This window comes from Oncorhynchus gorbuscha, linkage group LG03, assembly GCF_021184085.1.
Source record: "Oncorhynchus gorbuscha isolate QuinsamMale2020 ecotype Even-year linkage group LG03, OgorEven_v1.0, whole genome shotgun sequence".
In the NCBI taxonomy this organism is placed as follows: domain Eukaryota; kingdom Metazoa; phylum Chordata; class Actinopteri; order Salmoniformes; family Salmonidae; genus Oncorhynchus; species Oncorhynchus gorbuscha.
The window spans coordinates 31791714-31935892 of NC_060175.1; the positions used below are offsets into that span (position 1 = coordinate 31791714).

General features: G+C 42.7%; 4 protein-coding genes and 1 pseudogene across 9 annotated transcripts in view; 2 read left to right on the forward strand and 3 right to left on the reverse strand.

Annotated features, from left to right (window-relative positions):
* LOC124031223 (E3 ubiquitin-protein ligase DTX3L-like) overlaps nt 1-2763 on the reverse strand; it is a 9982-nt gene extending 7219 nt beyond the window's left edge. Inside the window, exons 1-2 of one of the 2 annotated variants that reach the window (XM_046342247.1) lie at nt 2576-2763; nt 2075-2158 (exon numbers count right to left, since the gene is read on the reverse strand). In XM_046342247.1, coding sequence (XP_046198203.1) covers nt 2075-2113 — 39 coding nt within the window. In that variant the 5' untranslated portion in view covers nt 2114-2158; nt 2576-2763. The remainder of the gene's footprint in view (nt 1-2074; nt 2159-2575) is intronic. The other variant, XM_046342246.1, reaches the window with a different exon arrangement.
* A 10150-nt stretch (nt 2764-12913) lies between these two features.
* LOC124031224 (extended synaptotagmin-1-like) lies at nt 12914-64384 on the reverse strand. Of its 3 annotated transcripts, none has more exons than XM_046342249.1 (52): nt 63919-64382; nt 62583-62624; nt 58648-58782; nt 58341-58414; nt 56110-56182; nt 55726-55815; nt 55447-55502; nt 55071-55191; nt 49539-49715; nt 49132-49214; nt 48785-48833; nt 48543-48632; nt 48240-48341; nt 40602-40673; nt 40356-40442; nt 40026-40175; nt 39448-39567; nt 39192-39368; nt 38745-38830; nt 38479-38527; nt 38225-38314; nt 36731-36826; nt 36475-36546; nt 35774-35860; nt 35532-35678; nt 35279-35388; nt 35002-35191; nt 33678-33854; nt 30419-30501; nt 30166-30214; nt 29936-30025; nt 29613-29708; nt 29340-29411; nt 29170-29256; nt 28849-28995; nt 27029-27198; nt 26768-26897; nt 25337-25428; nt 25071-25212; nt 24725-24901; nt 24340-24422; nt 23785-23833; nt 23546-23635; nt 23157-23252; nt 22529-22600; nt 22349-22435; nt 18354-18500; nt 18147-18283; nt 17754-17885; nt 14564-14666; nt 14258-14307; nt 12914-13934 (listed from the first exon to the last, which is right to left on the reverse strand). In XM_046342249.1, exons 1-52 carry the CDS (start codon nt 64267-64269, stop codon nt 13907-13909), a joined length of 5562 nt encoding a protein of 1853 aa, XP_046198205.1. In that variant the 5' UTR covers nt 64270-64382; the 3' UTR covers nt 12914-13906. The 3 variants fall into 3 exon arrangements, 2 of the variants coding, with proteins under 2 accessions (XP_046198205.1, XP_046198204.1); XM_046342248.1 differs by having other exon boundaries at nt 25337-25431; XR_006838094.1 differs by lacking the exons at nt 12914-13934; nt 14258-14307; nt 14564-14666 and having other exon boundaries at nt 18147-18225; nt 25337-25431; nt 63919-64384.
* Nucleotides 64385-66009: 1625 nt separating this feature from the next.
* Nucleotides 66010-77484, reverse strand: LOC124031225 (annotated as a pseudogene).
* On the forward strand, nt 69708-71402 carry LOC124031228 (chaperone protein DnaJ-like). Of its 3 annotated transcripts, none has more exons than XM_046342252.1 (3): nt 69708-69853; nt 70289-70537; nt 70906-71402. In XM_046342252.1, exons 2-3 carry the CDS (start codon nt 70306-70308, stop codon nt 71322-71324), a joined length of 651 nt encoding a protein of 216 aa, XP_046198208.1. In that variant the 5' UTR covers nt 69708-69853; nt 70289-70305; the 3' UTR covers nt 71325-71402. The 3 variants fall into 3 exon arrangements, with proteins under 3 accessions (XP_046198208.1, XP_046198207.1, XP_046198209.1); XM_046342251.1 differs by having other exon boundaries at nt 69710-69849; XM_046342253.1 differs by having other exon boundaries at nt 69728-69832.
* On the forward strand, nt 71720-92870 carry si:dkey-28n18.9 (sorting nexin-6). The gene is made up of 14 exons (XM_046342250.1): nt 71720-71893; nt 72254-72358; nt 72861-72968; nt 73411-73471; nt 73793-73920; nt 87043-87126; nt 87341-87415; nt 87499-87529; nt 87664-87751; nt 89329-89368; nt 89509-89595; nt 90143-90232; nt 90544-90609; nt 90789-92870. The coding sequence occupies exons 1-14, from the start codon at nt 71888-71890 to the stop codon at nt 90927-90929; spliced, it is 1110 nt and encodes a 369-aa protein (XP_046198206.1). The 5' UTR covers nt 71720-71887; the 3' UTR covers nt 90930-92870.
* The last annotated feature ends 51309 nt before the right edge of the window (nt 92871-144179 follow it).

The window sequence follows — 144179 nt, forward strand, 5'->3', positions numbered from 1 at the left end:
CATGCTAGGTAAAGCTCCTCCTTATCTCAGTTCACTGGTCACGATGGCAACACCCATCCGTAGCACGCGCTCCAGCAGGTGTATCTCACTGATCATCCCTAAAGCCAACACCTCATTTGGCCGCCTTTTGTTCCAGTACTCTGCTGCCTGTGACTGGAACGAACTGCAAAAATCGCTGAATTTGGAGACTTATCTCCCTCACCAACTTCAAACATCCGCTATCCGAGCAGCTAACCGATCGCTGCAGCTGTACATAGTCTATTGGTAAATAGCCCACCCATTTTCACCTACCTCATTCCCATACTGTTTTTTTATTTATTTACTTTTCTGCTCTTTTGCACACATTGTATATAGACTGCCCATTTTTTTCTACTGTGTTATTGACTTGTTAATTGTTTACTCTATGTGTAACTCTGTTGTCTGTTCACACTGCTATGCTTTATTTTGGCCAGGTCGCAGTTGCAAATGAGAACTTGTTCTCAACTAGCCTACCTGGTTAAATAAAGGTGAAATATATATATATTTTTTTTTAAATGTGAAATCCATAGATTAGGGCCTAATTCATTTCAATTGACTGATTTCCTTATATGAACTGCAACTCAGTAAAATTGTTGAAATTGTTGCATGCTGTGTTTTATATTTTTGTTCAGTATATAATGGCAATACACCCACACCCCCTCGGGCCTTATTGCTTAAGTATATCCCTGGCTATCCCAGCTGCATCGTTTGATACGGTACTTAAACTATAAACCTGCCCTTGGGAATTGTCATGTGTCCATTGCTGTGATTGGTGCTCTCATGCAGATTCACTGCTACCAGTATCAGGAGAATTTACTGTCTCGAATGTTGCAAGTGCACAATTATCTGTGAAGAAAGTAAGAGGTCGTTAGTTCCCTTTGTCCTTTAAGATTAAAAGGTGGAAGGTAGCCTAGTGGTTGAGAGCATTGTGACAGTAACAGATGGCTTGAATCCCTGAGCCGACTAGACGTCAAATCTGTCAATGTGCTTTTGAGCAAGGCACTTCATCCTAAATCGCTCTGGATAAGAATGTCTACTAAGATGATACGTTTAATTAAAAACTGTTAGAAATGGAGAACTTATGTCAAACAACTTATCTATTACTGCTGTTCAATATCCAAAATAATATACCCATTATATCAAACAAGCTGCTGTTTGGCTAAAAATATGTTAATGTATAAATATTGTAGCAAATTCATATTCCAGGAACCCGGGTCCAGTGACCGTCAACCCAACGCAGTTACTCTCCAAGAGATCCAACCCTCTTGACCAGGTTGCTAGGTGTTTTTCATTACTAAGTCCCTCCCGCGCCGCGCCATCCCACTTCTGACACCAATGTAATGAATTTGGAAGTAGCCCCGACCGGGACCCTAACCCAACACCTTACATACTGACCACACTGCACTCGTTGCAAAATAAATGTACAGATACATGTTATTCAATCATTGCACCCACACTGCTCGTGTGAGTCAATGAGCATCAGTGTAGCCAGGCGCTACAATAGAACTTGGTTTTACTTGTGAAGCTTGACATGCTGCAAGTCCCACCTCTCCCATCAGTTTTTAGGAGCATATACCTACGTGGGTGATTGATAGGTGAACTGAGGTCCACAGTCCAGTTGGTGGTGGTAATGCACCTTACCGCCATATAAAGTTCAAAGAAGAAGCCTGAAGTAAGAGTTATTACTATAAACTAACTGTTACCATTTTATCTGTGGATTAATTGGAGTAGAGGACCTTGTGCATTTCAGGTAAAATAACAACCCAATGTTTATATCCCAGGAAAAATTTGCAAGCTAGCTAGCATAAATGTTTAATGCTTTTCGACCTGTCCCCAAATGAATATAGTTGGTTCAGAGTTTGTTTTCATATGTCAACCTGCATGTCCTGGTCACGTCTAGTAGGCGGACAAAATCAACATGGAGGAGAGATGCGGCCAGCATGTTATCAGTTACGCCATGAGATCTGAACCTCTTAACGAGTTTCGCTGGGTGTTGTTTTCGGTCGCTGCAATATTAAAGGTACTCGTGTATTTGTCCTCAAACCAGCCTACTCACCTCACACACTTCCATCATGTCAACGTCATTTTCTGCCATGTTGATTTAAGTCTTCTTGCGTCACCCGGTCAAACTCAGTGTGTCCTACACAGCAGAAAATAGGCCTTTGTTGGATGAATATCATCAATGCCTTTGTGCCAACTCGCGACGCCACAGAAAATAGTATCACTTTCGTTTTACAAGTTGCAACACGGCCCAAGGTTGACGATAGCTTATCTCGATTGAGTAGCCTAAAAAACTCGAGGCTACTAAATCCGAATGAATAAACCTAGTTAGAATATAACGCGTGTAGTTTTAGATTAAAACAAATGCACATCGAGAATAATACATTGTTCAATTGATTTAATTCACCGATTATTCAATTGATTAAAAAAATAAAACATTATGAACTTGTAATTGTCTATGCGTATTTTAACATTACGGCTATGCTATAGTTTATTAAATTGTTTTCGGTGCCAGGTGGGCCCGAAGTTTTGCTAAAATATTGTCTAGGTTACATACCAGGCGTGTACAACTGTCTCAGTTTTTAATGTCATCTCATTTGTAGACGTGGAAGCGAAAACGAAAGTAACGATGATTCAAGAATGCAACACTATAGCTGGCTAGACGCACTTTCCGTCAAAAGAGGGGTAGTAATCACAGCTATTGTAGCCTATGGCCCATTGTAGGGTTTAATTTGCAAAAAGTATTACTCACTGTACTGTATCCGGGGATCCAGTATGAATATCATTCGATAATTATTGAGGCATTTAATCAAACAGCCACAGTCTGAAAATCGCGTCATAAACTAGGATCTACACATGACCCATGGAGAGCAGTTTTTAGTTTTGCCTATTTCAGAATCTGGACGTTTCTGATGAGCCTATAAACTACATCAATAATTATGTATGACATAAAAACCGAGCTCTGTCCGCAGACCAATGAGCATATTGAAACGCTGGTTTTATTCCCAGTGCTGAGCTAGTAGTGTAACTGACATGTAACGTTAGTTAATGTTTCATCCCACTCGACTGATGTGAATGAATTAGCTGGAGAGCAGTTTCTAGTTTTGCCTATTTCAGAATCTGGAGCTGTTCAATCCTAAACTTACTGTGGGCTAAGTTAGGATATTATACTGAATTGAATCAAACAGACTCGGGGGTAAAATTCAACATGTTTCCACTCCATCACTGTCAATGTAAAAAGCCACACATTCCTTTTACTGACGTGGTGACGTCATATATCAGTACATTACATCAATACACGACATCCCCCTTTACTTGGATTTGAACTTCAATGTAATAATAATATATGCCATTTAGCAGACGCTTTTATCCAAAGCGACTTACAGTCATGTGTGCATACATTCTACGTATGGGTGGTCCCGGGGATCGAACCCAATGTCAACCTGACATTCACAACCACACTCATTCTTTACCTGTATAGCAACCTTTGTTGCCGAAATCTGAAATCTGTTTTATGTTGTTATTTCTGTTCTCCTAATTTTAGTTTTTTTTATGCAACCTTTATAATAATTAGCCAAGTCCGTTAAGAACACATTCTTATTTACAATGACGGCCTACCCTGGCAAAACCCTAACCTGGACAACGCTGGGCCAATTGTGCGCCGCCCTATGGGATCTACAAACTACAAATACTTGGTATCTGGTTAGACTGTAAACTCTCCTTCCAGACTCACATTAAACATCTCCAATCCAAAATGACTTACTTCATTTGCAGACTGTATATAGATTTGTCTATTGTGTTATTGACTGTACCTTTGTTTATCCCATGTTTAACTCTGTGTTGTTGCCGCACTGCTTTGCTTTATCTTGGCCAGGTTGCAGTTGTAAATGAGAATTATTCTCAACTGGCCTACCTGGTTAAATAAAGGTGAAATAGAATAAAAAATCTAAACCAGAGTCTGTAGTGACGCCTCAATCACTGTGATGCAGTGTCTTAGACCACTGTGCTACTCAGGGGCCAAATAGACTTTCCTTTTAAGCTTACTTCTAAGCAAAACAAAACATAATTGTTTTTTTTTCTTACTGTAGCAAAACATTCTGCACAAGATAATTCAAACATTGAGTCTTTGCATTTGTCCTCCTTTTTCAGTTTATACTTGTTTTCTTTACCCCTTGCAGTGTTATGCAGTGTTAACTTCTGTGGCAGTTGAATTTATCTGTGAAGCCTGACTGGCTTGGGAATCTGTGGTCTTCGTGGTGATCCATAACAGATAGTCTCTGGTTTGGATTCAATGTAATATCTCAGAGTAGGACTCTGTTCCACATTCTCTTTCAGTTGTGAGGTGTACTTTATTTGTGGATCTGGTTCCTCAATTGTATACCTCTTCCCAAATGCTTTATTCCTTGAATACCTGGCTCGGGTTGGAGATTGAACAACCACATTGTTTCCCTCTTTATTGATCACAGTGTGTGATGTCTTGTAGAAGGTTGTTGTGAACTTGTCTGTTTTGTGCTGTTTTAGGAGAACCTAATCTCCAATGTCCACGTCAGAGTGTTTGGCTCTGCAAAGGTTGTCTGCATAGATCTTGGCTTTACCTTTCTGCTCAGCATCATAGTCCCGTGTCTCCAGGTCACTCTGGGGTGTAGCTATATCTGGAAGCTTCCCCCTAATTTTCCTTTTGATAAGGAGTTCAGCTGGGCTCTTGCTCGTGGTAGAGTGATCAATGGACCTATAGACTGTCACGTAATTGCCTACCTCCCGCTTCCAGTCCAGCCCCTCAGCTAGTGCAATGCGAATCCGTTTCATGAGGGAGACATTTTGCCGCTTCACCATTTGCCTATGCCCATTGTGGCATAATTTTCCCATGCTGAATCCCATTTTCCTGGCAGAAGTTCTGGAACTGGGATAACATGTACAGTGGGCCACAATCCAATCAGATTATTAATGGTAGACCATGACGACTGAAAATAGTCTCCAGACTATCAATGACCTTTTCTGCGGTAATAGATTGCATGAGATCATATTCCTATTATCTGCTGTAATAGTCTACAACAACTAATATTGAGTGTCCAGTTGGTAGTGGAAACAATAGGTCAGTGGCGACGTCCTGCCACGGCCCATCAGGTAGCACTGTGGGTCTCCGCGGTTCTGGCACATCTGGTCGTACTACAGTCTGACAACCACGTGTCTCTCTGCAGCCTTGTCCATGCCCAGCCACCATACTTTACTCCTGAGATGTTGTTTTGTGCCTACAATGCCCAAATGTCCCTCGTGAGCTAAGGATAGAGACCTGACATAAAGTGCATGTGGCAAAACAATGGGTGTTCCTCTTAGGACTAATTGTCCAATTACACACATTTAATTTGCAATCGGTGCATATGCCTGGCATGTCTCCTAACACCCACTCTGAATAGCATTTCTCATTTCTTAGCTCTTCATCTGTAGCTGATGCTTTCTCCACTTCCCTTGTGGTCATTGCATTTGGAGTTGCGTTCACAGCCACAAATCTCACATGCTCCATGTGTGACTTTCACTGTAGTCTTTCCAATTAGACGAGACAGAGGATCAGCAATGTTGTTTTTCCCTGGTATGTGGACAGCACGAAAGTCATACGGTTGTAGTCTCTGCACCCACTGTTCGATGCGAACTCATGGCTTTGAGCGAGGACTGTAAATAGCCTCCAACGCCTTATGATCAGTCACTAGATCAAATTCCCTGCCATATACATACGGGTGAAGCATGTCACAAGCCCAAACCAATGCAAGGGCCTCACGCTCAGTTTGTGAATATCTGCGTTCACACTCTGACAGACTTGTTACCTGTATTAATAGCACCTGTTTGAACTTGTTATCAGTATAAAAGACACCTGTCCACAACCTCAGTCACACTCCAAACTCCACTATGGCCTAGACCAAAGAGCTGTCAAAGGACACCAGAAACAAAATTGTAGACCTGCACCAGGCTGGGAAGACTGAATCTGCAATAGGTAAGCAGCTTGGTTTGAATAAATCAACTGTGGGAGCAATTATTAGGAAATGGAAGACGTACAAGACCACTGATAATCTCCCTCGATCTGGGGCTCCACACAAGATCTCACCCCGTGGGGTCAAAATGATCACAAGAATGGTGAGCAAAAGTCCCAGAACCACACGGGGGGACCTAGTGAATGACCTGCAGAAAGCTGGGACCAAAGTAACAAAGCCTACCATCAGTAACACACTACACCGCCAGGGACTCAAATCCTGCAGTGCCAGACGTGTCCCCCTGCTTAAGCCAGTACATGTCCAGGCTAGTCTGAAGTTTGCTAGAGAGCATTTGGATGATCCAGAAGAAGATTGGGAGAATGTGATATGGTCAGATGAAACCAAAATATAACTTTTGGTTAAAACTCAACTCGTTGTGTTTGGAGGACAAAGAATGCTGAGTTGCATCCAAAGAACACCATACCTACTGTGAAGCAAGGGGTTGAAAAAATCATGCTTTGGGGCTGTTTTTCTGCAAAGGGACCAGGACGACTGATCCTTGTTAACTAAATCTTTACTCTTTAACTTATTTAGGCTTGCCATAACAAAGGGGTTGAATACTTGTTGACTGAAGACATTTCAGCTTTTAATTTTAAATTACATTTACATTTAAGTTAATTTGTAAACATTTCTAAAAACATAATTCCATATTGACATAAGGTGTAGGCCAGTGACACAATTTTTACATTCAGGCTGTAACACAACAAAATGTGGACAATGTCAAGATGTGTGTGAATACTTCCTGATGGTACTGTGACAATAATGCCCTTATTTGCTGTATACTCTGTAAGTAGGCCTATTGGAATTAGGTTAAGGCAGATTCTATAGTAAAAAACAATGGCAAACTTGATATAAAGTACTTGGAGGTGTTGGCAGAATGTTGAAAACTTTTTCAGTTTATGTGCTGTATTTGACATTTACTGAAAAAAAATGTTGCAAAATGTTGTGGACCTGTAAACAGATTCAATAATATTTTGTTTACTTTTTCCCTAAACTAAACATGCGGCACTGCATGCGGATTCTGAAACATTGTCTTGTATGTCTACTCCAAAAATGAAAAAAGATCAGTAGGCATAGGTAGCCTAAACACTTCAAAGCAAAAGATTGTCTGTTCATCTGTTAAATTCTACTGTATAGAGCAGGGGTGTCAAACTCATTTCGCATCGTGGGCCACATACGGCCTAGGGAGATGTCAAGTGGGCCGGACCATTAAAATTATACCATACTCTGCTATAAATAACCAAAATAACATGTCTTTCCTTTGTTTTGGTGTAAAGAAGCACAAGAACATTAGGAAAATATTGAAATTTAATGAACTATCCTTTTACAAAACATTTCATGAAACACCTCATATTTCCTTAGACAAATGTGCAATTTACTTTTATCATTCACAAATATGCATTGCAACTGATCCCACTGATTGTACAAAGGCACAAAACTTTAATTGGTACTGAAAAATATAGTAATGCACTTTAAGATTAAATGAGACTTTTAAAGAAAGGAATTTTTAAACCACTTACACATACGCATATAAAATCTAAATGTAATCCCTGCGTACACCTTACAAACTAAGGAGAGTGATTTTAAATGTGTAATGAAGAAAGTGTTCGCCTGTCCTGTAAATCTGTAAACTTCATACATGAAACATACATACACATACAATACATACTGAAAATTTATGGAGTTGTATGAACAGTAGAATTCCATCACACAACTTTTGTTTTGAAGCTGCTGACTAACATTAAAGTGCACATTTTTTAAATCACCACAGTAAGGATTCATCTTCACAGAGCTGTATTCTTTCAATGCAAACAGTATCTAAGGCAGCATTTTAAAGGTGTTAGTCTAGTCTGGACTTGTATTTGTACCTGAAACTTGGCATCTTTTGGCCTGTACAAGTGCATCAACACCAGGTGTCATGTCCTGACTAGCTGTCACTTTCAGAATGTCATTTAAGTGCTTGTTTGTGAGCCTTGAACGCATTTTTGTTTTATTGATATTCATCACTGAGAAAATTTGTTCACAAAGGTAGGTTGTCCCAAACATGCACAAAATTTTAGCAGCCAGGGCTGTTAATTTGGAGTAACCTGGTAGTAGATACTGATAAAATCTGTCCAGACCTACAGAGGCAAATTTGCCCTTCAAATCTGCATCACACTGCAAATCAATTATCTCTAGCTGAATTTCGACCGGCAGATCAGAAGCTTTAACTGTGAAAGGTGAGCGAAAAACTGAAAATTCTGTCTCAAGTTCACCAAATACCTGAAAACGTTTCTCAAACTCCCGCAGTAGTCCTGCAATTTTGTCTTTGTACCGTTTCATGTCCGCATCAGGTCTGGTCACACACACATCTCTCAGACAGGGGAAATGAGCAGGGTTGCCATTTGCCAGTTGCATCTCCCACAAAGTCCGCTTCAACTTAAATGCATGTATGTTGTCAGAAAACTGTGTGACAACTTTTTGCGGCCTTGCAACATTTTGTTCAGATTGTTCAAGTGTTCAGTAATATCAACCAAGAATGCAAGGTCCGTAGCCATTCCTGAGATTGTAATTCCAACACCGGTTTTCCTTTTTCTCCATAAACTGTCCGATTTCCTCTCGTAGATCAAAGAAATGCCTCAGCACAGCGCCTCGGCTTAACCATCTCACTTCAGTGTGGTATGGCAGGCTGTGGGTAATGTTGCTGTCGCTGAGAAGTTTATCAAACTGACGATGGTTCAGACCTCTGGACCGGATGAAATTTACAGTGCGAACAACCACCTCCATGACGTGGTCCATTTTCAGCGACTTGCAACACAATGCCTCCTGGTGCAAAATACAGTGAAATGTCCAGAAACGATCTCCTCCATTAAGGGCTTGTACTTTGTCTTTGAACTTTGTCGCGGCACCTGCTTTCTTTCCGACCATGGATGGCGCGCCGTCTGTAGCCAGGCTGACAGCGCGGGACCAGTCCACTCCAACTCTGTCCAATGCAGCAACGACAGAGCCGAAAATGTCCTCGGCTGTTGTGGTGTCCATCATTGGCACCAACTCAAGAAACTCTTCAGTAACAGTCAATGTCTCATCAACTCCTCGAATAAATATGGCCAGTTGGGCCACGTCTGTGATGTCAGTGCTCTCGTCAATTGCCACGGAATATGCAATAAATGACTTGACTCTCTGTTTCAATTGACTGTCTAAATCTGCCGATAGTTCGAAATCCTCTCTGCTATAGTATTCCTCGTCAGGCTAATATTGGCAAAAGCTTGTCGCTTCTCGGGACATACAAGTTCAGCCGCCTTCATCATGCATCGTTTAACAAAGTCACCGTCGGAATACGGCTTCGATGCTAATGCTATTTCGCTAGCAATTAGGTAGCTGGCTTTTACCGCTGCTTCACTGACTTCTCGGCTCTGGATGAAAGTTGACTGCTGTTTCCTCAGACCCGCCAGCAATTCGTTAATCTTATCTCTTCTCAGTTGTCCTTGCAAGCCGTCATATTTTTCGCTGTGATGAGTCTCGTAGTGGCGTCGAATATTATATTCCTTCAATACCAAAACTTGTTGCAAACACACCAAGCACAAAGGTTTTCCGTGCATCTCTGTAAATAAATAGGACGTGGTCCATTTTTCTTTGAAAATTCTACACTCCTTATCTACTTTTCTCCGTTTGGATAACGACATTTTGGCTAATGATGGTGTAGCGGAGAGGTAGAGACCAAGGTATTAACAACGTCGTAACAAGCAGCAGATGGCGCATTGATACCGTCTGCTGTTTTCAGTCTGTCTCAGTGATGCGGCTTGTCTTCTACTCTGATGGAAAGAGTGCGCCCCTTAGCGGATAATCCATGAATTGCAGCGAATTAAAAATATTAATTCCATGTCTTTTATGCATTTTTTCCACTTTCAAATTATCCTGCGGGCCTGATCGAACCTCCTTGGGGGCCGGTTCCGGCCCGCGGGCCGTATGTTTGACACCCCTGGTATAGAGCATCTGAAAGGGAGCGACGTTTAGAAGGTGTGCGCATCGCATGGTCTAAAGTGTGCAGGAAGCTAAGCACATTCTAAAGTCAAGCAATTTAAATTTAAAAAATGCCAACGTTTGCATGAATACTGGCACTCACACATTTTGGGGTATGTTTTGTACTGACACACGGTTTATAAATTAGGCCCCTGAACAAGTCATCACACTGGAGTTATCATTTATGGTTCTAGCTCAGGGGTGTCAAAAAAATGTTTTCCCCCCGGGTCCACATTTAGTCTGCAACGAGGTCTAGAGGACCATAATGTGTTATTTCGTTTCCTTACAAATTTGCAAAGAATTGTCCACTAATTTCTGATGCTCCCTGACTGTCTAGCTTTCATTTTGTGGATTATTAGCGAGCTGGACACAGGCAAACTCTATGAATGTAGGTCTATTATCATTTCTATCTCTCTCTGAATGACCTTCTTGATCCAAATCAGTCAGGTTTCACGACTAGTCATTCAACTGAGACTGCTCTCCTCTGTATCACGGAGGCGCTCCGCACTGCTAAAGCTAACTCTCTCTCCTCTGCTCTCATCCTTCTAGATCTATCGGCTGCCTTCGATACTGTGAACCATCAGATCCTCCTCTCCACCCTCTCCGAGTTGGGCATCTCCGGCGCAGCCCACGCTTGGATTGCGTCCTACCTGACAGGTCGCTCCTACCAGGTGGCGTGGCGAGAATCTGTCTCCTCACCACGCGCTCTCACCACTGGTGTCCCCCAGGGCTCTGTTCTAGGCCCTCTCCTATTCTCGCTATACACCAAGTCACTTGGCTCTGTCATAACCTCACATGGTCTCTCCTATCATTGCTATGCAGACGACACACAATCTTCTCCTTTCCCCCTTCTGATGACCAGGTGGCGAATCGCATCTCTGCATGTCTGGCAGACATATCAGTGTGGATGACGGATCACCACCTCAAGCTGAACCTCGGCAAGACGGAGCTGCTCTTCCTCCCGGGGAAGGACTGCCCGTTCCATGATCTCGCCATCACGGTTGACAACTCCATTGTGTCCTCCTCCCAGAGCGCTAAGAACCTTGGCGTGATCCTGGACAACACCCTGTCGTTCTCAACCAACATCAAGGCGGTGGCCCGTTCCTGTAGGTTCATGCTCTACAACATCCGCAGAGTACGACCCTGCCTCACACAGGAAGCGGCGCAGGTCCTAATCCAGGCACTTGTCATCTCCCGTCTGGATTACTGCAACTCGCTGTTGGCTGGGTTCCCTGCCTGTGCCATTAAACCCCTTCAACTCATCCAGAACGCCGCAGCCCGTCTGGTGTTCAACCTTCCCAAGTTCTCTCACGTCACCCCGCTCCTCCGTTCTCTCCACTGGCTTCCAGTTGAAGCTCGCATCCGCTACAAGACCATGGTGCTTGCCTACGGAGCTGTGAGGGGAACGGCACCTCAGTACCTCCAGGCTCTGATCAGGCACTACACCCAAACAAGGGCACTGCGTTCATCCACCTCTGGCCTGCTCGCCTCCCTACCACTGAGGAAGTACAGCTCCCGCTCAGCCCAGTCAAAACTGTTCGCTGCTCTGGCCCCCCAATGGTGGAACAAACTCCCTCACGACGCCAGGACAGCGGAGTCAATCACCACCTTCCGGAGACACCTGAAAACCCACCTCTTTAAGGAATACCTAGGATAGGATAAGTAATCCCTCTCACCCCCCCCCTTTAAGATTTAGATGCACTATTGTAAAGTGACTGTTCCACTGGATGTCATAAGGTGAATGCACCAATTTGTAAGTCGCTCTGGATAAGAGCGTCTACTAAATGACTTAATTGTAAATGTAAAATGTAATTTCAAAGTATATTGAGTTTGTTCCCCCCCAAAAAATAAAGTATTGTGCTGTTGAACATACGGGGGCCGCATGTTTGACATAGCTAGTTAGGGGGGTGGCTTATTCACTGCTATGCTAGCTAGCTAGCTAGTTTATATTTTAGTTAGCTAGGTTCCCACGCTTGCCATGCCAGGTGTGCCTAACTGTGGCATGCCTTTTTTTTGTTGCCTAGTGCCTAGTGACATGTGACTAACCCTGCATTTCCAGCAAGCTACTAGGTCAGAGAGGAGGGGGACACCTTGACAAAGGCAATTTTACAGAAAAGGTATTTGTGATGCTGCAAGTTGACATCAGGTTGTTGCCGTCCAGGTTTTCACTTCTCAGGGCTACAGATTGGTTCTGTAGTTACCGCTGATCGTTATCATGTAAGTAAGACTGCAACAGTTATAAAAGACTCATGTATGATCGATAAGACCACAAATCATTTTTGGGGTGCAAAAACTTTATTTCACTGCCATGATGCACACTGATTTTAGGATCATCTTTTTAAGATTTGAATTGAATTCAGTGCAATTGAAATACATTCTATTCAGTCATAAAACATACGTTGAAATCGAATTGAATCTGAAAGTCACACTTCAGGATACCAAAGAATATATCCCATTTACTACTTCAATTAAAATTCCCAAATTTGATTGGAATTTGAGGCATTCCTTTCATTCTGAATTGAGCACAACCCTGCTAGAAAGGATGAATATATGCACAATTGTGTATCTTTGTTTTTTTAACACATTACATCAAAACAAATGTAAAACACAAAGCAGCATAGCAACACAAGGGCAAGTAAAAATATATGATGTAGCAGAATGGAATGGAATGCATGTATGACAATGAATTAGTAAAATACAAATGGCAACAGAAATACTTTTTTTGTATTAGTTAGAAATTAATAACTGTAATATCAGAGTGCCTTGATAATTGGCTGAATTTCACAAGGATGGCAGTACTGTTTACACATATATATATATATACATATTCTTATTTTAAATGACGGCCTAGGAACAGTGGGTTAACTGCCTGTTCAGGGGCAGAATGACAGATTTGTACCTAGTCAGCTCGGGAATTTGAACTTGCAGCCTTTCGGATACTAGTCCAACGCTCTAACCACTAGGCTACCCTGCCGCCCCATTGGTACAGTATATACTATATAAGTCTCTGTGATAACATAAGGCAAAGTAAAATCAATGCTCTTTTAATAAGGGAGGTTCCTGACTAGACACTGAGTAAAATATTTGGGTTAAAGTGTACTGTTCACCGGACCTTGTCCCGGACCTGATTTTTCTCTCTCAATCCGCAAGGACTCATACTATACTTAACATTTTACTTCCTCATTATCCTTCTATTAGTATTAACATGCTTAACCATTTTCCACAGCAAACATCATTCCATAATATAATGGAATTTGCTGATATCTTTCAAATGTATTGTTACTTTGCTTACAAGTTATTTGATAATACCAATCTGATACCGTATACTGACAACGCATGCTGGTCCCTATTCACTTCCTGGATCAGGCAAGAGTCTCTTTACCTTGATAATATTAACTCCTTCCTTACTGATATTACTTTAGCAAGATAAATGCATGTAGCTATCGTTCATTAGTACATTAACCTTTAACGTACATAACCTTCATATGATCTTCAAATATCCCTAACAAGTTATTAATGTAGACTTCAAAAGTAACCTTAATAAACGGATATAACCCTCATCAGTTCTTAAAGTATGCAGGTATAACCTTCAACCTTTTCAGAAGTATGTACACATTTTGACCTTAACTATTAATACTAGGTATAAATTTCAGATGAAACTATATAATACAGAATTTCTCCTGGTTCAATCCAGGTTCTGACCTATTGAGCCCTGTCTTTAGTGATAATATTGATATGTGGATATTTAGAGATCGACATTAACAGGTGATAGGACAGGGAAGGCTGCAGCAGTGGTAGGTGGGGGAAGGCATCGGCGTGAGTTAGGCTGTACAGGTGAACTTTAACCCTGTGGTATGACAGATCCACTATTCAGCTTCATGTTTCAAGTCAAACCTGGGGGAGGGGAGGAGGATTAAATAGTTGATCTCCAATGAGAAGATGCAAACATAATAACAGTACAAATGTACACATTTCGGCCAACCGACCTTTACACTCACAATCAATAAGGGCTAAATTCAATCCGGAGCGCGGAAGATCTGCGTAATAGCGTGATTGAGATTTAAAGGTATTTTCTGATTGAGCCGACATATGCAGTGTTTACCGTGACTGCAGTCTCCACAAACGTGGGAACATTGCCTTTCAATTTCAGATCTTCCCCATTCCGGATTGAATCTAGGCACTAGTCGCCCACTTTCTGTTTTATGGCTACTACTCACCATTCTGTAACCCCTGAGGCCAGGTCAATCTGAGCCAGCTCTATCTGCACCTGAAAAAGACAGTTTGGAGTTAATATATATTAGTATACACCATTCTAAACAAGTGGTATTTACATAATACTGTTATGATTTTGCTTGAGTAGAACAGAAGCATGAATCATCATCTGCACCAGGTGAGAAAGGTGCGCATTGCTTGTAAAAAGTAAAGACTCCCATGTTCACTCCGAAGTTACCCAGCTGATAGTACAGTATGATGAGTACAGTATAGCCATAATAGCAGAAGCAGTAATCCAAATCCTGGCTGACCTGTCCAATGAGATCGCTGCTCCTGAAGGAGGCTTTGCTGTTCTTCACTGACACACTCAGATGCCTGCGCCTGGCCTCCTCCACAGACAGCTCAAACTCAAACCTACACAGAGAGACAGGAGGAAAATACTGTTACATTCTGCTGCCACAGGTTCAAATGACTCTGTTGACTGGTGCACACACAATCATTGTGGGGACCTAAAATTGATTTGCATTCAAAATCCTGTTTTCCCTAAACATGACCCCTAATCTTAAAATAGCCTTTGTCCTCATGGGGACCTAAGAAATGTCCCCACGAGAGAGAATCTTCCTTGGTTAATATCCTTGTGGGGACTTCCAGTACACACGAGGATCATAACTAACACACACACACACACACACACACACACCAGGGTTTCCGTTAACTGGTAATTGACAGCTTTTGGCAGATAAAATAAAAAAACGTTATTTAACCAGGTAGGCAAGTTGAGAACAAGTTCTCATTTACAATTGCGACCTGGCCAAGATAAAGCAAAGCAGTTCGAGACACAGAGTTATGCTTTGCACATTATTATTTTAAAAATTCTTCAAGCTCTGTCAAGTTGGTTATTGATCATTGCTAGACAGCCATTTTCAAGTCTTGCCATAGAATTTCAAGAAGACTTAAGTCAAAACTGTAACTAGACCCATCAGGAACATTCAATGTCATCTTGGTAAGCAACTCCAGGGTATATTTGGCCTTGTTTTAGCTTATTGTCCTGCTGAAAGGTGAATTTGTCTCCCAGTGTCTGTTGGAAAGCAGAGTGAACCAGGTTTTCCTCTAGGATTTTGCCTGTGTTTATCTCTATTCCATTTTGTTTTATCATTAAAAAAATCCCTAGTCCTTGCCAATGGCAAGCGGGGTGGCAGGGTAGCCTAGTGGTTAAATCCCCGAGCTGACAAGGTACAAATCTGTCGTTCTGCACCTGACCAGGCAGTTAACCCACTGTTCCTTCATTGAAAATAATAATTTGTTCTTAACTGACTTTCATAGTTAAATTAAAAAATAAACACCCATAACATGATCCAGCCATGCTTGAAAATATGAAAAGTGGTACTCAGTGATGTGTTGTGTTTGCCCCAAACATACCACTTTTTATTCAGGACATAAACTTAATTACTTTGCAGGTTACTTTAGTATCTTATTGCAAACAGGATGCATGTTTTTGAATATTTGTATTCTGTACAGGCTTCCTTCTTTTCACGGTCAATTAGGTTAGTATTGTGGAGTAACTACAATGTTTATCCAGTCTCAGTTTTTTTCCAATCACAGCCATTAACTATTTTAAAGTCACCATTGACCTTATTGTAAAATCCCTGAGTGGTTTCCATCCTCTCCAGCAACTGAGTTAGAAAGGATGCAGGTATCCTTGTAGTGACTGAGTGTATTGATACACCATCCAAAGTGTTATCAATAACTTCACAATGCTCAAAGGGATATTCAATGTTTTTTTTATAATCTACCAATAGGTGCCCTTCTTTGCGAGGCATTTGGAAAACCTCCCTTGACTTTGTGGTTGAATCTGTGTTTGAAAATAACTGCTCAACAGAGGGACCTTACAGATAATTATATGTGTGGAGTACAGAGATGAGGTAGTCATTCAACAATCATTTTAAACACTTATTACACAGAGTGAGTCCACGCAATTTATTATATGACTTGTTAAGCACATTTTTACTCCTGAACTTATTTAGGCTTGGCATAACAAAGGGGTTGAGTACTTATGGACTCAAGACATTTCAGCTTTTAATTTTCAATTATTTCAAAAATTTCATATCTCAATTGGATAAATTTTAAACTCAGGCTGTAACACTATACTTTCTGAAGTCACTGTTCTCAGCACTGTTCTCAGCACTGTTCTCTCACTCCTTGCATGTTGCCTTACATACGCGCTGCTGATGAGACAGTGAGAGAGAAGCCTTGGGTTACTGTTGATTGCGAAGATGGAGGCCTTTTTCATTGAAATAAAACAAAAGTTAGAGAGTATGCCTATAGTGAAAAGCCTACAAGGGGAAAGTCCTCCGAATGGACAAGCTTTCATGTTGTAGTGGATAAAAATGAGAAGAACGTTGGTGTGTCCAAATGCAGGCTACTGTGCAATTCACTATGCAGGTAGGATGCCATTTTTTAAAACTTTTAATTACATTTTTATTATTGTAGGCCTATTTACTATCTAAACCAGTTCTTTAAATATACAAAACATGTTTTGTTTCATTCTGTTGAGACATTTTCATTGGCTAAATTAAGTTTGATCTGTCTTTTTAATTGTGTGCTCTATATTTAGTTTAAGACGGTTATTAATAGGCCTGTTGTAAAATAGATATCATTAGGCACTAGCCTTTCTTGGTAATTGCTGCAATATAAACGGTTCAACATTTTTTAGAAGGTTTAAACCAGTTCGCAAGTGTTTTGCTTCATTCTGTTGAGCCATTTTCTTTGACCAAATCAAGTTCCAACTGTAATGTTTGCCGCAATATAATATCCTGCTCGTATTTTCCCTGTAAACAATTGCTTGACTTACTATTTATTTTACCCTAATAAAGTTTAGAAACTTTTGTTAAGGTTTGGAGTGGCTATTAGCCTGTTGATATAAAGGCAGTGTGTACTGGTGCTCCAACTGACTTCCACAGTTGATCTTGAGGTGAGGAATGTTTTAGGTCTACCAGTGTTACTCCTATGATCTAACAACATAATGTTTATCTTTATAGAAAATGTACGAATTAGCGTCTTTCTGTACACCTATATCTGTATAGCAGAAGCCTATCTGACAAGGATAAAGAAAAGCATGTCGGTGTCGTAGCATGCCCCCGGCATATTTATCTCTATATCGTACAGCTGAACTGTGAGGTGGACAATTATTGTTTTAGGAAAGTAAAAACGAATAAGGCAATATAGATTGTATATGCTACACATCGAAACACAAGGAATTGTATTTTGGCAATTTGTTATAGGCTGTTTTTAAGGACATGTAAATGTGGCTCGCTTGGCCCTTGTTTATTGACGGTGCTGGCTGAGAGAGTGGACGCCCTGGGATATGCACCCAATGCATATCGATGACCGGTCAATTTCTCAAAAGTCCAATAAATGAAAATCTTCCGTCGCTTGTCGTGCGCCGCATTTTCCTAACGGAAACCCTGACACACACACGCCAATGCTGATAACATTACACACCTTTCGTTATATTCTGGGTTGAGGTCTCTCTTCTTGATGCTTGTCTTCCTCTTGGTGGCCTTGTTTTTGTCGGGCAGCAGCATGAGGGAGACGTAGGTGTCTAGACCTTCTTTACTGGGCGACTCCAGATCCCTATACACAAACACATAACATGTGATCCATGGCCTTAAAAAGTCTTGTCAATTGGTAAGGTAAGAGAAAGAGGTAGAGTATGAGGATTTTTTTTTTGAAAATGTATGATCGGGATATCATTACAGGAAGGGACCCCTTCTTTAGTAATGAGTTTAAAGCTATGCTATATGTAAGGGGCAGTAGTTTTTGCTGACCATCATATCGCCTAACAAACTCTGGGCTCTTGCTATATGACATGGTAGAGGTATGAATGATGCAAACCTGCAGGCGTGGACTGTGATGGTCAGTTTCTTCTTCTTTGAGGCATAGGAGAGAGACAGCTTCACCTGCCCACAGTTCCCTGCAGCACACGGAAGAATTCCATGACCTATCAGGTCCACCATTTTAGATTCCAGAATCTGTTGAGAGATACATTCCGTAAGTAGTCATTTCAACAAAAACAATTGAGGATATAGAAGTGTGTGTAACCTTGAGTTCAGCCCTCAGTAGAATCTGACTGTCAGGTGAGGCTCCATCCAGATTCAGCCACTGATCCAGGACCAGATCTGGTTGTGACAGCAGCTCTCTGACTGGTACCACCAGAGAACCCATCGCCTGATCCCAAGCACTGGAGAGCTGCATGTAGAGAGATGGGTCATTGACAATAGACATACTTTAGTTTCTCAATCTGTAATGTGCTGCAGTGTTCATTTTGGCAGATATTATATGCTCACATTGTAGTCATTTCATCCTTTGTTAGTTTCAGTTATCAGTCAACTAAAACTGGAAAATGTTTGTCTCGTTTTAGACACAGCTATTTTAGTCACAGAATAGTCCGTGCATTTTTTTCCTATTACATAATGAATATTTAGCCTACCACTAACTTCCATCATGTACACATTCATATATCAAATCAAATCAAATCAAATTTATTTATATAGCCCTTCGTACATCAGCTGATATCTCAAAGTGCTGTACAGAAACCCAGCCTAAAACCCCAAACAGCAAACAATGCAGGTGTAAAAGCACGGTGGCTAGGAAAAACTCCCTAGAAAGGCCAAAACCTAGGAAGAAACCTAGAGAGGAACCGGGCTATGTGGGGTGGCCAGTCCTCTTCTGGCTGTGCCGGGTAGAGATTATAACAGAACATGACCAAGATGTTCAAATGTTCATAAATGACCAGCATGGTCAAATAATAATAAGGCAGAACAGTTGAAACTGGAGCAGCAGCACAGTCAGATGGACTGGGGACAGCAAGGAGCCATCATGTCAGGTAGTCCTGGGGCACGGTCCTAGGGCTCAGGTCCTCCGAGAGAGAAAGAAAGAGAGAATTAGAGAGAGCATATGTGGGGTGGCCAGTCCTCTTCTGGCTGTGCCAGGTGGAGATTATAACAGAACGTGGCCAAGATGTTCAAATGTTCATAAATGACCAGCATGGTTGAATAATAGTAAGGCAGAACAGTTGAAACTGGAGCAGGAGCATGGCCAGGTGGACTGGGGACAGCAAGGAGTCATCATGTCAGGTAGTCCTGGGGCATGGTTCTAGGGCTCAGGTCCTCCGAGAGAGAGAAAGAAAGAGAGAAGGAGAGAATTAGAGAACGCACACTTAGATTTACACAGGACACCGAATAGGACAGGAGAAGTACTCCAGATAAACAAACTGACCCTAGCCCCCCGACACATAAACTACTGCAGCATAAATACTGGAGGCTGAGACAGGAGGGGTCAGGAGACACTGTGGCCCCAATGACTACTTACGGAATATAGCCTTGTACAACTAGGCCTACTATCCCCATGTTTTAAGAAAGGTTAGCAAATTTATTGAAAATGAAATACATAAGTATTCCATACGTAGAATGTATGCACACATGACTGTAAGTCGCTTTGGATAAAAGCTTCTGCTAAATGGCATATATTATTATTATTATTATATTATTCACACGCCTTTGCAATGACACTCCAAATTGAGCTCAGTTGCATCCATCATTGGGTAATGGAAAAAATATGGAAGTACCCAGACTCTGCCTATGCCTAGAGCTGGCCGTCCGACCAAACTGAGCAACTGGGCAAGGGAGGTGACCAAGAACCTAATAACCACTCTGAAACTACAGAATTCCATGGCTGAGATGGGAGAACCTGCCAGAAGGACAAGTCTCAACAGCATTTTACCAATCTGAGCTTTATGGGTGTGTGGCCAGAAGGAAACCACTCCTGAGAAAAAGGCACATGACAGACTCTGAGCTATGGCAAAATACTATGTGGTCGAATGGGACACAAATCTGACTCCTAATATTATTTTTCCCATAGGACCGCGCAACTCAAAGATGTCAATTCTGCCAATGAAAGGAAAATTGACTTGTAACTAACCAACTATACGGAATAAAAATACAAACGCAACATGGAAAGTGTTGGTCCTATATTTCATGAGCTGAAATAAAAGATCCCAACAGTTTTCCATATACACAAAAACCTTATTTCTCTCAAATGTGTGTACATCCCTGTTAGTGAGCATTTCTCCTTTGCCAAGATAATCCATCCCACCAGACAGATGTGGCATATCAAGAAGCTGATTCAACAGCACGGTCATTACACAGGTGCACCTTGTGCTGGGGACAATAAAAGGTCACTCTAAAATGTGCAGTTTTGTCACACAACACAATGCCACAGATCTCAAGTTTTGAGGGAGCATGCAATTGTCATGCTGACAGCAGGATTGTCCACCTGAGCTGTTGCCAGAGAATGTAATGTTTACTCTCTCTCTTGTTGCGGTCCGAATGTCATGTCAAATAAAATGTCAGTCTCACGTGTAATTTTGATCGTCAACAAAAATTAAGAGTAATTTGTAATAGTTTTCCAGGGCATCTCGGCTTGTTATCGTCAAACAGATCTTCATTGTAAAGGGTTTAAACACTGTTTCCCATGCTTGTTCAATGAACCATAAACAATTAATGAGCATGCACCTGTGGAACGGTCGTTAAGACACTAACAGCTTACAGACGGTAGGCAATTAAGGTCACAGTTATGAAAACCTAGAACACTAAAGAGGCCTTTCTACTGACTCTGAAAAACACAAAAAGAAATATGCCCGGGGTCCCTGCTCATCTGTGTGAACGTGCCTTAGGCATGCTGCAAGGACGCATGAGGACTGCAGATGTGGCCAGGGCAATGAATTGCAATGTATGTACTGTGAGACGCCTAAGACAGCGCTACAGGGAGACAGGACGGACAGCTGATCGTCCTCGCAGTGGCAGACCACGTGTAACAACACCTGTACAGGATCGGTACATTCGAACATCACACCTGCGGGACAGGTACAGGATGGCAACAACTGCCCGAGTTACACCAGCAACGCACAATCCCTCCATCAGTCCTCACTCACACTGTCCACTATAGGCTGAGAGAGGCTGGACTGAAGGCTTGTAGGCCTGTTGTAAGGCAGCTCCTCACCAGACATCAACGGCAACAACGTCGCCTATGGGCACAAACCCACCGTCGCTAGACTAGACAGGACTGGCAAAAAGTGCTCTTCACTGACAAGTCACGGTTTTGTCTCACCAGGGGTGATGGTCGAATTTGCGTTTATCATCGAAGGAATGAGGGTTACACCGAGGCCTGTACTCTGGAGCGGGATCGATTTGGAGGTGGAGGGTCCGTCATGGTCTGGGGCAGTGTGTCACAGCATCATCGGACTGAGCTTGTTGTCATTGCAGGCAATCTCAATGCTGTGCGTTACAGAGAAGACATCCTCCTCCCTCATGTGGTACTCTTCCTGCAGGCTCATCCTGACATGACCCTCCATCATGACAAGCCACCAGCCATACTGCTCGTTCTGTGAGTGAGTTCCTGCAAGACAGGAATGTCAGTGTTCTGCCATGGCCAGCGAAGAGCCCGGATCTCAATCCCATTCAGCACGTCTGGGACCTGTTGGATCGAAGGGTGAGGGCTAGGGCCATTCCCCCCCCCAAAATGTCCAGAAACTTACAGGTGCCTTGGTGGAAGAGTGGGGTAACATCTCACAGAAAGAACTGGCAAATCTGGTGCAGTCCATGAGGAGGAGATGCACTACAGTACTTAATGCAGCTGGTGGCCACACCAGATACTAACTGTTACTTTTTCTTTTGACCCCCCCCCCCCCACCCACCCCACCCCATTCCATTTCTGTTAGTCACATGTCTGTGGAACTTGTTCAGTTTGTCTCAGTTGTTGAATCTTGTTATGTTCATACAAATATTTACACGTTACATTTCCTGAAAATAAACACAGTTGACAGTGAGAGGACGTTTCTTTTTTTGCTGAGTTTAGTTTTAGTCAGGAAAAATAGTTTGTTTTTTCGTCATAGTTATTGTTGACAAAATGAACACTGATGTGCTGACTTGAACAACACTTCCACACATGGGTGGACAATAAAGGAATCGTATTGTGTGTTAAATCAGTAATAAAACAGGAGGCAAAGTGCTTGCAATCACAAATAAACAACCTCTCACCTTCACTATGAGCATCTCTTCTTTGGGATCACGAACCAGAAAGTAGAAAGCCTCATCCCACTGGGGGGAGTTGGTGCGATCACACACCTTCAGAGAGATCGAGGAGATAGGGAAAAAGAGATGTTATTTGGTCAATCTAAGACAAATTACTAGCATGATCTTCTAAGATGAGAACCTCACCTTTGTTCTATATGTTGTCTCTCCCAGAACAAGCTCAGCTCCAGCCTTTGGCTCCTTCCCACTCTTCTTCATCTACAAACACATGTCACTATGGGTAACTCAGTGACATAATATGATACCATCAAATCTTGATCATAAGACAATTAAAGCTGCAATATGTAACTTTTTAGAGATGTGAGTTATATGGTTGTCATTCTCATTGAAAGCAAGTCTTAGAAGCAGTAGATCTGTTCTATGCACTATTTCTATACTTCCCGATCATAAGTTTCAGTCACCAGATTCAGACAACTGAAAATATATTTCACAGCAGTTTAGATGGTTCAATGATTCTCTACACATTGCTTGTTTAGTCAAACTGAAATTAGTCTAATTCTTTGAATTTTAGCAACCAGGATTTGCCAGAGCGATTTCTGCATATTGCATCTATAACACTGAGGTCATATCTCACCAATGAAATAAACTACACAACACAAGAGAACAAGTGTGCACAGACTTACAATTACCAAAGGAAACAGCAAGGCGAATCATCGCAGTTTATCACAAACATCAGACAACAGTCGGCTATAAAGATCATGACAACAGTCGGCTATAAAGATCATGACAACATCAGAGGTGAAAGGTGACTCACAGGCAGTGAGTGGGCTCTGTCCATGTAGACGAAGAGCAGAGCAGCAGAGGGAACAGCCTTGTTCTGGTAGGACTGGAGAGACTGTAGCTGCAGCACCTGGAGCATGGGGAGCCAGGAGTTAAAATGACACATCTTTTAACCTAATGCTGTGCTATTTAATTGTTAAGTGGGGTGGGGGTCCCTAATAAATACAAAAGCCTCATATGAGTTATGTAATTTGAGTCAACTGCATTCTGGATGCAGGAAGATTTCCTTATGTAAACAGTATGAATATGTCATAGGATGATTGTATGAGGCAAGAGAGGGTTAAATCAAACTCAGTGAAAGAAAAGATAACAGGGAAAGCGAGAGACGGGGAGACAGAAGAAACTGAAACAGGAAGAACTGACCTGATCCAGTCTGTCTGGTTGTGATACTGTTGGTACCCACTCCAGTACCAGGTGAAGACGACCTGACTTCACATCATTCAGAGTGTACCACTGGAACACAGAAATATACCCATAGGCTGTTAACAAGTGAGGCACAATAAAATAAAGATGGAAAATAAAGCAAAGCTGTGACAACAGTAATGACCTCACATGGAAGTCAGGCTAGAAAGAGAAGTACATATCTCAATACACTGACTCACCTGGTCTGTGTACTGGGAGCTGATGACATCACTCAGCCTCATCATAAACCTGCACACACACACACACACACACACACACACACACACACACACACACACACACACACACACACACACACACACACACACACACACACACACACACACACACACACACACACACACACACACACACACACACACACACACACACACACACACACACACACACACACACAAAGCAGATGCTTTGGCAACTCTCCAAAAAGGTATTGTATTCTTTTGACCATTTATATATTTGATATGTGAAAGTAGAAAAGTAGAACGATGTCCTACATTTCAACCATTTCATCCACCATGAGACCAAAGTGCATGAAACTGTAACTCTTATCTTGTGTGCATTCCAAATAGCACCCTATACCATATTTAGTGCACCAATTTTGACTAGGGACCATAGGATTCTGGTCAAACGTTGTGCGCTATATAGGGAATAAGGTGCCCTTGGGGACATAGTCCTAAACTATCAATAGCAGGTTACTGATTAAATGGTGTATAGTTGGGCCAGTTACAACACACCTTCCCAGGAAGTCATCTGCATCCATGTCTTTATCATACAGCTCTACCTGGACCTCCTGACCAGCCTGGGGGTTCAGCACCGTCTGAGGAAACACACATATGTCAGGGAAGATCAATAACAACAAAACTACATATAAATAATACTATTACATGTCAAGGCAAAAAAGATAGCAAAGGCACACACTTCTAGATGTCTCAGATATATTCTTACATGAGAGAAGCCCTCCAAATACAGTAATTGTAAAAAAGATCAAAAGTCTGTCCTAACACGCATTGCTTTTACTTTCTTCAGTTCAGCACAATCCCTTTTACCGCTCATCTAAATGGACACACAGTTCCAACAGCCGACAGAGATTAATTGAATAAACTACAAGTCCCTCCATACCTCAAACATCTCGTTCCAGGTGGGGTTAAGGTTCTCCTTGATCACATGACTCTTAAACTTGACCACTCCGATGTTGATCTTGACATAGGGGTCACTCTTGCCCTTCTTCAGGCCCCCCATCAGCTTATCCATGGCAACCAGTTCCTGGGCCTCCAGTACATGGATTCTCAGCACCCCCTACAAGACAAACAACAGAACTGCAGTGACACACTATAACCTTTTTGAAGGCATCCTAGCAATCTCAAAATACAAACAATATAAGGTCTTGAGATATTTTTTATTCAATTTGAACTTTTGTTCTTGGTAGTATAAATCATTTTTATAGTCCCTTCAGTAAAGCACCCACCTCAGTGCCAAAACTTGGGTGAGGGGTAGTGTGAGGAGGGCGTGTTTCAGGGATGACATCAGGCATGACCTCAGCTTCCTCAGGTACAGACACAGAAGGAAGGCTAGACACTGTAGCTCTGGCAATGTCCTCTGTAACAGATCTGAATATTCATAAAGGAACACACACACACAGCATGTTGATAGCTGCTTCCCACACTGAAGATTATCAATGCAAAGTCAGTGTACATGCAAAGCTCTGTGGATCTGTTGTTGAATGGAGCTCACCCTGCCGTTGGTCCCTGCCAGGGTTGGAGCTCCTCAGTGTCTGCTGTGACTGACAGTTGGGTGACGGTGATAGGTTCTTCTGGCTCCTCTTTCTGCTGGTCAAAAACACGTCAATGCTTTCACCTGCAGCTACAAAGTTGTAGAACCATTTCTTGTTCCGTTATACTGTTCCGACCGGCAAAATAAACTTCCGAACCGGTTCGAACCCCAAAAAAGTAACGCTTTATATTGTTTCTTTCTGTTCCTTTTAAAACCTCTGAAACCATATATATATACTTTTACATTTAGCGCAACATTCGATTAGTTCACCAATCATTCAGCTTACTATGGAGAGGGCAAGCTATAGCTCAGTGAGTTGTTTGCATGCGTGATGGAAGTGAAAAGTGTCGGGTGCGAGATCCAACTGAAATTTTGTGGGTAGGGAGAGAGTGAGAGAGGGTGGAGGATGGGGCTTGTCTTGGAGTGCTGGGCATTTTGTGGGTAGGGAGAGAGTGAGAGAGGGTGGAGGATGGGGCTTGTCTTGGAGTGCTGGGCATTTTGTGGGTAGGCAGAGAGTGAGAGAGGGTGGAGGCTGGGGCTTGTCTTGGAGTGCTGGGCATTTTGTGGGTAGAGAGAGAGTGAGAGAGGATGGAGGATGGGGCTTGTCTTGGAGTGCTGGGCATTTTGTGGGTAGGCAGAGAGTGAGAGAGGGTGGAGGATGGGGCTTGTCTTGGAGTGCTGGGCATTTTGGGATGGCATGCATTATCTGAATTAGGCCTACAGAACTATACCTACGGAGGAGCGGCTTCTATGGAGGAACTTTGACTGTCTTTGAACTTCAGAGATGCTTTAACGTTGGACCAGACCTAGCTAGCTAGCTAACAAGCTTGTGTGTGCGGAGCGTCACCAGAATAAAAAACAAGTCTTACCTTTTGGTAATTAATAAATCCACTGTGAATAACGATAGAATCCCTAACTAGCATTGAAAAAGTACATCCATTATTCTGTAATTAAAAATCTCCCTCCCTATCTTCTGAATTACGCTTGTAACATCAGTAGGCTACAGTAGACTATGCTTCAGAGTGGGAGGGGCAGGTAGCCTACACACACACAAACACACTGGCAAAGATTTTCAGCTGACAGGCAGACACTGGAATAAGTTTCTGAGTGACAGAGGGAGGGCTTTGCATAGACGCTTTGTTGTGGTTTTTGTGGGACTGGAAAAAAATGCCCTGAACGTAAAATAACGTTATTAACCATTTCCCATGCTTTTAATGACTTTGGTTCCCGGTTCTGATCCTGTTTCTTGAAAAATGTCTCTATTTTCCAGTTTTCAGTTCGGTTCCCTGAACCAGTTCTAACCACTGATTGTGACAGGAAAAAATATTGACTCTGAATACAATTCAGACAGAATGATATGCATACAGAGGCATCCACCTACTGATTACCTACCTCAGTTTCAAAGCTGGGGTCAGGGGTGTGGACTGTCTCAGGAGGGCTGGGGTCTTCTTTAGGGACCTCAAAGACAACCTCTGCTTCCTTAGGTTCAGAGATAGAGGGTTGGCTAGAGACTGCAACAGATCTGAAAACACACAAAGAGACATATTCCAAAATGTTTTATAATTGACAATACACTGCATACATTTGCATATAAATTGCAATCAACTTATAAAAACTATTTGAATATTGGGAGGGGCCGAGACAAAAACTCACTCCTCAGAGGGCACCTCACTGTCTTGGTCCTCCTCAATGGTCGCAGTAACTGGCTGCTCAATAGTGATTGGTTCTTCCTCCTCACTGTAACTCCAACTAGTAATAGTTTCTGGACCTGAGACAGAGCCTTGTGGTACCCGAACACCCTCAGTCATCTTCGAGTTCAGGATCTTTGATTGAAAACATGCCACTAATAATTTACCAATATTTTTGTTGACAATGTTAGACTGCCAGGTGCAGGGAAAGTACATAATGTGGCGCTTTGTGTACTCTATGGCACACTCAAAAATGTTGATTGATAGTATACAGTACCTATAGAAAGACTACACCCCTTTTACATTTGTTCACATTTTGTATCTTAACAAAGTGGGATTCTATTTCTTTTGTCATTGATCTACATAAAATACTCCATAATGTTAAAGTGGAAAGAAAATTCACCCTCTTTGTTTAAGCAAGCCTTAATAAGTTCAGAAGTAAAATATGGCTTAACAAATCACATAAGTTATATGGACTCACTCTGTGTGAAATAATAGGGGTTGACATGATTTTTTAATGACTACCCCTTCCTGTCTTCCACATACATACAACATCTGGTCCCTCAGTCAAGTATTGCATTTCAAGCACAGATTCAACTACAAAGACCAGGGAGCTTTTTGAAAGCCTCATAAAGAAGGACAGTGATTGGTAGATAGCTAACAATAACAAATCAGACATTGACTATAACTTTAAGCATGGTCAATTGAATCATTATTGTGTGGATGATTTATTAAACCATTATTAAACCATCCAGACACATTTTTAAAATTTTTAATTTTACCTTTATTTTACTAGGCAAGTCAGTTAAGAACAAATTCTTATTTTCAATGACGGCCTAGGAACAGTGGGTTAACTGCCTGTTCAGGGGCAGAACGACAGGTTTGTACCTTGTCAGCTCAGGGATTTGAACTCGCAACCTTCCGGTTACTAGTCCAACGCTCTAACCACTAGGCTACCCTGCCGCCCCTGCTTTGAGCTGCAGACAGGAAGGAAACTGCTTAGGGATGTCACCATGGTGATTGGTGATTTTAAAACAGCAGAAATCAATGGCGGTGATGGGAGTAGAACATTGTATTGACTCCACAATAATGACCTAAATGACAGAGTGAAAAGAAGAATACAAATATAAAGAATACAAATATTCCAAAACATTCAAGGCGGCATGAAAGTAAACCTGCGGGAAAAAATGAGAACTGCCTCCTTATTTGCAAGCAAGGGTATGCTTGACATGGGCAACGACTGGGGAGTTTTTCAGGATGAAAAGAAACGGGATGGTGCTAAGCATAGACCAAATACTAGAGGAAAATCTGCTTCAGTCTGCTTTACACCAGACACGAGAAGAAGAATTCACATTTTAGCAGGACACTATTTATTTACTGTACCTTTATTTAACCGGGCAAGTCAGTTAAGAACAAATTCTTATTTTCAATGATGGCCTAGGAACAGTGGGTTAACTGCCTGTCTTAGGTGTGCAAAGCTCTTATGAGATTTACCCAAGAAGACTCACAGCTGTCATCGCTGCCAAAAGGTATTTCTAACATGTATTGATTGGCTCAGGGGGGTGAATACTTATCTAATCAAGGTATATTAGGGTTTTATTTAGTACTCATATATATTTTTTTAAATCAAATCAAGTATTCTGTGTAGATTGTTGACAAAAAATGACAATTCAATAAATTTGTATCTCACTTTGTAACACAATAAAATGTGAAGAAATCAACGTGGGGTGTAGACATTCTCTAGGCACTGTAGAGGACCATAGAGGATATAGAAGTGTGTCTCACCTTCAGTTCAGCCCTCAGTAGAATCTGACTGTCAGGTGAGGCTCCATCCAGACTCAGCCACTGATCCAGGACCAGATCTGGTTCTGACAGCAGCTCTCTGACTGGTACCACCAGAGAACCCATCGCCTGATCCCAAGCACTGGAGAGCTAGAGAAAGATAAATAAAGAGTGATTAGAAAGGAAAAGATAAAAGGGTAGATTTGTGTGGATGAATTGCATTTAACAGAGACTGTGCAAGATGTTTACAGTGAGTGACATTATGTTTTAATTAAACATTATCCATGTTTAGTGACTCCATCCTGAAGCAGACTGAACTCTCACTTTCACTATGAGAATCTCCTCTCTGGGGTCGCGAACCAGGAAGTAGAAAGCCTCTTCCCATTGGGGGGAATTGGTATGATCACACACCTTCAGAGAGACAGAGAAATTGACTTTCACGGCAGATCCTGTTACGAGTCATGCATTTGAGATCTACATGTGCGGTTTCACACCTTGGTTCTGTAGGTTGTCTCTCCCAGAACAAGCTCAGCTCCAGCATTTGGCTCCTTCCCACTTTTCTTCAACTACAAACACACAGGGATCACACAATACAACAGTCAAAATCAAACACTGACTGAGCAATTCAAAAAGATCGAACATATAAACATTTATGCATAACACATATAACAGCTGTCGAAATTAGACATCAACCTGAAGCCAAAGTTCAAAAGTTCAAAATAGCTCAGTGACAGAGGTGAAGTGGTGAAAGGTGAGAGGTGACTCACAGGCAGTGAGTGGGCTCTGTCCATGTAGACGAAGAGCAGAGCAGCAGAGGGAACAGCCTTGTTCTGGTAGGACTGGAGAGACTGCAGCTGCAACACCTGGAGCATGGGGAGAAAAGAGTTCAATCACTTTGAAATAACATCAAAACAGGTGGTTAAAAGGTAAAAAACGAGTAATAGAATGAGAGAGAGATGGGGAGAAGGGGTACTGAGATAGGGAGAGGTGAGGACAGGGCAAACGTAACACTGGAAAACTACAGAGAGGGAGGCTGAGGTGTGAAAAATATATAAATTGACGAGACAGAACGGAGGGAAGTAGAACTGACCTGATCCAGTCTGTCTGGTTGTGATACTGTTGGTACCCACTCCAGTACCAGGTGAAGACGACCTGACTTCACATCATTCAGAGTGTACCACTGGAAAAGAGACAAGAAACCACACATCAGACGGTGTACTAAAACTAAAACACACATTATACAGATGAGTGTACCGACCACCGATGGAAGCGAGTACAGACATCATTTAGTACACGAGCAGAGAGAGATGTAAGCATTACCTGGTCTGTATACTGGGAGTGTATGATGTCTCTCATACTGATGTTACACCTGTACACAGGAGGGAAAAATACAGTCAGAAATCAAACAACACTTTGACAGGGAACAACATGGCTAACAAAAAGTACAGGACCCAACCTGGATGTATACCAAATGGAATCCTATTCTCTACATAGTGCACTAATTAGTGTCAAAAGCAGTGCACTTTATATACGGCATAGGGTTCCATTTGGAACGCAGAGCAGCTCCTCTCACCTGCCCAGGAAGTCATCCTTGTCCATGTCTTTATCATACAGCTCTACCTGGACCTCCTGATCTGACTGTGGGGTCATCACCGTCTGGGGAAACACATCATATTGACGGTAACACTTAGAGAGGAAACTATAAGTAAACCCATAGAGCAGGAGTCATGACAGTTGTTGACAGACAACATGTCATAAATACTTCATATGAATATTCTTAAGTGTAGAAAGTTCACATTTCTACTCCTATTCATCAGAAAGCAATAGATTGCATGAAACATAATTCCACAAAGAACAGTTTCCAGACTTTCCACAGACAAAGCCCACAGTTAGAAAAAAGAGAGACTACAGCGGATGCAGAGAGCTAACGTTGAATCAGGTGAGAAATGGCAGACATAACAAGGTTGACTCACGTCAGAATACAATGTTGGGTAGACTTATGGCCAGAGCTGGGGTCAATTCTAAAGTTGGTATATTAGGTTACTTAGGAGTTACCTGAAAAAAATGTCTGTTTTGTTTAGAGAAGTAAAACAAATATATTCAGAGAAGTTTAAAACTTGTTAGGGCCTTTTTTTCCAGAATTTCTGCCTGACTGATGTGCCCAAAGTAAACTGCCTGTTACTCAGGCCCAAAAGCCAGGATATGCATATAATTGGTAGCATTGGATAATGCATAAGACTATAAAATAACGCATAAGACTATAACACAATTGCTATGGTAGGAGAAAATACAAATATATATATATTTTTTAGATCCCAGGCTCTTATAATGGAAAGCTATGGGTCCTATGCAATTCCAGCTCCCAGATTGCAATTTATATGGCTTCCACTAGATGTCAACAGTCTTTGTTCAAGGTTTCAGGCTTGATTTCTTCCCAAACGAGGAAGAATTTGGAGTTTTGGCACTGGGAGTCACAATTGGAAATCAGTCTGTGCGTGCGTGACGAAGAGGACGTGCACTTGCTAATTTGACTTTTCTATTGAACATACTTCTTTCCGTATGAAATATTATAGTTTCTTTACATTTTAGGGTACCTGAGGATTAGATAGACTTGGTTTAACAAAGTTTAGTGGTAGCTTTTTGGATGAATTTGTCTGCAGGTAGAACGAGTGGATTACCAAAATCGAAGACACCAACTAAACTGACTTTTTGGAGGACCGGCTGAGGAGGACCGGCTGAGAAAGCTGGATGCAGTCACAAACTAATAATAGGCAGATGTGGTCTAAACTATTAGAGTTTTAGCAACCAGGAAATGGCAGAGAGATTTCTGCATAGTGCAACTTTAAGGAGAAAAACAGAAGAAAATGTTACACATCTACTACAATAGGTACACAAAGGAGACAAGGAGGTCTACAGCTGGTGTTTGGGAAACTACATTGGTGAGACCCGCGCAGAGAAGGAAGAAAAGAAGAGGACCAAGCTCCTGAAGACTGAAGCAAATCAACAGAAGGTCGAAGGGCAATGGCTCGAGTGGGAGAAATCCAAAGCCAAAAAGAAACAGATAAAGAAAATGCAGGAGGGGATCAAATACAATTGACTATGGAAAAATATCAAGGTAAATGTTAAAGCTGCATTATGGAACTTCTTGGGCGACTCAACCAAAATCACATAGAAATGTGTGTCACTATTTCTATGCTTCCTGTTCTTAAATTTTGTTTTTGCGTCTTTTACTTTCGCTTTTGTACACCAGCTTCAAAGACCTAAAACAAGGAAGTCATATTGAGCCTTAACTCTCTTCTACAAATGAGCCCTGCACGATACAAAAACAAGCACATATAACAGGCAAGTATCGAAAAAAAAATATTGATAATGTACATTAAGATACAAAACACAGTCAATTAAAACCAACACATTCTTCATTGTAAAAATCCTCTGTCAGCTGTCTGAATTGACCTAGGGCCTTCCAAGTATCCAATCCAAATGTCTTTTGGCGATTATTCCAAACAGGGTGCAAGGCAATTAGAGGCAGATTTACCTAACTTTGTAGACACCAAATGACTATCCAAACTTAACCAACTCTGTGAAGGAGTTTGGTAACTTGTCATTTGAAATCTTAACAGTAATGTTAGGTAAGTCTGAAGCTTATGGAGCAGGGCTTTGTAAACAAAAAGAGCGTAATGATGTGATCTATGTGACTTTAAAGAGGTCCAGCCAACCTTTTGGTAAAGAATGCAGTGATGAGAAATAAAACAGTCTCCTGTGATAAAAGGAAGAGTGCTATGACAAACTGCATCCAGGGGTTTAAGAGTAGTGGCAGCAGCACATTGATAAATAGTATCACCATAATCAAGAACAGATAGAAAGAATGACAGCACAATCTGCTTCCTGCTGACGTGAGAGAGGCAAGATCTGTTTCTATAAAATAAAATAAAAACACTTTAAATGTTAGATCTTAACAAGCTCAAAATACAATATTTTTGGTTACGTGAAATATATTTCACAGCGGTTTAGATGGTACAGTGATTCTTTACACTATACTTGCTTGTTTTGTCACAAACTGAATTTAGACAAACTGCTAGAATTTTTGCACGCAGGAAATGGCAGAGCGACTTCTGCATAGTGCATATTTGAATTTAAGATTGGGTTTTGTGTCAACAGTCACTTGTGGACTCTACTAATGAGTTAAGTGAATGTATCAACTGTGATCAGGCTAGTTGTTGTACCTCAGCTATGCGTAAATACACTGTATTCATACTAATTTATCCTTAACACTTCTCCCCTTTCGTTGTTCTATTTCTCAGCTCTGGTGTGTTAGAAGACTGATATCTTCTTCTTACTCTTCATCGTATTCTTTATCTTTTGCTATTCAGGACTATAAGGCATTATTAATAACAAATAAATTGCAATATTGTCACTTTGGCTTTGTTCCATATTCTGTTAGACAGGATGGATGGTTCACTTAATGACATGCCAAATATTGCTACTTTTTTGTTTTATTTTTATTTCACCTTTATTTAACCAGGTAGGCTAGTTGAGAACAAGTTCTCATTTACAACTGCGACCTGGCCAAGATAAAGCATAGCAGTGTGAACAGACAGCAACACAGAGTTACACATGGAGTAAACAATAAACAAGTCAATAAGACAGTACAAAAAAAGAAAAAAGAAAAAAAAGAGTCTATATACATTGTGTGCAAAAGGCATGAGGAGGTAGGCGAATAATTACAATTTAGCAGATTAACACTGGAGTGATAAATGATCAGATGGTCATGTGCAGGTAGAGATACTGGTGTGCAAAAGAGCAGAAAAGTAAAGTACTGAATACCTCCATACCTCATACATCTCGTTCCAGGTGGGGTTGAGGTTCTCCTTGATCACATGACTCTTAAACTTGACCCCTCCGATGTTGATCTTGACGTACGGGTCACTCTTGCCCTTCTTCAGGCCCCCCATCAGATTGTCCTTGGCGATTAGATTCTGGGCCTCCAGTAGGTGGATTCTCAGCACCCCCTAAAAACAAACACTAGTAACAAGACTGTACAAAAAACAGCAGTGTAGCATGAAATACCTGATTCACACAGCACTGTACATAGTATTAAATAACTTATTCACACAGTAAATGGTACTGCTCGGCTATGAAAAGCCAACTGACATTTACTCCTGAGGTACTGACCTGTAGCACCCTCTACAACCACTGTGATTATTATTTGAAACTGCTGGTCATCTATGAACATCTTGAAGAACAATCTGGCCCTGACGGCCATGTACTCTTAGAATTTCCACCCGGCACAGCCAGAAAAGGACTGGCCAACCAAAGCATCCTTCACTCATGCTGCCAAACATACCCTTGTAAAACTGACTATCCTACCGATCCTTGACTTCAGCGATGTCATTTACAAAATAGCCATCCATTTTGTCACCAAAGCCCCATATACTAACCACCACTGCGAACTGAATGCTCTCGTTGGCTGGCCCTCCTTTCATATTCGTCGCCAAACCCACTGGCTCAAGGTCATCTATAAGTCTTAGCTAGGTAAAGTCCTGCCTTATCACAGCTCACTGGTCACCATAGCAGCACCACCCATAGCACGCGCTCCAGCAGGTATATTTCACTGGCCGCCTTTCCTTCCAGTTCTCTGCTGCCAATGACTGGAACGAATTGCAAAAATCACTGAAGCTGGAGACTCATATCTTCCTCACTAACTCGAAGCATCAGCTGACAGAGCAGCTTACAGTTCATTGCACCTGTACATAGCCCATCTGTAAATAGCCCACCCAACTACCTCATCCCCATGTTATATTTTTTGTTGTTGTTCCTTTGCACCCCAGTATCTCTACCTGCACATTCACCTTCTGCACATCTATCACTCCAGTGTTTAATTGCTAAATCGTAAATTATTTCGCCACTATGGCCAATTTATTGCTTTACCTCCCTAATCTTAGTTCATTTGCACACACTGTATGTAGACTTTTCTATTGTTATTGACTGTATGTTTGTTTATTCCATGTGTAACTCTGTGTTGTTTGTGCCGCACTGCTTTGCTTTATCTTGGCCAGGTCGCAGTTGTAAATGAGAACTTGTTCTTAACTGGCCTACCTGGTTAAATAAAGGTGAAATAAATTAAATTAAATAAAACACTGGCACACTGCTTCTTACCTCAGAGCCAAAGCTGGGCTCAGGGTTGGTGTGTGTTGGGAGTGTTCCAGGAAGACAGGGTTCCTCAGTGACCTCCTCAGGTACCATCTCAGTAACTGTTACCCTCTTAGACTCCTCTGGCTCTGGTACAGGTGCTGGGATAGAGGAAGGGCTGGGGGATGGAGCACTGGGAGTGTCCACTGAAATACACCTGAACAGACATGGTGGAAGAACAGAGAAATTGGTCAATCTTGTGTGTGTGTGTGTGTGTGTATTAGTACACCCTCATTTGTTCTACCTCTGCTGCACTGTGTCTCTCTCCAGTATCTGTTCAGCAGTAGATGCGGCTCGAGCTCTGGGTTGATCTGCCCTCTCCACATCAATCTCACACTTCTTGGGACACAGCACCTGTAGAAGAACAACACATTCAATACCTCCACCATACAACCTTATTACAAAACATAATGTATTGAATCAATACACGTCTATAGTGCCTCCTACTGGTTAAGATAGTGTTTCTAAAGTACTGTAAGTGCAAGAGTGTGTCTCACCTTCAGTTCAGCCCTCAGTAGAATCTGACTATCAGGGGAGGCTCCATCCAGATTCAGCCACTGATCCAGGACCAGATCTGGTTCTGACAGCAGCTTTCTGACTGGTACCACCAGAGAACCAATAGGCAAGGTCCAACTGTGAGACAACTAGTATAAGAGAAAATGGAAGAAGGATAGATGACACCCTTTTATAAAAGCACACATCTTTAAGCTCTTATCTAAAAAGTAACATACACACTCACCTTCACTATGAGGATCTCCTCTCTAGGGTCATGAACCAGGAAGTAAAAAGCCTCGTCCCACTGGGGTGAGATGGTGCGATCACACACCTTAAAAGACATAGAAAGGAGGCATGAGCTGTAATTCACTGACAGAGATATTTACTGGAAAGGGGCAGGATTATTAGTCTTATTTTGGAGACATAATCATTGATGCTTGGCTGCCTTTTGACAAATTCAAATAATCTAATCATGTAGACTAGCCTACCCGCACTGTATCTGCAAGCTGTTGGCTACAGCACACTTGCCAAAACCAGAGTGGGTACACTATCTATATATAATGGCAAAAAATTGGGTGAGAAAACCATCAGTAGAGTTGAAAATGCGATGGAAACTCATTTAACCTTTTTTGGTACATGGGATTTTAACTGCAAAAGGTATTTTGTGTAATTGATGATTACTTGGGTGCTGCCAGCTGTGGGCATGTGGGCAGGATTAAAATAAATAATCCCAACCCAATGAAAACTGTCACGGTATCCTTAATTCCGTGACATACCATTTTTCCCCTATCATCTCACAAATCTCTTTTTTGGACGAGACTGACTTTATGAACAAAACGTTTTTATTTATACTTTGTAGTCAAACAAATTACTTGCTTATTAGGGGTTTTACAGTGTCATATGTCAATTTTAAACGGGACATATTGCATGAGTTCTCTATCTCACCGTCGTTTTATGGGAGGTCCCCCCCACAACAAGTTCAGCTCCCACTTTTGGCTCCTTCCCACTTTTCTTCAGCTAGAAACACACCACAATAAACAAACACACACACACACGAGATGTGCACAAAAATAAACACCGTATTCATATGCAAAATAGAATGAGTCTTCTAAACATAACAAACATAACATCATTATCATAAGCTCTGCACACAAAGTCATGAGATCCCTTCCAAACTGAGAAAGAGGTAGATTAGACGCACAGGTAGGCCGTCAGCCCTCTCCACAAACACAAACAGTAGAGCCATGGATGGAAAGGCTTTGTTGTGGTAAGACTGCCTGGACTGAAACTGGAACACCTGAGGGAAATGTAAACAGGTCAGTGGGACTGTATGGCACTGTGTTTCAGGTTGCATTACTCTACTGTTTTCTACTGCCTATTATACTGAACAAAAACACAACATGCAACAATTTCAAAAATTGTGCTGAGTTACAGTTCATTTAAGGAAATCATTCAATTGAAATAAATTCATTAGGCCCTAATCTATCGATTGCACGTGACTTGGCAGGGGTGCAATGATGGGAGGGCATGGGAAGGATGGATTATCTTGACAAAGGAGAAATGCTCACTAACAGGGATGTAAACAAATTTGTACACACAATTTGAGAGAAATAAGCTGGAACATGTCTGGGATCTTTTATTTCAGCTCATGAAACATGAGACCAATACTTTACGTGTTGCGTTCATATTTTTGTTCAGTGTATATTGTTATGTTTTGTACTCAGGTATCATTTGCACAACAGATTCTATGATCTCAACATGATGTCCTTAATAACTCCTAAATTACAGTGCATTTGGAAAGTATTCAGACCCCTTGACTTTTTCCACATTTTGTTACGTTACAACCTTATTCTAAAATTGATTCAATTGTTTTTTTTCTCCCCTCATCAATCTACACACATTATTTAGTAGAAATGTTTTTAATGCACTGTATGTGTATAAGGATATATTACTAAAAACCTGTTTTGCACTGTATGTGTATAAGGCTGTTTTGTCATTATAAGGGGGTATGTGTATGTGTGAATGCACTGATTGTATAAGGATTTACTCTAAAAAATCTATTTTACAAAAAGGCTGTAACGAAAATGTGTATAAAAAAACTGTTTAAAAAACTGTATGGAAAGGGTTTAATACGAATGCACTGTATGTGTATGATATATTACTCTACTGTTTAATACGAATGCACTGTATGTGTATAAGGATATATTACTCTACTGTTTAATACGAATGCACTGTATGTGTATAAGGATATATTACTCTACTGTTTAATACGAATGCACTGTATGTGTATAAGGATATATTACTCTACTGTTTAATACGAATGCACTGTATGTGTATAAGGATATATTACTCTACTGTTTAATACGAATGCACTGTATGTGTATAAGGATATATTACTCTACTGTTTAATACGAATGCACTGTATGTGTATAAGGATATATTACTCTACTGTTTAATACGAATGCACTGTATGTGTATAAGGATATATTACTCTACTGTTTAGTACTGAATGCACTGTATGTGTATAAGGATATATTACTCTACTGTTTAATACGAATGCACTGAATGTGTATAAGGATATATTACTCTACTGTTTAATACGAATGCACTGTATGTGTATAAGGATATATTACTCTACTGTTTAGTACTGCAAATATCTGGGGGATGAATTTAAAACTGGAAGAATAGGACTGACCTGATCCAGTCTGTCTAGTTGTGATACTGTTGGTACCCACTCCAGTACCAGGTGAAGGCGACCTGACTTCACATCATTCAGAGTGTACCACTGGATAAGAGAGACAACAACTCACAGTGTAGCCTACCATTGAAACAGGGTAACTAAAAAGCTTTCACATAGGATGGTAAAGTTCAACATTCAGTGCAGTGACTGGTTTGTTTAAATTAGAGTATGTAGCCATGTCAACTCCCATGCAGGCAGGTAGATCTCACCTGGTCCATGTATTGAGAGGTGATGATATCCTTCAGACTGATCTTCAACCTGTACCAGTACATCACTATCAGAGAACAAACTACTTAGAGAGCCAGCTACTGTACAAATACATGTCATATGGAGCAAAAATAAATCTATGGGAGTAGTTACATGTCCCTGCCATAGAAATCTATCTAATTCCCAGAGACTGTTTGCATCCCAAATGGCACCCTAAAGTAGTGCACTATATATAGACTAGGATGTCATTGGGTCACAGCCTGCATACCTTCCCATGAAGTCATCCTTCATGTCCATGTCCTTATCAAACAGCTCTACATGCAGCTCCTGGCCAGGCAGTGTGGTCAGAACCACCTGGGAGACAACACAACAACAGCTTCAGTAAGGGCAGTATTCTACATACTAACACTGGAAACATACAGGGAAACACTGACATTTTTAGGTCACCTAATATTTTCCTCAAAATAAGAGACAAGTTCTCAGTTTAAGCCTGCTGTCCTGGTTGTTGAGCAGTCGTTCTATGGTTCTACTGTTTACTGAAGTGCAGAGACCTCCTTGGACTCATTATTACCCTACAGTGGCATGAGTGTCCGTTTGGAACAATGGCTTTATTTGTTTTGTTAAAAATATCTGATTTGAAATTAAGATTTGATTTCACAAGATTTGATTTATTGGCTCGACCAAATAAAATCATGGCCACTATGTAATATCCTACCTCATACATCTCGTTCCAGGTGGGGTTGAGGTTCCTATTGATGACTCGGCTTTCAAAGGTCTCACCCCCAATGTTGATCTTGACATAGGGGTCACTCTTGCCCTTCACCATGCCCCCCATCATGTTGTCCTTGGGGACCAGATTTTGGCCCTCCAGAAGGTGGATTCTCAGCACCCCCTAAAACAACAAAACACTTTAGTTCATCACAGACTCACATTCTTCAACATTGCTATCTCATAAACATGGCATTATTTACCTCTGTGGCAAAGCTGGGGTCTGGGGAGGTCTGTTGGGGGCGTATCTTTGAGAGACCTGCTGCTAGTTTGGCTGCTTCTGTAGAGCAAGTGGGGATGTTTTCCTCATCTAACCATAACACCTGAAAAGAAAGAAAGAAAGAGAGAAAGAAAGAAAGAAAGAAAGAAAGAAAGAAAGAAAGAAAGAGAGAGAGAGAGAGAAAAAGGAAAGAAAGAAAGAAAGAAAGAAAGAAAGAGAGAGAGAGAGAGAGAGAGAGAGAGAGAGAGAAAAAGGAAAGAAAGAAAAAGAGAGAGAGAGAGAGAGAGAAAAAGGAAAGAAAGAAAGAAAGAAAGAAAGAAAGAAAGAGAGAGAGAGAGAGAGAGAGAGAAAAAGGAAAGAAAGAAAGAAAGAAAGAGAGAGAGAGAGAGAGAGAGAGAGAGAGAAAAAGGGAAAGTAAGAAAGAAAGAAAGAAAAAAAAGAAAGAAAGAAAGAAAAAGAATGAGATAGATAGAATAATACAATACACAGGCCAAACTGAGCAATTTGTTTTTAGATGTGCATCAACCTGTAGGTTGGGATTGAGGAGGTACCAGTCCTTACCCTGAGTACAGTGTTGATGTAGATGCGGCTGGCAGGGCCAGATTTGTCTAGCTGGAACCACTGGTCCAGAGACAGGTTGGGGCCCGACAGCAGGCGGGACAGAGGGATGGACAGACTACCTAGAGTCTGTATCCGGTCATTGTCCTTCACCTGAGACAAACATGGGAGGATAGTAAGAATGTTGAGTGAAGAATACACACAGAGAAAAGAGACTGCGGTCATTGAACAGAATGCTATGTGGAAGAAAGACAAATGCAGCATTCATTAAATGAACATGATGACAAATGGGTGCAGAACATGTTATCCAATGGAGTTAGAATGTCAAGATACCTGAATGTCTATTGACTGCTTGTGTGGATCTGGGATAAAGAAGGTGAAGGCATCCTCCCATTTTGGGTTGATGGTCGTCCAACAGGTCTGAAAGCAGCGTGAAGGAACATTTAGAGTGTGAAATAGGAGGGAGTTTGACTTCAAAGCAAAGATAGTCTACTACTGTGGTAGCACTGTTTGGTCATTTTCTCCACTATAGGAGCTGAATGGAATAAGTCAAGTAAGTCTCTGCTCTGGTAGTCTTACCCTGCTCTCTCGAGTGGTGTCCTGTACAGACAACTGGACCATGGGACTAGGTTCTTTATTGCCCTTCTTCATCTAAAACACAAACATAGAAACACACGTTGAAATATAATGCAAACACAAACAACCAACATTAACAACACTACGAGGGGTTTGTTCCGGCCCAGCGCTAACACAACCAATTAGTGTGGCGCGATTAACCAACATTTAAAAAATCCAGTTATTAAAAAAATTACTTGACTGACGTTGGTTCAATTACTTGAATTCCCTTATATAAACACAGCGTTTTATTTGATTTTTTATTTAACCTTTATTTAACCGGGTAAGCTAGTTGAACAAGTTCTCATTTACAACTGCGACCTGGCCAAGATAAAGCAAAGTAGTGCGACAGAAACAACAACACAGAGTTACACATGGAATAAACAAGCGTACAGTCAATAACACAATAGGAAAAAAAAGTCTACATACAGTGTGTGCAAATGGCATGAGGAGGTATGGCAATAAATAGGCTATAGTAGCAAAGTAATTACAATTTAGCAGATAACACTGGAGTGATAGATGAGCAGATGATGATGAGCAGATGATGGTGTGTAAGTAGTGATACTGGTGTGCAAAAGAGCAGCAAAGTAAATAAAAACAATATGGGGATGAGGTAGGTAGATTGGGTGGGCTATTTACAGATGGACTATGTACAGCTGCAGCGATTGGTTAGCTGCTCAGATAGCTGATGTTTAAAGTTAGTGAGGGAAATGTAAGTCTCTAGCTTCAGAAATTTTTGCAGTTCGTTCCAGTCACTGGCAGCAGAGAACTGGAAGGAAAGGCGGCCAAAGGCGGTGTTGGCTTTGGGATGACCAGTGAGATATACCTGCTGGAGCGTGTGCTACGGGTGAGTGTGGTGACCAGTGAGCTGAGATAAGGAGGAGCTTTACCTAGCAAAGACTTATAGATGACCTGGAGCCAGTGGGTCTGGTGAAGAATATGTAGCGAGGGCCAGCCGACTAGAGCATACATGTCGCAGTGGTGGGTGGTATAAGGCACTTTGGTAACAAGACTGATGGCACTGTGATTGACTACATCCAATTTGCTGAGTAGAGTATTGGAAGCTATTTTGTAGATGACATCGTCGAAGTCGAGGATCGGTAGGATAGTCAGTTTTACTAGGGTAAGTTTGGCAGCGTGAGTGAAGGAGGCTTTGTTGTGAAATAGAAAGCCGATTCTAGATTTGATTTTGGATTCGGGATGTTTGATATGAGACTGGAAGGAGAGTTTACCGTCTAGCCAGACACCTAGGTATTTATAGTTGTCCACGTATTCTAGGTCAGAACCGTCCAGAGTAGTGATGCTAGTATATTTGGTAATATACACAACTGAAATATTGTGTTATTTCATAGTAAAGACCCTTTTTCTATTGATGTCAACCCAATGTAGACCTGACACAGACAATGGAATATGTTCTGTGTTTTGGCATTTAATTTTTACTATCTTTAAGCCTTGAAATGTGCATTAAAAAAATCTCTAAAATCATTGCTATTCCATTATTTAATAATACTGTGGTTATCTTTTCATAATCAAACCGAAATCGAACTGACCTCAAAAAGTACTAATTGCTCAGCACTACTATTGATGATTAGAATTGATTAGTTAAGACAGTAAAGATGGGGCCGAAGAACATGGCTCAGAACAGTCACTGCGGACTGGAAGAAACTTTTTCCTTTAATGAGTCAGACGAGAAGGATACCCTGCTTTCACTGGAACAGGCCCAGATCCACACCTTTTGCGTGAAGAAAAGACGCTGGAAAAAGGGGATGCAGATTGGGGATCCTTCTGAGTACCCGGAGGCAAGAAAGTAAACTCCCAATGCCTTCCATTTGCCTTGCTAACGTGCAATCGTTAGATTTAAAAAAAAAAAGATAATCCTACCAATGGGACATTAAAAACTGTAACATCTTATGTTTCACCGAGACGTGGCTGAACGAAGAAACGGACAATATAGAGCTGGCGGAATTTTCCATGCACCAGCAGAACAGAGGCGCTGCCTCTGTTAAGACGAGGGATAGGGGTGTGTGTCTTTTTGTCAATAACAGCTGGTGCGCGATGTCTAATATTAAAGAAGTCTTGAGGTATCGCTCGCCAGAGGTTGAGTACCTTATGATAAGCTGTCAACCACACTATCTACCGAGAGAGTTTCTCATCTGCATTATTTGTAGCTGTCTATTTACCACCACAAAGCGAAGCTGGCACTAAGACCGCTCTCAACCAACTCTATAAGGCCATAAGCGAAGAAGAAAATGCTCACCCAGAAGCGGCACTCCAAGTGGCCGGGAACTTTAATGCAGGCAACAAAAAAAATACCAGCATGTCACATGTGCAACCAGAAAAAAAAATCCTAGACCACCTTTACTCCACACACAGCTCTCCCCCGCCCTCCATTTGGCAAATCTGACCACAATTCTATCCTCCTGATTCCAGCTTACAAGCAAAAACTAAAGCCGGAAGTAACAGTGACTCGCTCAATAGAGAAGTGGTCAGATGAGGCGGATGCTACATTACAGTACTGTTTTGCAAGCACAGACTAGAATATGTTCTGGGATTCATCCAATGGCATTGGGGAGTATACCACCTCAGTCATCGGCTTCATCAATAAGTGCATCGATGACGTCATCCCCATAGTGACTGTACGTAGACAACCCAACCAGAAGCCATGGATTACAGGCAACATCAGCTTCGAGCTAAAGGCTAGAGCTGCCGCTTTCAAGGAGCGGGAGACTAATCCAGACGCTTATAAGAAATCCTGCTATGCCCTCAGACGAACCATCAAACAAGCAAAGCGTCAATACAGGATTAAGATTGTAACATACTACACCGGCACTGACGCTCGTCGGATGTGGCAGGGCTTGAAAACTATTACGGACTATAAAGGGAAACCCAGACGCGAGTTGCTCAGTGACGCGAGCCCACAAGACGAGCTAAATGCCTTTTATGCTCGCTTCGAGGCAAATAACACTGAAGCATGCACAATAGCAACGGCTGTTCTGGATAACTGTGTGATAACGCTCTCGGTAGCCGATGTGAACAAAACCTTTAAACAGGTCAACATTCACAAAGCCGCTGGGCCAGATGGATTACCAGGACGTGTATTCAAAGCATGCACGGACCAACTGTCAAGTGTCTTCACTGACATTTTCAACCTCTCCCTGACCGTGTCTTTTTTTTAAATGTATTACAAAAACACAGGGAAGGTGTAACAGAATTAGAACATGAAGGACAAACAATACTGCATCAAGACACTATCATACATGTATCAGTCTTTTCGCAACAGAGCCATCCTTATGTGTGCGTGTGCGTGTGCGTGTGCATGATAGTGATATAAAATATATGTCATAGTTTCCTTATCACAATTTTGTGAATCCCGAACCCTCCAAGATCCCCCCAATAGCTGTCCCTCAACCATTCGAGACCCCTCCCATAGTTCCCTCCCAGAATGATTAAAAAAAAAAAAATATAATAATTCCATTCCCCAACCCCAATAACCCCCCAATGCACCAACAACCAAGAGAATGAACTAAAGATTTAAAAAAGGAAAAGACAGAAGAACAAACAACAATGCAAAAGAATATAACATTTTTAAAAACAAAGGACATCAAGAACAACTGAAATCATAACAGCAATGCCTACTTTATATATTTGTGTGCATGTCTGGCACTACTACATGTATGTGTGTGTTCTTGTATGTGTTTACTTGAATGAGAGTGTGTGTATATGCATGTGTACAAACACCTGCACGGCATCAGCCTCAGGCAAACCGGCATTAGTTGTAAAAACACCATGACTTCGTGTCATTCAAATGTACTTCCATCATGTTTTATTTGGACTTTTTTCCCCTTTATCATTTGACCATCATTCTCTCTCACACACAGCAACTCCACTCCCACTTGTCTCCAATCCCACATCCCAACCCTCAGCTTCCCTCAGCCCAACCCATCTATCTCTGCTGGCCACCCACTTTGTGTTTCTACGCAACACATATCTTTCAACTATGCTATGATGTTTAATGTACAATTTCAATCTATCTAATCAAATCTACAGATTGCGTGTTGAAGTTAAATACTTTTACTTAAAGTATTAGTATATTAGTAATTGACTGACCCGGTCTCTCCAGATCTCCTAACAGTACTATTTCTAGGGTCAATTTTAGATCAATATGCATTTTCAGCCATTCCTGAATCTGAGACCAGAAACAGGCTACCTGAGGGCAATACCAAAATAAATGGTCTATTGATTCTGTATCCTCACATCAAAATCTGCAGAGCTTCGATGATTTTATGCCCCAAATATTCAAAATTTTGTTGGTGGCAAGAATTCGATATAATAATTTTAGCTGAAAAGCATGAAGTCTTGAATCTTGCGTTGTTTTATACAGTGGGGCAAAAAGTATTTAGTCAGCCACCAATTGTGCAAGTTCTCCAACTTAAAAAGATGAAAGAGGCCTGTAATTTTCATCATAGGTACACTTCAACTAAGACAGACAAAATGAGGGGAAAAAATCCAGAAAATCACATTGTAGGATTTTTTATGAATTTATTTGCAAATTATGGTGGAAAATAAGTATTTGGTCACCTACAAACAAGCAAGATTTCTGGCTCTCACAGACCTGTAACTTCTTCTTTAAGAGGCTCCTCTGTCCTCCACTCGTTTGTTTTTAAGCCTTGGATTTCTAATCCTCTAATGTTGTTATTGGATCAGATTTTAATAGCATTTCGATGTCCATAACGAATAGATATGGTGACAGCGGACACCCTCGTTTAACTCCTCTTGACAATTCAAAACTCTCTGAGAAGTAGCCGTGATTTACTATTTTACACCTGGGGTTGCTATACATTATTTTTACCCATTTTATAAGAGAATTACCAAAATAGAAAATATCCAGGCATTTTTCTTTTTAAAATCCAGTCTTACTTTATCAAATGCCTTTTCAAAATCCGCTATAAATACCATTCCTGGATTCTTAGATGTTTCATGATGTTCTATTATTTCTAATAGTTGTCGTATATTATCTCCAATGTATCGTCCATGTAAAAAACCTGTCTGATCAGGATGAACAATACCTGTTAAAACCCTTTTAATTCTGAGTGCTACACATTTCGCTAGTATTTTTGCATCACAACATTGAAGTGTAAGGGGCCTCCAGTTTCTTTAGATAGACTGGGTCTTTATATTTGCCATCTGGGTCTTGTTTTAATAATAGAGAAATCAGACCTTCCTGCTGAGTACCTGACAGACTCCCATTTCTATAGGAGATGTTAGAACAATCTAACAATGGAGCTTTTATTATATATAAAAAAACTACCAGTATGCCATCAAGCTCTGGGTTTTTTTCAGACTGAACAGATTTAATAGCCTCAAAGTTCTTCCTCTGTAATTTGGCCTTCGCACTGATCTTTCTGTACATTTGTTAATTTTCCTTTTTTTTTATTATTTGGAAAGAATTCCTTGCCTGATATAATTAGCTTCCGCTTTTAAAATATCATTCGGAGAATCATAGATGACTCCGTCTTCAGTAACGAGTTTCTGAACGAGTCTGTAATACCTACATGTTTCAAGCAGACCACCATAGTCCCTGTGCCCAAGGAAGTGAAGGTAACCTGCCTAAATGACTATGTGGCACTCACGTCGGTAGCCATGAAGTGCTATGAAAGGCTGGTCATGGTTCACATCAACAGCATCCTCCCGGACACCCTAGACCCACTCCAATTCGCATACCGCCCCAACAGATCCACAGATGACGCAATCTCAATCGCACTCCACACCGCTATTTCTCACCTGGACAAAAGGAACACCTATGTGAGAATGCTGTTCATTGACTACAGCTCAGCGTTCAACACCATAGTGCCCACAAAGCTCATCACTAAGCTAAGGACTCTGGGACTAAACACCTCCCTCTGCAACTGGATCCTGGACTTCGTGACGGGCCGACCCCAGGTGGTAAGAGTAGGTAACAACATGTCTGCCATGCTGATCATTAACACTGGGGCCCCTCAGGGGAGTGTACTTAGTCCCCTCCTGTATTCCCTGTTCACCCACGACTGCGTGGCCAAACACGACTCCAACACCATCATTAAGTTTGCTGACGACACAACAGTAGTAGGGCTGATCACTGACAAAAATTAGAAGGCCTATAGGGAGGAGGTCAGAGAACTGGCAGTGTGGTGCCAGGACAACAACCTCTCTCTCCCTCAATGTGAGCAAGACAAAGGAGCTGATCATGGACTACAGGGAAAGGCGGGCCGAACATGCCCCCATTAACATCGACGGGGCTGAAGTGGAGCGGTCGAGTTTCAAGTTCCTTGGTGTCCACATCACCAACAAACTATCATGGTCCAAACATACTAAGACAGTCGTGAAGAGGGCACGACAAAACCTTTTCCCCCTCAGGAGACTGAAAAGATTTGGCATGGCTCCCCCAGATCCTCAAAAGCTTCTACAGCTGCACCATCGAGAACATACTGACCAGATGCATCACCACCTGGTATGGCAACTGCTCGGAATCTGACCATAAGGCGCTACAGAGGGTAGTGCGAACGGCCCAGTACCTCACTGGGGCCAAGCTTCCTGCCATCCAGGACCTATATAATAGGCGGTGTCAGAGGAAAGCCCATAAAATTGTCAGAGACTCCAGTCACCCAAGTTAGATTGTTTTCACTGCTACTGCACAGCAAGCTGTACCGGATGGCCAAGTCTAGGACCAAAAGGCTCCTCAACAGCTTCCACCCACAAGCCATAAGACTGCTGAACAATTTATAAAATCGCCACCGGAATATTTACATTGACCCCCCTCCCTTTTGTACACTGCTGCTACTCGCTGTTTGTTTGTTTCCTATGCATAGTTACTTCGCCCCCACCTACATGTACAGATTACCTCAACTAGCCTGTACCCCTGCACACTGACTCGGTACCGGTGCCCCCTGTATATAGCCTCGTTATTGTTATTCTTATTGTGTTACTTTTTATTATTACTTTTAATTTAAGCCTACTTTCATCTTCTTGAAATGCACTGTTGGTTAAGGGCTTGTAAGTTAGCATTTCACGGTAAAGCCTGCACTTGTTGTATTCGGCACATATGGCAAATAAAGTTTGATATGATTTAATTTGGTTTGTAACAAAAGCCTGCACACTCTGTAGTGCTATAGAGCTAGGACTGGTAACCAATGTCATAGATGTTGCATGGCAACCACCGAAAAACAGTATAGAAATCAAAGCCGTCCTGACGCACAGAGGAAACAACAGAGCTGTGTGCAAACAGTTTCAGGAAGTCTAAAGCTGAACACACCACCACTATGGCTGTTGTTCTCGCTCCTCACCTGCCATTCACTCCCCTTAACAGATCAAATAGGACTGGGTACGTGAAAGCAACATGGCAGAAACTCCACCTAGCCTACCTGAAAGCTAGGTGGAGATATTCCTTACACCTATCAAATGATCTCAGCTCAGTGATGGGAAGTGAAAAAGGGCAGATGGCAGGGAACAACTCTGTAACAAGAACCCTAACGACAGTTTCAGCTGTACCCTAGCAAAGCCACAGACAGGAAGTAGCTTTGGGCTGAGAGAGGAGGGGGGAGAGGTTGATGAGGTGTGGTGACTCACAGGAAGGGCTTCAGCCTTGTCCAGATACACTGCCAAGATAGCTGCCGAGGGGGGGTCAGAGGTCTTACTGGACACCGTCATGCTCTCGTTCCTCTGAAGAACCTGGGGGAGGAGTGGAGAGGGGAGAAGGGAAGAGGCACTCAGCTCTAAGCAATGTTCAATCTGCACATTCCTTCACTACGGGCTCACTGCCAGTGTACATAGTCACCACAAAGTTTAACCATACAAGACAGCCTGAGCATCATATTCCTTTCACATTGACTGCGGGAGGAATATTACGATAGGGAGGATATGGATGCAGACCTGTTCCAGTCGCTCCGTATTGGGCAACAAGACCAACCACTCCAGTCTGAAATGGACACGTCCTGACTTGGTTTCTTTCAGAGTGAACCACTGAGAAACAAACATAAATATACAGATTGTGATGATAATGTAATGGGGAAAGCATAGACATTACTTCTAAATGGGTTGTGAGTCATCTTGTTAAATTGTTATCTTGTTAAATGTCTAACTTTATCAGACATTCAATAATACAAATAACTCACTTCATCAACAATTTTGGACTTCTTCACGATACCCAAATCTATCTTGGTTCTGGAGGAAAATGGAAAGAGGGAGAGAGACAAATAGAGAAATAAACAAAAACAGAGAGAAATCAAGACGATGGAGGAAAAAAAAGGAAAGGAGAACCAGTAGTATTTAAGGACAAGAGGATAACACTACATTTAAAACACTAGGAGACTTTATATCCTTCTCCTTTTGACTCAGTGGTAGGATTATGAGAGGTGAAAGGTCATGGGAGTCAGTAAAAAAGTGGCAGTGCGGCACACAGAAACCCATGGGCAGGCAGGCAGGCAGGCAGGCAGGCAGGCAGGCAGAGAGATGTAGCTACCTCCCCAGAAAGTCATCATTGTCTGGGTCTTTGTCATAAACCTCCACCTCCAGCTCCTGACCTGGTACTTCATGGACTATGACCTGACACACACACACATGGACATACACAACACCATGAGGACCAAACACAGGACATGAATGAGGAGACAATGTGGCTGTGTACTGTATATAATTACTCAGTTGGCAGTGGATTTCCCTTAATAGACACACACATATAGGGGAATCCCAACTCCATTACCGGACCAATGCATTCTCTACCAAGTAATGCATTATCTTCCTAAATAAAGGTATGGAAATCAAGACATGCTATTTTCCAACAGTAAATGCAACACTAATATGTGGCAGTGACATTCAATGAAAGAGGAATGAGTGATTTTACAATCCTCCGGCTCCTGGCCCCCTCACCTCATACATCTCTCCCCACTTGGGACAGACAGTGTTGTCCACAACGTGGGAGGTGAAAGTCTGAGTTCCCACCCTACACAGAGCATACGGGTCAGACAACCCCGCTATCACTCCCTTCATGTAGTTGTCCTTAGCTGGCAGGTCATCAGCCTCCAAGAGGTGGATACGTACCACACCCTAAGAGAGAGAGAGAGAGAGAGAGAGAGAGAGAGAGGGGATTCAGAGAGAGAGGGTGCAATGGAGTATTTCAGGAGGGAGGGAGGGACAGTGAGAGGATTGATACTGGTATAAGCTCTATTATGTGTAATGTCTGAATAACTATGGGTCAGAGGTTGACAGCACGCTCAGATAAGATTCATAGAGTCTGTGGTCTGAGTAAATGTGTGTGTTTAAGGAGTGTTTGAGAGTTTTTGTGGAGAGTTTAAAAAATATGTAGATATATTTCTAGGGGTTAGATCAGCTTTAATATTGCAGATACTGTAGATTGTGGGTTCTATCAAAGTAATTGTTTGCATCATTGCACCAGATGTCGGGCATACAACGATACCTTGGTCTTTAAGCCTGGGATTTCTAGCCCCTTGATATTATCGTTGGACCTGATTTTAATAGCTAACATTTCGATAGCCACAATAAATAAAAATAAAATCAAATTTATTTGTCACATACACATGGTTAGCAGATATTAATGCGAGTGTGGGGAAATGCTTGTGCTTCTAGTTCCGACCATGCAGTAATATCTAACAAGTAATATAACCGAACAATTCCACAACAACGACCTTATACACACAAGTGTAAAGGAATGAATATGAATATGTACATAAAAATATATGAATGAGTGATATATGAATGAGTGATGCCCGAACGGCATAGGCAAGATGCAGTAGATGGTATAGAGTACAGTATATACATGAGATGAGTAATGTAGGGTATGAAAACATTATATAAAGTGGCATTGTTTAAAGTGGCTAGTGATAAATTGATTACATCAATTTTTCCATTATTAAAGTGGCTAGAGTTGAGTCAGTATGTTGGCAGCAGCCACTCAATGTTGGTGATGGCTGTTTAGCATTCTGATGGCCTTGAGAAAGAAGCTGTTTTTCAGTCTCTCGGTCCCTGCTTTGATGCACCTGTACTGACCTCGCCTTCTGGATGATAGCGGGGTGAAGATGCAGTGGTTGTTGTCCTTGATGATCTTTTTAGCCTTCCTGTGACATCGGGTGGTGTAGGTGTCCTGGAGGGCAGGTAGTTTGCACTCGGTGATGCGTTGTGCAGACCTCACTACCCTCTGAAGAGCCTTACGGTTGTGGGCGGAGCAGTTGCCGTACCAGGCAGTGATACAGCCCGACAAGATGCTCTCGATTGTGCATCTGTAAAAGTTTGTGAGTGTTTTTGGTGACAAGCCAAATTTCTTCAGCCTCCTGAGGTTAAGAGGCGCTGCTGCGCCTTCTTCACCATGCTCTCTGTGTGGGTGGACCATTTCAGTTTGTCCGTGATGTGTACACCGAGGAACTTAAAACTTTCCACCCTCTCCACTACTGTCCCGTCAATGTAGATGTGGGGCTGCTCCCTCTGCTGTTTCCTGAAGTCCACGATCATCTCCTTTGTTTTGTTGACATTGAGTGTGAGGTTATTTTCCTGACACAACACTCCGAGGGCCCTCACCTCCTCCCTGTAGGCCATCTCGGCGTTGTTGGTAATCGAGCCTACCACTGTAGCGTCGTCTGCAAACTTGATGATTGAGTTGGAGGCGTGCATGGCCACGCAGTCGTGGTTGAACAGTGAGTACAGGAGAGGGCTGAGAACGCACCCTTGTGGGGACCCAGTGTTGAGGATCAGTGGGGTGGAAATGTTGTTTACCTACCCTCACCACCTGGGAGCTGCCCGTCAGGTAGTCCAGGACCCAGTTGCACAGGGTGGGGTCGAGACCTAGGGTCTCGAGCTTGATGACGAGTTTGCAGGGTACTATGGTGTTAAATGCTGAGCTGTAATCGATGAATAGCATTCTTACATAGGTATTCCTCTTGTCCAGATGGGTTAGGGCAGTGTGCATTGTGATGGCAATTGCGTCGTCTGTGAACCTATTGGGGCGGTAAGCAAATTGGAGTGGGTCTAGGGTTTCAGGTAGGGTGGAGGTGATATGGTCCTTGACTAGTCTCTCAAAGCACTTCATGATGACGGAAGTGAGTGCTACAGGGCGGTAATCATTTAGCTAAGTTACCTTAGCTTTCTTGGGAACAGGAACAATGGTGGCCCTCTTGAAGCATCTGGGAACAGCAGACTGCGATTGAATATGTCCGTAAACACACCAGCCAGCTGGTCTGCGCATGCTCTGAGAACGCAGCCGGGGATGCCGTCTAGGCCTGCAGCCTTGCGAGGGTTAACACGTTTAAATGTTTTACTCACGTTGGCTACAGTGAAGGAGAGCCTGCAGGTTTTGGTAGCGGGCTGTGTCAGTGGCACTGTATTGTCCTCAAAGCAAGCAAAAGATTTGTTAAGTCTGTCTGGGGGCAAGGCATCGTGGTCCACGACGGGGCTGTTTTTTCTTTTGTAGTCCGTGATTGATTGTAGACCCTGCCACATCTCACGTGTCTGAGCCATTGAATTGCGACTCCACTTTGTCTCTATACTGACGCTTAGCTTGTTTGATTGCCTTGCGGAGGGAATAGCTACACTGTTTGTATTCGGTCAAGTTTCCTGTCACCTTGCCCTGATTAAAAGCAGTGTTTCGCACTTTCAGTTTTGCGCGAATGCTGCCATCAATCCATGGTTTCTGGTTGGGGAATGTTTTAATAGACGCTGTGAGTACAACATCACCGATGCACTTGCTAATAAACTCGCTCGCCGCAATGCGGAACATATCCCAGTCCACGTGATCGAAGCAATCTTGAAGCGTGGAATCCGATTGGTCGGACCAGCGTTGAACAGACCAGAGTGCGGGTGCTTCCTGTTTTAGTTTCTGTCTATAGGCTGGGAGCAACAAAATGGAGTCGTGGTCAGCTTTTCTGAAGGGAGGGCGGGGGAGAGCCTTATATGTGTCGAGGAATTAGAATAACAGTGATCAAGGGTTTTGCCAGCTCTGGTAGCACAATCGCTATGCTGATAGAATTTGGGGAGCCTTGTTTTCAGAATAGCCTTGTTAAAATCCCCAGCTACAATAAATTCAGCTTCAGGATATGTGGTTTCCAGTTTACAAAGAGTCGAATGAAGTTCTTTCAGGGCCGCCGATGTGTCTGGTTGGGGGGAATATACACGACTGTGATTATGATCGTAGAGAATTCTCTTTGTAGATAATGCGGTCGGCATTTGATTGTGAGGAATTCTAAGTCAGGTGAACAAAAGGACTTGACTTCCTGTATGTTGCTATGATCACACCACATCTCATTAATCATAAGGCATACACCCCCGCCCTTCTTCTTACCAGAGAGATGCTTGTTTCTGTCGGCGCGATGCGTGAAGAAACCAGATGGCTGTACTGACTCTGATAGCGTGTCTCAAGTGAGCCATGTTTCGTTGAAAGAAAGAACGTTACAGTCTATGATGTCTCTCTGGAATGCTATCCTTGCTCGGATTTCGTCTACCTTGTTGTCAAGAGACTGGACATTGGAGAGTAGTATGCTCGGGAACGGTGTGCCATGCGCCTGTCTACGGAGCCTGACCAGAAGACCGCTCCGTCTGCCCCTTCTACGTCGCCGTTGTCTTGGGTCGCTGGCTGGGATCCAATCCATTATCCTGGGTTGTGGACCAAACAGAGGATCCGCATCGGGAAAGTCGTATTCCTGGTCGTAATGATGGTGAGTTGACGTTGCTCTTATATCCAATAGTTCCTCCCGACAGTATGTAATAAAACCTACGATTACCTGGGGTACCATTGTAAGAAATAACACGTAAAAAAAAAAAAAAATACTGCATAGTTTCCTAGGAACGCGAAGCGAGGCGGCCTTCTCTGTCAGCGTCGGAAGTGGGAGGATATACCGATAGTGAACAACCTTGCTTTAATTCTCTTGACAATTTAATACTTTCTGAGTAGCCATTATTTACTATTTTACACCTGGGTTTACTATACCACTGTATAAGTGAGACATTTATAATTACATTGTATTCGTACTTTATTAAAAGCTTTTTAAAAATCAGCTATGAATAACCAGGCCCGGTTTCCTCGATTTTTCATAGTGTTCTATTGTTTCCAGTACTTGTCTTACATTATCTCCAATGTATCGTCCAAGTAAAAAAAACTGTCTGATTAGGATGAATAATATCTGAAAAATACTTTTATTCAATGCGCTTTGCATTTTGCTAGAATGTTTTCAGCACAACACTGAAGTGTAAGGGGACTCCAGTTTCTTAGGTGGACTGGATCTTTATATTTATGTTTCAATAATAGTGAAATCAGACCTTCTTGCTGAGCATCTGATGATCAAACATTTTTATAAGAGTGTTTAAAACACGCTAATAACGGACCTCTGAGTATATCCAGCCCTGATGTTTAAGGCATTAATTGCATCAAAACGTTCCTCTGTAATTTGGCATTCACATTATGTCACACCCTGATGTGTTTCACCTGTCCTTGTGCTCGTCGCCACCCCCTGCAGGTGTCACACATCTTCTCCATTATCCCCTGGGTATTTATACCTGAGTTTTCTGTCTGTCTGTTGCGGTTCGTCTTGTTTTGTCAAGTCAACCAGCGTGTTACTCCGTGCGCCTGCTTTGTCCTTTTCTCTGTTTTTTGCTAGTCCTCCCAGTTTTGACCCAAGCCTGCCTTGACTTTGAACCTGCCTGCCTGACCTCGAGGCTGCCTGCCACTCTGTACCTCCTGGACTCTGACCTTGTTATGATCTTTTGCCTGTCCACAACCATTCTCTTGCCTGCCCCATGGATACTAATAAATATCAGGGACTCGAACCATCTGCTTCCCGTGTCTGCATCTGGGTCTTGCCCTGTGCCCTTATACATTAGTCTTTCTGTAAAACTGTTAATTTTACACTATTAAATAAAAAAAGAACGTAAAATTAACTTCAATTAGTGGAAATGGAGGACACTGAAATTAAAACATATGCTTAAAGTATTTTTCTTCCTTTTTGAAAATATAGTTTGGTGAATCATGGATGACTCCGTCATTCGTAACAAGTTTCTGGAGAGTGTTTGTGGAGTGTGTGGTCTCACCCTGGGCAGAGGAGAGCATAGCTGGGCAACGTGCAGGTCTACTACCAGGGGAACAGTCAGGCTGGAGAGTGTTTGTGGAGTGTGTGGTCTCACCCTGGGCAGAGGAGAGTGTAGCTGGGCAACGTGCAGGTCTGCTACCAGGGGGACAGTCAGGCTGGAGAGTGTTTGTGGAGTGTGTGGTCTCACCCTGGGCAGAGGAGAGTGTAGCTGGGCAACGTGCAGGTCTGCTACCAGGGGAACAGTCAGGCTGGAGAGTGTTTGTGGAGTGTGTGGTCTCACCCTGGGCAGAGGAGAGCGTAGCTGGGCAACGTGCAGGTCTGCTACCAGGGGAACAGTCAGGCTGGAGAGTGTTTGTGGAGTGTGTGGTCTCACCCTGGGCAGAGGAGAGCGTAGCTGGGCAACGTGCAGGTCTGCTACCAGGGGAACAGTCAGACGGTTGGGCAGAACCAGGAAGGAGGCGATGGCGTCCATTATCATAGTGTCAGACATGATGCTGAGAAACACAGTGAGGGAGCACACGACTTCATATATACAGTAGATACGGAAGTACACATACAATAAATACAGTAGTACAGCATTATACAGCCTGGTCAGGTGGCATATCACATCATATAACAGTGTTGATGGTATCATGTGATGTAGTGAAGTATAGTTTTGTGTTATGTGTTATATGAAGTGAATTATCATCACATTATATAGTGACTCCAATTACAGAACACTAACAACAGACAGAGTCAACCTCACTCACTTCAGGCCAGGGATGTCCAGTAAGTTGGTCAATCCAGTCCAGTTGATGTCCAGTTTCTGCAGGACAGGGGTGAAGGGATGAGGGAAAAACAGAGGAGCAAATGTTGGGGTTCAGGACTTTCAATACAAAGAGAAAGGGAAGTACGTAAACAAATGGAGGCATGGACAAGTAGCCGGGAGTGGACGATAGTGGTGTTGGGGGGGAAGGGGACAGGAAGGGAGAGATGGACAGACTTATGGTAGGTGTGGAGGAAAGAGAGGGACAGTCCCAGGTACCCACCGGCCTGCGGATGAAGAACATGGTGACCGCGCCCACGATGGGGACATCTCCAATCAGAGGCTCTAGAATCACCCTCATCATCCCGTGCAGCTGAAAGAGGCAGGAATATGGATACATTAATATAAAATGAATGGCAACAATAAAAGGTTTATAATGGGTTTATATGTACTTTATAGACTGAATTATTTGTTTATATATAAAAAAAAGATGGCATTTGTAAATGACTAAAACCCTGTTAATTATAGTCTTACGGGTACCTTACTGTGGGAACGAGATCCCTTCATGCCTCTCCCTTTCTTATTTTCTTTGTCAATTCATTCTTTCTCTCCCTATTTTCGATAATCTCCCACAGCCATATCATAGACTAGAGAAGATAAAACATACCTGTATTCCCTTGACTCCTGCTTTGCAGAAATACCTCTTCACCTCCACATTAATCTCAACGTTTCCAACATAGCTGCATGGTAAAAGAGAAGGATACTGTAACACATTGCAATCAATAATGGGTCCTTGTATAACGGATATGATCTTCAATACCCAGTAGATCTCATTTTGAAGAGAGAGTGAATGGTGCTTTTGAGGCCTGGTGTCACGCCCTGACCTTAGTTATCATTTTTTTCTTTATTATTTTGTTTAGGTAAGGGTGTGATGAGGGTGGTATGTGTGTTTTCGCTTGTCTAGGGTTTTTGTATATCTATGGGGTTTTGGTATGTCTAGGTAAATGTAGGTCTATGGTGGCCTGAATTGGTTCCCAATCAGAGGCAGCTGTTTATCGTTGTCTCTGATTGGGGATCCTATTTAGGTTGCCATTTCCATTTTGGTTTTGTGGGTTATTGTCTATGTGTAGTTGCCTATCAGCACTCGGTTTATATAGCGGCATGTTCATATTGTTTGTTTAGTGTTATTTCTTTATTAATAGAAGTTTGTATTCATATCACGCTGCGCCTTGGTCTCATCAATACGACGAACGTGACAGAATAACCCACCAAACCAGGACCAAGCAGCGTGAAAGGCAGGAACAGCGCTTTGTGGAAAAATGGACCTGGGACGAAATGCTGGACGGTAAAGGATCCTGGACGTGGCAGGAGTGGCTCGCCTACCATGGAGGCAGGTGGAAACTGTGCAGGAGGAACGGCGAAGTAAGAGAGGACAGCAACGACGTCGGGAAGGTAGGCCACAGAAACCCCAATAAAACATTTTAGGGGGGAGGCACATGGAGCAGTCTGCGAAGTTGAGGGGTGAGTCAGATTGTCGAGGAGTTATTGGACAGATCGTAGGAGAGTGAACGGAGGGGAGATTGAGACATTCGAGGAGTTGTTGATGAAATTGGAGGAGAGTGAAGAGAGAGAGCTGTTGGTTTGGCGTAGTATGCACGGCATTCGCCCTGACGAGCGTGTTAGCTGTCCGATGCCATCTGTGTCAGTTCCTCATACTCATCCTGAAACATGTGTTAAAGTTCCAGAACAATTGATGCCGGCTATACACACTAGGTCTCCAGTGTACCTTCACAACCCGGTGTGTCCTGTTCCTACTCCTCGCACTCTTCCTCCAGTGCGCCTCCAGGGTCCAGTACGCCCTGTTTCTCCTCCCCGCACTCGCCCTGAGGTGCGTGTCACCAGCCTGGTCCCACCAGTGCCGGCACCACGCACCAGGCCTACAGTGCGCCTCGGCAGTCCAGTACGCCCTGTTCCTGCTCCTCGCACTGGGGTGCGTGTCCCCAGCCCGGTACCACCAGTGCCGGCACCAGGCCTACAGTGCACCTCGGCAGTCCAGAGCGTCCGGCGACGGTCCCCAGTCCGGAGTCTCTGGCGATGATCCATGCAGCGAGGGTCCCCAGCCCGGGGCCTACGGCGAGGATCTGCAGTCCAGAGCCTCTGACGATTATGGTCCTTCTGTAGCTCAGTTGGTAGAGCATGGCGCTTGTAACGCCAGGGTAGTGGGTTCGATCCCCGGGACCACCCATACGTAGAATGTATGCACACATGACTGTAAGTCGCTTTGGATAAAAGCGTCTGCTAAATGGCATATATATATATGATCCACGGGTCACAAGAGCAGACTCAGTGTAAAGAAGGGGGGGCGGCGTCCAGAACCAGAGCCGCCACGAAGGTTAGACGCCCACCCAGACTCTCCCATATAGGTTTAGGTTTGCTGGCGGGAGTCCGCACCTTGGGGGGAAGGGGGTTACTGTCACGCCCTGACCTTAGTTATCTTTGTGTTCTTAATTTTGTTTAGGTCAGGGTGTGATGAGGGTGGTATGTGTGTTTTTGTCTTGTCTAGGGTTTTTGTATATCTATGGGGTTTTGGTATGTCTAGGTAAATGTAGGTCTATAGTGACCTGAATTGGTTCCCAATCAGAGGCAGCTGTTTATTGTTGTCTCTGATTGGGGATCCCATTTAGGTTGTCATTTTCCATTTTGGTTTTGTGGGTTATTGTCTGTGTGGTTGTCTGTCAGCACTCGGTTTATATAGCGTCACGTTCATTTTGTTAGTTTGTTTAGTGTTCTTTCTTTATTAAAAGAAGTATGTATTCATATCACGCTGCGCCCTGGTCTCATCAATATGACGAACGTGACACCTGGAGGAAAGTCAAACATGGAAGGGTTGAAGGTCACCTGATGTACACGTCCAGCAGAACTTGTCCCCTCTCATTCTCTGTGTGTGCTTTCACACCCACAACCTTCATGGCCTACAACATACACACAGCATAGTTACATACAGAACATAATATACACTAAATATAACAGTCGTTGTCAAATTATAATTTTAAAATTATAAAAGGTCATTGACCAATATGTCTGAAGTTCACTTCAGTGAGAGTGAAATAAAATCTTGTGCTGTGTTTAAACAGTGTCACAGTGTATCCGTATGATGAGACCTGTAAGCAGTGTGTTTAATGGTGAAATTTATCTTAGAAGTTACCTTGTCCCCAAAGTCCACCTTGGTGAAGGTGAGGGTCTGGAGGTGAGTGCTGGAGGAACGGATGGAGGGAGCGATGGTCTCCACCAGCAACTTTTCCAGATACTGACCCACAAACGGCCACACCTGCTGCAGAATCTGAGGTGGGGGACAGGGAGAGGAGCAGGGATGATGGTCATAGTTTGTGTAATGCACACCAAGCAATTGCTTTTCAGCAATCCTAAATCAGGTTATTACAACATTCTGAGGGAAACACAGATAGACTTGTAAAATAGTTCTACGTCTTGAGACATTTTATGTTAGAATATTGAACCTTTCAAACTCATTTCAAAATGTTGAACAAACTTCAGTGCGTTGAAGACAACTGGTAACTCTGAAAAAAACGAGATTCGGCTGGGAAAGATAGTTTAACAGTTATCCAACTCTGAATTCCAAATCAGAAACTCTGGCATCTTTCTAGAGATCCTACTTTGACACTGATGTCATGGATTGACCCCCCCCCCCTCCCCTATTTCCCAGTTGTCTTGAAAGTACCATGACCAGCATATGTAGGTACCATCAATCCAGTCAAATAAAAAAGCAAACTATTTGTAAATTATTTGAATTTATCCCCAACTGTGCCTCGCAAATGCTACACCAACTGATCTATTTCATTACTGAAGCTTGAGTTTTGCAATATATACTTGCACAAAAATATAAACTCAACGTTTAATGTGTTGGTCCCATGTTTCATGAGCTAAAATAAAAGATACCAGCAATTTTCCGTGTGCACAAAAAGCTTTTTTCTCTCAAATGTTGTGCACAAATTTGTTTACAATCCTGTTAGTAAGCATTTCTCCTTTGCCAAGATAATCCACCCACTTGACAGCTGTGGCATATCAAGAAGCTAATTAAACAGCATGGTCATTACACAGGTGCACCTTGTGCTGGGGACAATGAAAGGCCACTCTAAAATGTGAAGTTTCATCACACAACACAATACCACAGATGTTTCAAGTTTTGAGGGAGTGTGCAATTGGCATGCTGACTGCAGGAATGTCCACCACAGCTGTTGCCAGATAATTCAAAGTTCATTTCTCCACCATAAGCCTTCCCCAACGTCGCTTTAGAATATTTGGCAGTACATTCAACTAGCCTCATACCTTTGGCAGCGATTACAGCCTTGAGTCTTCTTGGGTATGACGCTACAAACTTGGCACACCTGTATTTGGGGAGTTTCTCTCAAGCTCTGTCAGGTTAGATGGGGAGTGTCACTGCACAGCTATTTTCAAGGCTCTCCAGAGATGTTAGATTGGGTTCAAGTGCGGGCTCTGGCTGGGCAACTCAAGGACATTCAGAGACTTGTCCCGAAGACACTCCTGTGTTGTCTTGGCTGTGTGCTTAGGGACATTGACCAGATGGAAGGTGAACCTTCGCCCCAGTCTGAGGTCCTGAGCGCTATGGAGCAGGTTTTCATCTATGATCTCTCTGTACTTTGCTCTGTTCATCTTTCCCTCGATCCTGACTAGTCTCCCAGTCCTTTCCGCTGAAAAACATCCCCACAGCATAATACTGCCAACACCATGCTTCACCTTAGGGATGGTGCCAGGTTTCCTCCAGACGTGACGATTGGCATTCAGGCCAAAGAGTTCAATCTTGGTTACTTCAGACCAGATAAACTTGATTCTCATGGTCTGAGAGTCCTTTATGTGCCTTTCGGCAAACTCCAAGCAGGCTGTCATGTGCCTTTTACTGAAGAGTGGCTTTCGTCTGGCCACTCTACCATAAAGGCCAGATTGATGGAGTGTTGCAGAGATGGTTGTCCTTCTGGAAGGTTTTCCCATCTCCACAGAGGAACTCTGGAGCTCTGTCAGAGTGACCATCGGGTTCTTCGTGACCAAGGCCCTTCTCCCCCGATTGCTTAGTTTGGCCGGGTGGTCAGCTCTAGGAAGAGTCTTGGTGGTTCCAAACTTCTTCCATTTAAGAATGATGGAGGCCACTATGTTCTTGGGGATCTTCAATGCTGCAGAATTTTGTAAATAAGGTATTTCTGTTATTTCTAAAAACCTGTTTTCGCCATTCATTATGTGGTATTGGGCGAAGATTGATGAGGATTTTTCAATTTTAGAATAAGGCTGTAAGGTCACAAAATGTGGAAAAAGTCAAGGGGTCTGAATTCTTTCCAAATGCACTGTACATTACATATTAAAATGATTTGCTTGCTTTCCTCAGGTTGAAAAAACAGTTTGTAAATCCTCCACGCTTGACAGACTGTAGTTTTTGAGTCTTACATCAACCGTCAGTTGAGGGAAGAATGTTCCATGAGTTTGAAATGTTCAACATTCCAAAATAAAATCTCAAGACATATAACTATTTTACTATTTTATTTTTTTCCAACTGGACAACGACACTAAGCACACAGCCAAGACAACACAGGAGTGTCTTCGGGACAAGTCTCTGAATGTCCTCGAGTTGCCCAGCCAGAGCCCGCACTTGAACCCGATCTAACATCTCTGGAGAGAGCTGAAAATAGCTGTGCAGCGACGCTCCCCATCCAACCTGACGGAGCTTGTGAGAAACTCCCCAAATACAGGTGTGCCAAGTTTGTAGAGTCACACTCAAGAGGACTCAAGGCTGTAATCGTTGCCAAAGGTATTAGGCTAGTTGAATGTACTGCCAAATTCTCTAAAGCGACGTTGGGGAAGGCTTGTGTTGTGGTATTGTGTTGTGTGACAAAACTTCACATTTTAGAGTGGCCTTTTAATGTCCCCAGCACAAGGTGCACCTGTGTAATGATCATGCTGTTTAATCAGCTTCTTGATATGCCACAGCTGTCAAATAGTTACAAATAGTTTGCTTTTCTATTTGACTGGATTGATGGTACCTGCATATGCTGGTCATGGTGCTTTCAAGACAACTGGGAAATAGGGGAGGGGGTCAAACCATGACTTCAGCGTCAAAGTCAGATCTCGAGAATGATGCCAGAGTTTCTGACTTGGAATTCCGAGTTGGATAACTGTTAAACAATTTTTCCCAGCCATAAAATGTCTCAAGACATAATTCAGTGTCTTGATTGACAGGCTGTCTCAAAACGTCTTCAAAATGTGTCTTAAGGCATGTCTTGAGAACAAAAGTGTCTTGAGACGTCTCAATTGGTTCAGAGGGGTTGGGTTAAATGCGGAAGACCCATTTCAGTTGAAGGCATTCAGTTATACAACTGACTAGGTATCCCCCTTTCCCTTTCCAATTGCATGTCACAAGACATCTCAACACAAAGGTGATGGCTGCATATGTAAATCTAAAGAATGAGTCATCAACAACACTAACAGCAAGGGTTTCTGGTGTCTAGAGGCCAGTAGAGTCTGCTGATGTCCCTGTAGCAAACCCGACTCAAATCTCTGCTTTGTCCAAAAGATAGCGGTGCTCGGACCTCGTGTTCCCAATGTAGCGAACACAATCATTTCAGTCTTGGCTGAGGAGGTCTATTTTTAGCAACACAGCCTGGTTTTTCAGGGCTGGAAGAGAGGACAAATATTGCCATATGATTGGATTTTAGGGGTTTGGCTGCCCCCCCCCCCCTTCCTGTGAGTCAACCTGCACTAATGTGGAAAGGTTGACAGAGTAGCCTGGCTCTGGGCCTGCTGCCTGCTCTCTGCTGCAGGAGAGGATAGATTGCTGCCGCTGCCTAGACACAGTGGCGAGGCTACTGGAGTGGGTGTCCATGTTGTAACATGGTAGTGTAACAGCAGCAGCGCTAGTCTCTCAGACAGCTACCATGCCCCACCAACCATCTATCAACACAGCACCTGGCTCACAGAGACAGAGATAGGCATGTGTGTTTACTGTGTGTTTAATGGGAGAAGTATGCATAGGGTTTCTCTTTATCCTCTCTAAAGTGCAGCCATCTGTGAGCAGAGGGAGCCAGACGGAAAGTACAGTAGGGGGTGATATAGTAGTACCTTATTGAGCCACTCCACCTTCTCCACATCTGGGAAGTTGACCTGTAAGGAATTAGAATATAAATCATTCACATATAGAACAGATTTAGGAATTCAGCAGTTGTCTAGTCATATGCATATGCACTATAAAGTGTAATCTGATCTGACTAGCTTTTCCCAGTGTGTTTGTCTGATGTTGTGTGTTGTAAATTGTGCTACAGCGAAAAATGAACTGTCAACATCCAAAGGGCAGGAAGTGGGGGTGAGAAAGAAGTACACCACCATCTCAATGGCTTATTTTGTCACTAAACAAAACTATCTTATAGTGTAAATCATTCAAACACCATTCTTCACCCATAGCAGACTAGACTCTCTGCCAAAGGTTATGTTGTGACCAGTAGTTGGGATATCTTGTTTCTTCCCCTTATCTGTTATTTGGAAATAGAGGCATTCTCTCTGACTCACTCGCTCCTTAGTCCCAAGAGAAGATATATCGAGAATGGCCTAATATAGAAGCAGCTGAGGAAGCGGTGGAATTATACATAGTGAGAGAGAGAAAAGAGAGAGTGCATCAAAAGACCACACCTCAATCAATGCATCTCAAATGGCCTTTCTAATCTATACCTCGGCATCAATATGGTCTGCAAGCGTCAGAGCATTACTTTACTGGGTCCTTTTGGGAAGAAAGATCAATTATCCACTCAGCTCAGCTGCATGGGGGATGATGGCCTAGGCTACTGTAGCTTGGATACAGTATACCAGCCACACAAATATTAATTGCAGTTTGAGCCAGAGATTTTGTCATGTACATGTAGTAACTGTATAATAATATTGTTCTACCCATGTTTCAAATTATTTTATATCCTATTAGCGCAGTTATCATTTATATATTTTATATAATTTACATCCGTTTTAGGGATGGCACGTTACCAAACTGTCCCTCATACCATCACGGTCCCCTAATCCTCCCCAGTTTACAATTGGCTCATTCATCCCCCTCCTCTCCCCTGTAACTATTCCCCAGGTTGTTGCTGTAAATGAGAATGTGTTCTCAGTCAATTTACCTGGTAAAATAACGGTAAAATAAATATCAAACTATGGTTTAGGATACATTTTACAGGATCTCTTTGGTCCAGCGATAGGCTAGTTTCTGTAACCATGCATGTGCATAGCCTATTGTGGCATTGTGTGTGAAGATTTTGGAAGACTGGCTGGTTAGGACCATACTAGCCTAATCGGATAGAATCGAGGACGTCGTGTTGTGGCATCTGATAGGGGGCTTTAAATCCAGAAACACTTGGTGAACCAAGTAAACTTTTTGAAGTGAGTGACAGACCGTTATCACACATTGTCTTACCCAAGCAGGGAGATCCTTTTTACTTCTGAAATGTTTCATGGATGTATATTGTTTCTCGTTGTCATAGTGGTGAATGGCGGACCGCAGACGAGCTTCTTTTGCCTCGCGCGAGTGCCTCCATCCCGTGTAGACCATAAGCCCGAAAACCAAAAAACTGGCGCTAACCCGGTAGTATCCTGCAAGGTACACGGGCAGCAAGGCACCTAGGCACTTGCCAAATGTCCAAAGAACCGATACAGCGTCAAAACCCGGTGGCTTAATTTCTCCGCTATTCGGTGCATTATTATCGGAATGGACCGACCCAGATGCATTCTTGGTGGATTCTCCCTGTCCCGAGTCCGGATTTTGCATCGTGATTTTTTTAATATCAAGATTCTCACAGAAAAAGTAGTCTAGCTAGTGCAAGTTCTTCATTACTTCCTTTCCAACAGAGACTATCTATTGTACAACTGTTCTAGAATCTAGCCAATACCGTTAGCAGAACCGAAACACGCCCAGTCCATGAAGAGAAATGCCGCAGTCGAAATATGTGTACTCATTCGTGAATGCGCGTCTGCCTGCCTTCTTTGCAACCTGGTCTCAAAGCGTATCGTATTATTCTGTACGCAAATGAGTCACACTCCATTTACAATGCTAAATTTCATTTCGTATGGTATGTATTAATGTGTGGATGTCTATCAATCATTTTGAATGATATGTTATGAATTTAATTCGTATGATATGTTACAAATTGCTTAACAATTTGTGCAATATGTTATGAATTCACAAACTATGTTGTTGAAAACGTTAGCTAGGTGGCTAGTGCTAATGTTAGCTAGGCTAAGGGTTAGGGTAAGGTTAGGAGTTAAAGGGTTTAGGTTTAGGGCAGGGGTGTCAAACTGCTGTTTTTTGGTTTCTGCTTTCAATAAATACCTACGTGTGGGGAGTTCTTTACTAATTAGTGACTTTAATTCCGCAATCAAGTACAAAAGAAAAAACCCACAGACACTCAGCCCTCCGTGGAATGAGTTTGACAAGTGGGTCAATGTGGAGATAGTAGTTGGCAAACAATTAATTCTGTGTTCTTGGGGACATTCAAAGTTTTGGTACTTTCTTCCGATTTACATCTTGACACAATCTTGTCTCGGCGCTCCATGTACAATTCCTTCAACCTCATGGCTTGGTTTTTGCTCTGACATGCACTGTCAACTGTGGGACCTTATATAGACAGGTATGTGCCTTTCCAAATCATGTCCAATCAATAGAATCTACCACAGGTTGTAAAACATCTCAAGGATGGTCAATGGAAACAGGATGCACCGGAGCTCAATTTCAAGTCTCATAGCAAAAGGTCAGAATACTTATGTTCAGTGGGGCAAACAAGTATTTAGTCAGCCACCAATTGTGCAAGTTCTCCCACTTAAAAAGATGAGAGGCCTGTAATTTTCATCATAGGTACACTTCAACTATGACAGACAAAATGAAAAAAAAAAAAAATCAGGGATTTTGCTGTGTGTAGGCCTTTGGGAGTTCCAAAAACATGTTTGCCGTCTATGCTACCTACCTCCAAACCTGATACCACATACAGTGGGGCAAAAAAGTATTTAGTCAGCCACCAATTGTGCAAGTTTTCCCACTTAAAAAGATGAGGCCAGTAATTTTCATCATAGGTACACTTCATCTATGACAGACAATGAGGGGGGGAAAAGATTGAGGATTTTTAATGAATTTATTTGCAAATTATGGTGGAAAATCTGGGCAGTTATTGATGTCACTTATTAAATCAGTGTAGATTAAGGGGAGGAGACAGGATTTTTAATCCAGGTGCCATTCAGAGGGTGAATGGGAAAGAACATTTGTGTCAAGAACTGCAACACTGCTGAGGTTTTTCACTCAACAGAAACCCATGTGTATCAAGAATGGTCTACCACCCAAAGCCAACTTGACACAACTGTATTTTCAACATGGGCCAACATCCCTGTGGAATGCTTGCCAATGTAGTTCACACAATGAGGCTGTTCTGAGGGCTGCATATATTTTATTTTACAGTATGTTAGTATTTTAAGTATCGACCCGAGGCCATCGGTTCACACAATCATCTGACTGCATAAAAATGATCCATAACATGTTTATTAAAGGTGTTTCTTTTCCAAGCTTACCTATTCCCTTCATGATTTACTTGCATTTGTTTGTAGGCTCTCAGCTGAGTTTAAGCTTGAGCATTAAATCTAGGGTAAAGATACCAATGCATCAAGCACTGAAAAATGTATCTGATGGTGTGTCAGTCAATAACCATATCCTCACACAATAACATTACTCTGGATAACTTAATTAATTAGCAATAAAACAACAGGAGATGCATTTTATTGTGGTTGTTATTCCATCAAATGTGTGCAATGTAAAATTTCAACATTACACATTAAAAATCCACAAACAAATAACAGAAGCTAATGGAAATGTCACAATCCCCTGGTAATCAAGACATCAGTCAAATGTGTGAAAACTGAATATCGCCATGACTGACATATCTTCAGTTTGTCGTTATTTTTGCTGCCTGTGTTTGAAGAAGGCCGTTTGGCACACCAACCTTTAACAAGGTCGGAGGTCACCTCAGAGGACCACCTGACTTTAACGCTGCCACAGAGCAGGGTGTGTGTGGCAGAGTCATCCTATCAAAGTTAGCATTTTCTTTGACTATGGCGTGTGGGTATTAGGGTTCCCCCACAACTTTGCCCCTCGAGTCAGTCAGTTGCTGTGGGTCAATTGAAACTTGAAAGATGCATTCTGCATACCATCCCCATCTCTAGTTCCATGGGAGAGTTCGACAGAGTTTGCCAGAGAGTGCATCAGTGAGGTATGGTGGTGATCCTCATGCTCTGGCTGGCAATAGGGTAGGACACCATTGGGGTGGTGGCGTGACTTATAGTGATGCAAGGTAGAGGCTGTGCCATGGATACAGCCACCGGTGCCACAGAAACAGTCACAGGTGCCATGGAAACAGGAGGCACCATGCCCTGGACGATGGTCTGAGCCAGGGCGGCCGAGAGCGGGGTGATCTCTGGGTTGAGGTGGGGCAGGGGAGCACTGGGTGGGGCGGTGTTGGATGGGGGTACTGTAGGGGCACCAGTGGGGGCCACTAGGTCCTGTTGGGTGAGGGTGACGGTACGAGGCTGCAGCCCGGCGCTGCTCAGGGTGGTATGGGTCTGGGCGATGCTGTGGTTGTAGGAGCTGACCGCACCCACAGGGGGAGCTAAGGTCTGCTCAGAGGGGGCTGGGGTGGAGGACAGGGTCATCACCGACACCTTAGTCTGGCTCCGGAACTGGGCATTCTGTTCCAGCAGCACCTCGTTAGTGGCCATGAGGTTAGACACCTGAAGAAGAGATTAAGGTGTTTGAGGAGTGATCTTAAAAAGGTTAATAGAATCATTGTATTATGTGTGGTTGTTGATTTATGTGTGGAGGGTTGTTGATCATCTCCTGTCTCCTACACTGACCTGTTTCTTCAATTCCTCCACTCTCCTCCTCAGCAGGGCGTTCTCCTCCTCCAGAAATCTGTACTCCAGGGGCCGAGGCGGGAGGGCCGCCTGCATCCCCAGCTCATAGTGCCCCCCCTCCGTTCCCGTCCAGCCGGAGCCCCTCCAGCCTGCGTCTCTTCAGCTGCAGCATTGTGTGGTCCAAAGGGGACTCCAGGGGCCCTGTCTCATACAGACCACTCTCAAACAGGGAGTCGTACACCGAGCAAGGTCCCCTGTCAAAACGACGCTGTCCTGAGGCCATGGAGAGGCAACCCCCCATCCCACCTACCCCTACTCCCCCCACCCCTGATATACCTGGATCTCTGCAGCCTCCCAGGCTGGGACAGCCCATCCCCATCATGTTACCCCCACCCCCAACCAGTCCGGCCATGCCCCCACAAGCACCCACCCCAACACCTCCTACCCCCCCGCCTGTGTTCACCATCCCACTGGATCCCGGGCCCATCACGACCCCGGCACCCACCCTGGCTTGCTCATACTCATAGTCCTTCTTGACGTGGCGGAACTTGCACTTGTTGCCCCGCTGGCATTCTCCCTTTAGGAAGTCCCTGCAGATGGGGACCTCCCCTCGGCTGTGTGGGAGGTCCATCGGGGACAGGCCCAGTCCTGCCGCCACTTTCCCCCTCAGCCTGAGGGGCAACTCCCCTGACTTCTTATAGTAGTCCTCATCCTCCTTGGAGCCGTGGACGAAGCGGCAGTTGGAGCGGACGCACTCCTTGTTCTGGTAGTCGTGGCAGAATACAAACTCATTCTTCTGCACCCCGAGGTCTGGCACCTCATTGAAGTCTGGGTGTTTGAAGCGGCAGCGTTTGCCCCTCTTACACACGTTCCTCAGAAAGTCCCTGCAGACCCCATCCGGGGCCGGTCCCGACCCCGGGCCCCCTGCTCCACCTCCCCCACAGTTGTTCCCATTTCCCAGGGCCCCTACTCCACCCATGCCCCCAGAACCAGAGCCACTGCCTCCACCTCCCACTGATCCCCCTCGGCCCTCTCCTGTGCCCCCTCCTAAACCAGACCCTGGCACGCCTTCCTCGCCCACACTAGTACCCAACACACCGCTGCTGCAACCGCCTGAGAGGTAGGCGCTGTCCCGGTCAGGCATGGCGCTCAGCCCAGCGCAAGGGGAACACAGCACTCATGTGTGTGGGCAAGTGACTTATTCCAACAGCCTTTTCTGTTCCCTGATAATGAGTGTAAGTCCAACGCTCTTCGGACCAATGCAATCCTCTACCGAGGCGTCTGAAATATACATGTCAAATTGGTTGTGTTATCAAGTTAAATACACTCTTACTGACAGTTATCAAGCTAGTTAGCTAAATCAATGTATACATAGGCAATGACATCAGCCAGAACAAATGCTTGTTCTGAAATCATTGATTGGACAAATACAGAAGTGAATAGAACGTTTAATTATACAGACCAAAGACCGGGACAGGACCATTAAACATGTCTTGTCTGTAGCTAGCTGTTTCTGGCTGTTTGGGAGGTAGTAGCCTAGCTAGCCGCTACAGCCGAGCTAGTTAGCTGGTTAGCTAAACAACATGTTAGCTATTTAGCGACTTAACGTTAGCAAGCCGAATGAGAGCTAGTTATGGCTAGATAGCCACAATATTATAACACCCGACGTGGTTATCTAGTTACAAGCTGCAAAGTCACAGCATGGTACAATTGTGCAAGCAAACTACAGGGATTCCACTAGTATGTTGAAGGTGTCTGATTATAGAGCTAGCTATCGTTAGTTTGCTAACAAGCTAGCTAGCTAACGTTACCTATGATTAGCCATCAGGAACTTACCAAAATGCTGCCTCGAGGAGAAGTATTTTACGCAGAAGAAACGATGTATTATCTACTTTCCATGTCAGCTGGTGGGATTTCTGTTACGAATGTGAGACGGCTAACGTATCATTTGAGACTTAATTCCTCTGGCTTTTCTCAACACATTCTCTTTGCTGACTATTGTCCCTGCTATGTTGTTGAACACTCCGGGTCGGTCCTCCAAAGACTCAAAGCACAACCCCCAGAGAAGGGGGGTCAGAACCATTTCTACCTCTATTGATCCAACATGTTCTCACAAACCGTCTGGCAGATTTTTGTGCCATTTACTGGATGTATTGGAGGACAACAAATAGAACAATGAGATTATGGTTGTAAAAAAATGTTTGTCAAAACCAACACTAGAGATACAGCGTCTGCGCTGATGATGACAACAGAGTGCCCTCTGGTGGGGGATTCAGACACGACGGGGTTTGCAGGATGACAGGACAGGTGACCCTGTACCTGCCTGGATAAATTGTGGGCGGGGATATTTACAGTGCAGCTGTAAAACATGAACAAGATGCTGGCGGTGGTTCTTTATAGCCTATAATGCCTAATTGATAGCTGCACTAATCTTTTAGGAGGTACCAGCTGAACTTTGGTGTGTATGTAGTTTGTCAAAAATAATCTTCTAAATATTCCGAGGAGGGACACGAATTTGAACACGACCGTGGCTGCTGCTTATTTACTAGACCTGGCATGCTATTAGCTTACTAGCTACTAATGCAAGCATTAGCAAGCCATGTAACTAGTGCAAGCAGAGAATCCACATTTTGATGAATAGCCTAGTTTGATACCAACATTTGTGTGTATACAATTTATACCCCAATACAGCGTTATGCAAATGGGTGTGTGTTGCTTGAAGACATCATATGCCTATGTACACTGTTGGTATGCTGACATGAAGCTTGTACGTTTAACTTTGCTTTTGTGTGGTTACGAGCGGGACACCACTCCTACTAGAGTTACAGTGAAGAATAACTAACTGTGTGTGTTACATTGAAAAACAGTTTTTCTTAGACTTCATGTCTTCACTGCAGCAGGTACAGTATATGCAATGCAACATCTTTCCTCTGGGATGCTGCTACTGGGCTCGTTGTGGTGTGTTGTGTTCCTATGGCCCTGTGACTCTGAGGCTACTACTAGAGACTACTATGAGGTGCTGGGTGTTCCACAGTCTGCCACTGACTGGCAGGTCAAGAAGACCTTCCATACACTGGCCATGACATACCACCCAGACAGGAACAAAAGTCCCAATGCAGAGAAGATTTTCAGGGAGATCGCTGAAGGTAAGGTCCTAGGCTCACAACTTTATTTTTCTCTCTTTGATCAGTAAGAGCTGAATATATATAGTACTGTATGTAATAAAATATGTCTTTGTATGTGCTAATATATCTTGATAATTTTAAGATAAAGCTGACATTCTTTGCAAAGAGTGTGTCTGGAGGTATTGGTTGCAACAGAGGCAGATTGTTTTGTCTCATACTGCACTGCACTCAGACCACTAAAACACCACATTAAACTTTCAGAATAGGCTACCTGTTTTAAGCTCAGGTAATGTAGCAATGTGTTCTGGGTAATTGTGTGAGTGAATGGACTGAAAGACTTCAGAGCTGCCAGTGCTATGGTAACAGAGTGCTCCTCTCTCCACTTCAAGCATACGAGGTGCTCTCAAACGAGGAGAAACGGATGCGGTATGACCAGATGGGTCATGAGGCTTTCCAGACTGAGGGGGAGGATGGGGGTAAAGAGGACTGGGCCGGGGATGGAGGGGGCCAAGGCTCCTTCTACTTTAACCTGGAGGAGCTGTTCCAGGGCCTGACTATGGATGAGGACCCCTTTCTGGAGGATGTGGGGGACTCCTGGAGCTTCCAGTTGGGGGGAGAGGATGAGGATGACCTCCATGAGTATCAGGCCTTCCTGGGTAGCAGCTTCTTTGACCTCTCGGGGGATCCCTCTAGCCAGATGGGGCTGTGGGACCATGCGGAGGGGTTTGGGGAGCAAGAGGGACAGCAGTTCTGCTGGAAGAAAACACATACAGACAGCAGTGTTGAGGAAGTGTGTGAGGGGGCATGATCTATTTTCATGGGCTCATATAATGTTTTCAGTCAGATGGGTTGAATGTGCAATAAAGTCACAGTGCCCTTACATTGATTATGTCTGGTGTTGATTCTGTCACATAACAGCACATACCACCTGTGTTCCATAGTATAAACTGGACATTAGAAACGTTATATACTATTGAATGAGCTGTGCTACTTTTATGGTCCAAAATAAGTTCCAGTAGTTTACCAGTCTGTAGTGTTGACTGAGGGGAACTCTATGGTCAGTTCTCCTATCTTTCCTGTACGGGTGTGGCCGTGGTCCAGACATATGAGTTACTCAGTAACACATTGTTACTCCCCTCTCTGTTTTTCCCTGCACCAGCATTTTCTTTGGTTTGGCTGTTTTCTTCCCCCTCTCACTCCTGCACTTTGACCTAAAGGAAATCCTGTGCCTCTTCAGTAGTTAGTGTGTCTCTGTTTGTGCACCGCTGCCGTTAGGAGACAAAGGATCTGTGCTTTTATATTTGTATCAAATTTACAGTTTCACCACACTAAAGACGTTGGGGGAGTGACTGCACATACAGTAGTTAGAAAATGATGGTAAGTCTGATGTGTAGTATGTTGTAGTCTGATTAGACAGTTTATCTACGGTTCCTGGTCATCATGTGATAGGCTGTCTGCCAGAGACACACCTTATGCATTTTACGTTTTAGCTGTGAAGAGAATTTAAAACGCTAAAATTAATCATACTGCAAGTATTGGAATGCTGATGTTTTTGTAAACCTGAAAGTGTACATTTGTGAGGGTGTGGTAATAATGGACATTTATCAGCGCATGTGCAGGATGATAAGCTACTTTAAGTTAAATGACATTCAATAGTTGTAGCAATAACCATGTCTCATGATGAATACTTTCTGGTGTTGTTTGGAGTCTGACAGAAATGATTGTTGTTGATTTCAGGAGGAGGCTAGAGAGGGGTCACTTAGTGTGAGTGCCCAAACTATCCGGGTCACTGAGGCCGTGAGAGACGGGGATGCACTGACCTTCATAGTCATATCCCAGAAGGTAAGTAGTGTTCAGAGATAAATTAAATGGTCTTGCAGCGTAATGTTGCCACTATTTTGGAGAATGACTGATTGTCAGAACCCCAGTCATTGGGACCTTAAAGCCTTGAAGATAGCCATTAACTGAAGTCATTCAGTAATAGTATAGTGCACAATTATGGTATATACTATACATTGGTCAGTTTCTTATTTCCTTTGTTGGATACAGTGACTATAAAGTTAGTATTTTTTCTCAGTGCCTGTTATTGTGTCCACATGTACTATAGCATCAGGAGGTTTTCAATGGCGTGCATGAATACTGTACCAAATGCACTGGTTTCCTGTTTGACTGTTGTGACATGTTCTCTCTGTCTCTCTGCTCTGTATCTCTGCCTGCCTGTCTGTCTGTCTGTCTGTCTGTCTGTCTGTCTGTCTGTCTGTCTGTCTGTCTGTCTGTCTGTCTGTCTGTCTGTCTGTCTGTCTGTCTGTCTGTCTGTCTGTCTGTCTGTCTGTCCGTCCCCCAGTTGTCAGGCAGTGGGGAATACCATGTGGCTAGGACTCATGAGGACTTTCAGTGGTTGCAGCAGTGTCTGTTCTCTCAGGAGGTGGTGCCTGGGATACTGGGTGTCATTGTTCGTATCCCACCTCTTCCTACCTACACCTGACACATGATCGAATCCTGACACTGACCCTAACTAGCAAACCTATAAGCTTCAACAGTGACTATACAGTACCAGTCTAAAGTTTGGACACACCTATTCATTCAATGTTTTTTCTTCATTTTTATATTTTCTACATTGTAGAATAATAGTGAAGACGTCAGCTATGAAATAACACATATGGAATCATGTAGTAACCAAAACAGTGTTAATCAAAATATATTTTAGATTTTTCAAAGTAGCCACCCTTTGCCTTGATGACAGCTTTGCACACTCTGCATTCTCTGATATACCACGGCTGTCAGCCAATTCAGGGCTCAAACCATTTCAAAATGTAGCTCAATGTAGGCTATACACCATTACATTGGGAATTCAAGCCTCATGAAAAAAATACCACTGTGACTTCTCTCTCTAGTTTCCTCCTCTACCAGCCAAGCCTCAGTTGAATGCACCAGCCAAAGTTCTGAAACAACTTGGTATGTATTGTCAACAAATATATCGCTTACAGCCCTGACCCAATGTACCTGACATCACACAGATATTTATCAATGCTTGCTAACAATGTGTTTTATTAACAGATATTAAGTTATTTTGATAATTTGTTACAAATAATTATGTTGTATCATTAATATGTGAAAAACATTTTTTTTTTAAATATGCATAACTTACATCCAATGAAACTCTACAGCGTTATGTATTGGTCAGTTTCTTGTCTGATATTGTATGAGTGGCCATACCCATGTTTTTATATTGGTTTGAAGTGAAAGATTTGGCTGTCTCACTGGTCTGTTGTGTAGGTTTCTTGGCCATGGGGGAGGACTGGCGTATGTACTGCATGGCACTGGAGACCTATCTCCAGCAGGTGGCAGCACACACCACGCTCAGCAAGAACAAATGCCTGGAGAACTTCCTCACTAGCTCAGAGGTGTGTTATTACCACAAAACCCTCTTTTCATTCTCCATCTGTTTAATCCTACCCTTTTCTCAATGTCCTATCCTCTCCTGTTCAGTTTGAGTCCAATCATCTCCATGTGTTTGACCTGTGTCTTTACCAATAATGACCTGTTTGGCTTCCAATTGGCCAGCTCCAGTTGTTTGTCTTGTACTTTGTAACATGATTCATTTAGTAACTAGGGATAATTGAGTTTCCACACATTGTTTAATAGACTGGCAAACAGTTTATGCACAAAGTTTATCAGTAAAGTTTATCAGCATAGGGCCCTTGCCCATTGGCTACATACAGTGAATTTGGAAAGTATTCAGGCAGCCTTATTCTAAAATTGATTAAATATTTGTTTCCCCTCATCAATCTACACGCACTACTCCATAATGACAAAGCAAAACAGATTTTTTGAAATGTTTGCACATTTATTTAAAATTTAAAAACTGATATCACATGTCCATAAGTATTCAGACCCTTTACTCAGTACTTTTTGAAGCACCTTTGGCAGCGATCACAGCCTCGAGTCTTCTTGTGTATGACGCTACAAGCTTGGTACACCTGTATGTGGGAAGTTTCTTCCACTTTTCTCTGCAGATCCTCTCAAGCTCTGTCAGGTTGGATGGGAGCGTCACTGCACAGCTATTTTCAGGTCTCTCCAGAGATGTTCAATCAGGTTCAGGTCCGGGCTCTGGCTGGGCCACTCAAGGACATTCAGAGACTTGTCCCGAAGCCACCCCTGAGTTGTTTTGGCTGTGTGCTTAGGGTCGTTGTCCTGTTGGAAGGGGAACCTTCACCCCAGTCTGAGGTCCTGAGCACTCTGGAGAAGAATTTCATCAAGGATCTCTCTGTACTTTATTCCGTTGATATATCCCTTGGTCCTGACTAGTCTCACAGTCCTGCCACTGAAAAACATCCACACAACCTAAGCTTCACCTTAGGGATGGTGCCAGGTTTAAATTTTGGTTTCATCTGACCAGAATATCTTGTTTCTCATGGTCTGAGATTCCTTTAGGTGCCATTTGGAAAACTCCAAGCGGGCTGTCATGTGCCTTTTACTGAAGAGTGGCGTCTGTATGGCCATTCAACAATAAAGGCATGATTGGTGGAGTGCTGCAGAGATGGTTGTCCTTCTGGAAGGTTCTCCCATCTCCACAGAGGAATTCTAAGCTCGGTCAGAGTGACCATTGTGTTCTTAGTCACCTCTCTGACCAAGGCCCTTCTCCCCCAATTACTCAGTTTGGCCGGACAGCCAGCTGTAGGAAGTCTTGGTGGTTCCAAACTTCTTCCATCTAAGAATGATGGAGACCACTGTTTTCTTGGGGACCTTCAATGCTGCAGACCTCTTTTGGTATCCTTCCCCTTGCCTTGACACAATCGTGTCTTGGAGCGCTACAGACAATTCCTTCGACCTCATGGCTTGGTTTGTGCTCTGACATGCACTGGCAACTGTGGGATCTTATATAGACAGGTGTGTGCCTTTCCAAATCATGTCCAATCAATTGAATTTACCACAGATCGACTCCAACGAAGTTGTAGAAACATAAGGACGTGTCAAAAACACATGATCTTACTCAGCCAAGATGTTGTAGTGACCATGCTTTATAAGCGTGGATATCGACTCGAGCATGCTTCTGTGGCACAGTTGATTTCCACAGGGCTACGGGCCAGAAAGCTGAAGGTTCGAGCCGCACTCCCTTCCTGTTTCATTACAATTTATTAAGAAGCTGTAGATAGATGGCCGTCTGATTTGGGTCTATAGGAGTGTGCTGAAGTAGACCATTGTAGGATCTGACTTTGACAAATGACAATGTTGTCTGTATCTAAACAAGGGCAAGAGAACAGACCTCAGAAACATTTCACACACTGCACTAAAGAGTAGCTTCAGTCGATGTCATTGTTAGACTGATTTTCACAATGTGTGATTTCCTCATTACACCAAAGAGAAAGTAGTTAATTGGTTTTGACAAAAGGTTGAGGTTGTATTCGCAGAGATTGTTGTCTGTGACACAACATTTTTTAGTCTGTTTTTATGTTGTCAATGTGGAAAGACGAATTGCTCAGAGTGCACCAGATATTTGTCAGAAAGATACTGGCTGAAAGAAATGTCTGAAGTTCTCCTTTTTTATTTCAAAGAAGTTTACAGATCAAAAAATAATTGCACAACAGCAATATAAAAAAGGAACTAGGTCAACTTACAGCCATTTAAGGCGCTTTGTGTGTCTCTGCCACACACAGACAAACATGTCTTCTTGTTACTTCACTAATCTTACACATCTCTTCTCTAGAGTGTTTGGTTGATTAACATCTGATCTCCTGTGAACAGCTCAGCACAAAACTTGTCTTACTGAGGTGGAGAGTGAAACATATTTACAGTCAAGTGTGTCAGATAAAACCACATTATACTGGACACAATATGAGATCTCTCTGCAGTATAAGGCTGGCCAGTTGTAGGCCTACTGTATAGGGGCTGTAGGAGCATCTGCCTATCTTGATGCTGGCGTACTCTGTTTCTCCACTTCTCTAGACTTACTGCTGCTTTCCGCATTCCTTTCATGTGGTCGATGGTGGAGTATGTCACTGAGAGATTCTCCGATAGAGAGGGACAATTACAAACACAAGATACATTCAGAGAAACTGCGTGCGCTGAACTATTTTAATTCCCACGAGGCCTATTTAAAGTTTATACTAGCGCACACACATTCTCTTACACTAACATATTTTCGTCAACAGCAGTGTTTCTGTCAAATTGTGGAGTACAATGCAGAGGGATCATCCTAGAGAAGAGATACAATGAGACTTGCACACCTCCATCATTAATTAATCATTACTACTATATAATACTACTTCAAGGCTTGATTTTTCCACTGAAACTGAGGCAATTTAATTCAGTAACATTCTCAGTGTAATGTGACGTGCATTATTTTACCTCCTCTTTTTGCCTTCCTCCTGTTTGGCTCCCACTATTTTTCTTCTCTGTGTTTTTCTTCCATAGGGGTCAAAGGGATTCACTATCTGAACTCATAACAATGACAACAATATTTTTCATCTAGCAGTTTTAACTGTGTGTGAAAGAAGTACCTTTGTTCCTCTTGTATATGTACAGAGCCACTCTAGCGATGGTCAGTATGACTGGTAGAACAGACAGTAAGATGTAGAGGATTGTATTGGGGTCAGAGGATGAAGGTTGAGCTTCTCCTGAAGTCCCCCTGAGTTCCTTCCTGGGCATGAACATGTTATGTCAGTGTAGCTGAGATGGCAGGGGAAGTTGCATGAGTGCTACAGCAAAGGAGCAGGCTTGGTCATTTGATTTATTACAGATATAATTTGATGGTTGAAACATCATTTGAGATTGTCAGACAGAGCAGTGAAAATGTAACTTTTGACAGATATACAGTATGAATATGTAAGGTTTTTGCTAGAATATCTAGCTCATATAGTAGAATTTCAGTTTGTACTAACCTTGAGGTGAATTTGTTACATTTGTAGTGGCGTGTCCTTTGGGTTGATCTGTTGAGTGTTTGGTGGTAGTGGGTTGATCTGTTCCTAACCAAGGAAGTTATCATTAGTGTAGTTAGTTAAAATAGTTTTGAAATAGTTTAACATGGCAATGAGCCAAAAATAGTAATAATGTCTATTTCAGCCACACCCATTGCTGACAGGTAATGTTTCTGTTTCGACATGACAATGCCTCCGTGCACAATGCGAGGCCCATAAATAAATAGTTTATCGAGATTGGTGTGGAAGAACTTGACTGGCCTGCACAGAGCCCTGATCAGCACGCTTCTCCCTACTTCCACTCTCAATGCAGCTGCAATGAATGAGTAGACAAGTGTATCGACAGCTCTGTGTTTTATTATTGTCAGCAGCTCATCATGTCTATTTTAATATGGAGGAGTATTTCACTTTCTCTGGTCATAGGAACAACATGAATTTGTGCATGAGGCAGATACAATGCGACTCGAGTTTCACCATCAGGTGGAAGACTGTACCCTCTCTCTGGTCAGTCTCACTGGAGGAAAAGGAGAGAGCAAAGACCGTGAGAGGTGGACCCCTCTGCTTCTCTCTCTCTCCCTCCTCTGAGACTAATGCAGTGTTCAAAACAACTCAGAAATCTTAGGCTTCAATGCGTTGAAGACAACTGGTAACTATGAAAAAAAGGAAGATCCGTCTGGGAAAAACAGTTTAACAGTTATCCAACTCTGAATTCCAAGTCAGAAACTCTTTCTAGAAATCTGACTTGGACGCTGACGTCATGGTTTGTTTCCATCTAATGATCATTTCTCTGACGTTGTTTTAGAGAATTTGGCAGTAGATCCAACCGTGAAGTGTGCCCTTCACAGATTAATCCTGGTTTCAACTGTACCAGGCAGCCAGCGCGTATGGCATCGTATTGGTGAGCGGTTTGCTGATGTCAACGTTGTGAACAGATTTAAAAAAAAATTTTTAAATTTATGGGGCGTTTCAGGCCCCGAAGTGAACCTTTAAACTAATTTAACTTTTTTTTAACCAGTTAAGAACAAATTATTATTTTCAATGACAGCCTAGGAACAGTGGGTTAACTGACTGTTCAGGGGCAGAACGACAGATTTGTACCTTGTCAGCTCGGGGGTTTGAACTTGCAACCTTCCGGTTACTAGTCCAACACTCTACTAGGCTACCCTGCCGCCCCCAACAGAGTGCCCCTTTGTGGCGATGGGTATGGGCAGGCATAAGCTACAAACAATGATGGCAACTTGAATGCACAGAGATACCGTGACGAGATCCTGAGGCCCATTGTCGTGGCATTCATCCACCGCCATCACCTCATGTTTCAGAATGATAATGCACGGCCCCATGTTGCAAGAATCTGTACACAATTCTTGGAATCTTAAAATGTCCCAGTTCTTCCATGGCCTGCATATTCACTGGATCGACGTGTACGACACCGTGTTCCAGTTCCCGCCAATATCCAGCAACTTCACACAGCCATTGAAGAGGAGTGGGACAAAATTCCATGGGCCACAATCAACAGCGGGATCATCTCTGTGCGAGAGATGTCTCGCTGTATGAGGCAAATGGTGGTCATACCAGATACTGACTGTTTTTCTGACCCACACCCCTTTTTTAAGGCATCTGTGACCAACAGATGCATCTGTATTCCCAGTCATGTAAGATCCATAGATTAGAGACTAATGAATTTATATAAATTGCCTGATTTCCTTATGAACTGCCACAAAAGTCTTTGAAATTGTTGGGTTTTATATTTTTGTTCAGAGTAATATGGTCTTGGAAGAACAACATTGGCAGGCCAGGCATATAGACAATATGCTGTGATAATGTATTAGACTTACTGCACAAACCTCATTCCTACAGAACTGTTTTTATTAGGTTAACATCATCTTTTAAAAGTCATGTTTAAAAAAACAAATCTGAGCGGTAGATCTTGCCTTTCTTTTTGACTGCGAAAGTGACCTTGAATCAAAATAGGTTGGTGACCACTGATGTATAGAGACTTTTGTGATAACATCATGTATGTGTTGATTTGCCAAAATGATGAGATTATGATCATCAAATCAAATCAAATTTTATTTATATAGCCCTTCGTACATCAGCTGATATCTCAAAGTGCTGTACAGAAACCCAGCCTAAAACCCATCAATGGTTTACCTTTAACAATGAGTCGGATGTTTTGAGTGTCACTGATTCTACACATGTAATCTTCCTGATCTCATTGGTGAGGTTTGAGAGGAATATTAAACATCTTCACCCTGTTTTTTCTGGGTTGATAGAGTTCTGTCTATCTCTGACTTTAGACCATGTGAAGCTGGAAGATAAATTAGCAGAGTAAGCCCCTCAGCTCTCGTTTTTGGTCGTTTTTGGTCGACCTTATGAGTGTACAATTACTGTTCACTTCGGGGCCTGAAACGCCCATAATTCAAATCTAAATGATTGTACAATGACTGCCTAGGAACAGCGGGTTAACTGCCTTGTTCAGGGGCAGAACGACAGATTTTTACCTTGTCAGCTCGGGGATTCAATCTAGCAACCTTTCGGTTACTGGCCCAAAGCTCTAACCACTTGGCTACCTGCCACCCCTTCACTTATTCCATATTTTGTTGTGTTACAGCCTGAATTCAAAATAGATTACATCTATTTTTTTTCTCACCCATCTACACACAATACCCCATAATGAAAAGTGAAAATATGTTTTTAGACATTTTGGTACATTTATTGAAAAGAAATACAGAAATATCTCATGTACATAAGTATTCACACCCCTGAGTCAATAGATGATATAATCAACTTTGCCAGCAATTACAGCTGTGAGTCTTTCTGGGTAAGTCTCTAAGATCCAAATTGTACAATATTTGCACATTATTCTTTTAAAATTTGTCAAGTTCTGTTGTTGATTAACACTAGACAATCATTTTCAAGTCTTGCCATAGAGTTTCAAGAAAATTTAAATCAAAACTGTAACTAGGCAACTCAACGTTGTCTTGGTAAGCAACTCCAGTGTATTTTTGGCCTTGTGTTTGAGGTTATTTTCCTGCTAAAAGGTGAATCTGTCTCCCAGTGTCTGTTGGAAAGCAGACTGAACTAGGGTTTCCTCTAGGATTTTGCCTGTGCTTAGCTCTACTGTGTTTATTTTTATCCCCCCCAAAAACTCCCTAGTACTTGCCGATAGCATGCACATCCATAACATGATGCAGCCACCATCATGCTTCAAAATATGAAGAGTGGTACTCAGTGATGTGTTGGTTTTGCCCCAAACATAACACTTTGCATACATGGATACTATAGTATTATTCCATCTGAAACTTGTTCACTTGTTCACTGAGGATAACTCTGATGTATATATATTATATTCCTATCATGAATTCTGTCATATTTACATTGGTCTCATCCCCCACACTAGCCTCTAAATGCTGTGACACCCTGTGGAGATTGGGCCTTGGTGGTCAGGTGACACTGTAAACTTGGTATAGTTTGATTGATTGGTCAATGGTGGTTGGTCTTTGGTTGAAAGGTTACACCTTCAGATGTTATAAATGGAATGACATGCATTTGTTTTCTCTCTTATCCTGTATCCAGTATCCTAGGCTTCTAGGACTCTGGCCTACTAAGCTTCTCTTTGTCCATGTTTGCCTGTAAATTAACTTTACAATCTATACGCCGAGAATAATCCTTTGTTAATGTCAGTATTGCCTCATAACTTAAGTTTTATGGCTTGTATGTGAACCCATTAATTTTGCAAAGTTATTAAATAATACTTGCTTTGATATTCACTTCTCATGACCATTCATTGATCTTAGTCAGCTAAATTGCACATGGTTCAACTGTAGTCTCTTGCATATTGCTAATTATCTTTATGGTCTCAGATAAACATTTGAATAGGCTAATTACTTAGTCTTATCATATACACTGTATATACACATGTCTAATATTACTGCCCACTACAGGAGCACAGACTGGCCTGTGTAGGCAGTGATCTCCTGCTGTGGGTTGTTAGTTCCTGACAGAGTACAGCTTGCAAATGCACAGTGTAAAAATCTTTAGATTACGTTTCAAATTCAGGATTCTGCATGTACTGTGTCTGTAGGCAATCAAATATGCAACTAGTGCCTCATAACAGAATCCTTTGCAGTTGCACTGATGATCAAATGAAATGTTAAGCTCTTACTTTTAACAGCGAAGCAAGGGCACTGTCTGTTACACAAACGGACAGTTAAATGAATGTCTTGATAAATACAGCAGATAAACGCAACAAGTAACGCATCTTGTGCTTGTGATTCTTCAGATGTACTGTTTTAATCTGCAATATATTCTACTTTATCTTTCAACAGCACATACAGTATAGTGTACGTGGTGTATATTGTTTTTTGCGTACACCTTATCTGATTTATTTTGTAAGTTGTTTGTCTCCATTACATTAAATACCCCACTACCTGCAGTGATTTGAAGGAAAGAGGTGATCAGGCACTGAGGTCCACATGACTACTGTGTCCTGATGTTGAGAGATATACAGCATGCTGTAAACCAAAATAGACTGTTTGTTCAGTGTGTTTTAAGTGTTAAAAGAAACAGCATTTGACATACACCTCCCCCCTGTGAGTGTTAACTCTGCTAATCTGATAATGGTATTTCAGTACTGTATGAGTAACAGTAGTCATAGAAATAGACTGGATTGTATGAGGACCATCAGCACCGCCTATCTCTCAGCCCACATCCTGTTCCAGGTCTCTCTAACAGGCCTTTCTCTTTCTTCTCTAAACAGTCATATTCCTCTTATTATAGTCTGTCGTTCTCAGCTAACATCAAGGTGGTGGCCCGTTCCTGTAGGTTCATGCTCTACAACATCCGCAGAGTACGACCCTGCCTCACACAGGAAGCGGCGCAGGTCCTAATCCAGGCACTTGTCATCTCCCGTCTGGATTACTGCAACTCGCTGTTGGCTGGGCTCCCTGCCTGTGCCATTAAACCCCTACAACTCATCCAGAACGCCGCAGCCCGTCTAGTGTTCAACCTTCCCAAGTTATCTCACGTCACTCCGCTCTCTCCACTGGCTTCCAGTTGAAGCTCGCATCCGCTACAAGACCATGGTGCTTGCCTACGGAGCTGTGAGGGGAACGGCACCTCAGTACCTACAGGCTCTTATCAGGCCCTACACCCAAATAAGGGCACTGCGTTCATCCACCTCTGGCCTGCTCGCCTCCCTACCACTGAGGAAGTACAGTTCCCGCTCAGCCCAGTCAAAACTGTTCGCTGCTCTGGCTCCCCAATGGTGGAACAAACTCCCTCACGACGCCAGGACAGCGGAGTCAATCACCACCTTCCGGAGACACCTGAAACCCCACCTCTTTAAGGAATACCTAGGATAGGATAAAGTAATCCTTCTCACCCCCCTCTTAAAAGATTTAGATGCACTATTGTAAAGTGGCTGTTCCACTGGATGTCATAAGGTGAATGCACCAATTTGTAAGTCGCTCTGGATAAGAGCGTCTGCTAAATGACTTAAATGTAATGTAAATGTAATAGTCAGCTCTTCTCAAAATGAAGTGTCAATGTAGGAGATGATTGTCTGACAATGGCATTATTTTGCATTGTAGTATCCATGTTCACCCACCACTGCGTGGCCAAATATGACTCCAACATCATCATTAAGTTTGCTGATGACAGAACAGTGGTAGGCCTGATCACCGACAACGATGACATAGCCTATAGGGAGGTCAGAGACAACAACCTCTCTCTCAATGTGAGCAAGACAAAGGAGCTGATCGGGGACTACAGGAAAAGGCGGGCCGAGCAGGCCCCCATTAACATCGACGGGGCTGAAGTGGAGCCGGTCGAGAGACTCAAGTTCCTTGGTATCCACATCACCAACAAACTATTATGGTCCAAACACAACAAAACAGCCGTGAAGAGGGCACGACAACACCTTTTTCCCCTCAGGAGACTGAAAAGATTTGATATGGGTCCCCAGATCCTCACAAAGTTCTACAGCTGCACCATTGAGAGCATCCTGACCTGTTAAATCACTGCCTGGTATGGCAACTGCTCGGCATCTGACCGTAAGGCGCTACAGAGGATAGTACATAAAACTCAGTACATCACTGTGGCCAAGCTTCCTGCCATCCAGGACCTACAGTTGAAGTTGGAAGTGTACATATACCTTGGCCAAATACTTTTAAACTCAGTTTTTCACAATTCCCAACATTTAATCCTAGTAAAAATTCCACGTCTTAGGTCAGTTAGGGTCACCACTTTATTTTAAGAATGTGAAATGTCAGATTAATAGAGAGTGATTTATTTAAGCTTTTAATTATTTCATCACATTCCCAGTGGGTCAGAAGTTCACATACACTCAATTAGTATTTGGTAGCATTGCCTTTAAATGGTTTAACTTGGGTCAAATGTTTTGAGTTGCCTTCCACAAGCTTGCCACAATAAGTTGGGTGAATTTTGTCTCATTCCTCCTGACAGAGCTGGTGTAACTGAGTCAGGTTTGTAGGCCTCCTTGCTCGCACACGCTTTTTCAGTTCTGCCCACAAATTTTCTATAGGGTTGAAGTCAGGGCTTTGTGATGGCCACCCCAATACCTTGGTTTTGTTGTCCTTAAGCCATTTTGCCACAACTTTGGAAGTATGCTTGGGGTCATTGTCCATTTGGAAGACCCATTTGCGACCAAGCTTTAACTTTCTGACCCCCACAACATGATGCTGCCACCCCCGTGCTTCACGGTTGGGATGGTGTTCTTCGGCTTGCAAGCCTCCCATTTTCCCTCCGGTGGTCATTATGGCCAAACAGTTCCATTTTTGTTTCATCAGACCAGAGGACATTTCTCCAAAAAGTACGATCTTTGTCCCCATGTGCAGTTGCAAACCGTAGTCTGGCTTTTTTATGGCGGTTTTGGAGCAGTGGCTTCTTCCTTGCAGAGCAGCCTTTCAGGTTATGTCGATTTTAGGACTCATTTTACTGTGGATATAGGTACTTTTTAATCTGTTTCTGCCAGCATCTTCACAGGGTCCTTTGCTGTTGTTCTGGGATTGATTTGCACTTTTCGCACCAAAGTACTTTCATCTCTAGGAGACAGAACGCATCTCCTTCCTGAGCGGTTTGACAGCTGCGTGGTCCCATGGTGTTTATACTTGCATACTATTGTTTGTACAGATGAACGTGGTACCTTCAGGCTTTTGGAAATTGCTCCCAAGGATGAACCAGACTGGGTACTGGACTTCCTGACGGGCCGCCCCCAGGTGGTGAGGGTAGGCAACAACATCTCCTCCCCGCTGATCCTCAACACGGGGGCCCCACAAGGGTGCGTTCTGAGCCCTCTCCTGTACTCCCTGTTCACCCACGACTGCGTGGCCACGCACGCCTCCAACTCAATCATCAAGTTTGCGGACGACACAACAGTGGTAGGCTTGATTACCAACAACGACGAGACGGCCTACAGGGAGGAGGTGAGGGCCCTCGGAGTGTGGTGTCAGGAAAATAACCTCACACTCAACGTCAACAAAACTAAGGAGATGATTGTGGACTTCAGGAAACAGCAGAGGGAACACCCCCCTATCCACATCGATGGAACAGTAGTGGAGAGGCTAGCTAGTTTTAAGTTCCTCGGCATACACATCACAGACAAACTGAATTGGTCCACTCACACTGACAGCGTCGTGAAGAAGGCGCAGCAGCGCCTATTCAACCTCAGGAGGCTGAAGAAATTTGGCTTGTCACCAAAAGCACTCACAAACTTCTACAGATGCACAATCGAGAGCATCCTGGCGGGCTGTATCACCGCCTGGTACGGCAACTGCTCCGCCCTCAACCGTAAGGCTCTCCAGAGGGTAGTGAGGACTGCACAACGCATCACCGGGGGCAAACTACCTGCCCTCCAGGACACCTACACCACCCGTTGTTACAGGAAGGCCATAAAGATCATCAAGGACATCAACCACCCGAACCACTGCCTGTTCACCCCGCTATCATCCAGAAGGCGAGGTCAGTACAGGTGCATCAAAGCTGGGACCAAGAGACTGAAAAACAGCTTCTATCTCAAGGCCATCAGACTGTTAAACAGCCACCACTAACATTGAGTGGCTGCTGCCAACACACTGTCATTGACACTGACCCAGCCATTTTAATAATGGGAATTGATGGGAAATGATGTAAATATATCACTAGCCACTTTAAACAATGCTACCTTATATAATGTTACTTACCCTACATTATTCATCTCATATGCATATGTATATACTGTACTCTACATCATCGACTGCATCCTTATGTAACACATGTATCACTAGCCACTTTAACTATGCCACTTTGTTTACTTTGTCTACACACTCATCTCATATGTATATACTGTACTCGATACCATCTACTGTATGCTGCTCTGTACCATCACTCATTCATATATCCTTATGTACATGTTCCTTATCCCCTTACACTGTGTATAAGACAGTAGTTTTGGAATTGTTAGTTAGATTACTTGTTGGTTATCACTGCATTGTCGGAACTAGAAGCACAAGCATTTCGCTACACTCGCATTAACATCTGCTAACCATGTGTATGTGACAAATAAAATTAGATTTGATTTGATTTTAGACTTGTGGAGGTCTACAATCTTTTTCTGAGGTCTTGGCTGATTTCTTTTGATTTTCCCATGATGTCAAGCAAAGAGGTACTGAGTTTGAAAGTAGGCCTTGAAATACATCCACAGGTACACCTCAAATTATGTCAATTAGCCTATCAGAAGCTTCTAAAGCCATGACGTAATTTTCTGGAATTTTCCAAGCTGTTTAATGGCAAATCCTAACTGATTTGCCAAAACTATAGTTTGTTAATTAACAAGAAATTTGTGGAGTGGTTGAAAAATGAGTTTTAATGACTCCAACCTACGTAAATGTATGTAAACTTCCAACTTCAACTGTATATACTAGGTGGTGTCGGAGGAAAGCCCAAAAAATTGTCAGACTCCAGTCACCCAAATCATAGACTGTTCTCTCTGCTACCTCACGGCAAGCGGTACCGGAGCTTCAAGTGTCGGACCAAAAGGCTCCTTGCCAGCTTCTACTCACAAGCCATAAGACTGCTGAACAATTCATCAAATTGCCACCTGGACTATTTATATTGATTTGTTTGTACACTGCTGCTACTTGCTGTTTATTATCTATGCATAGTCACTTCACCCCTACCTACATGTACAAATTACCTCAACTAACCTGTACCCCCGCACATTGACTCTTTACCGGTACCCCTTGTATATTGCCTCGTTATTGTTATTTTATTGTGTTACTTTTTTATAATTTTTACTTGAGTTTATTTGGTAAATATTTTCTTATTAAGTCTTTCTTGAACTGCACTGTTGGTTAAGGGCTTGTAAATAAGAATTTCACAGTAAGGTCTACACCTGTTGTAATCGGCGCATGTGACAAATAAAGTTTGATTCAATGTAATGAAGTGAGTTACTCGTACCCTTAATCTGTCCCTTTCGTGTGTGTGTGTGTGTGTGTGTGTGTGTGTGTGTGTGTGTGTGTGTGTGTGTGTGTGTGTGTGTGTGTGTGTGTGTGTGTGTGTGTGTGTGTGTGTGTGTGTGTGTGTGTGTGTGTGTGTGTGTGTGTGCTCCAGCCCCCAGGTCATCAGAGGGCGAGGAAGGGTATCTTCAATCGCCTGAGCCAGGCCATGGAAGGGATGAGGAAGGAGGGCCACAAGGTACCTCAGTATAATATTCTGGACAATCTAAACCTTGCACCTTCCACATGTCACTCTAAGGACAAACAAGATCTAACCCCATCACATCCATCCATACATTGACCAGACAATACTGTGTGTTCAGCACAACATCCACAATAGCTGAAAGTGTTGAGAAGATGTGTGTGTTGTCAGATTGTCCGAAGTGAATCAGTACATTCCATTCTGTCTCCAGGATGTGGATGACTTTTTTCAGACTGAACGTGATAACAACTTAACCCTCACTGGGTGCTTCAAATCAGCAACAGAGGTTTGTGCTCTGTACCCTCCTCTCTCTCTCTCTTGGCCTGTTTTGGTTGTCTGCAGCCCCTCTTATATCTTCTCTTTTTCCAGAGGTTCATTGATGTGGTGCTGACAGAACAAAGTAAGACATTTTGAGTCAGAGTGAGGTTGCGATCGAGTGTGGTGGCACATGTTGTGTTGTGGCTCAACAAAGTTTTAGAAGTTACATGTGTTTGTGGTTTCTGCAGCTGTTGCTAACCATGTGTGTTTCCCCAGAACTAGCAGTGGCTTGTGGACACTTCTCAACCGCTCTGCATCTCTGTGTGGAGCAGGAAGAAGACTCTGCTGTCCTGGCCTTCTCAAAGTGAGTGAACCACACCATAGATGTCATATCTACATTTACATAGAATAAACCAGAGGTATTCAAAGTTGGGCTTTCGACCCTAAATGCAGTGGGGCTGCCAGAATTAAACAATAGGATAAAGAATATATATATATATATATATATACACACATACAGTGGGGCAAAAAAGTATTTAGTCAGCCACCAATTGTGCAAGTTCTCCCACTTAAAGGGATGAGAGAGGCCTGTAATTTTCATCATAGGTACACTTCAACTATGACAGACAAAATGAGAATTTAAAAAAAGAAGATTTTTAATTTATTTATTTGCAAATTATGGTGGAAAATAAGTATTTGTTCACCTACAAACAAGCAAGATTTCTGGTTCAGATCACAGACCTGTAACTTCTTTAACCTCTTGGAACTACTGCTCCCAGATCCGGGAGAATTGTCATCAACTGACACTAATTAGCATAACGCAACGGACAAAAAATATTACTGGAAAATATTCATATTCATGAAATCACAAGTGAAATGTATTGAAACACAGCTTAGCCTTTTGTTAATCACCCTGTCATCTCAGATTTTGAAATTATGTTTTGTGTAAGTTTATCGATAGCCTAGCATAGCATTATGCCTAGCTAGCAGCAGGCAGCTTGGTCACGAAAATCAGAAAAGCAATCAAATTAAATCGGTTACCTTTGAGCTTCAGATGTTTTCACTCGCGCGACTCCCAGTTAGATAGTAAATGTTCCATTTTTCCATAAAGATTATTTTTGTAGCCGAAATAGCTCCGTTTGTTCTTCACGTTTGGCTGAGAAATCGTCCGGAAATTGCGGTCATGACAACACAGAAAAATATTCCAAATTAGATCCATAATATCGACAGAAACATGGCAAACATTTTTTTATAATCAATCCTCAAGGTGTTTTTCAAATATATATTTGATAATACAGTATATCAACCGGGTCAGTTGGCTTCTTAGTAGGAGCGAGAGAAACAATGGCCGCATTTGTCTATTAGGCACATATCACTCTGAGAGCCACCAGCTGACGCAATGTTGTCACTCACGCTCATTTTTCAAAATAAAAGCCTGAAACTATGTCTTGTGACACTAGACACATTAGGGAAGCCATAGAAAAAGGAATCTGGTTGATATCCCTTTCACTGCTCAAAAGGGACGCATAGGAACGCAGAGGTTTCTAAATAAGAGTCACTTCCTGATTGGATTTTTCTCAGGCTTTCGCCTGCAATATCAGTTCTGTTATACTCACAGACAATAGTTTTACAGTTTTGGAAACTTTAGAGTGTTTTCTATCCTAAGCTGTCAATTATTACTGGTTGGTAGGTGATCAAATACTTATGTCATGCAATACAATGCAAATTAATTACTTAAACATCATACAATGTGATTTTCTGGATTTTTGATTCCGTCTCCCACAGTTGAAGTGTACTTATAATAAAATATTGCAGACCTCTACATGCTTTGTAAGTAGGAAAACCTGCAAAATTGGCAGTGTATCAAATACTTGTTCTCCCCACTGTATATGGGGGGCTGTTTTTAAAGGGACTCACCTATTCCCCTATTTCATCTTGCAGGATATGTGTCAAGCTGTCTGAGGTCATAGATTCAATCAAGGTAAAATGGCATCCTCACCCTGTGGAAATATACATTTGACCAAACATCAAAAATTTGAAGGAAAAAAAGACTGGGAGGTTATTTCACTTGATTCACCACACATGCATTACTATTATGTTTGTCTCTTTCTCTGTGGGCAGAGAAACTTTGAGAGTGTTGCTGAGAACAACTTGAGCACTCTGGGGCTGGGGCTGGATCTGGAGTCTCGTTGCCAAGAGGCAGAGAAGGTCAGACATCATCTTTCATTACTAGGGCCAGGAGTTTTTCCTGTCTACATGACCTGACTGGGAAAAACTCCTTGCCTTAGTGTTAGCTGCTCAGTTATTGGTGAACAAGAACATTGTTCGGTGTTAGTGTTAGTGCTCACAGTTTGTATTAGGTCATGGTGGAAAAAACTCAACCCATTCAGCTGTCATAGACATAACAAATTGCACAGGAAACTCTTAACACATATTGTTGATATTAAAGGTCTCCTGAGTGGTGCAGCGGTCTAAGGCACTGCATCTCAGTGCTAGAGGCGTCACTACAGACACCCTTATTCAAATCCAGGCTGTATCACAACCGTCCATTATTGGGAGTCCTATAGATTGGCCCAGTGTCGTCCGGTTTTGGCCGGTGTAGGCCGTCATTGTATATACGCATTTGCTCTTAACTGCCTTGTCTAGTTGTTAAATAAAGGTTAAATAAAAAATGTATAAATAAAAAGTTGTTATTAAATATTATCTTTATGGATAAATAAGGTTGATCTTTGAGCCATTTGAGTGTGTTTTGTAGGAGATGCTGTACAGGAGGACCTGTAAGCTTGTAGAGCTAGAAACAGCCAGCGGGAATGCAGAGCGAGCCAAGCCTGTAAAGAAAGCTGCTGTAAGTGTTTTTGTTCACACAGATGGGGACACATCAGGCACTGCTTGTTCCTCATAGGTCAAGCAGGTGTCAGTAGTGCTCTCTCATCTAGAGCCAACTGCTTATATGGTTTGAGACTGTCATTCTTGCATAAAGATGTGTCAGTAAAAAATATAATTGAATTGGTACTGGTGAACTGCAATACAATTAAACAGTTTTTTACAATTTTTCCAATGTTCACTTATCAGGACTTGACTGTATATTGACTAATATTTCTGAAACTGTGTTATGTTCTGCGCTGTGTGGGTGATGTATTTTCCTTTCTGATTCAGATGGATGAATTGAAGGTGGCAGCTGAGAAGGAGTTTGATCATGTATCTGGAGTGGCTAAACAGGAGGTACATACAGCCCACTGGACTGCTGTCTTTCACCTCCAATGTTCACTTCATTCTGACTCTCACCTCTCCTATCAGCTGCTCTTATACAACAGACTGTTGCTTTTTGTCTGCTGAGTTTTGACTGAAATGTATTTTCTGTTCTATTTATTCTAAAGTTCAGTGGCGTGTGTGTGTTCCAGATAGCAAGGTTCCACCGTACTCATGTGGAGTTGTTACGCCAGGCTCTGATTCTGTGGTGTGAGAAGCAGCTTGAAACAGCCAGGGACACCTCCTTCCGCTACAGCCAGCACTTGCAGGCCTTCAAAGGGCTGGGGGAGTGACCACCACCGGCCAGACACCCCTCTGACCCACCTGAACACAGTTTGACTGTCTGAGCACCTCACACTAAATATGTACATGCATTGTCTATGTATGCGTCAAGCCCTGCTTCCATTAAACTTGTAAATGTAGGGAATTTAGCATAATCCTTATAGCAATAATAACCCAATAGCTTTGTCTCTCTCTCACACAGTCACATACTGTGCCCTCTGTCCAAACCCCCTCCCCCTCTCCCTAGCAGAGAGGGAGTTGGATTGTCAGTGTTGTGCAATGGTGCAGACATTACATTGAGGAGAGGAGAGAGTTCTGTGCAGATCTCTAGCCATCGCCACATCAGTAGTAAGGGTCACACAATATAAAGCATGATGAACTGATTCTCCAACTCTCTGGCTGCCTGTGTGTGTTTCTCACTCCAGGGTCATTAATCAGTGTGTTAGACTCCTCCCAAGGACACTCCCACTCTCTCTGTATTCGGACTCTGGGACTGTTCCCTCTGCTCTCCCCTCTGTTTGGTTTATATGCTGATTCAACGACTGTTCTTTCTTCTGGTGCTTCCTCAACTAACTGTGCCTGGGCCCTAAGACGATCCTTCTATTACTGAATGTGTGTTCTCTAGGCTGTCCAATTCAAAAAGACCACTAACCCTACCCCTTGGCACATGTTTGGATGTGATATGTATAAGCAATATGGTAATAGCTATGGTAGGCTGGTATTGCTTAAACTTCTTCAACCTCCCAAATCTCCATAAGTGGTTGGGGGTCAATTCTGGGATTGGTCGATCCTATGACTGATCTTTGTGCTGTTCTCTCCACTGTGGCTGATCCCTGACTCTTCACTCTATGCTGTGCCCTGTGTTGACTGTTGGCCATATCTATGAGGATGCTGCTGTGTCTTTGAACTTGTCTGTCTTGGTCTGTATTCTCTGAGTCGTGGGGAGGAGTAAGTCCCATCCCAGTAATCAGGAAGAAAGAAGGAGAACAGGATGTGGTAATCTGACAGTGAAGGAGTGTTTGGACACAGCAGAGATGGTCTTGACATCATACTGTATTCACCCTGTTCTGGAGTCAAGATAACCCAGCCGTAAAGCCCACTGCTGCTCTCAACTGCATTGCAATTCACCTATCCCATTTCAAATACCTGTATATCTATTTTACTTGCTTGTTAATCTGCATGCTCTGATTTGGTGCATGCATTCAAGATAGTCCCAATCAGACATGCTATTGCATTTACCAGGAGTTGGCTGTATGTTCTAACTATGCATGCATTCTATTGGTTTCCTCACTCTCCCTCTTCCTGTTTACTGGTGTTGTGGTTCCTGTTTTCTGCATGTGATTAACTATCAAGGCAATTACATGCAATCCCCTGTTAGCCACTGGCATATGTTTCCCTCCGTAAACTATACAGAGGTCACTGCATCATTGTGCTCGACATGTGGAATCAATTCAATCAGTCTGGAATATATTCTGTGCCTGATGCTGTGAGCCCAATTTAATACAGAGCTCTGTTCATTTTGTAAATCTTACCAATAATAAAATAATGCTCAGAAAATCATAATGTGAGAATTCTGAGGTATTTAATAAACCAATGCATTTAACAATTGATTTGACATCCGAATTTTGATTTCAGTTACAATAGTTTTGTTTGTGTTTTTTTTTTGTGATGCTTTTTAAGTGCTCTTATCCCCATGGCTTTGGTGCCAGTACCAAATCAATTGAATCAATTAGCTTAACAGGTTTTATAAGAGACTGTAGTGCTCTAGTAGCTTAGTGTGAGCACACATTGGCTGTCATTCGTTTGTTTTTTTATATGTAAGTACTTTATCATTCCTGCACTAAACATATAACATGATTCGAACACCTCTGGATGTAGTCGAAGATGCATAACACTGCTGAATACAACTATTCTGATTCTATTGAAATGCACAATAAAGATTTGTGAAGGTATAAGGGTTTTTATTGGCTGTTGATGACTCACTGATTTTTACCTCTGATGTTCTGAAGGCTTAAATCAATATGAGGAATATACTCTGTGTGGATACAAACCACAGATCCTGAAGTATATGGATAAAGATGCATATGCTTCAAGAATACAGATGAGGGAATCCTAATGGTTGTGAAGATGATCAAACTTACTGTTCCTTGGGTGCATCATGATTTGATAATCTGTTCCAGGACCACATTATGCCACAGCTGAATAATACAACAGGGAGCTATATTTCCAAATGGTTTCATATATTATGCTCTAATTAGTGCACATGACTCGTATGCACACACACACAGTGATGAGACGGTTTCTGATACCTGGGAGCATGTGTGACTGTGCTCTTCTCAACAAAAACATGTACTTAAGGCTCATTCAGTAAAGTGGCTCATTACTGGTGGGAAGGCAGCAGCACTCAGTGCCCATTCAGCCATGTGGCCCTCTAAAGGCCTGTTTGTCAGCTGCTCATGAAATCAATGGCCTGTCAGAACAAAGTCTATGGGTCTAGCAACAGTCCTAATGACTCAGGCCCAACAGGGCTCAACCAGGTCTAGGACAGAGCAGTAGGACCAGTCCTAAGTGGGCTAAACAAGACCTGGGACAGTGCAAATAGCAGTCCAAAACATGAACAAGGCAAGATCTCAAATGCATACTCCTGGCGCCCATTCTCCTCTATCCTCGTCTCCTTCTCAAAACCAATTGGACGAGAAGGTCAGAGGGGAGGAACCTCTGGCTTTCTCATCTAATGTGTTTTGAGAAGGAGACGAAGGCAAGAGGGTGGAGGATGGACTTTTGCCCAAATGAGAAAAGTCCTAAGACAGTGAACTAAGTACACTGAACTACTGCCAATTCTAGGAGGGGCTTAATTTGACCCATGACAACTCTGACCTGGGACTCTCAGGTGTTGAGGCTGTCTTGTTGCACACAACTCAAATAGCCTAGCTTCCATATAGCTGAAACATGGTCTCCCTCAAATGAGCTCCTTCATTAGATGGGATGGGGAAAGACCACCACAGATGAGCAGGTAGACAGTGCAGCAGCACCACTATAATCAAAGCGTTTACATAGGGGATGTTTTATGCGTGCCTAATTCATTCACACTGTGTTAAGTCATACATCTATCTACACAGCGGGATTTATGAGGTCCTCCTTCTCGCTATCTTCTCTGATACTCAGAACACTGTTGGCGCATTGGGACTGTAACTGAACACGTATTAACGTTTTCCTGTTTTAATAAGGAGCTTTTTACCGGGGTTTTAGACCAAGGGCACATAAATATGTATGAGCATATGCCCAGGTGCTGATTGTGGATTGGTTAGACTGTGCTGTATGTTGGGCATCTGCAGCCTGTATTTTGGTTTACAGTAAATCCCCCAAATCTATGTCCTGAATCTTCAACATTTCACCATTTCACACTGCAAGAAGTCACAATCAATCAATCAAATGTTTTGGGCCCTCTTTACATCACAAGTTGTCACAAACAGTAATCCAGCCTAAACCCACAGTACAAGCAAAGCAGTAGCGAGAGTGCAATGGCCAGGAAGAACTCCTTAGATAGAAGAAACCTAGAGAGGAACATGACAGAGTCAACAGCCTCTGTTCTTAGAACCAGGCTTAAAACAGTTGCTAATTCACTAGTAGGCAGCTGCTCAAATTACAAGGAAAATGACAGCATGTTTGCTACTTCTCTTACAAGTTTTCATTTTGAGTTGTGGTTGTACTCTTCTCCAATCTTTTTTATTTTTCCTTTATTTAACTAGGCAAGTCAGTTAAGAACAAATTCTTATTTTCAATGACGACCTAGGAACAGTGGGTTAACTGCCTGTTCAGGGGCAGAACGACAGATTTGTACCTTGTCAGCTCGGGGGTTTGAACTTGCAACCTTCCGATTACTAGTCCAACGCTCTAACCACTAGGCTACGCTGTGATTATACAGTATGCCTGTGGTGATAACACTGGGACAGAGTTTGCTGGGTAAGGGTTTGCCCATTATTTGTGTAACTCTTTTATTTCCACCCTGTGTAGGTTCTCTGTGGTCTCACTGCTCACGGCTCTAAGACCTTCAGAGCATCGGAGGGCCGATGAAAGTCCAACATTAATCTGAGAGATTCTTCATTTTTCAACACTCCAACGTAATGCTCAAAGCCTCAGATACTCCAGGCAAAGCTTGAACATCTTAAAAAACAGAAATCAAAAGAGTAAAAAGAAAGCCTGTAAGACATACAGTATGATGTGAAATCTCAGTCATGAAACATCTGTGGCCTAGTTGTACTCTGTGAAGTTTGACTGGCCCTCAAAAGTTGTCAGCCCAAGGTTGTTTTGACCTCATTAAAGTCTAATCGCTGAAGTACACAAATTATGATTCATTGGTTTGTGTGCGTGTTGTGTGTGTGACAGAGAGAGTGTGAGTCCTAAGAATGTGTGGAAAAGGTCATACTGTTGAGATGAAAAATACATGAGGGAGTTTCTCCCTCTGTCTCCCCTGGTGATCTTCATGCTAACAATCTCCCTCCCCCAGCACTGTACCAATAAAGTGATATAATTGTCATGACAATGAGATGGCAATAAACCTAATCTTAAAAAATATAATATGCTAGTATTGATAGATCAATCTATATCTCAGTTACACAGTTGGCACTGGGCAGTGTCTCTCTCACCGTCTCAGTGGGTCTCTCTCTATACCTTGATGCAGAACATGTCTTTTTCTCTCCTTGCAGTATTCACATTGCCTGAAATAAATTTGATAATTTGGTAAATTTCTCTGTTCACTGTTGAATGGAGCAATACATTTGAATACTCCTGTATTCCCCTGTGACAGTGCTTGCCATGTGTCATACATCACTCAAGTCACCACTCAGGTCTCAGATGACAAGTTGAGGTGATAACATCACTGTCACTCCTAATTACTGATGTACACCAAAGGTTTTATGACTTTATGAATGTAGCTGCTCATTTGACTGAACAGATCAGCATAGGAACATTTGTCCGCTGTACAATTGTTTTTTTCTTTCTTTTTTTTCTCCCCAATTTCATGGTATCCAATTGTTGTAGTAGCTACTATCTTGTCTCATCGCTACAAATCCCGTACGGGCTCGGGAGAGACGAAGGTTGAAAGTCATGCGTCCTCCGATACACAACCCAACCAAGCCGCACTGCTTCTTAACACAGTGCGCATCCAACCCGGAAGCCAGCCGCACCAATGCGCCGGAGGAAACACCGTGCACCTGGCCACCTTGGCTAGCACACACTGCGCCCAGCCCGCCACAGGAGTCGCTGGTGCACGATGAGACAAGGACACCCCTACCGACCAAGCCCTCCCTAATCCGGGCAACACTAGGCCAATTGTGCATCACCCCACGGACCTCCCGGTCGCGGCCGGTTACGACAGAGCCTGGGCGGGAACCCAGGGACTCTGATGGCACAGCTGGCGCTGCAGTACAGCGCCCTTAACCACTGCGCCACCCGGGAGGCCCACAATTGTTTTTTAATGTCATTTCAATTTACACATGTTGAGGAATTTGCTTCCATTTTGAATAACAGTTCAATCATAGGCTAAGGGTTTGTGGTGTAGGACTAACTCTCAACAGCTGTCACTTCAGCACAGAGGACATAATAAATTAGACCCAAATCAGCCACCATAATGTCCTGGCAGACACTGAAAACAAGGGCTCCTGGGAGCTATTACATTAAGTGATTTGATGATAACAAATCAAATTATATTTGGTGCAACTAATATTTTTTTATAAATGTGGAGAGAAAGAACAGTATACATAGTCACAAACAGATACATGCACAAAAACAAGGGCATGATCACTTATTTTTCCCTTTTTCCATTGTGGTACTTTCCTTCGTCTGAAGAGGGAAGTGGGGCACACCACGAACACACTCCCTGGGCTCCTCGAGGTCACCACATGTGGAGATTGCAAATTACATATACAGTATGTGTCATCAACAGCATATCAGGGAAAACATCTGTCACATTCAGACATCTGATGGATCCGCCTACTACGGTGCATTCGGAAAGTTTCCAGAACCCTAGACTTTTTCCACATTTTGTTACGTTACAGCTTTATTCTAAAATGGATTAAATTGTTTTTTTTGTTCATCAATACCCCATAATGACAAAGCAAAACAGGTTTAGAAATGTTTGCTAATTTACTAAAAACAGGAACATGGAGACTAGTCAGGATCGAGGGAAAGATGAACGGAGCAAAGTACAGAGAGATCCTTGATGAAAACCTGCTCCAGAGCGCTCAGGTTCTCAGACTGGGGCAAAGGTTCACCTTACAACAGGACAACAACCCTAAGCACACAGCCAAGACAACGCAGGAGTGGCTTCGGGACAAATCTCTGAATGTCCTTGACTAGCACGGCAAGAGCCCGGATTTGAACCTGATTGAACATCTCTGGAGAGACCTGAAAATAGCTGTGCAGCAACGCACCCCATCCAACCTGACAGAGCTTGAGGATCTGCAGAGAAGAATGGAAGAAACTTCCCACATACAGGTGTACCAAGCTTGTAGCGTCATACTCAAGAAGACTTGAGGCTGTAATCGCTGCCAAAGGTGCTTCAACAAAGTACTGAGTAAAGGGTCTGAATACTTATATAAATGTGATGTTTCAGGTTATTTAAAATGTTTAATTTTCAACGTTTTCTAAAAACTTGTTTATGCTTTGTCATTATGGGGTATTGTGTGTAGATTGTTGAGGGAAAAAAAACATTTAATCAATTTAATAAGGCTGTAACGTAACAAAATGTGGAAAAAGTCAGTGTCAGAGAGTCAAACCACAACCTTAAATTTGGTTCTTCAAACAGAATACATAAGTTTCCATTTGAGTTTCCATTTCTCAACACCACATGAATATACACCGGTGTACCGGCAGAAGACAGTGACAGCTCATCTTCTTCATAACAACAATGATTCACCCTCTCATCACTACCTACCTTCCCCTTGTCTTGTTTCTCTCCAGTCATGGCTTCTAACTCCAGTGGGACCTGTAAGGGTCCTGCTTACCTTGTTGTTCCTGGGCTCCAGGGCTGCTGTTGCCGTGTGAAGTCCTTAGCGACCCAGTCATGTGTCCTTTAAAGTGGGAGATCTGAGAGAGGAGAGATAAGCAACTCTGCATCTGTCTGTGTGAATAAACAAATAAACATTGAGCCCAGAGGATGAAATGAAACAGATACCTTTGAGGCTGGAGAACAAAGGATAATGGTTTTCTTAGAGTTTGTGGTTTGTCCTTCTGGAAAGAGCGTGATCTGCAGTAGATTTGATTCAATTTTATTTGTCACACAATAATACCTCAAGCACACAGTGTCTTTAAGAAACTATTTTCAAGGTGGACAGCAGGGACAAAATAATATGTTGGTAAGAAACATTTCAAAGTGAGTAAAAGCATATATGATCTGTAGGTGGAATGGACCTCTCCACAGATAATACATCTTTGCTGAGAACGAAGTATACTTTTTGTTTTCATCTCTTTCTAATCACTCTCTATACAGAGATATCGCTCAAATATACACCACACAGTCTTGTTGAGCTGAGGTTTAATCCTGTTTAAGATTGAGAGGTGACCCATTAATGAAAGTTTAATTCATCTTAAATTAATTACGGGTATACAGTACCAGTCAAAAGTTTGGACACACCTACTCATTCAAGGGTTTTTCTTAATTTTTACTATTTTCTACTTTGTAGAATAATAGTGAAGACATCAACACTATGAAATAACACATATGGAATCATTTAGTAACCAAAAAAAGCCTTAAACAAATCCAAATATATTTTATATTTGAGATTCTCAAAGTAGCCAAAAATCAAAATCAAATCAATTTTTATTAGTCACATGCGCCAAATACAACAGGTTTAGACCTTACAGTGAAATGCTTACTGACAAGCCCCTAACCAACAATGCAGTTTTAAAAAATATGGATAAGAATAAGGAATAAAAGTAACAAGTAATTAAAGAGCAGCAGTAAAATAACAATGGCGAGACTATATACAGGGGGTACCGGTACAGAGTCAATGTGCAGGGACACCGGTAAGTCGAGGTAATATGTACATGTAGGTAGAGTTATTAAAGTGACTATACATAGACGGTAACAACAGAGAGTAGCAGCGGTGTAAAAGAGGGAGAGGGGCAATGCAAATCGTCTGGGTAGCCATTTGATTAGATGTTCAGGAGTCTTATGGTTTGGGGGTAGAAGCTGTTTAGAAGCCTCATGGACTAGACTCTCTGGTGCCACTTGCCATGAGGTAGCAGAAAGAACAGTCTACGACTAGGGTGGCTGGAGTCTTTGACCATTTTTAGGGCCTTCCTCTGACACCGCCTGGTATAGAAGTCCTGGATGGCAGGAAGCTTGACCCCAGTGATGTACTGGGCCGTTTGCACTACCCTCTGTAGTGCCTTGTGGTTGGAGGCCAAGCAGTTGCCATACCAGGCAGTGATGCAACCAGTCAAGATGCCCTTGGTGGTGCAGCTGTAGAACCTTTTGAGGATCTGAGGACCCATGCCAAATCTTTTCAGTCTCCTGAGGGGGAATAGATTTTGTCGTGCCCTCTTCACGACTGTCTTGGTGTGCATGGACCATGTTAGTTTGCTGGTGATGTGAACACCAAGGAACTTGAAGCTCTGAACCTGCTCCACTGCAGCTCCGTCGATGAGAATGGGGTGTGCTCGGTCCTCTTTTTCCTGTAGTCCACAATCATCTCCTTTATCTTGATCACGTTGAGGGAGAGGTTGTTGTCCTGGCACCTCACGGCCAGATCTCTGACCTCTTCCCTATAGGCTGTCTAGTCATTGTCAGCTGATCAAGCCTACCACGGTTGTGTCATCGGCAAAGCCACCCTTTGCCTTGACGACAGCTTTGCACACTCTTGGTATTCTCTCAACCAGCTTCATGAGGAATTCTTTTCCAACAGTCTTGAAGTAGTTCCCACATATGCTGAGCACTTGTTGACTGCTTTTTCTTCACTCTGCGGTCCAACTCATCCCAAACCATCTCAAATGGGTTGAGGTCGGGTGATTGTGGAGGCCAGGTCATCTGATGCAGCACTCCATCACTCTCCTTCTTGGTCAAATAGCCCTTACACAGCCTGGAGGTGTGTTTTGGGTCATTGTCATGTTGAAAAACAAATTATAGTCCCACTAAGCGCAAACCAGATGGAATGGTGTACCGTTGCAGAATGTTATGGTAGCCATGGTTAAGTGTGCCTTGAATAAAATTTAAAAAATCACTAACAGTGTCAACAGCAAAGCACCACCACACCATCACCCCTCCTCCATGCTTCACGGTGGGAACCACTCTGCGTCTCACAAAGACACGCGGTTGGAACCAAAAATCTCACATTGCTGTCCATTGCTCGTGTTTCTTGTTCCAAGCAAGTGTCTTCTTCTTATTGGTGTCCTTAAGTAGTGGTTGCAGCAATTCGATCATGAAGGCCTGATTCACGCAGTCTCCTCTGAACAGTTGATGTTGAGATCTGTCTGTTTCTTGAACTCTGTGAAGCATTTATTTGGGCTGCAATCTGAGGTGCAGTTAACTCTACTGAACTTATCCTATGGAGCAGAGGTAAATCTGGGTCTTCCGTTCCTGTGGCGGTCCTCAGGAGAGCCAGTTTAATCATAGCACTTGATGGTTTTAGCGACTGCACTAAAATACACTTAAAGTTCTTGAAATGTTCTTTATTAACTGACCTTCATGTGTTAAAGTAATGGACTGCCATTTCTCCTTGCTTATTTGAGCTGTTCTTGCCATAATATGGACTTAGTCTTTTACCAAATAGGACTATCTTCTGTATATCACCCCTACCTTGTCACAACACAACTGATTGGCTCGCATTAAGAAGGAAAGAAATGTACTTTTAACAAGGCACACCTGTTAATTGAAATGCATTCCAGGTGACTACCTCATGAAGCTGGTTGAGAGAATGCCAAGTGTGTGGAAAGCTGTCATCAAGGCAAAGGGTATTTATTTTGAAGAATCTCAAATATAAAATATATTTTGATTTGTTTAACACTTTTTTGGTTACTAAATTATTCCATATGTGTTATTTCATAGTTTTGATGTCTTCACTATTATTCTACAACGTAGAAAATAGTCAAATAAAGAAAAACCCTGGAATGAGTAGGTGTGTCCAAACTTTTGACTGGTACTGTATGTCAGTCCAACTAAAAAAGACAAAAACTCCCCAAAATTTGAAACCAGACAAAACAATAATAGACAGAGACTAAAAACCAAACAAAGTTAAAGCAACAAACACCAGATGGAAACTGCAACCCTGACACCTCAAGACAGACAGACAGAACACAACAGCACCAGATAGTATGACTTTGAGACACACGCCTTGTCCACGTGAGCTGCAGATGTTTCCCTTGTCACCCCTGGAGTTATTGTTCTTGGTCTCCTCTGACTTTGTCTTGGGATGAGATGCAGATGAGATCATTATTTCGAGATGCCTCTGGAAGCCGCTATTAAAATTCACTCTGAGATAAGGCTTGTTAAACTCTCATTAAATTCCACTCTGAGATAATGCATGTTAAACTCCCATTATGTTTTGATTAGAAGGCACAGAGCCCGGCGCCATGGTGATTGTGTTTTTAATCCGATTTTTCCTCACTGTGGAGCAAATAGGAAATGACAAGAGGGGAGAAGCAACAAAGCAAAACAAGCTGAGCAAGCAGCAACATTCCATTTAACCCAAAGGACAGAATGGAATTTCTGTTTCGCGTTTGACATAATGAAAGTATATGAGAATGGATCCGAAATGGGATTGCTTTCCAAAGTGTTATATTGCTACGTGGGTATTGGATCTTGATGAATTATTTAATGGAATAGGAATGAATGGACTGAGAAAATGTGAATTCTGTCAATATTAATATTTTTTTCCTAGCAGTGTACAACTCATAAAGTGACACTGAATATTGTTATTTTTTCATAAACCAGTGATCCATTTAAAAACAGACTGCAGTAGCAAGCTCCCCAACATTACATAAAAACCTCATTATACTTTCTATGCCCTAACTGGCACACCACATTTGCCTCATACATGGTTGAAGAATTTGATTCTACAGCAACCACCATTAGCCCATCACATGGTTACGGCAGAGGGGTTTTACTCTGTGGTATAAGTGTTGGCACAGCAAGGTCACCATGTCATTTTAAACTATCCTTTTTACTCCACTCTCACTAAAGGTTGTAATACTATGGAAACTAAAATTCTTTACACGGTGTGAACAAAAGCATGTGATATAATGTGAACTAAAGCACCTTCACTCAACTGGATTTTTTTATTTTTGGGGCCCATCCACCACCCTCTTCAGAGGACAAAAATACATGTTGTTTTTACAGCTTTTTCTTTTGTTGTTACATGTACAGTACATTCTACACACGTTTTACATACATGGCATTTCATTATTATTATTTCCAGCAGTTACATAGCAAGAATAAAGTAACTTGATATTTTGATATATTCCAACTTATACATTATAAATCTTATTTCCAGTCATAACTATTATGGAACATGAGCTTTTAAACACACCCCTCAAGTCTCAATCCATCCCACCCATCTCCGCAAACCTCCCTGTTATGATTTCCATGTGAGATATATATTTTAACTGTGTTTAGATTTTTCGCATACGGTCTGAACCGGTCTAATCGCATTGTGTCTACAGATTGTAAGTTAAGGAAATAATTTTACTAAAAGTATTTATAATGGCATATTTTCTCTATTCCATCCAACAAATATGACCACTGCCCTGGAGAGAGAGGTGCTATTTCAAAGACACGCTCACAACAGGCTTTAATGCACGTCCGTAGAGATGGCAGTGTGGCACTTCAGATTGCAAGTTGACAAACAAAAGGATGCTTCTTCATTGAAGCATATAAACCGTACAGACTTTCTAATATAAAATATGGGGAAACAATATTTTTTTATAATTCCTCTTATTCTAGTAGTGCAATAAATGAAGGCTAGTGTGTGCAGTCAATTCAAGATATCATGTGAGTAAGTGCGGTCAAAAAACTACACTGCTCCCCCGTCTAACCAAGACTCCTCCTCGTAGGCCTGACTTCCTCCCTCAAATAACCTTTCCTCCTCCTATGCACAGGGCATTATTCCATCACATGTGCTGCTGATTCTCAAGATCTTGCATGCTAATGAGATGCTATAGAGCCCACACTACTACACTGTGTGAGCCAAGGACTAAATGCTTTTGGTAAGTTTTGATTACAATACTGGGTGGGGTGAATATATTTCATACGACATTCATAATTTTTTGTTAACTAGTAAATAGTAGCCTACAGCAAAGTGTGTTTAAATCATTTATAACTTGTTAACAATTTCTGCTAGTTAGTTTTTGCTAACATGTGGGTTTTAGCTTGCTTGAGCCTGCTAACTGAGGAGTGTTAATTCACCTGTTTCCATACATATTTCATTTTAAAACATGCATCTTACAAAGGAGTTGTTTAATCTAACTGCTTAACTATTTATCTGTACATGGAATTGTATTTTTTTTCTTTCTAATCTTCAGAGGAAAATGCCACGAGTACTATCTGATGTGTGGAGACATATCACTGCAGCTAATGTAGAAGAGAAAGCTGTATACGTTTGCAAATACTGTGCCAAATCATATGTGAAGAATGCAATAAAGATGCAGAATCATCTGGCCAAGTGCATAAAGTTCCCTCAGCGCTCACAACAAGCAACCTCAAAAGTCCCTCTACTTCTATTCGAGGTGAGGAGTCCTACCCTCACATCACACCCATTGGCTGTGCTGCTTATGTATTGAATCTGCTCATCAAGTAAATCATGGCACTGAAAACAATGGACACACTCTACAAGAGAGCCAAGGAAATAGTTAGGTATGTGAAGGGTCATCAAATTATAGCAGCAATCTACCTCACCAAGCAAAGTGAGAAGAATAAGGGCACCACATTGAAGCTGCCCAGCAACACCTGTTGGAGTGGTGTTGTCATCAAGTTTGACAGTCTCCTGGAGGGAAAGGAGTCTCTCCAAGAAATGGCCATATCACAGTCTACAAATATGGACAGCCCTATCAGGAGGATCCTCCTGGAATGTATTTTGGGAGAGAGTGGTAAGCAGCCTGAAATGTATAGCAGTAGCCATTGCACGGATTGAAGGAGACAATGCCATCCTGTCTGATGTTCAGACTCTGCTTGCAGATGTAAGAGAAGAAATCCGTACTGCCCTGTCCACTTCACTGTGGACTTATGCCTGAAGCCCATAGACGCTGCAGCGTAGATGTTGGACCCCAAGTATGCTGGCAAGAGCATCCTGTCTGGTGCAGAGATCAACAAGGCCTATGGTGTCATCACTATCAACAAGGCCTATGGTGTCATCACTATCAGCCACCTGGTGGAAGGGACTTTGTGGATATGAGGTTCTTTTCCCTGTTGCCTCCATCATCTTCCAAATCCCACCAACATCAGCCGCCTCAGAGCGCAATTGGTCCTTGTTTGGGAACACACACACCAAAGCAACAAAATTGGTTGCCATCAGGGCAAATTTGAGGCTTTTTGAGCCTGACAATGAGCCATCCTCAACAAGGTTAGAAAGTGACAGTGAAGATGAGGAATCAAGAGTCTGATGTTCAAGAGGTGGACATTGAGGAGGTCCAGGGAGAAGACATGGAAGCCTGAGAGGAAGACAACTAAAGCTTTAGTTTCTAGATTATCATTTTACAGATATATGTTGAGAAAGGTTTTGGGAGATGCGATGGATCATTGGAGATCATTCCTTTTGATTTTTCCTTTTTGTTTTTCAGTGAAATCATCCCATGTGAAGAGTCAACTAATTTAATTAAAGTTAAATTCGTAACTAAATATTTTTTTTTCTATTGGAATAATTTAATAATTTGCAATGTCTACTTATACGGTAAAAGGTTTATGTTTCCGTCTCCAAATATCGTAAATATATCCAATGCAAAAAACATATACATTTAAATGGTAAAAATATTAATTAGCATATATTTCCATTAATTTCCATATACAGTTGAAGTCGGAAGTAGACACACACCTCAGCCAAAGCATTTAATCCGATTAAAAATTCCCTGTCTTAGGTCTGTTAGGATCACCACTTTATTTAAAAAATGTGAAATGTCCGAAAAATTGTAGAAAGAATGATTTCTTTCAGCTTTTATTTCTTTCATCACATTCCCAGTGGGTCAGCAGTTTACATGCATTTGGTAGCATTGCCTTTAAATTGTTTAACTTGGGTCAAACGTTTCGGTTAGCCTTCCACAAACTTGCAACAATAAGTTGGGTGAATTTTGGCCCATTCTTCCTGACAGAGCGAGTGTAACTGAGTCAGGTTTGTTGGCCTCCTTACTCGCACACGCTTTTTCAGTTCTCCCCTCACATTTTCTATGGGATTAATGTCAGGGCTTTGTAATGGCCACTCCAATACATTGCCTTTGATGTCCTTAGCCATTTTGGCGCAACTTTGGAAGTATGCTTGGGGTCATTGTCCATTTGGAAGACCCATTTGCAACCAAGCTTTAACTTCCTGACTCATGTGGATATATTGAAGCAACATCTCTATACATGATTTTCCTTCCTCATGACGCCATCTATTTTGTGAAGTGCACCAGTCCCTCCTGCAGCAAATCACCCCCACAACATGATGCTGCCACCCCCTTGCTTCACGGTTGGGATGGTGTTCTTCGGCTTACATGCCTCCCCCTTTTTCCTCCAAACATAACAATGGTCATTATGGCCAAACAGTTCCATTTTTGTGTCATGAAACCAGAGGACACTTCTCCAAAAAGTACAATCTTTGTCTCCATATGCAGTTGCAAACCGTAGTCTGGCTTTTTTATGGCGGTTTTGGAGTAGTGGCTTTTCCTTGCTGAGCATGTTGATATAGCCACAGTGAAACGAGTCCTACAGATACTTTTGTACCTGTTTCCTCCAACATCTTCACAAGGTCCTTTGCTGGTGTTCTGGGATTGATTTTCACTTTTTGCACCAACGTACGTTCATCTCTAGGAGACAGAACGCGTCTCCTTCCTGAGCGGTATGACGGCTGTGTGGTCCCATGTTGTTTATACTTGCGTACTATTGTTTGTACAGATGAACATGTTACCTTCAGGCGTTTGGAAATTGCTCCCAAGGATGAACCAGACTTGTGGTCTACAATATTTTTTCTGAGGTCTTGGCTGATTTCTTTTGATTTTCCGATGATGTCAAGCAAAGAGGCACAGAGTTTGAAGGTAGGCCATGAAATACATCCACAGGTACACCTCCAATTGACTCAAATTATTTCAATTAGCCTATCAGAAGCGTCTAAAGCCATGACATAATTTTCCGGGATTTTCCATGCTGTTTAAAGGCACAGTCAACTTAATGTATGTAACCTTCTGACCCACTGGAATTGGGATTCTGTGAATTATAAGTGAAATAATCTGTCTAAGTAATTACTTGTGTCATGCACAAAGTAGATGTCCTAACCAACTTGCTAAAACTATAGTTTGTTAACAAGAAATTTGTGTAGTGATTTAAAAAAACAGTTTTAATGACTCCAACCTAAGTGTATGTAAACTTCCAACTTCAACTGTATTCACGTTAATTCCCAGATATTCCCGTAAATCTAAAGGAAAGTTTCCACCTCTGAATATTCCCCAAAATGTGCAACCCTGGGTTCAAGGTTCGCTGCTCTGCCATCAAATAGTTGTTTGGCATGATCACATCCTTACCTTATGTAAAGGTAAGTTATAGTGGTCATCTTTAAGAGCTATGGAGCTTGAGGCCATCTGCATGAACTTTAGATCTTCAGCTGACATCTCACTCTTCCCTTCATACTCCTTTTCAGAGAAATCAAGGTTCTACTTATGGACAGATTTTCCAATTTAACAATAGATACGCGGTTGGAAGTCACTGTAGGACGTCCGCATTCATCCGTGGCAGTACAGGGATTAAGTGGACCATTTACCACCCATCCTAAAACTGTCCTTACCGCATACGGTCCGTTTTTCCTTCACTATTAATGACCTGCCAGGGTTCTGTTACTTTTGGTGCATTGACTCCAATCTGTCATGCAGGTGAAAGAGGACCCAAAAGCGACTTAACAGAAACAGAGTTTATTTAAGTCCAAAACGGAATAACAGAAATTTCTAGACTTGTAGGGGGAAACAACTGGAGAAGCGGCCACAGACTGCTGTGGGTAGGCGCAGGAGTTCAACAAGACACCTGCTCACACGCAGCATCTGATGAAGGCAAAAACACGACAGGACACCTGATACACAATCACAGCAAAAACACGACAGGACAGGGCGAAACTGCCCAGCATGGTGAATACAATACAAGGAACCGACGGGACAGGAACGGATCACAAAGGAATAAATAGGGACTCTAATCAGGGGAAAGGATCGGGAACAGGTCTTGGGAAGACTTGAAATGATGATTAGGGGAATAGGAACAGCTGGGAGCAGGAACGGAACCATAGAGAGAAGAGAGAGCGAGAGCACTGCTGAGAGGGAGGGGGAGAGAGAGGGATAGAAGGAGGGAAAGAACCAAATAAGACCAGCAGAGGGAAACGAATAGCATGGGGAGCACAGGGACAAGACATGATAATAAATGACAAACATGACAGTACCCCCCATCACCAGCGCCTCCTGGTCATCTTTTCTTGGAGAATCCTGGCGGCAACGGAGGAAATCATCGATGAGTGAACGGTCCAGCACGTTCCGAGACGGAACCCAACTCTTAGTCCTCATGTGACTGTAACTTTCCCAATCCACTAGGTAAAGGATGACCCCGTCCCGAGAACGCATGTCCATGATCTTATGTACCTTGTAAATAGGTGCGCTTCGACAAGGACGGGAGGGGGAGGGAAGTCATTGCGAAGAAAGGGCTTTCACAGGAGACATGGAAGACAGGATGGACCACTGATGTCGCAAAGCTGCTTCCTTCGCACAGCGACAGGATTGACTCCTGGGAGACTGGAACGGACCAATGAATGGTCTTCATCTTACGAGAAGCTGTCGAAGAGGAAGGTTGCGAGTGGAAAGCCAATCTCTGGCATGCAACAATACCTGAAAGACATGGTCTTAATCCTGCGTTTATTGGCGGCTCTCACCGTCTGTGCCCTGTAACGGCAAAGTGCAGACCTCACCCTCCTCCAGGTGCGTCACAACGTTTGGACAAACGCTTCAAAGCGGAGGGAACGCTGACTCTTCAATGGGATGAGAACAGAGGAGGCTGGTAACCCAGACTACTCTGAAACGGAGATAACCCGGTCCAGCAGACTTTAAGGAAGCGAATTCAGAGCGTATTCTGCCCAGGGGAGCTGTTCTGCCCAAGACGCAGGGTTTCTGAAAGAAAGGCTGCGTAGTAAAGCCACCAATCATCTGATTGGCCCGCTCTGCTTGACCGTTAGACTGGGGATGAAACCCGGAAGAGAGACTGACGGACGCACCAATCAAACGACAGAACTCCCTCCAAAACTGTGACTTGAATTGCGGGCCTCTGTCTGAAACTGCGTAAACGGGAGGCCATGAATTCTGAATACATTCTCAATAATGATTTGTGCCGTCTCCTTAGCGGAAGGAAGTTTCAGCTTTGGGTCTGGTTTCAAAAGTTTGGGCAGGGGAATGAAATGTGCCGCCTTAGAGAACCTATCGACAACCGTCAGAATCACAGTCTTCCCCGCAGACAAAGGCAGACCGGTAATGAAGTCTAAGGCAATGTGAGACCATGGTCGAGAAGGCATGGGGAGCTGTCTGATCGACAGAGGAGGAGAGTTACCCGACTTGTCTGCGCGCAGTCCGAACAAGCAGCCACGAAACGGCGCGTGTCACGCTCCTGAGTCGGCCACCAAAAGCGCTGGAAAATAGACCTGCAAGAGTGCCTGAACACCGGGATGACCAGCTAACTTGGCAGAGTGAGCCCACTGAAGAACAGCCAGACAGTGGAAACAGGAACGAAAAGGAGGTTACTAGGACAAGCGCGTGACTCTCCAGTGTGCGTGAGTGCTTGCTTAACCTGTCTTTCAATTCCCCAGACTGTTAACCCGACAACACGCCCATAAGGAAGAACCCAAGGGATCAGTAGAAGCCACAGAAGAACTAAACAGACGGGATAAGGCATCAGGCTTGGTGTTCTTGCTACCCGGACGGTAAGAAATCACAAACTCGAAACGAGCGAAAAACAACGCCCAACGAGCTTGATGGGCATTAAGTCGTTTGGCAGAACGGATGTACTCAAGGTTCTTATGGTCTGTCCAAACGCAAAAGGAACGGTCGCAACTGCAACCACTGTCGCCATTCGCCTAGGGCTACAGCGGATGGCGAGCAGTTCACGGTTACCCACATCAAGTGCACTCAGATGGCGACAGGCGATGAGAAAATAAGCGCAAGGATGAACCTTAGCTGTCAGACTGGAAGCGCTGGGATAGAATGGCCCCACGCCAACCTCTGAAGGGCCAACTTCGACAATGGTCTAGTGACGTCAGGAGTAACGAGGATAGGAGCCCTAAACGTTCTTTTAGAAGATCAAAAGCTCCTGGGCGGAATGGGGACCACTTAAAACACGTCTTGACAGAAGTAAGAGCTGTGAGAGAACCTCCTATGTGTGGGCAGCAACTTGACCGAAATTACGAATGAAACGCCGATAGAAATTAGCGAAACCTAAAAAGCGCTGCAACTCGACACGTGACCTTGGAACGGGCCAATCACTGACAGCTTGGACCTTAGCGGAATCCATCTGAATGCCTTCAGCGGAAATAACGGAACCGAGAAAAGTAACGGAGGAGACATGAAAAGAGCACTTTCAGCCTTTACGTAGAGACAATTCTCTATAATTAGAACCCGAACTATTTGAACATGAATCTCGAGTGACGGAGAAAATCAGGATATCGCAAGATAGACAAAAAGAAAATGTTCAGCATGTCTTCAGAACATCATTAACTAATGCCTGAAAAATCATGGCGCATTGGTTAGACATAAAAACTGCAGAACCCGGTACTCAAAATCTCTAACGGAGTGTTAAATTCAACTATTTCCACTAGCCCCTGTCTGATGGACGAGATTTAACGTTACGAAGGTCCAACTTAGTCCAACACCTGGCTCCCTGCAGAATCTCTCAAGGCTGATGACATAAGGGGAAGCGGATAACGATTCTTAACCGTTATGTCATTCAGCCCTCGATAATCCACGCAGGGGCGCAGAGTACCGTCCTTCTTCTTAACAAAAAGAACCCCGCCCGGCCGGAGAAGAAGAAGGCACTATGGTACCGGCAAATCAAGAGACACAGACAAATAATCCTCGAGAGTTTCGTTCAGCCACAGAGAGTATAGTCTACCTCGAGGAGGAGTGGTCCCTTTCGGAAGGAGATCAATACTACAATCATACGACCGGTGAGGAGGAAGGGAGTTGGCTCGGGACCGACTGAAGACCGTGCGCAGATCATGATATTCCTCCGGCACTCCTGTCAAATCGCCAGGTTCCTCCTGAGAAGTAGGGACAGAAGAAACGGGAGGGATGGCAGACATTAAACACTTCACATGACAAGAAACGTTCCAGGATAGGATAGAATTACTAGACCAATTAATAGAAGGATTATGACATACTAGCCAGGGATGACCCAAAACAACAGGTGTAAACGGTGAACGGAAAATCAAAAAAGAAATAGTCTCACTGTGGTTACCAGATACTGTGAGGGTTAAAGGTAGTGTCTCAAATCTGATACTGGGAAGATGACTACCATCTAAGGCGAACATGGGCGTAGGCTTATCTAACTCTCTGAAAGGAATGTCATGTGTCCGAATAATGTTTTCGTCCATGAAACAACCCTCAGCCCCAGAGTCTATCAAGGCACTACATGTAGCATGCCCAACCGGTCCAGCGTAGGTGGACCGACAAAGTAGTACAGGACCTTGATGGAGAGACTTGATATTGCGCTCACCTGTAGCCCTCCGCTTACAGATGAGCTCTGGCTTTTACTGGACATGAATTAACAAAATGTCCAGCAACTCCGCAATAGAGGCACAGGCGGTTGGTGATCCTCCGTTCCCTCTCCTTATTCGAGATGCGAATCCCTCCCAGCTGCATGGGCTCAGTCTCAAAGCCAGAGGAGGGAGATGGTTGCGATGCGGAGCAGGGAAACACCGTTGATGCGAGCTCTCTTCCACGAGCCCGGTGACGAAGATCTATGTTCTATGCGGATGAGAGCAATCAAAGAGTCCACATCTGAAGGAACCTCCCGGGAGAGAATCTCATCCTTAACCACTGCGTGGAGTCCCTCCAGAAAACGTTAGCAGCAGCGCCGGCTAAATGTGTAGTTCCACTCACTAGAGGCAGCAAGAGTGCGAAACTCAATGGAATAATCCGTTATGGACCGTTCACCTTGGCATAAGGAAGCCAGGGCCCTAGAAGCCTCCCCACCAAAAACTGAACGGTCAAAAACCGAATCATCTCCTCTTTAAAGTTCTGGAATTTGTTAGAGCAATCAGCCCTTGCCTCCCAGATAGCTGTGCCCCATTCTCGAGCCCGGCCAGTAAGGAGTGAAATGACGTAAGCAACCCGAGCTTCTCTCTAGAGTATGTGTTGGGTTGGAGAGAGAACACAATCTCACACTGCGTGAGAAAGGAGCGGCACTCAGTGGGCTGCCCGGAGTAGCAAGGTGGGTTATTAACCCTAGGTTCTGGAGGCTCGGCAGGCCAGGAAGTAACAGGTGGCACGAGACAGACTCTGGAACTGTCCAGAGAGGTCGGAAACCTGAGCGGCCAGGTTCTCCACGGCATGGCGAGCAGCGGACAATTCCTGCTCGTGTCTGCCGAGCATGGCTCCTTGGATCTCGACGGCAGTGTAACGAGCGTCTGAAGTCGCTGGGTCCATTCCTGGTCGGTTCCTTCTGTCATGCAGGTGAAAGAGGACCCAAAAGCGACTTAACAGAAACAGAGTTTATTTAAGTCCAAAACGGAATAACAGAAATCCTCTAGACTTGTAGAGGGAAACAACTGGAGAAGCGGCCACAGACTGCAGGTCGATTCGGGTAGGCGCAGGCCGTAGTCGACAGAGACACCTGCTCACACGCAGCATCTGATGAAGGCAAAAACACGACAGGACAGGGCGATACACAATCACAGCAAAAACACGACAGGACAGGGCGAAACGCAATCACAGCATGGTGAATACAATACAAGGAACCGACGGGACAGGAACGGATCACAAAGGAATAAATAGGGACTCTAATCAGGGGAAAGGATCGGGAACAGGTGTGGGAAGACTAAATGATGATTAGGGGAATAGGAACAGCTGGGAGCAGGAACGGAACGATAGAGAGAAGAGAGAGCGAGAGAGTGAGAGAGGGAGGGGGAGAGAGAGGGATAGAAGGAGGGAAAGAACCAAATAAGACCAGCAGAGGGAAACGAATAGCATGGGGAGCACAGGGACAAGACATGATAATAAATGACAAACATGACACAATCAGTTACTCAATGTCAGTGTCAATCTCATTCAGTTGGGTTTCCTATAGATGAGGCCACCTTTGGATATCTTTCTGAGTGGGGATGTTGTCTCTTGTCACCGGGATTTTGCTCTGTGTGTAGGCCTTTGGGAGTTCCAAAAACATGTTGCTGTCTATGCTACCTCCCTCCAAACCTGATACCACATAGCTCTTGACAGGCTTCTTCTGCCCTATTGTTCGTAGAAGAATGTCCGTCTTCGGACATCTTCCTCATTAATTTCTCCGTACAAAACGTTGCTGAGCTAACATGATCAAGGAAAGCATCGGTGAACACGGTCTTGGTTTCCTTTGCAACCTTCTCTTGAACAGGTACTATTGCCAATGTTTAATCCCTACCTGTCCCAGTTCCTTCACCATCTCCCAATGACACGAGAGCACTGCTGACAGATGTTTCCTCCTGCATGGCTGCTACTCTACCCCCCTTTGACCTTTGAGAGTCTGACCGCTCTGCCTTCTGACATGGAGATCTCTCTTTTCCTTCCATATGTAGAATGGTGGGGTGTCTTCCATTACAGCTTAGGCAGGTCATCTTTTCTTGTAGTCTCTGCTCATGTGACCTTTAGTCAAACAACCAAAGCAGAGGCCATTGGTTCTCAGAAACTCAATCTTAGTGTCATGTGACTGTGCTTTGACTCGCTAACACTCAACCAAAGGATGCTTACCATCGCAGTACATACAGTACATGGTCCTTAGCCTTTGGGGGTCTCAGGTATGTTGCTGCTTTGCCTTTTCCCTTTGGATGTCATTTCTATTGAAGGGCTTTCAGCTGTGTCATCCACAACTGCCACTGATGTAGCAAAGCTGCTTCCTTCGCTCTTTGATTTACTCCATCTGGAGTCTGTTATGGTCTTCATCTTTGGGCTGGAAACTGGGTCTTAATTATTGCCAAACAATGGATCTTGCATGACCCTGGCCTGTCTCTGCATGAAAGTCACATGGTCACAGAATTTGGCTCTATGCTTGCTTCTCTCTAAAACATCAAATGCCGATGACCACCATCTCTCCCTTAGGTTGTATGGAAGTTTGGATACAATCAGCTTCAAATTGGAGGGAAGGTTGAGCTCTTCCATGTATTCCAGGTCTTGCATAGTATTGTAACAGCCTCGCAGATAGAGGGTATAGCTATACAGTGCTTTTCCATCATCAGCTTTAACAGGATTCGAATTCAGAGACTTTTCCATGAAAGCAGTGGTGACTTAATTCATTGTCAAAGTGTTCCTCCAGCAATCTCTAGTCTCAGTAAAGCCACTTCAGCCATCCATATGAAGACCGCTTCTGACCAGATCCCTAGGCTGACTGGAAGTGAATTGCTCGAGGTAGTAGAGCCTGTCCTCACTGCTACTTGTTTTGACCTCTATGCCATGCTCAAATGCCTGCATAAAGGGCATTTGAGCAATGTGGGCATTTGAGCAATGTTTCAGCTATGTGGGTCTGGTTTCAAAAAGTTTGGGCATACCTAAGAATAGTAGCGTTGTGTATCTGTGTACTCTTGTTTGCGTGGACTTACAATAACCAGTAGGTTTGATTGCGTGAGCAATAGTTATGTGTTTGTGTGCATAGGACTGTGCTTATCTACAGATGGTCGGGGTGTTTTAAGCTTGGCTGAGAGGAGCTCAGAGGAGCCAGCAGCTGTCCAGGAGCCTCCTGCTGTTTCTTCCCTATGATTTATCATTGCCACCGTCCACCGAGGGGAAAACAACCTGCGATGTGATGGCTCCTGTTCATCTAATGTGCCTTAGTGAAGAGCCTGCTTGGTTCACTCTGTACACTGTATTTCTGCGTCACAAATGGCATCCTATTTGAAAGAGAGTGACTCTCCATTTGGGCTGATCTGTCACCCACTTGCTCTTCCCCGGTAAGGGGGGAATGAGGCAACCTCAGAGTTACACAACAAGGGAACTGTATTGCCATTCACAACTGACAGGAAATAGATGTGGGAAGGGTGGTTATCTGTAATACAGGAAAATAAGAGCAATGAATATATGCAATGGATCAACATGACAAGCAAATGGATCCAGAATAGAATAGAATGGACTAATACCAACAGTAGCACAGCTGGGGCAATAATAACACTCATCATATAATAATAGAACTACAAATGCAAACAACTATCAGAAACTGCAACCAGTAACAGTAAACACAAAGTTACAACAATAACAACTCACACTCCAACACACAAGTCCACTCAGAGGAGAAGTGGAGAAGTGAGGAGACACTGGCCTGCACAGTCAGAAGAGCTGTCAGGTGTCCTGCCTCTAACAATGTGCCCCTTAGCAACCAATCAGGGCCCACTTCACACAGGTCAAGGACAGTTTGAGAGACCGGTTTATGGTGTCCCTAGACTCTCAGGCACCGCTCCTGGGGAATGGGGAGTGGAGTGTGCAGCTTGAAAGGATTCGGAGGTGCTGATAACTGCCATTGGCAGGGAATTTGTAGCACTATTCCCTATAGTGTACTACTGGTCTCTCACTTGCATGGCCGCGGGGCAGACCGGGCACCAGAACGAATCAGTTGGAAGGGCATTTGATTTCCATAGGTGGGCACGTTTTTTTACGGAACCTCCTATGTGTGCCCACGCTAGCGTGTTCACATTCTTTTTTAATGGATGTAATAGTAAAGACCATAGGCAGCTGGTGAGTTTCAACTTTGGGGAAGTTTATAATTTACCCTACTATTTTTACTAATCTGCGTGCCAGTTCAGATTATTTTGATATGCATATTTTCGCAGAACAGTTTAATTTCAATAATAATGTTTTTGTTTCTCAAAATCATTGCCATGTGGTTAATCATAAAAATCTGAAGTAAAACGATACAAATCTCAAGGTTAAAATTCAACTATAGCGAGAGCACTAGCCTCTGTCATAAAGTATGGACTCATTTATACAATATACCAGGGCTGCCCAACCCTCTTCCTGGAGATCTACCATCCTGTGGCTTTTCAGTCCAACCCTAATTTAATCAACCTGATTCTACTAAATAGCTGCTCAACATTACCTTAACTAGCTGGATCAGATATGTTAAATTAGGGTTGGACTGAAAACCTACAGGACAGTATATCTCCAGGAAAAGGGTTGGGCAGCCCTGCACTATACAGATGCAGTAGGCCTATAAATTCCATGTTCAACTATAGAAAGTAAAAGCCGGCAAATCAGTAGAAAATATTCTGAAAATATCCCGATGAAAATGTTTCTTTCAGTCACATTGTATCTCTCTGTTACGCCTGTATGCCTCCCTTTCTACACTATATACACTATATACAAAAGTATGTGGACAACCCTTCAAATTAGTGGATTTGGCTATTTAAGCAACGGCCGTTGCTGGCAGGTGTATAAAATTGAGACCGCCATGCAATCTCCATAGACAAAACATTGGCAGTAGAAAAGCCTTACTGAAGAGCTCAGTGACTTTCAATGTGGCAATGTCATAGGATGCCACCTTTCCAACAAGTCAGTTCGTTAAACTTCTGCCCTGCTAGAGCTGCCTCAGTCAACTGTAAGGGCTGTTATTGTCAAGTGGAAATGTCTAGGAGCAACAATGGCTCAGCCGCGTGGTGGTAGGCCACACAAGCTCACAGAATGGGATTGCCTAGTGCTGGAGCGAGTAGCACGTAAAAATCATCTGTCCTCAGTTGCAACACTCTAAAGATTTCCAAACGGCCTCTGAAAGCAACGTCAGCACAATAATTGTTTGTCGAAAGCTTCATGAAATAGGATTCCATGGCCGAGCAGCCGAACACAAGCCTAACATCACCATGCTCAACGCAAAACGTCGGCTGGAGTGGTGTAAAGCTCGCGGCCATTGCACTCTGGATATTGTTATTCTTATTGTGTTACTTTTTATTATAACTTTTTTTTATTTTAGCCTACTTGGTAAATATTTTCTTCTTCTTGAACTGCACTTTGGTTAAGGGTTTGTAAGGAAGCATTTCACGGTCAAATCTACACTTGTTGCATTCTGCGCATGTGGCAAATAAAGTTTGATTCTGTTTGAGCAGTGGAAAACGCATTCTCTGAAATGATGAATCACACTTCACCATCTGGCAGTCTGCTGATGGAATTGATATGTTTAAATGAATGATTAGAATATTCCACCCTGAAGTCATATAATTGTATGAAATTGATTAGAATCATACATTTATTATTAATGATGTGTGTAGTTTTAGTCAGTGAAATTATAATACATGTTAGTCAGTGAAATTATAATAAATGTGTAGTTTAAGTCAGAAATAGGGTAAAGCAATAGATCTGTACAATATGTCTTTATAGTATCTTAAACACAGGCTGTCTTAGCAGAATTCGGTGCCGACCTGGCTAGGGGCCTCAGAGATTGGGGAAAGGACGGGAAGTACTTCCCACGTTCTCCCTATCTTGAGGGAGGACAGGGAGTGATTCTCAAGGCCCTCATCTTTGTCGGCTGGGTAGTGGGAAAGTATGTGCGTAGGATACCTACAGTTTGTGTGCAAAAGTATGCGCGTAAGGAGCTAGTATAAAATGAATGGTTTTCTACAACGAACCATCGCTCTTGTGAATAAACATTTTGACTATCATAGCTGGGCCTCCGTCTGTTTCATTCAACCAGTATCTTACAAATTCTGGGTTGCAGACCGAGTAGTTTAACCTTTTTGGGATTGGGGGCAGCATTTTCACTTTTGGATGAATAGCGTGCCCAGAGGAAACTGCCTACGACTCTGTCACAGATGCTAATATATGCATATTAGTATTAGTATTGGATAGAAAATACTCTGAAGTTTCTAAAACTGTTTGAATGATGTCTGTGAGTATAACAGAACTCATATGGCAGGTGAAAACCTGAGAAAAATCCAACTAGGAAGTGGGACGTCTGAGGTTTGTAGTTTTTCAAAGCTTGGCCTACCGAGTACACATTGAGATAAAGATGAGGTTGCACTCCCTACGGCTTCCACTAGATGTCAACCGTCTTTTGAACATTGAATGAGGATCCTACTATAAAGGAGGGGCTCATGAGACCTCTGAGTAAGAGGTCTGGCAGAGAGCCTTGGTCTCATGACACGCGCTCCCGACAGTTACCTCGCGTTCCAGTGCTTTTTCTGAAGACAAATGAATTCTCCGATGGGAACATTATTGATGTTTTATGTTAAAAACATCCTAACGATTGATTCCATACATTGTTTGACATGTTTCTAATGGACTAACGGAACTTTGAGTTTTTGTCTGGATGCAATGCTCGCGCCTCATGAAGATGGATTACTGGGCTGAACACGCTAACAACAAGTGGCTATTTGGACATAAATGATGGAACTTTATGGAACAAATCAGTCATTTATTGTCGAACTGGGATTCCTGGGAGTGCCTTCTGATGAAGATCATCAAAGGTAAGTGAATATTTATGGTGTTGTTTCTAACTTTGTTGATTCCAAAATGGCGGCTATTCATCTGTCTGTTTTGGGTTCTGAGTGCCGTTCTCAGATTATACTTTTTTGATACTTTTTAGAAATCTGACACAGCGGTTGCATTAAGAGAAGTCTATCTTTAATTCTGTGAATAACACTAGTATATTTTATCAATGTTTATTATTAGTATTTCTGCAAAATCACTGGATGTTTTGGAATCAAAACATTACTGCACGTAAGGCGCCAATATAAACTGAGATTTTTGGATATAAATATGCACATTATCGAACAAATCATGCGTAACATGAAGTCCTATGAGTGTCATCTGATGAAAATCAAAGGTTAGTGATTCATTTTATCTATATTTCTGCTTTTTGTGACTCCTTTCTTTGGCTGGAAAAATGGCTGTGTGTTTTTTTCGACTTGGCGGTGATCTAACATAATCATATGTTGTGCTTTAGCTGTAAAGCATATTTGAAAAGTTCATTTAATTGGTTTATGAACATTGAGAAAATAATTATCGTGACAATGTGGTCCTTCGAGCCGGATTCCAATACCTGTCCCTGCCGTCAGAAGGGACCACGCCAAAAACCGTGCTTGGACAGGACCTGTAAATTAAAGATTTGTCCCCTTACATTGGGGTTCTATAACAGGCCGGTATATATCTAAGGTCGGCAGAGACGGTGACGGAATCTAACCTACATTGCTTTTCCCAGTCTACGAGACGAAGGTCAGTAAATCTTTATTCACAAATTATCGGGAACATTCAGAAATATATTTTATTGTTTTTGTGTAGTTTAGGTGTTGATTTTAAAATTCCCATAGGACATTCTTACCTGGTGACCTATTTTTAGAATTTTGTGTAGAGAACCCTGATTGATATAGGTAGTATTCTAGGTAATTGAAAAATAGGAATTTGGTGTAGAGCCACCTAGGCAACAGAAGAAGGTCCGAAATGACATGATACCAACGTAAACTAGATCACAAATGACACGATACCAACGTCAACTAGATCCGATATGACACGAGGTATCTGCAGTACCAATGTAAACTAGATTCATAATGACACGAGGTAGCAGCAGCTACCACCAAGACTATCAGTGGACACTACCTATATAAACTAACAGAAAGAAGGAAGAAGTGAGCCTAATATAGCGGAGTGAGATATGAGATATTAACGTCAAAATAACAAGGAACAACAGAAAAATAGGCTGCTTACTAGGGATTTACGACCCCTGGAAAATAGCTTATAGGTTGTATACGGATGAGATCTAATGTCAGATCGAAAGACACCTCTATAGATAAAGTTTCAAGAAAGGAAAAACACACATAGGTTACGAGAATACACAATAGTTAAGGACGATAGCAATGGAGTAGAAGATTAAAGAGACACACATAGATTGTGCAGGAGAGCAACTATAGTAATTGGATAATGGGAAAAGAGCACACACATAGAACGTAGAGATAAATGACACATAGAACGTAGAGATAAATGACACATAGATTGTGAGAATAAGCATAGTAACTACAAGGTTTTACTAAACATGGGTAGTGAATCCTCAAAGGAGGTCCTGGAATTAACGGGAGATGAGAAATATATGCAGGGAAAAGATAAGAGGAACATTATTTTGGCCAGAAATGGAGGAGGAAATACGAATTTAACGGACGTTTAAATATAGAACAACTGGAATCAATGACTAAACAAATAAATAGGGTTCGTGGGGACAAGGTAGAAGGACAGAAGGGCTCGACACCGCTCGTATTTGGCTGGCTGAAGCTAGAGAAAGAGCGGAGGGGGCAAAGAAAAAGGGAGCTACTAAGGAGGAAGAATTAGGTAGCCAGGAGCAGACAGAGAAGACTCCCAAGTCTCCCACAGAGACATCACCTAAAACCAAATTATACCCCTCCCTGGCAGATTAGGGGGGAGAGGGAAAATCCAGATGACGAGGTGGTGGTGATGAAACGGAGGCAGCCGCATCAGGTGTCGCCCGTTCACCCCTTCCCCATATGCTGGTCCTCAGGGAGCTGAGGGAGGAAGAGAGGAAGAGGTATTTAGTCAGCCACCAATTGTGCAAGTTCTCCCACTTAAAAATATGAGAGAGGCCTGTTATTGTCATCATAGGTACACTTCAACTATGACTGACAAAATGAGAAAAAAATCACATTGTAGGATTTTTTATGAATTTATTTGCAAATTATGGTGGAAAATAAGTATTTGGTCACCTACAAACAAGCAAGATTTCTGGCTCTCACAGACCTGTAACAACTTCTTTAAGAGGCTCCTCTGTCCTCCACTCGTTACCTGTATTAATGTCACCTGTTTGAACTTGTTATCAGTATAAAAGACACCTGTCATGTTTCAAGCTGACCATATTCCTGTTCCCAAGAACTCAAAGGCTACCTGCCACAATAACTACCGCCCTGTAGCACTCACATTTATAATCATGAAGTGCATTGAAAGGCTGGTCATGGCACACATACTGTAAACTACATCATCCCATACACCCTAGACCCACTCCAATTTGCATACCGCCCCAACAGATCTACAGACGATGCAATCTCAATTGCACTCAACACTGCCTACTCCAACCTGGACAAAATGAATACCAATGTGATAATGCTGTTCAGCTCAGCGTTCAACACCACAGTGGCCTCCAAGCTCGTCAACAAGCTCGGGACACTGGGACTGAATGCCTCCCTCTGCAACTGGATCCTGGACTACCTGACAGGCCGGCCCCAGGGGGTGAGAGTAGGCAACAGCACCTCCGCCACGCCACTCTGACACTCAACACGTGGGCTCCCCAGGGGTGTGTGCTTAGCCCCCTACTGTACTCCCTGTGTATCCATGACTGTGTGGCCATGCACAACTCCATCATCAAGTTTGCTGACAACATGACGGTAGTAGGCCTGATCAACAACGCCGATGAGACAACCTACAGGGAGGAGGTCAGAGACCTGGCAGTGAGGTGCCAGGACAACAACCTCTCCATCAGCAAGACCGAGGAGCTGATCGTGGACTACAGGAAAGGGGGAGGGCCACAGTGTAGAGGGTCAAGAGTTTCAAGTTCCTCTGTGTCCACATCGCTGAGGACTTAACAGGGCCCTCTCATACCAGAACAGTTGTTAAAAAGGTACGACAATGTCTCTTCTCCCTCAATAGGCTGAAATGGCCCCTTAGATCTTTAAGAACCTTCACAACTGCACCATCAAGAGTATCCTGACAAGTTGTATCACCGTCTGGTATGGCAACTGCCGAAAGACCCTACAGAGGGTGGTGCGGACTGCTCACCGCATCACTGGGGGTGAGCTTCCAGCCATCCAAGACGTTCGGTACATGTCAGGCGATGTCTGATAAAGGCCCGAAAGATTGGCAAAGACTCCAGCCACCCGAGCCATGGACTGTACCAGTTCATCAAGGCCCAGACCAACAGACTACTAAACAATTTCTATCCTCTGGCCATAATAATGTTAAATGGCTAACAACTACTGCTATCCCTCTCCCTCTCTACCCCCCTTCTCACACGATCCATGTCTTAAAAATCCTCCCCTTCACTGATTAAAATGGATTTAACAAGTGCAATCAATAAGGGATCATAGCTTCACTTGTATTCACCTGGTCAGTCTACATCATGAAAATAGCAGGTGTTCCTAATGTTTTGTACTCTCAGTATATATTACCATTAGTATATTACCATAAGTATTTATATATTCCTGCTACCAGTCACTTTTCAGGCCTGTTTACACTGCTATATTGTTTACTATTATTATTATTATGATTAATCCTGCCACCAGTCACTTTCTCCTAATTCCTGCCTACATTTACATATCAACTACTCCAGTATCCCCGCACACTGTAAATTTGGTACTTGCACTGACCCTGTATATAGCTTATACTCTCCTGATTTTCTTTTCTTCCTTTCTAATTTTTCATGTTTTTTGTTGCTTTTGTTGTGACAAATGAAACAACCAGGGGGGCTTGGTCAAAAGTAATGCACTATATGGAATAGGGTGCCATTTGGGATGCATCCCTAAAGTGTCTCAGTGGAGAGACTGGTTGGTTTTCTCTGTGAGGAGCCTGGCCTGCACTGTGTAGGCCTATGTGGCGCCTGGAGAGAAGATTTGGCTCTCATCAGCTGCAAGAGAGAGTGTCATGTTCTCCTCAGTCTTGGTCAGGACCCAGGAGAGATTGGCCGCTCGTCTAATTGGTGGTGATTAAAGGCCTTTTACTGCTGATCACAGCACGTAGGTCAACAAAACAGACATACATAATGAGACAAGGGAGAGGACTACACCCCCACTGATTTAACACGGCCAGAAACATGCACACATACACAAACATGCATGAATAGATGCACGGATGCATATTATGCACGCACATGTATGCAAGCAAGCACACACACATACTTTCTGTTTTTTCACTGAGTAGGCCTACTCACTGATCAGTGACTGATGCTTTTATGTAATGCTCTGTACAGGAGGGAAGCAGTTGTCTATCAAACTCCTGGGACTCTGACCAACCCCAGACAGGCAGTATCCTGCACTACTACTATTCTGTCATCCTTCTCTGTCTAACACTCTTAGTGTCTCTCTTTCTCAGTCGCACTCTCACCTCTCTCTCCCCCTCTGTCCTTTTCACATGCCTGCCTCACCCAAGGACCTCTTCAGACCCCCAGATGGCGACTCAACTCCCAAGACGAAAGAGGGAAACAGAGGGAGGTGGACCGAAAAAAGCAGGAAAGGGCAGAAGAAATTAAAGGGACTGACGTAAAGAGTGAAAGAGAGAAAAATGAGTTGAGATACAATCAGTCCATGAATCCTTGGTGAGCGTCTCAAATACACCAGGGGAGAGAAAACGCTAATCATTCCCGAGACAGTAACTACCAGTTTACCAGTCTTTTCAAATGAAGTAGAAAGGAACATTTCTAACCAGCCTTGAAACACCAGCAGAGCCTCTGTGGCTGTTCAGGGCTATGAGAGTAACACTCTGTTCTATTTCACAGAGAGAGAGAAGGTCTGAACTCCCTCTCACGGCAGGAGATCGGCCAATTAAAGAATGATTGGGGAAGAATGGGGTGCTACAGTGGGAAGCAAAGGATAGAGGGGTGGAACATAACTCACACGGAAGAACAATGGAGGAAGAGAAGAATCTGAAAAAAAACCACCAGACTCCCTTTTATGAAAAGTTTAATTAATTGGGTAATCTTCACACAATCCAGGTATTTTTTTCCACATGGCGACTGCGGTATTAATCAAACGCAGGCAGCTGAGTGAATTAGTGTGTGGTGCTGATAATGAATGATGAGGGAGAGCCCTGCTGCCATGTCTGAATGATTTCTGGACTGAGATCACATCTACTTCTCTGAGACAGAGAGGGAGAGGGATCTGTTAGAAAGGACTAAAATAGCATCTTAATACTTTACCAATAAAGCTATGATTACGTGTGGGAGTTAGGATAATTGTAGCCATGGTAAATGTAATTAACAGCAGAACTATACTGGGCTGTTGGACTGGCATCACAATAATATATTTACACTTCCTGCTATCAAATAACAGTGTAGTACATTACACAAAAGAAGACAATGTTTAAATAAGAGTCTTGGGATCAGCGGATCGAGGCCAGCGAGTTATTCCTAAATTAAGGTATAATAATGTAATTTCACTGCAGTGTGATGACTTCACCCTGGCCTAAGAAAAACACAAGTAAGCGCTTTGGTGTCCCATTCACAATCATTACTAAACTATTTCATCAGACTTCATCTAATGTTGAGGGTGCTCCATTTGGCTCTTCTGCAAGCAAATCAATAGCCAATACAGAGCAGGGCTCTTAAACTTGGTTAGGTCAGAGATGAGGCAGAGTTGTCATCTAAATGAGGACATTCAAATTATTTCTGTTCTGGAGCTACCTTGACCAGCCTTAGTTTTAAACCTTAAACATCCCATGAGTTACCCTAGTTCAGTTCTCTACATGTTTTCATTGGATAAGAGAAGTTTAGTGGAAGAGTAAAGCTCACACTAACACTTTAGTCCATTGCAAATGCTTGGCACTTAAACCAGCACTGCTCTAAAAGATGTATTCTCATGCAGTTTGTGGCCCAACTTTCAAGCAGCCATCAACAGGTTAATTTCAGTAAAGACTAAAAAAGTAGATGACCTGGTTATGATCTTTTGCCTCTCCACGACCATTCTCTTGCCTGCCCCTTGGATTATAATAAATATCTGAGACTCGAACCATCTGCCTCCCGTGTCTGCGTCTGGGTCTCGCGCTGTGTCCTTATACAACTGGGCATACTTGAACCAGTCAGTAAAGATATAAAGGAGTTGAAGGCAAGCCTCGAAATGAGTGCTGAAAAAACTGCGACAACGGAGAAACAAACAAACAAGCTCAAAGGTACAGTCAATAAGATTTAAACGGACATTAAAGAACTTAAAAAGGAGAGCATGTATCTGAGAGAAGCCTTACTTGAAATATATACTAGATCTATGTGGGAAAATCTGGTACTTACGAGTATCAAATAAAGGTGAAGATACTAAAAGTGTGGCGAAATAATTATTTCTTAAAGCGCTACAGATCCCAGGCGATACTGTCGACTAACTCGACCGTGTACACCGTTTCGGGCAGAGAGGACAGAGATATGAGCGCCCAATCGTTGCCAAATTTGCATTCTTAAAGATGAAAAATAATGGTTAAAAGCCGGGGCAAAAGAATCACTAGCAAAAAAATAGTCATGAATGATCTGTTCCTGAAGGAAATTGCAGAACGGTGCAAAGTTCTGTACCCACTCTAGATTAAAAGGGAAACGTGTGGCTCTTGTCGTCGATAAACTGTATATTGATAACCAACAGTTCCGAGACACCAAGACTACTCCATGGCTATTCTAAATAATACAAAGATCCCATAGAGGAGTTGAATAATGGAACACCCAATAATATCCATGGTAGGGATTGTAATAAAAAAAACTAACAAGAAAACAATCAAATACAACAATTGATAAAGAAATAAACTACAAATGCACTATACCATTCAAGATAGGGAATGATGTAAAATAATTAGTACTAGACTTTCTATTTATAGTATTAATAAATATATAAAAGACAGCATAAGTAAAAAGGGTCATTATTGAAATAATACATCTTCAAATATAAGGAGCTGGAACACAAAAGTACAAACAGAGGACATAGAAGGCACAGTATGTGGGTATGTGTGGGTATATTGAGATGGAAGGTGGGGTGTGTGTTTTTGTGTTTGGAAATGTATGGAGTTAAGGGAGTGAAAAAGGAAAACGGTTTCAAATTCCTGAGCCCATGTGTTTTTTACAGCAGGAGTTGTGACAGACAGCTTTCCATTTTGTGCAGATATGGGATATACATTTTAAAATAAATTATAAGTATGGTGTATTTATTGTCTTATGATGGAGTGATACACTAAGGAGAAGTCCTGAACTGTTTAATAGGCCTACTGCAAGTAGCCTACAGTATATGCAGCCAAAACCGAAAGATGAACCCACTAAAGCAGCCCTGCCCCCTCATGAGTCTGAGCCTGCCTGGCAGGTTTGGTCCTACAAAGCCAAAGCCTGCAGATGGGAGAGCATAATATACAAGGAATTTCTCAAAGCTGCTAATGAGATCCTTGACGACTTTGTACCTAGCTGGTGGGAATTCCGGTGTGGTACCCCCACCCAGGTAGTGGTAGTGCTGGCAACACTAGCTGCAGTAACCACAATGGGTTAGTGGTTGTCTGACTGCTCAGGGATGGAACAACTGACATTGAACATCAATTTTGAGCATCTCAAACAGCTACCACTGTATATGCATTTTGTCCTTTTTGAGTTGGGCTCAGGGATGGTGGGTGAAGGGTGCGGAGTGTATGAGTATGTGTGAGTATGTATCCCACATCTGTTGCTATGGGGTAATGTTAAGGACAATATAGGATGAATCTCAATAATTGTTTGCCAAAATAATAGTTGATTGCCTAAAATGTAATGTTTGGAATGACAATCCTAGTTAGAGGTAACAATCCTTCACTTAAACTGCCTACATTACATATATTATTAATTAATTGTGGAAATAAATAAAGATATGCAAGATGTTTTAATATATATACAGTACCAGTCAAAAGTTTGGACACACCTACTAATTCAAGGGTTTTTCTTTATTTTGTACTATTTTCTACATTGTAGAATAATAGTGGAGGCATCAAAACTATGAAATAAGAGTTTATATATTTTTGACCTTTAAGTCAATTAAGAACAAATTCTTAAAATCCTAGCTAAATGGTACAAATTAGTTAGCAAGTGCAATCTAACTAGCCATACATGTTTAATGCTTTTCGACCTGTCCCCAAATGAATGACATTGGTTCAGAGTTTGTTTTTATATTTTAACCTGAGTGTCGTGATCGCGTTTGGTGTGGGGGAACAAAATACATTTATGCACGATAGCGCACACGCGCAGCTAATTTGGGTTCCGTGTTATATTCAACAACTGTTACGTACACCTCTTGGAGGAGGGAACGCAACTCCCCATGGAGTAAAAGAGGTATGTGATTTTAGGTGCGGGTAAGAATGTCAGAGAAGATTACCGTTTACAGGGAATTTATTTCCTTAACCTGGGAAATGTGGGGGAAAAGGGCTGGATGGAACCAAAGCAAAGAAAGTTAGGTACGGTAGGTGTGGGGACTAACTACTAACTACCTACCCACCGCAGGCCTCTTGCCTAAACACTCCCAAGGTGCCTTCCCCTTCCCACCAGGAACAAATGAAACTGAATAAGTCAAACTCAGTGAACAATTTGAATAAACCAACAACACTAAGTCCTATGGCATACACATACCTCTGCAGGACCAGCTACAAAATACTTTACAATAAATTCACCAACATAGCACATACAAAGAAGCTATCTTTTATTTTAACAAAGGAACACTGGCTTTTATCCAGCTGGGGAAGGAGTTGGTAATTGAAAATGGTTGTTTTCCTGAATTGAAACTGCTGTTTCCCCTGACGAGAAGGAGGGTTCAGAGCTCCAATAATCGATGGGGCCGACCAATCAGCTGCGTAGAATCCAGGAAGCCATTTCCTGAAATACACACATACAAACACATACAGACAAAAACAACACACAAACTGGGGTACGTAACACGTCCACCTCAAAACCTGCAAAGTTTGCAATAACAAAATCCAACACGCATCCCCAGTTACTAAACCTGTGATAGAGCGTCGGCAACCTCATTCACAGAACCCTTCACATAGTTAATTTGTCCTAAACAAATTTACTTTGAAATAAAAATATATACCTCACACACAATGTTATGGGCTTAAAAAAAGAAGACACCTGTACCATATCAGATATATATTTGAAATGTTTTCAGTTTTGAGTTTGCATCTCAAACATTACCCTTTATATACATCACAGAGGACAAAATCTTTTGACATAGAAACACCAGATTTTTGGTATTTAAATAGTTTTGAAAAAATGAAAAATATGAATAACATTCCACACATGAGGCCACTAGAGGGCGATTTGGTAATTAACTGCAGGAAAGGGATTTCTGATTAGACAGTCCATGAGTTAAGCAGAGGCTAGAGTGCAATCTAAGCTGGGTTGCAGTCTGTTTCTGCTCTCCAGCCAACTCCATATCAAACTGTCATGCTAAAGGCTTTACAATGACAATGAGTAGGCAAAGCAGAAAAAGATATGGGACCAGGCTAGCATAATAGGGCTACATGAAAAAGTGGCAGTTTTAGACATAATTCCTGAGAGTTAAATGATGGATATACACTCAGAGTTTGCTAATCTAAGCTGTGTAACCACTGATGAATATGAATGAGCCTATATGAATATAGATGAAGGTGGTCTCTCTTGGTCCTCCCCCTGAGTAATGGTGGGGATGCACTGAGTGGAATCCATCCATCATCACTGAGCGACGGGGTGACGGACAGGTACATCATCGCTCTTTCATACACACACTAGCACGCACACGCACACACACAGAGACTAAATGAGTGTGTGTATGAGTTAGAGTGTGTGTGGTGTTTGAGTGTGCATGGGTGAAATGGTTGGTTAAAGTGTACTGCTGCAGGGATGCTGCGTACACTAGAACACATGGAGTGGGCATAGACAAAGGTTAGTGTTGAGGTCATGAGCAGCTACTCTGCATGATCTATGGGAGGAACTGTAGCTCAGTTGGTAGATCATGCCACTTCCAACACCAGGATAATGGGTCTGATATATGGGACCACCCAGCGGTAAAAAAATGTATGCACGAATGACTGAAAGTGTCTGCTAAATGGAATATATTATAATATTCACAGGGACAGACTTCTATGACCTTAGTCATTCTCTGTGTGTGACTCTTTCTTTTTTGGCTCTCTCTTTCTCACGCCTTCCCTCTTCAGGTTACAATGGCCTGTGCATGATAAATATGTTCCCTTTTATTAAGTATGTGGGTAGAGAATTGCGACAAGCTTTCACTATCTACATGCACCATGAAGTCCTATGTAACTGTGCCGTCTGGTTCTGTAGCCTTGCCATTGACTGGAAACAGAACAACTCTCACTTGCAGTGAGTGTTTCAGGAACTCTGTGTTCTGATGACTCCAAACGGAGTTCAACCACCGCAGGATTAAATCTGGTTTAATTTGTACATGGACATGTTGAACTCGTTAGAGATGTAACGTCTCTAACGAGTTCCACGTTATTAAACTAGTTAAAGTTAGTCCCTGTTCTGTCAATCAGAGGAGGGAGGTATTGATGGGACACTTAGGTAAGGAACAGGGGTCACAATGGTTGCAAAGGTAACACAATGATATGATGTACGATGTCTGTGGGGATTTTCTCTCTCTCTCTCTCTCTCTCTCTCTCTCTCTCTCTCTCTCTCTCTCTCTCTTTCTCTCTCTCTCTCTCTCTCTCTCTCTCTCTCTCTCTCTCTCTCTCTCTCTCTCTCTCTCTCTCTCTCTCTCTCTCTCTCTCTCTCTCTCTCTCTCTCTCTCTCTCTCTCTCTCTCTCTCTCTCTCTCCCTCTAATACTGGTCTTATGTTTTAAATGCTTCAAAGTGATACTACAGACCCATGCGGTGCAAACAAAGCATGCACTAAGCATGACACCTACAGTATACACATACACATATGTCATTTTCATGACATTCATGCAGATAGAAAGAATTCTAGACCATCACCACCGCAGATATTTTGACCACCACCATCTTCATTTGAAAGAATATCTTCGTTCCTCTCCTCCTACAACCAGCATTTCAACCCTACTGTGAATCAGCCTGACTTAAAGCAGACTACAATAACTGACACACACACCCAAGCACACATGAACACCAGGGGTGGGGTCAACGTGTGGAGGTTGAGATGTGTTAGCCAGAGAACATCACCCTGAGATGGAAAGGCTCATCCACTAAAGCAGGCCTCTCAGTGCTCCATTACTGGCCTAATGCTGCGTCTTCTGTTCCTGCTGCTGGAGCCTTGTTCAGCGCTTCCACGCCCCTGTCTTTCCCCCATCATCCCACACTTACCATTCCCAGTAATGACCTTGGAGTGGGACCGTTGACCTCTGCACCATGGATCACATCTCTGCGTCTGTGGGCCGTGACAGCTGTGGCTCTCTAACCCCCCACAGTGGGATGCAGAGGGCAAGAAAAAGAGGACCCGTTCATTAGAAGACACAGTGGTTTCTGTATTTTCAACTACCTGCTGCCTCATTGATAACAGCCCAATGGAAAAACTGAATAGACGATTTACTGAGAAGGAAGTGTGTCTCAGCAGTAACAGTGTTCCTTGTTATCCCTCTGTTACATACTGTTATCCCTCTGTTACATACTGTGATAAGGCTTACTCTTACTCATACAACCAAATAAATATAACAGCATTCTTAACGGCACAGCAGCATGTAGTTTATTGGGAAACATCATCGCCAAGCAGTGCTGCTGTACTGTGGGTGGAATTCACATCAGAAGTCAAAAGGCAGAAAATGGAAGGTGTGCAAATAGTCTCCAAGCAGCCCCCTGGAGTGAACAACTCTCTATCACACTGTCACAGCATTGACGGACAGACCCGTACTGTCAATTCCAAGATCCGGCATATGACATACTGTATGTTGGCCCGGCGGTTATAGGTGTGAGCACAAAACTAGAATTCTATTGCATTGTATTTCTATGAGTGTGACACAAGTCATATGGAACAGGTGTAGGGAGTAACAACGCTTGCAGATGGGACCGTCTGCCATGTGTTCGGGCCTATGACAGGGCCTATGTCAGGGGTGTCGGGAGTGTGCGTTACAATTGTGTCAGGGTTCATTACACCTCAAAAAGCTCAAGCGATTTTGACGCCCATCATTTCAGACTGTTTCTGTTGATAAAATTAGCATTCCTGTAACATTATTTTGTTGAAACAATAATTCGATCTCTGAGAAATTGAGCTAGTTGATTGCACCCAAGTTGGCCATTTAAATGTATAGGATTCATATCATATTCAATAAATACAGTACCTAACATCCCATTTTTATACACATGAGAAATCCAAATAAATGGTCAAAAGTCCCCCACAGACCTTCCAGACCCCCACCCTCCACACCCCATATAGTATCAGTTCACTATGTCCAGGCGGCTTTGAAGTATTGTTTCTTCATCCTATGTAATGTATTCTCAGTGAATTTGGTGATGGTTGTCTTCTCTGTTCAGAGAAATAATTAATTGAAGTTGTTGGGTTTCTGTCCCATCCTACATCCTGATATTCAAATCAAATCAACTTTATTTGTCACATGCGCCCCAAATACAACAAGTGTAAACTTTACTGTGAAATGCTTACTTACAAGACCTTAAAAAAAGTGCTGTTCAATAAGAACATTTTACCAAGTAGCCTAAATGAAAAAGTAATAATAAAAAGTAACACAATAAGAATAACATTAACGAGGTTATATACAGGGGGCACCGGTACCAAGTCAGTGTGCAGGGGTACATGCTAGTTGAGGTAATCTGTACATGTAGGTGGGGGCGAAGTAACTATGCATAGGTAACAAACAAACAGCGAGTAGCAGCAGTGTACAAAAGGGAGGGGGGTCAATGTAAATTGTCCGGTGGCGATATTTTATGAATTGCTCAGCAGTCTTATGGCTTGGGGGTAGAAGCTGTGTGGGAGCCTTATGGTTCTAGACTTGGCGCTCCGGTACCGCTTGCTGTGCGGTAGCAGAGAAAACAGTCTCTGACAATTTTGGGGGCTTTCCTCTGACACCGCCTATTATATAGGTCCTGGATGGCAGGAAGCTTGGTCCCAGTGATATACTGAGCCGTTCGCACCACCCTCTGTAGCTCCTTACGGTCAGATGCAGAGCAGTTGCCATACAAGGCGGTGATGCAACCGGTCAGGATGCTCTCGAAGGTGCAGTTGTAGAAACTTTTGAGGCTCTGGGGAGCCATTTCAAATCTTTTCAGTCTCCTGAGGGTTTTGTCGTGCCCTCTTCACGACTGTCTTGATATGTCTGGACCATGATAGTTTGTTGGTGATGTGGATACCAAGGAACTTGAGTATCTTGACTCACTCCACTACAGCCCCGTCGATGTTAATGGGGGCCTGTTCGGCCTCCTTTTCCTTTAGTCCACTATCATCTCCTTTGTCTTGCTCACATTGAGGGAGAGGTTGTTGTCCTGGCACCACACTGCCAGTTCTCTGACCTCCTCCCTATAGGCCATCTCATCGTTGTCGGTGATCAGGCCTACCATTGTTGTGTCATCAGCAAACTTAATGATGGTGTTGGAGTCGTGTTTGGCCACGCAGTCGTGGGTGAACAGGGTATACAGGAGGGGACTAAGCACACACCCCTGAGGGGCCCAAGTATTAAGGATCAGCGTGGCAGAGGTGTTTTTGCCTCCTCTTACCACCTGGGGGCGGCCCGTCAGGAAGTCCATGAAAACCAGGCCTGGTGCCCCCGATATTTCATAGTATTCAATTGTTTCCAGTACTTGTCTTATATTATCTCCAATGTATCGTCCATGTAAAACACCTGTCTGATTAGGATGAATAATATCTGACAATACTTTTTAAATTCTATGCGCCAAGCATTTTGCTAGGATTTTTGCATCACAACACTGAAGTGTAAGAGGTCTCCAATTTTTTTAATGGACTGGATCTTTATATTGGGTACATGGGTCCTGTTTCAGTAATAATGATATCAGACCTTCTTGTTGCGTGTCTGATAATCTACCATTTATATAGGAGTGGTTAAAACATGCTAATAATGGTCCTTTGAGTATATCAAAATAGGTTTTGTATGCTTCCACTGGTATGCCATCCAGCCCTGGAGTTTTTCCAGCCTTAAAGGCCCCAATTGCATCAAGCAGTTCCTCCTCTATAATTTGGCCTTCACATGAATCTTTCTGTACAGATGTTAATTTTACATTATTATTAGGAAAAAAATCCATACAATTAGTTTCAGTTAGTGGAGATGGAGGAGCCTGAAATGAAAACTTATTCTTAAAGTACTTTACTTCCTCTTTCAAAATATCATTTGGTGAATCATGCGTGACTCCATCATTTGTAACAAGTTTTAATACGTTTTCTGGTAGCATTTCTATATTGAAGATTGAAAAAGAATTTGGTGCATTTTTCCCAATATTCCATCCAGTTCGCTTTATTTTTTAAATATATTACACTGGATCTTTCTTGAATAAGTTCCTCCATTTCTTTTTGTTTTTCCTCTAAGTTATTCTGTGCCTCTATGGTACAGTTTTTATTGCTATCTAACTGTACTGTTATTCCCTCAATTTCCTTTGTTAATATGGACTCTTTTGATCTAAATTGCTTTTGTTTTATGAGTACTGAATTGCATGGCCTCTAAAGGCACACTTAAAAGTGTCCCATACAAAACGGGGATCTGCTGTACCTATGTTATGTCTGAAAAAGTCAGTTATAAATTATTCTGTCCTAGTTCAAAACTATTTATTATCTAGTAGGCTTTGATTAAATATTCAATATCCTCGCCCACATAGAAATTCTGTAAGAGTAATATATATGCCAATTATGTGATGATCCGACCGCATTCTGTCCTCTATCAACACTTTTTCATCTTTTGGTGCCAGAGAGAATGACATAAGAAAGTAGTCATGACGACTAGCTTGATGAAGCCTCCGCCATGTATATGTCACTAGGTCAGGTCAAGTCTCCATATATCCACTAATTCCAATATATCCATGACATTCATGATTTCCTTAAGTGCCTGAGGGTGATAGTTTGTAATGTGACTTCCTTTCCGGTCCATAGAGGTATTTAAGACCGTACTAAAATCTCCCACCATAATAATAGAGTCTAGTGTTGCTTGTAGAGTTGATAAATTCTTATATATATTTTCAAAGAAGCTTGGATCATCATTATTCAGACCGTATAGGTTAATAAGCCATATCTGTTTATTGTCCAAAAACATATTTAAAATAATCCATCTACCTTGAGGATCTGTTTGGACAATTTGCACATTTGGATCAAAGTTATTGTTAATTAAAACCATCACCCCTTTTTGAATTTCTTTGGCCATGGGAGAAATATATTTCGCCCCCCCCCCCAGTTCTTTTTCCACAAAACTAAAATTGTTGAATGGGTTCCCTGTAAACAATGGATATTACATTCCTTCTCTTTTAGCCAGGTAAATACTGATCGTCTTTTCTTATTGTCTCAAATCAAATCAAATGAAATTTTATTTGTCACATACACATGGTTAGCAGATGTTAATGCGAGTGTAGCGAAATGCTTGTGCTTCTACTTCCGACAATGCAGTAATAACCAACAAGTAATCTAGCTAACAATTCCAAAACTACTACCTTATAGACACAAGTGTAAGGGGATAAAGAATATGTACATAAAGATATATGAATGAGTGATGGTACAGAGCGGCATAGGCAAGATACAGTAGATGGTATTGAGTGCAGTGTATACATATGAGATGAGTATGTAAACAAAGTGGCATAGTTAAAGTGTCTTGTGATACATGTATTACATAAAGATACAGTAGATGATATAGAGTACAGTATATACGTATACATATGAGAAGAATAATGTAGGGTATGTAAACATTATATTAGGTAGCATTGTTTAAAGTGGCTAGTGATATATTTTACATAATTTCCCATCAATTCCCATTATTAAAGTGGCTGGAGTTGAGTCAGTGTGTTGGCAGCAGCCACTCAATGTTAGTGGTGGCTGTTTAACAGTCTGATGGCCTTGAGATAGAAGCTGTTTTTCAGTCTCTCGGTCCCAGCTTTGATGCACCTGTACTGACCTCGCCTTCTGGATGATAGCGGGGTGAACAGGCAGTGGCTCGGGTGGTTGTTGTCCTTGATGATCTTTATAGCCTTCCTGTGACATCGGGTGGTGTAGGTGTCCTGGAGGGCAGGTAGTTTGCCCCCGGTGATGCGTTGTGCAGACCTCACTACCCTCTGGAGAGCCTTACGGTTGTGGGCGGAGCAGTTGCCATACCAGGCGGTGATACAGCCTGATAGGATGCTCTCGATTGTGCATCTGTAGAAGTTTGTGAGTGCTTTTGGTGACAAGCCGAATTTCTTCAGCCTCCTGAGGTTGAAGAGGCGCTGCTGCACCTTCTTCACAATGCTGTCTGTGTGGGTGGACCAATTCAGTTTGTCTGTGATGTGTACGCCGAGGAACTTAAAACTTACTACCCTCTCCACTACTGTTGCATCGATGTGGATAGGGGGGTGTTCCCTCTGCTGTTTCCTGAAGTCCACAATCATCTCCTTAGTTTTGTTGACGTTGAGTGTGAGGTTATTTTCCTGACACCACACTCTGAGGGCCCTCACCTCCTCCCTGTAGGCCGTCTCGTCGTTGTTGGTAATCAAGCCTACCACTGTTGTGTCGTCCGCAAACTTGATGATTGAGTTGGAGGCGTGCGTGGCCACGCAGTCGTGGGTGAACAGGGAGTACAGGAGAGGGCTCAGAACGCACCCTTGTGGGGCCCCAGTATTGAGGATCAGCGGGGTGGAGATGTTGTTGCCTACCCTCACCACCTGGGGGTGGCCCGTCAGGAAGTCCAGTACCCAGTTGCACAGGGCGGGGTCGAGACCCAGGGTCTCGAGCTTGATGACGAGCTTGGAGGGCAGGCCATTACAATTGTAACTGACTATACTTATTTCACCACTTACCATAATGAGACAAAATTTTCAATCATTTTTATCAAAATATATGTTTGTAAACATACCATTATAAAGTAACATGATTGAGTGTCTATATAGCTTTACCATGTCATTTGCATTGCTACTAAGTAAAACTCCAATTGGTCCCTACTATTCCACCCGCTAAACGCCCTCCTCATCCCAAGCGCTGTACGGAGGAACTCTAACTACAGATTCAGGGACTTCCCCTTCTTTCCATCGCCCCCACCTCGATTTGTATTATATATAGCTGTGGATCATCCTCTATTGTCCCTAACATCTTTTACTCCTTCGCAGCAGCTGTGGGATACACACACACACCCACACACACTCAACCCTTCCCCCCACACAACCATTAGCTCACATTCTCAACAATTGCACCATCCCAGAGCCCAACTCAAGAAAGGTCTTGATTTACAAATGCACTTACAGTTGCAGCTGCATGAGAAGGCCTGCAAGAGCGAGCAAAATATGGGCAGAAATTAAGAGATTTTATTAACCATTGTCACATCCTAAATCAAATCAAATCAAATTGTATTTGTCACATACACATGGTTAGCAGATGTTAATGCGAGTGTAGCGAAATGCTTGTGCTTCTAGTTCCGACAATGCAGTGATAACCAACAAGTAATCTAACTAACAATTCCAAAACTACTGTCTTATACACAGTGTAAGGGGATAAGGAACATGTACATAAGGATATATGAATGAGTGATGGTACAGAGCAGCATACAGTAGATGGTATCGAGTACAGTATATACATATGAGATGAGTGTGTAGACAAAGTAAACAAAGTGGCATAGTTAAAGTGGCTAGTGATACATGTGTTACATAAGGATGCAGTCGATGATGTAGAGTACAGTATATACATATGCATATGAGATGAATAATGTAGGGTAAGTAACATTATATAAGGTAGCATTGTTTAAAGTGGCTAGTGATATATTTACATCATTTCCCATCAATTCCCATTATTAAAATGGCTGGAGTTGGGTCAGTGTCAATGACAGTGTGTTGGCAGCAGCCACTCAGTGTTAGTGGTGGCTGTTTAACAGTCTGATGGCCTTGAGATAGAAGCTGTTTTTCAGTCTCTCGGTCCCAGCTTTGATGCACCTGTACTGACCTCGCCTTCTGGATGATAGCGGGGTGAACAGGCAGTGGTTCGGGTGGTTGATGTCCTTGATGATCTTTATGGCCTTCCTGTAACAACGGGTGGTGTAGGTGTCCTGGAGGGCAGGTAGTTTGCCCCCGGTGATGCGTTGTGCAGTCCTCACTACCCTCTGGAGAGCCTAGATGATGGAGATCAAATGTACACCTTTTCCCTGAAACACCCACAATACTGTCACCCGTATTGACCATATTCCCAAGCATCTCCATGCAGTCAGACTTTGATTTTGTGCCACCAGGGTCACAATAATATACCCCCTCTCTGAATGTCTGAGTGTGACCCCCTCCCCATGGGTTACTGCAGCTAGTGTTGCCAGCACTGCCACTGCTTGGGTGGGGGCACCACACCGGAATCCCCACCGGCTAGGTACAAGGTCGTCAAGGTTCTCATTAGCAGCTTTGAGAATTTCCTTGTGTAGTATGCTCTCCCTTTAGGGGGCTTTGGCTTTGCAGGACCAACCCTGCCAAGCAGGCTCAGAATCTTGAGGGGGCAATGCTGCTCTTGGTCTCTGAACTCATTTTGGCTGCATACAGGCGGCTTACAGCAGGCCCATAAAACAGTTAGAGACTTCTCCTTAGTATCTGGGTCATTCAGGTGGGTGTCTAGGGTCTAGGGTCGTGGACTGTACCATTTAAAATAGGATCATAAATAAATAATTATATATAATTTATTTTTTAAATGTAGTTCCCCATGATAGGACAATGAATAAATAAAATGTATAATTTATTTTTAAACTGTTCCACCATGATAGGACAACAAATAAATAAATAAGATGTATAATTCATTATAAAAGTATATCCATCATCTGAACAACATTGAAAGCCCTCTCATACCCCGGCCCACAGCAATACATTGGCTCTGGGATATGCAACCATTTCATTACTCACTCACTCAACTTTCCCAAACATAACAATTTTTTTTTTTAAATGAACACACACCACACCATCCACACATACTGTGCCTTCTGTTTACTTAGTTTTTATCTTCACTATGTTGAATTAGTGCTTGTGTGTTCAATTAGTTATATGTGAAGATATATAGAAAAGCTATGTTTTTTGTTTTATTGTTACAATCCATACCCGGGCTAGAGTTGTGTTTATTTTCCTCATCTATGAGAACTTTGTAATTTTTAAAAATAACCATGGAGTAGTCTTTGTGTCTCTGAACAACTGGTTATCAATATATAGTTTATCAACGACGAGAGCTACTCGTTTCGCTTTTAACCTATTTTCTTTGAAAATTGGATACAGAACTTTATGCCGTTCTGCAATTTCCTTTGGAAACTGATCATTCATGCCAATTTTGGCATTTAACCAGGCTTCTTGGCATTTAACCCAGGCTTTTCACCATTATGTTATCTTTAAATAAAGCATTCATACCTTTGGCCTCTCTGTCCGAAGCGGTGTTCAAGTTGGATTTTGTCGATAGCTTGTGTGTTTCCTTCTCCAAAGTCGCAGCTTTTTCATCACTCATCTCAAGGCTTGCCTTCAACTCTTTTATATCCTTACTAACTAATTCAAGTAATACCCAGTTTGTCATTTATTTGATTTTAACAGATCGGTTTCGACCTTTACCATTCCCGGTGGTGAAAATATTAAATCGTCTGTGTCTGTAGAAGAGTCACGTTTTCGTTTTGAAATCGGTTCCCTGTTTTACTCTCCGTCATGTTTGGGTGTTGCTTGTTTTCGTAATATTTGTCGATAAATGTCTCTAGTCTTAAGATTTGTTTTGTGTTATTATCCAGATTGAAGGTTATCACCCAGCAGATTATGTAGTGCTAATATTTTAGTCTAACTTGCCGATATTGAATATTACGTTTTATCTTGAGGTCCTCTACATAATTTCGTTCAGTCCACCATTACCTTGTCACCCGCCTCAGACCTGATCATGGGAGCATTTTCATCTTTGCTTATGGCCTTATAGAGTTGGTTGAGAGCGGTCTTAGTGCCAGCTTCGTTTTGTGGTGGTAAATAGACGGTTACGAATAATACAGATGAGAACTCTCTTGGTACATAGTGTGGTCTACAGTTTATCGTAAGGTACTTACCTCTGGCGAGCGATACCTCGAGACTTCTTTAATATTAGACATTGCGCACCAGCTGTTATTGACAAAAAGACACACTCCAACCCCTCGTCTTACCAGAGGTCACTTCTCTGTTCTGCCCGTGCATGGAAAATCACACTAGCTCTATATTGTCCCCATCTTTGTTCAGCCACGTCTCGGTGAAACATAAGATGTTACAGTTTTTAATGTCCCGTTGGTAGGACAATCTTAATCGTAGGTTATCAATTTTATTTTCCAATGATTGCACATTAGCAAGAAGAATGGAAGATAATGGGAGTTTACTTGCTTGCCTCCAGATTCTCAGAAGGATGCCCGATCTGGGGCCCCTTTTCCGGCGTCTTTCCTTCACGCAAAAGTCGTGGATTTGGGCCTGTTCCAGTGAAAGCAGGGTATCCTTCTCATCAGACTCATTAAAGGAAAATGTTTCTATCAGTCGGGAGTGAGTAATCGCTTTTATGATGTCCAGAAGTTATTTTCGGTCATAAGAGACAGTAAAAGCAACATTATGTACACAATAAGTTTTTAAAAAATAACAAAATAGCACAATAGCATGTTCTTTGGCGCCATCTTTTCTGTGTTTTTTCCCCAATAGTACTAGGTTCTGACCACTAGATGTTGAAGACAATGTTAAAAGGATAATTCACCCAAGTTACAAAGTTACATTTGTCTATGGACAAGGTATGACAGCACTCCATGAGTAGGTTTTGTTGTCCACTGTTTCAAATGCTTATCTTTTTATCATCTGTAGTACAAATCCATTCATTGGTAATCAAATATTATTTCTCACATGTGCCGAATACAACAGGTGAACCTTACCGTGAAATGCTTACTTACAAGCCCCTAACCAAAAATGAAGTTCATTATGTCCATATCAACCTGAAGTATCTAAAAATGGATTGTGTAACTCAATTATGTTACTTATAGGTGATTTGGATATGAATTATGAAATTGCTAACATACAGTATGTAAAAAGTTTGCATTTGAAACAGTGGCCAGGTAAACAAAACCAAACATGGATTGCTGTCATACCTTGTCCATAAACTGCTTACAGGGTAAGGAAACTAATATGTAATTCTGTCATTTGGGTGAACTATCCCTTTAACATTGAAGTGCTGGTGGGGTGGGCATTATCTAGTGGTTAAAATCTGATAATATAAGGTTGTAGGAGGGAACATAAACCTAACAACTTAAATTACAAATTTCTCTGAACAGGGGAAAAACAACATCACCAAATTAATAATCATATCTGTTTCAAACTACAGAAATGTCAGAACAATCTGAGATGGTGGGTGTCATGGCCTGCGGAAATGACATGGAACGACCCTCAGGAGAGTGTGTGACATTCCCTGAAGATGTCGTGAGACAATGAGACACTGTAACTCCCTTCTGAAAGCCTATTGCTGTTCAGAGAGAGCTGAACCAGTGCCTAGTACACGGAGGATATAAATTATGAATGGTTGGCTAATTAGCTGCCATTGTGCACTTAATAAGTGCATAATACATGGTTACCTAAAATAAAGTGGTACAGAACAGGTGGGTCTATGGGGGAAACATAATTAGCTTATATGGATGAGGCTCTTCAGAGTGGCTCCTCACCAGGCAGGCCTTGCAGTCTGCCAGAGATGGCATTGGAGTATGGCTATAGTCAGTGCCCACACAGGTCCATCCTGACTCTGCCTCTCTCTCTCTGCTGCTCGAGTCCAGACTTGCTGAACAATGAGTGTGCTGCTCACTGCCCAGACCATATTACAGTCAAATACATCTCTATTACAATCCTTATTACATCAGTGCAAAACAATCCCATACTGTCAAAACAGTGTTGTATCAAAACCAGCATCTTGCTTTGTGACTGAAATTCTCAGCCATGTCTACTGGCTCTTATTGAATCATTGTATGTTTTCTACCTTCCATGGTGTTTTTACTTGCTATCTAGGTTGGGTCACTGTACAAAAGGCTCATCAGAGCCTGTGCTCCAAAGGCCAATTTGTGTCCTGCCCCTTTAATTGTGACCATGGAGCTAAAAATGGCCTGGTGCCCTGGGTGGGTAGAGGACTAAGGACAAATGGAATGATCTCCATCCTCCTATAGCTCCTCCCACCAGCCTCCACTGCTGTCCTGTATACCCGAGTGAAAACACTAATTTCAGTCACAATAAATCACTTTGTGACTAAATAATGTTGCAAAAAGGGCTACAATAAACATTGATTGGTTGATTCATTATATTAATACACATAGGAATTTGTACAGCACATTCGGAAAGTATTGAGACTCCTTCCCTTTTTCCACATTTTGTTACGTTAAAGCCTTATTCAGAAATGGGTTAAATAAATGTTTTCCTTCATCTATCTACACACAATACCCCATAATGACAAAGTAAATACAGGTTTTTATATATTTTTTGAAAATGTATTGAAAATAAAAAAACAAATACCTTATTTACATAAGTATTCAGACACTGCTATGAAACTCGAAATTGAGCTCAGGTGCATCCTGTTGACATTGATCGTCCTTGAGATTTTTCTACAACTTGATTGGAGTCCACCTGTGGCAAACTCAGTTGATTGGACATGATTTGGAAAAGCACACACTTGTCTATAGAAGGTTCCACAGTTGAAAGTGCATGTCAGAGAAAAACACAAGCCAAGAGGTGGAAGGAATTGTCCGTAGAGCTCCGAGACAGGGTTGTGTCAAGGCACAGATCTGGGGAAGGGTACCAAAAAATGTCTGCAGCATTGAAGGTCCCCAAGAACACAGTGGCCTCAATCATTATTAAATGGAAGATGTTTGGAACCACCAAGACTCTTCCAAGATCTGGCCGCCCGGCCAAACTAAGCAATCGGGGGAGAAGGGTTTTGGTCAGGGAAGTCAGGAAGGTGATTAATAACCTGATGGTCACTCTGACAGAGCTCCATTCAGCCTCTTAAGTTCCTCTGTGGAGATGGGAGAACCTTCCAGAAGGACAACCATCTCTGCAGCACTCCACCAATCAGGCCTTTATGGTAGAGTGACAGCCCACTTGGAGTTTGCCAAAAGGCACCTATAGAACTCTCAAACCTTGAGAAACAAGATTCTCTGGTCTGATAAAACCAAGATTGAACTCTTTGGCCTGAATGCCAAGAATCACGTCTGAAGGAAACCTGGCACCATCCCTACGGTGAAGCATGGTGGTGGCAGAATCAGGCTGTGGGGATGTTTTTCAGTGGCAGGGACTGGAAGACTAGTCAAGATCAAGGGAAAGATGAATGGAGCCAAGCACAGAGATATCCTTGATAAAAAACCTGCTCTAGAGGGCTCACCTCAGACTGGGGCCAAGTTTCACATTCCAACAGGACAACGACCCTAAGCACACAGCAAAAACAAAGCAGGAGTGGCTTCAGGACAAGTCTCTGAATGTCCTTGAGTGGCCCAGTCAGAGCCCGGACTTGAACCCAATCAAACATCTCTTGAGAGACCTGAAAATAGCTGTGTGGCAACGCTCCCCATCCAACCTGACAGAGCTTGATAGAATCTGCAGAGAAGAATGGGAGAAACTCTCCAAATACAGGTGTGCCAAGCTTGTAGCGTCCTACCAAAGAACACTCGAGGCTGTAATCACTGCCAAAGGTGCTTCACAAAAGTACTGAGTAAAGGGTCTAAATACATATGTAAATGTGATATTTCTGTTGTTTGTTATATAAATTTGCTAATCTTTCTAAAAACATGTTTTTGCTTTGTCATTATGGGGTATTGTGTGTAGCTTGATGAAGGTGAAAACCTATTTAATCCATTTCCGAATAAGGCTGTAATGTAACAAAATGTGGAAAAAGTTAAGGGGTTTGAATAGTTTCCATATGCACTGTACATATTTGAGGCATGAGAAAATGATATGCACTTTGACCTAGTTCCTGAATACATAAAAATAATTCATATAGCTAATCCATCTGGATCTGTAATTGTCCCCTGCAGGGTTCGGTAGGTTACTTTATATGTAATCCGTTAGTTACTGGTTACCTGTCCAAAATTGTAATCAGTAATGTAACTTTTGCATTACCCAAACTGAGTTACGTAATCTGATTACTTTAAGTTACCTTTAGATTACTTTCCCTTAAGAGGCACAGATTAGAAACTGGCACAACCACAAAGTCATAAAATATTTTTTTTAAACCTAACTTTAATCCTAACCTTAAATTCAGATCAAAAAGCACATTTGTGTTTTCATAAACTGTTACAATACAGTCAACTATGCAGCTGTTGCAAGAGCACATTTTTTACTGCCTGTCCACTGGGGTGTATTCATTACTCCGATTCTGTTGAAAAACGTTTCTTAAACAGATACAAACGGAAGGAAACGAGGTGGGACTTACCTGACTTTGTCCAATATAAACTCTAATTTTTCCCTGTTTGCTTCCGTTTGGTTCTTAAACGGTAAACTGTTTCTGCAATGAATACACTCCTGGTCGCAAAAACAATGACTGATGGGCAGCATAAACTTCTTCAATTCAATCATTATTGGTTTAAAATACACATATACACTACTGTTCAAAAGTTTGGGGTCACTTAGAAATGTCCTTGTTTTTGAAAGAAAAGCACATTGTTTTGCGAATTAAAATAACATCAAATTGATCAGTAATACAGTGTAGACATTGTGTATACATTGTAATGTTGTAAATAACTATCGTAGCTGGATTTTTATGGATTATCTACATAGGCGTACAGAGGCCCATTCTGTGCAACCATCACTCCCGTGTTCCAATGGCACGTTGTGTTAGCCAATCCAAGTTTTTAAAAGGCTAATTGATCATTAGAAAACCCTTTTGCAATTATGTTTGCACAGCCGAAAACTATTGTTCTGATTAAAGAAGCAATAAACTAGTTGAGTATCTGGAGCATCAGCATTTGTGAGTTCGATTACAGGCTCAAAATGGCCAGGAACAAATAATTTTCTTCTGAAACTCGTCAGTCTATTCTTGTTCTGAGAAACTAAGGCTATTCCATGCGAGAAATTGCAGACGAAACTGAAGATCTCGTACAACGTTGTGTACTACTCCCTTCACAGAACAGTGCAAACTGTCTCTAACCAGAATAGAAAGAGTGGGACACGAGGTATGTGGCAGGGTCTATAGTCAATCACGGAGTACAAAAAGAAAACCAGCCCCGTCACGGACCAGGATGTCTTGCTCCCAGGCAGACTAAATAACTTTTTTGCCCGCTTTGAGGACAATACAGTGCCACTGACATGGCCTGCAACCAAAACATGCAGCCTCTCCTTCACTGCAGCCGAGGTGAGTAAAACATTTAAACGTGTTAACCCTCGCAAGGCTGCAGGCCCAGACGGCATCCCCAGCCGCGCCCTCAGAGCATGCGCAGACCAGCTGGCTGGTGTGTTTACGGACATATTCAATCAATCCCTATCCCAGTCTGCTGTTCCCACATGCTTCAAGAGGGCCACCATTGTTCCTGTTCCCAAGAAAGCTAAGGTAACTGAGCTAAACGACTACCGCCCCGTAGCACTCACTTCCGTCATCATGGAGTGCTTTGAGAGACTAGTCAAGGACCATATCACCTCCACCCTACCTGACACCCTAGACCCACTCCAATTTGCTTACCGCCCAAATAGGTCCACAGACGATGCGATCTCAACCACACTGCACACTGCCCTAACCCATCTGGACAAGAGGAATACCTATGTGAGAATGCTGTTCATCGACTACAGCTCCGCATTTAACACCATAGTACCCTCCAAGCTCGTCATCAAGCTCAAGACCCTGGGTCTCGACCCCGCCCTGTGCAACTGGGTACTGGACTTCCTGACGGGCCCCACAAGGGTGCGTTCTGAGCCCTCTCCTGTACTCCCTGTTCACCCACGACTGGTGGCCACGCACACCTCCAACTCAATCATCAAGTTTGCGGACAACACAACAGTGGTAGGCTTGATTACCAACAACGACGAGACGGCCTACAGGGAGGAGGTGAGGGCCCTCGGAGTGTGGTGTCAGGAAAATAACCTCACACTCAACGTCAACAAAACTAAGGAGAGGGAACACCCCCCTATCCACATCGATGGA

What these genes read in the sequence shown, in the direction of transcription:
- LOC124031224 (XM_046342248.1), bottom strand. Translation starts at nt 64,269, where the DNA reads ATGCAAAATCCGGACTCGGGACAGGGAGAATCCACCAAGAATGCATCT. An exon ending in AGCAGTCAATAGACATTCAG is followed by an intron (nt 40,176 to 40,355) that starts GTATCTTGACAT and finishes TGTTTGTCTCAG; the next exon opens with GTGAAGGACAATGACCGGAT. An exon ending in ACCCCAGCTTTGCCACAGAG is followed by an intron (nt 39,369 to 39,447) that starts GTAAATAATGCC and finishes TTGTTGTTTTAG; the next exon opens with GGGGTGCTGAGAATCCACCT.
- LOC124031228 (XM_046342252.1), top strand. Translation starts at nt 70,306, where the DNA reads ATGCAACATCTTTCCTCTGGGATGCTGCTACTGGGCTCGTTGTGGTGT. An exon ending in TTTCAGGGAGATCGCTGAAG is followed by an intron (nt 70,538 to 70,905) that starts GTAAGGTCCTAG and finishes CTCCACTTCAAG; the next exon opens with CATACGAGGTGCTCTCAAAC.
- si:dkey-28n18.9 (XM_046342250.1), top strand. An exon ending in GTTGCCAAGAGGCAGAGAAG is followed by an intron (nt 89,596 to 90,142) that starts GTCAGACATCAT and finishes TGTGTTTTGTAG; the next exon opens with GAGATGCTGTACAGGAGGAC. An exon ending in CTGGAGTGGCTAAACAGGAG is followed by an intron (nt 90,610 to 90,788) that starts GTACATACAGCC and finishes TGTGTGTTCCAG; the next exon opens with ATAGCAAGGTTCCACCGTAC.